Source organism: Musca autumnalis, unplaced genomic scaffold, assembly GCF_047663935.1.
Source record: "Musca autumnalis isolate F117 unplaced genomic scaffold, ASM4766393v1 scaffold_2, whole genome shotgun sequence".
Lineage (NCBI taxonomy): Eukaryota > Metazoa > Arthropoda > Insecta > Diptera > Muscidae > Musca > Musca autumnalis.
The window spans coordinates 5384720-5528898 of record NW_027411755.1 but is presented as its reverse complement, the minus strand read 5'-3'; the positions used below and the strand labels follow the sequence as shown (position 1 = coordinate 5528898).

Here is a 144179-nt window from a genome sequence, read left to right as displayed (position 1 = left end):
GGAGGTACTGCCCTATGGGAGCGCTTTTTAAATAAATCACGACCCAAGTTAGCTTTTTCAAGGTTTTCACGATTTTTCTTGGAAAACGCAAGTCCTATCGAAAGATAGGATAGAAAATGTCGTAGCTATGAAAATTCTCTACAAGATTGATTTTTATAATATATTCGTAGTTTTTACCGTTATTGAGATATAGAAGATCAAATTAGCACAATGGAGGAGATACAGTCACTTCCTTATATTAAAATGTTATGCACAGTTTTTTAGGTTTTCACGATTTTGCTTGGAAACTGCAAGTCCTATCGAAATGGGACTAAAATAAATGTTGTAGCAGTGAAAATTCTGTGCAAAATTGGTTGATTGATATTTTTCTAGGTTTTACCATTTTTGACATAAAGACGTTCAGCTCAAACTTTCAAACTGCAAATCCTTTCGACATGAGACTAGAGAATATGTGGTAGCTGGAAAAATTCTCTACAAGATTGTATTTCGTAAATTTTTAATAGGTTGTACCATTTTTGAGATATATAAGTTTAAGTTGAGAAATTGCAGTCTTGACATTGTTTTAAAAGGAGGCGATACAGTCAATCCATTGTCCTAATTTCTAACTTCTATATCTCAATAACGGTAAAACTACGAAGATATCATAAAATCCATTCTTGTAGAAAATTTTCATGGCTACAACATCGCAAAATCGTGAAAACCTAAAAAAACCCTTAAAAATTTCAACTTGAATTTATTTAAAAAGCGCTCTGGCGATTTTTTTTGTTGTTGTTTGATTTTTCACATCTACATACATACATACATATGTTCCCACAACATCCCCGAAGGTACAAGGGAGACTTCTCTCATATCAATGAGTGCACGCCGATTCTTATTGGCTCAATGATATGGGACTTACAGTTTATTGCCGAGTCCGAACGGCGTGTCTTACGACACCACTTTTTAGAGAAGTTTTTCATGGCTTAACCCTCCGTTGGACACCTGAGTCTAGCCAGGCCTTTTTCATTTTATTTTGCATTTTAAACTGGGTTAAAATAAAGCTGTGGACCTGAGATTTCAGGTAGCTTCATGAAATTTTCTTACCTTTCCAACGAAAGAAACATGAAGTCAAAAGGATAACCAGAAAAGGAGCTACAAGGATTTTTTGACATACATATCACATTCGTAACACATGAGTCTGGCCAGACCCCACCTATTTTTTATTGAAAAATTTCCAAAATTTTTCTTAAAATTGGTTTTTTTTCTACATTATTTGACAGAATGAATACCATTTTATGAAATTTGTCGCATTTCACCCTACCATGTCTTCAAAATTGCACGTAAAAAGGTCGCAAAAGTAGGAGATGGGTTTGAAATCAGTGTACGTACCACAACCTAAAAAAATCCCTTGGAAATAGGGTTACACATTTATTTTAGACAATTTTACACATAACTGGACAAATAAAACCCATTACAAAGCCTTTATGCTCTTTTTGTGGAGTGGAATGGTTCAAATATAGGATTCGCCATATGAATTAGAAGAAAGTCCTTAGGACATATGCCCTCATTTACCTATTGATATTATCGTTATTGCACTGCAATAAGCTGTAAAGTTATAAAATAGATCCTATTCATTCAGAATAATACCCCAAAATAAAATATAGTGCATTGAAGTTATATATAAATAAGATTTTTGAGCATAGAGACAAGAAAAGTAAGAATTTTTACTCCATAGGCATACAGTATCGGCCAAAACTAAAGCACCCCCTCAGTAAATTTTTTTGAAATGATAATTTTTTTATGAAAACTAAATTATAAATTTATTTTTTATCTTTCTTTTTATTTATTTATATCTTTATAATTGAAAAATACAAAAATAAGAAGATCAGAATTTAATAAACAAAAGTTAAAATTCTAAAAACATTATAGGTCGCAAATATAAGCGGACAAAACTAAAGCACCCCCCCCATTTGAGGTACAGCAAAAACTATTGAAATCAATATTTCGTTGCTTATCCTCTATTCTGGATGACACAATCACATCTTTTAGGCATAAAGGATACTAAATTATTAATTACTGCAGGCGAAAAAAATTGATTTTTGGAAAATTTAGCTTAAATCCTCAAAATACTGAAAATCGGAAGGTACCGTTATATGGAGGCTATACCCAAACGTGTACCCAGGTCCACGATTTTTGGTGGATATGTTTTGTGACCACTAAGAACCCTAAGTACCAAATTACAGCTAATTTAGTAGGAAAATGTGGCTTAAATATCCGAAATACCGAAGATCGGAAGGTACCGCTATAAGGGAGCTATACCAAAACATTAGCCGATATTGTTCATATTCATTCAAAAATGATGCTACAGCATCCACTAGTCAAAAACAATACGCTAACGTTTAAAAATTAGCAAAACAACGAATTGCTGAAGAACGATAGACGCCGACTTATTCAGTCAACGACCAGCAAAAAAAAAACCTTTCATATCGACTAAAAATGAAGGAGCCAGACTGGCATTCGCCAAGACCCATTTGAACTGTTTTCCGATGAATCTATGTTTAATTTAAAGTATTCAGATGGTAAAAGGCTTGGACCAAATGGGCAACCGTTAAATCCTAAATATTGCAAAGACGCTGTAAAGCATGGAGGCGGAAGGTTTTTTTGCTGGTCGTCGACTGAATAAGTCGGCGTCTACCGTTCTTTTGCAATTCGTTCTTTTGCTAATTTTTAAACCTAAGGGATTTAGTATTTGACCAGAGAATGCTGTAGCATAATTTTTGGATGAATATGAACAATATGGGCTAATGTTTTGGTATAGCCCCCTTATAGCGGTACCATCCGATCTTCGGTATTTCGGATATTTAAGCCACATTTACCTACTAAATTAGCTGTAATTTGGTACTTAGGGTTCTTAGTGGTCGCAAAACATATCCACCAAAAATCGTGGACCTGGGTCCACGTTTGGGTATAGCCTCCATATAACGGTACCTTCCGATTTTCAGTATTTTGAGGACTTAAGCTAAATTTTCCGAAAATCAATTATTTCGCCTGTAGTAATTAATAATTTAGTATCCTTTATGCCTAAAAGATGTGATTGTGTCATCCAGAATCGAGGATAAGCAACGAAATATTGATTTCAATAGTTTTTGCTGTATCTCAAATGGGGGGGTGCTTTAGTTTTGTCCGCTTACATTTGCGACCTAAAATGTTTTTTGAATTTTATCTTTTGTTTATTAAATTCTGATCTCCTTATTTTTGTATTTTTCAATTATAAAGATATAAATAAATAAAAATAAAAATAAAAAATAAATTTATAATTTAGTTTTCATAAAAAAATTATCATTTCAAAAAAATTTACTGAGGGGGTGCTTTAGTTTTGGCCGATACTGTATGTCCGTTTTTACTACCTTGATAAAATTAATTAAATTTAGTGTTTTTCGGTATGTTTTTTTGACAAATAACGATTATATATGTAAGATTAGGATCCTTAAAACATATTCTACATTCTTTTTATACGAAAATATTAATTAAGTTTACTAAAAAATTTATATTTATTACATGGGTCTGGCCAGACTCATGTGTTACGAATGTGACAAACAATATCGGTGTCCAACGAAGGGTTAAATACTCAGGAAATGTCGCCAGCATCACTGAGGAGGAATTTTGCCACCGTTGTTGCTTGGCCTGGGATTCGAACCGCAGACCTTCTGAGTGCAAGTCGGACGTGCTAACCATTGCACTACATCTATGAGTTTCAAAATCAACAAAAACTTTCCATTTAAATTTGGTTCAAGAGCACCGTGAATATAAATCCATTAAGGACCATTATTATAGGACTTAATACCATATGTTTAGGGGGTTTCTCACTATTTTTTTTATTTTATTTTTTTTTATTTATTTTAAAATATATAAGTTACATAAAATAAGTGGTAAAGATTTCGATCGGAACAAAACGGACTGATTTTATGCACTTCTAAACGCTTTGCATTTAAACGAGTTTTGTCAAAATACATTTTTGTCGGTGTCTACACTAGCTTCAAGAGAATGGACGTATCTGCGTGGGCTTACATCAAAATCTTTCTTTGAACGAGGGAGTTTTTTTGGGCTGACGTAATAAGTAGGAGGCGTTAAACTGAAAATAAATTGTGTTTTTCATATAACTATACAATATTCAAAAATATTTAGACTTAAAAACAAACCCATATCTCGTCAAACAAAAGCTAGGCATTACAAAACACTGATACTACTCGTTCTAATGTATGGCTCCGAAACCTGAGTACTTGCGCAACTAGAAAGACAGTGTACCAATCTGCGTTGACGGTGAATATCGACGTAGTATAAAACACTATATCGGCTATACAACGGCAGCGGCATTGTTAAACGTACCGAGATACAACGATTGCCTTGGCTAGGCCATGGCATAAGAATAAGCGATGATGATCCAGATAAAAAGGCGTATAAATAAGGGCGCTACACGCAGAACACTGGAAGACGAGATCGAAAAACACGGTATTTCAAATTGGAGATGTAAAATGACAAATTGAGAGGAATAAAAATCTTTTATTAGTTCGGCTTATAGGACAAATTTTCTATAGAGGCCATTTTGCACTTAGATTTAAACATGTTCGCAATTTGATATAAAAATTCACAAAAAAACCAAAAGCATCTCAGTACTCTCTCTCCACTTTTACACGCTCATTTGATTGATCACATTGGCTTTTGTTATGTTGAAACAATGTTGTAATTAAACACAATCTCTAAATGTATTTTTTTTTTCTATTTTTTCCACAAATCACAGTCATAAGTAGCGATAAATAGGAATATATGTTTTTAATAATTCTTCGATTTACCGAGATTTTTAAATTTTAAGAATTGCTACTTTTTCTTCTTCTCAACACCACCAGAAATTAGACAGCTTTTGTCAAGTCGCAAACGTTGACTGATGATTGATCATCACCACTGACCAACCTACTCATCAAAGGGAAAGAACACAGAACACACACAACTGCACGCCCACATAAACACGATGATGCACAAGGAGCCTAGCGAAACTCGAAACTCGAACTGCAACGACGAACAATTTTAAATGCAACAGTCACAGTTATTTATCCGTGTGCGCGGGAGTGTATGTAAGTGGGGGGATCACTAGACAACGGAATTTGCATATCTTTCAAAAATTTAAATAAACAAAACATTGAAAAAAAGATTTCGCCTCGTTCAGCTCAACTTCAACGAGAGATTAATAAGATTAATATTAAAAATGATCTTCGCCCTAACATACAAATTTGATATCTTGGAATGATTTTAAATATTTTTTGTCATGAAATTTTGGCAAAATATTTTCAAAAGAAGAATATCAGATTTTTTTTTTTTAAATTTTTTAAGAATATGCAAATTCCGCTTTCAGTGGTTTTAGCAGGCAAATGAATACATATTTGGCAAAGTACTTTGGAACTAAATTATACTGTGACACAAATTGGAGCTTAAAATCTGGGAGGTGGAAAATTCCTTTTGGAGATGAAAGTCATTGGTGAGTATATTGAGAACCCAAAAGGAATTTTTCGCCGTAGAAAGAAAGGGTGCTTCTATAGACGCCTTCTAAAAGAAAGGGTGCTTCTCCTGACACTTTCTGCACGAACGGGTGCTTCTCTTGGCCTTTCCTGAAAGAAAGGGTGCTTCTAGATACCCTTTTTGAAAGAAAGGCTGCTTCTATAGACCCTTTCTGAAAGAAAGGCTGCTTCTACAGACCCTTTTTGAAAAAAAAGGCTGCTCCTATAGACCCTTTGTGAAATAAAGGGTGCTTTTATAGACCCTTTGTGAAATAAAGGGTGCTTCTATAGACCCTTTCTGAAAGAATGGGTGCTTTTATAGACCCTTTCTAAAAGAAAGGGTGCTTTTATAGACCCTTTCTAAAAGAAAGGGTGCTTTTATAGACCCTTTCTAAAAGAAAGGGTGCTTTTATAGACCCTTTCTAAAAGAAAGGGTGCTTTTATAGACCCTTTCTAAAAGAAAGGGTGCTTCTATAGACCCTTTTTGAAAGACCTTTCTTTCAAAAAGATTCTATAGAAGCAGCATTTCTTTCAAAAAGATTCTATAGAAGCAGCCTTTCTTTCAAAAAGATTCTATAGGAGCACCCTTTCTTTCAAAAAAATTCTATAGAAGCACCCTTTCTTTCAAAAAGGTTCTATAGAAGCACCCTTTCTTTCAAAAAGATTCTATAAAAGCATCCTTTCCTTCAGAAAGGGTCAATAGAATTCATGAAGAATCTATAGAAGCAGCCTTTCTCTCAGAAAGGGTCTACAGAAGCATCCTTTCTTTCAGAAAGGGTCAATAGAAGCAGCCTTTCTTTCAGAAAGGGTCTATAGAAGCACCTTTTCGTTCAGAAAGGGTCTATAGAAGCACCATTTCTTTCATAAATGGTCTATAGAAGCACCCTTTCTTTCATAAAGGGTCTATAGAAGAAGCCTTTCTTTCAAAAAGATTCTATAGAAGCAGCCTTTCTTTCAAAAAGGGTCTATAGAAGCACCCTTTCATTCAGAAAGGGTCTATAGAAGCAACCTTTCTTTCAGAAAGGGTCTATAGAAGCACCGTTCCTTTCAGAAAGGGTCTATAGAAGAACCATTTGTTTCAGAAAGGGTCTATAGAAGCACTCTTTCTTTCATAAAGGGTCTATTGAAGCACCTCTTTCAGAAAGGGTCTATAGAGGCAGCCTTTCTTTCAGAAAGGGTCTATAGAAGCACCTTTTCGTTCAGAAAGGGTGTATAGAAGCACACTTTCTTTCAGAAAGGGTATATAGAAGCCGCCTTTCTTTCAGAAAGGGTCTATAGAAGCACCTTTTCGTTTAGAAAGGGTGTATAAAAGCACACTTTCTTTCAGAAAGGGTATATAGAAGCCGCCTTTCTTTCAGAAAGGGTCTATAAAAGCAGTCTTTCTTTCACAAAGGGTCTATAGAAGCACACTTTCTTTCAGAAAGGGTCTATAGAAGCAGCCTTTCTTTCACAAAGGGTCTATAGAAGCACACTTTCTTTCAGAAAGGGTCTACAGAAGCACATTTTCTTTCAGAAAGGGTCTATAGAAGCAGCCTTTCTTTCAAAAAGATTTTATAGAAGCACCCTTTCTCTCAGAAAGGGTCTACAGAAGCATACCCTCTTTCAGTAAGGGTCTATAGAAGCACCCTTTCTTTCATAAAGGATCTATAGAAGCACTCTTTCCTTCATAAAGGGTCTATTGAAGCACCCTTTCTTTCAGAAATGGTCTATAGAAGCACCGTTCCTTTCAGAAAGGGTCTATAGAAGCAACCTTCCTTTCAGAAAGGGTCTATAGAAGCACCCTTCCTTTCAGAAAGGGTCTATAGAAGCACCCTTTCTTTCAGAAACGGTGTATAGAAGCACCCTTTCGTTCAGAAAGGGTCTATAGAAGCACCTTCTGTTTCATAAAGGGTCTATAGAAGCACCCTTTCTTTCATAAAGGGTCTATTGAAGCACCCTTTCTTTCAGAAATGGTCTACAGAAGCACCCTTTCTTTTAGAAAGGGTCTATAGAGGCACCCTTTCTTTCATAAAGGGTCTATAGAAGCACCTTTTCGTTCAGAAAGTGTCTATAGAGGCACCCTTTCTTTCATAAAGGGTCTATAGAAGCACCCTTTCTTTCAGAAAGGGTCTATAGAAGCACCCTTTCTTTCAGAAAAGGTCTATAGAAGCACCCTTTCTTTCAGAAAGGGTCTATAGAAGCAGCCTTTCTTTCAAAAAGATTTTATAGGGGCACCCTTTCTCTCAGAGAGGGTCTGCAGAAGCACCCTTTCTTTCAGAAAGGGTCTGCAGAAGAACCCTTTCGTTCAAAAAGGGTCTATAGAAGCACCTTCTGTTTCATAAAGGGTCTATAGAAGCACCCTTTCTTTCATAAAGGGTCTATTGAAGCACCCTTTCTTTCAGAAATGGTCTACAGAAGCACCCTTTCTTTCAGAAATGGTCTACAGAAGCACCCTTTCTTTTAGAAAGGGTCTATAGAGGCACCCTTTCTTTCATAAAGGGTCTATAGAAGCACCTTTTCGTTCAGAAAGTGTCTATAGAGGCACCCTTTCTTTCATAAAGGGTCTATAGAAGCACCCTTTCTTTCAGAAAGGGTCTATAGAAGCACCCTTTCTTTCAGAAAAGGTCTATAGAAGCACCCTTTCTTTCAGAAAGGGTCTATAGAAGCAGCCTTTCTTTCAAAAAGATTTTATAGGGGCACCCTTTCTCTCAGAGAGGGTCTGCAGAAGCACCCTTTCTTTCAGAAAGGGTCTGCAGAAGAACCCTTTCGTTCAAAAAGGGTCTATAGAAGCACCTTCTGTTTCATAAAGGGTCTATAGAAGCACCCTTTCTTTCATAAAGGGTCTATTGAAGCACCCTTTCTTTCAGAAATGGTCTACAGAAGCACCCTTTCTTTTAGAAAGGGTCTATAGAGGCACCCTTTCTTTCATAAAGGGTCTATAGAAGCACCTTTTCGTTCAGAAAGTGTCTATAGAGGCACCCTTTCTTTCATAAAGGGTCTATAGAAGCACCCTTTCTTTCAGAAAAGGTCTATAGAAGCAGCCTTTCTTTCAAAAAGATTTTATAGGGGCACCCTTTCTCTCAGAGAGGGTCTGCAGAAGCACCCTTTCTTTCAGAAAGGGTCTGCAGAAGCACCCTTTCTTTTAGAAAGGGTCTATAGAAGCACCCTTTCTTTCAGAAAGGGTCTATAGAAGCAGCCTTTCTTTCATAAAAGATCTATAGAAGCTCCCTTTCTTTCATAAAGGGTCTATAGAAGCACCCTTTCTTTCATAAATGGTCTATAGAAGCACCCTTTTTATCATAGAGGGTCTATAGAAGCAGTCATTCTTTCAAAAAATTCTATAAAAGCAGCCTTTCTTTCAAAAAGGGTCTATAGAAGCACCCTTCCATTCAGAAAGGGTCTATAGAAGCCGCCTTTCTTTCAGAAAGGGTCTATAAAAGCAGCCTTTCTTTCAGAAAGGATCTCTAGAAGCACCGTTCCTTTCAGAAAGGGTCTCTAGAAGCACCGTTCCTTTCAGAAAGGGTATATAGAAGCACCGTTCCTTTCAGAAAGGGTCTATATGAGCACCCTTTCTTTCAGAAACGGTCTATAGAAGACCCCTTTCGTTCAGAAAGGGTCTATAGAAGCACATTTTCTTTCATAAAGGGTCTATAGAAGCACCCTTTCTATCATAGAGGGTCTATAGAAGCAGTCTTTCTTTCAAAAAATTCTATAAAAGCAGCCTTTCTTTCAAAAAGGGTCTATAGAAGCACCCTTCCATTCAGAAAGGGTCTATAGAAGCCGCCTTTCTTTCAGAAAGGGTCTATAAAAGCAGCCTTTCTTTCAGAAAGGGTCTCTAGAAGCACCGTTCCTTTCAGAAAGGGTCTCTAGAAGCACCGTTCCTTTCAGAAAGGGTCTCTAGAAGCACCGTTCCTTTCAGAAAGGGTCTCTAGAAGCACCGTTCCTTTCAGAAAGGGTATATAGAAGCACCGTTCCTTTCAGAAAGGGTATATAGAAGCACCGTTCCTTTCAGAAAGGGTCTATAGGAGCACCCTTTCTTTCAGAAACGGTCTATAGAAGACCCCTTTCGTTCAGAAAGGGTCCATAGAAGCACATTTTCTTTCATAAAGGGTATATAGAAGCACCCTTTCTTTCATAAAGGGTCTATTGAAACACCCCTTTCGTTCAGAAAGGGTCCATAGAAGCACATTTTCTTTCATAAAGGGTATATAGAAGCACCCTTTCTTTCATAAAGGGTCTATTGAAACACCCTTTCTTTCAGAAATGATCTATAGAAGCACCCTTTCTTTCAGAAGGGGTCTATAGAGACACCCTTTTTTTCATAAAGGGTCTATAGAAGCACATTTTCTTTCAGAAAGGGTCTATGGAAGCACCCTTTCTTTCATAAAGGGTCTATAGAAGCAGCCTCTCTTTCAGAAAGGGTCTATAGAAGCACCTTTTCTTTCATAAAGGGTCTATAGAAGCACCTTTTCTTTCATAAAGGGTCTATTGAAGAACCCTTTCTTTCAGAAATGGTCTATAGAAGCACCCTTTCTTTCAGAAAAGGTCTATAGAAGCACCCTTTCTTTCAGAAAGGGTTTATAGAAGCACCCTTTCTTTCATAAAGGGTCTATAGAAGCACCCTTTCTTTCATAAATGGTCTATAGAAGCACCCTTTCTATCATAGAGGGTCTATAGAAGCAGCCTTTCTTTCAAAAAATTCTATAAAATCAGCCTTTCTTTAAAAAGGGTCTATAGAAGCACCCTTCCATTCAGAAAGGGTCTATAGAAGCATACCCTCTTTCAGTAAGGGTCTATAGAAGCACACTTTCTTTCAGAAAGGGTCTATAGAAGCAGCCTTTCTTTCAGAAAGGGTCTATAGAAGCATACCCTCTTTCAGTAAGGGTCTATAGAAGCACACTTTCTTTCAGAAAGGGTCTATAGAAGCAGCCTTTCTTTCAGAAAGGGTCTCTAGAAGCACCCTTTCTTTCAGAAATGGTCTATAGAAGCACCCTTTCTTTCAGAAAGGGTCTATAGAGGCACCCTTTCTTTCAGAAAGGGTCTATAGAAGCACCCTTTCTTTCAGAAAAGGTCTATAGAAGCACCCTTTCTTTCTGAAAGGGTCTATAGAAGCAGCCTTTCTTTCAAAAAGATTTTATAGGGGCACCCTTTCTCTCAGAGAGGGTCTGCAGAAGCAGCCTTTATTTCAAAAAGATTTTATAGGGGCACCCTTTTTTTCAGAAAGGGTCTGCAGAAGCACCCTTTCTTTCAGAAAGGGTCTGCAGAAGCAGCCTTTATTTCAAAAAGATTTTATAGGGGCACCCTTTTTCTCAGAAAGGGTCTGCAGAAGCACCCTTTCTTTCAGAAAGGGTCTGCAGAAGCACCGTTCCTTTCTTTAAGAAAGGGTCTGCAGAAGCACCGTTCCTTTCAGAAAGGGTATATAGAAGCACCGTTCCTTTCAGAAAGGGTCTATAGGAGCACACTTTCTTTCAGAAACGGTCTATAGAAGCACCCTTTCGTTCAGAAGGGGTCTATAGAAGCACATTTTCTTTCATAAAGGGTATATAGAAGCACCCTTTCTTTCATAAAGGGTCTATAGGAGCACCTTTCTTTCAGAAAGGGTCTGCAGAAGCAGCCTTTATTTCAAAAAGATTTTATAGGGGCACCCTTTTTCTCAGAAAGGGTCTGCAGAAGCACCCTTTCTTTCAGAAAGGGTCTGCAGAAGCACCGTTCCTTTCTTTAAGAAAGGGTCTGCAGAAGCACCGTTCCTTTCAGAAAGGGTATATAGAAGCACCGTTCCTTTCAGAAAGGGTCTATAGGAGCACCCTTTCGTTCAGAAGGGGTCTATAGAGACACCCTTTTTTTCATAAAGGGTCTATGGAAGCACCCTTTCTTTCATAAAGGGTCTATAGAAGCAGCATCTCTTTCAGAAAGGGTCTATAGAAGCACCCTTTCTTTCATAAAGGGTCTATTGAAGAACCCTTTCTTTCAGAAAGGGTCTATAGAAGCAGCCTTTCTTTCAGAAAGGGTCTATAGAGACACCCTTTTTTCATAAAGGGTCTATGGAAGCACCCTTTCTTTCATAAAGGGTCTATAGAAGCAGCATCTCTTTCAGAAAGGGTCTATAGAAGCAGCATCTCTTTCAGAAAGGGTCTATAGAAGCACCCTTTCGTTCAGAAGGGGTCTATAGAAGCACATTTTCTTTCATAAAGGGTTTATAGAAGCACCCTTTCTTTCATAAAGGGTCTATTGAAGCACCCTTTCTTTCAGAAATGATCTATAGAAGCACCCTTTCTTTCAGAAGGGGTCTATAGAGACACCCTTTTTTTCATAAAGGGTCTATGGAAGCACCCTTTCTTTCATAAAGGGTCTATAGAAGCAGCATCTCTTTCAGAAAGGGTCTATAGAAGCACCCTTTCTTTCATAAAGGGTCTATTGAAGAACCCTTTCTTTCAGAAAGGGTCTATAGAAGCAGCCTTTCTTTCAGAAAGGGTCTATAGAAGCAGCCTTTCTTTCAAAAAGGGTCTATTGAAGAACCCTTTCATTCAGAAAAGGTCTATAGAAGCACCCTTTCATTCAGAAAAGGTCTATAGAAGCACCCTTTCTTTCAGAAAGGGTCTATAGAAGCAGCCTTTCTTTCAGAAAGGGTCTATAGAAGCAGCCTTTCTTTCAAAAAGATTTTATAGGGGCACCCTTTCTCTCAGAGAGGGTCTGCAGAAGCACCCTTTCTTTCAGAAAGGGTCTGCAGAAGCACCCTTTTGTTCAGAAAGGGTCTATAGAAGCAGCCTTTCTTTCACAAAGATTTTATAGGGGCACCCTTTTTCTCAGAAAGGGTCTGCAGAAGCACCCTTTCTTTCAGAAAGGGTCTGCAGAAGCACCCTTTCTTTTAGAAAGGGTCTATAGAAGCACCCTTTCTTTCAGAAAGGGTTTATAGAAGCACCCTTTCTTTCATAAAAGATCTATAGAAGCTCCCTTTCTTTCATAAATGGTCTATAGAAGCACCCTTTCTATCATAGAGGGTCTATAGAAGCAGCCTTTCTTTCAAAAAATTCTATAAAATCAGCCTTTCTTTCAAAAAGGGTCTATAGAAGCACCCTTCCATTCAGAAAGGGTCTATAGAAGCATACCCTCTTTCAGTAAGGGTCTATAGAAGCACACTTTCTTTCAGAAAAGGTCTATAGAAGCAGCCTTTCTTTCAGAAAGTGTCTCTAGCAGCACCCTTTCTTTCAGAAATGGTCTATAGAAGCACCCTTTCTTTCAGAAAAGGTCTATAGAAGCACCCTTTCTTTCAGAAAGGGTCTATAGAAACAGCCTTTCTTTCAAAAAGATTTTATAGGGGCACCCTTTCTCCCAGAGAGGGTCTGCAGAAGCAGCCTTTCTTTCAAAAAGATTTTATAGGGGCACCCTTTTTCTCAGAAAGGGTCTGCAGAAGCACCCTTTCTTTCAGAAAGGGTCTGCAGAAGCACCGTTCCTTTCTTTAAGAAAGGGCCTCTAGAAGCACCGTTCCTTTCAGAAAGGGTATATAGAAGCACCGTTCCTTTCTTTAAGAAAGGGTCTCTAGAAGCACCGTTCCTTTCAGAAAGGGTATATAGAAGCACCGTTCCTTTCAGAAAGGGTCTATAGGAGCACCCTTTCTTTCAGAAACGGTCTATAGAAGCACCCTTTCGTTCAGAAAGGGTCTATAGAGACACCCTTTTTTTTCATAAAGGGTCTATGGAAGCACCCTTTCTTTCATAAAGGGTCTATAGAAGCAGCCTCTCTTTCAGAAAGGGTCTATAGAAGCACCTTTTCTTTCATAAAGGGTCTATTGAAGAACCCTTTCTTTCAGAAATGGTCTATAGAAGCACCCTTTCTTTCAGAAAGGGTCTATAGAGGCACCCTTTCTTTCAGAAAGGGTCTGTAGAAGCACCCTTTCTTTCAGAAAGGGTCAATAGAAGCAGCCTTTCTTTCAAAAAGATTTTATAGGGGCACCCTTTCTCTCAGAGAGGGTCTGCAGAAGCAGCCTTTATTTCAAAAAGATTTTATAGGGGCACCCTTTTTCTCAGAAAGGGTCTGCAGAAGCACCCTTTCTTTCAGAAAGGGTCTGCAGAAGCACCGTTCCTTTCTTTAAGAAAGGGTCTGCAGAAGCACCGTTCCTTTCAGAAAGGGTATATAGAAGCACCGTTCCTTTCAGAAAGGGTCTATAGGAGCACCCTTTCTTTCAGAAACGGTCTATAGAAGCACCCTTTCGTTCAGAAAGGGTCTATAGAGACACCCTTTTTTTCATAAAGGGTATATAGAAGCACCCTTTCTTTCATAAAGGGTCTATAGGAGCACCCTTTCTTTCAGAAACGGTCTATAGAAGCACCCTTTCGTTCAGAAAGGGTCTATAGAAGCACATTTTCTTTCATAAAGGGTTTATAGAAGCACCCTTTCTTTCATAAAGGGTCTATTGAAGCACCCTTTCTTTCAGAAATGATCTATAGAAGCACCCTTTCTTTCAGAAGGGGTCTATAGAGACACCCTTTTTTTCATAAAGGGTCTATGGAAGCACCCTTTCTTTCATAAAGGGTCTATAGAAGCAGCCTTTCTTTCAGAAAGGGTCTATAGAAGCAGCCTTTCTTTCAAAAAGGGTCTATAGAAGCAGCCTTTCTTTCAGAAAGGGTCTATAAAAGCAGCCTTTCTTTCAAAAAGATTTTATAGGGGCACCCTTTCTTTCAGAAAGGGTCTGCAGAAGCACCCTTTCGTTCAGAAAGGGTCTGCAGAAGCACCCTTTCGTTCAGAAAGGGTCTATAGAAGCAGCCTTTCTTTCACAAAGATTTTATAGGGGCACCCTTTTTCTCAGAAAGGGTCTGCAGAAGCACCCTTTCTTTCAGAAAGGGTCTGCAGAAGCACCCTTTCTTTCAGAAAGGGTCTGCAGAAGCACCCTTTCTTTCAGAAAGGGTCTGCAGAAGCACCCTTTCTTTCAGAAAGGGTCTGCAGAAGCACCCTTTCTTTTAGAAAGGGTCTATAGAAGCACCCTTTCTTTCAGAAAGGGTTTATAGAAGCACCCTTTCTTTCATAAAAGATCTATAGAAGCTCCCTTTCTTTCATAAATGGTCTATAGAAGCACCCTTTCTATCATAGAGGGTCTATAGAAGCAGCCTTTCTTTCAAAAAATTCTATAAAATCAGCCTTTCTTTCAAAAAGGGTCTATAGAAGCACCCTTCCATTCAGAAAGGGTCTATAGAAGCATACCCTCTTTCAGTAAGGGTCTATAGAAGCACACTTTCTTTCAGAAAGGGTCTATAGAAGCAGCCTTTCTTTCAGAAAGTGTCTCTAGAAGCACCCTTTCTTTCAGAAATGGTCTATAGAAGCACCCTTTCTTTCAGAAAAGGTCTATAGAAGCACCCTTTCTTTCAGAAAGGGTCTATAGAAGCAGCCTTTCTTTCAAAAAGATTTTATAGGGGCACCCTTTCTCCCAGAGAGGGTCTGCAGAAGCAGCCTTTCTTTCAAAAAGATTTTATAGGGGCACCCTTTTTCTCAGAAAGGGTCTGCAGAAGCACCCTTTCTTTCAGAAAGGGTCTGCAGAAGCACCGTTCCTTTCTTTAAGAAAGGGTCTCTAGAAGCACCGTTCCTTTCAGAAAGGGTATATAGAAGCACCGTTCCTTTCTTTAAGAAAGGGTCTCTAGAAGCACCGTTCCTTTCAGAAAGGGTATATAGAAGCACCGTTCCTTTCAGAAAGGGTCTATAGGAGCACCCTTTCTTTCAGAAACGGTCTATAGAAGCACCCTTTCGTTCATAAAGGGTCTATAGAGACACCCTTTTTTTTCATAAAGGGTCTATGGAAGCACCCTTTCTTTCATAAAGGGTCTATAGAAGCAGCCTCTCTTTCAGAAAGGGTCTATAGAAGCACCTTTTCTTTCATAAAGGGTCTATTGAAGAACCCTTTCTTTCAGAAATGGTCTATAGAAGCACCCTTTCTTTCAGAAAGGGTCTATAGAGACACCCTTTCTTTCAGAAAGGGTCTATAGAAGCACCCTTTCTTTCAGAAAAGGTCTATAGAAGCACCATTTCTTTCAGAAAGGGTTCTATAGACCAGCCTTTCTTTCAAAAAGATTTTATAGAGGCACCCTTTCTCTCAGAGAGGGTCTGCAGAAGCACCCTTTCTTTCAGAAAGGGTCTGCAGAAGCACCCTTTCGTTCAGAAAGGGTCTATAGAAGCAGCCTTTCTTTCAAAAAATTTTATAGGGGCACCCTTTTTCTCAGAAAGGGTCTATAGAAGCACCCTTTCTTTTAGAAAGGGTCTATAGAAGCACCCTTTCTTTCAGAAAGGGTCTATAGAAGCTCCCTTTCTTTCATAAAGGGTCTATAGAAGCACCCTTTCTTTCAGAAAAGGTCTATAGAAGCACCATTTCTTTCAGAAAGGGTTCTATAGACCAGCCTTTCTTTCAAAAAGATTTTATAGGGGCACCCTTTCTCTCAGAGAGGGTCTGCAGGAGCACCCTTTCTTTCAGAAAGGGTCTGCAGAAGCACCCTTTCGTTCAGAAAGGGTCTATAGAAGCAGCCTTTCTTTCAAAAAATTTTATAGGGGCACCCTTTTTCTCAGAAAGGGTCTGCAGAAGCACCCTTTCTTTCAGAAAGGGTCTGCAGAAGCACCCTTTCTTTCAGAAAGGGTCTGCAGAAGCACCCTTTCTTTTAGAAAGGGTCTATAGAAGCACCCTTTCTTTTAGAAAGGGTCTATAGAAGCACCCTTTCTTTTAGAAAGGGTCTATAGAAGCACCCTTTCTTTCATAAAGGGTCTATAGAAGCACCCTTTCTTTCATAAATGGTCTATAGAAGCACCCTTTCTATCATAGAGGGTCTATAGAAGCAGCCTTTCTTTCAAAAAATTCTATAAAATCAGCCTTTCTTTCAAAAAGGGTCTATAAAAGCACCCTTCCATTCAGAAAGGGTCTATAGAAGCCGCCTTTCTTTCAGAAAGGGTCTATAGAAGCAGCCTTTCTTTCAGAAAGGGTCTCTAGAAGCACCGTTCCTTTCTTTCAGAAAGGTTCTCTAGAAGCACCGTTCCTTTCTTTAAGAAAGGGTCTCTAGAAGCACCGTTCCTTTCAGAAAGATTATATAGAAGCACCGTTCCTTTCAGAAAGGGTCTAAGAAGCACCCTTTCTTTCAGAAACGGTCTATAGAAGCACCCTTTCGTTCAGAAAGGGTCTATAGAAGCACCTTTTCTTTCATAAAGGGTATATAGAAGCACCCTTTCTTTCATAAAGGGTTTATTGAAGCACCCTTGCTTTCAGAAATGATCTATAGAAGCATCCTTTCTTTCAGAAGGGGTCTATAGAGACACCCTTTTTTCATAAAGGGTCTATAGAAGCACCTTTTTTTCAGAAAGGGTCCATGGAAGCACCCCTTCTGTCATAAAGGGTCTATAGACGCAGCCTCTCTTTCAGAAAGGGTCTATAGAAGCACCCTTTCTTTCCGAAAGGGTCTATAGAAGCAGCCTTTCTTTCAAAAAGATTTTATAGAGGCACTCTTTCTCTCAGAAAGGGTCTACAGAAACATCCCTTCTTTCAGAAAGGGTCTGCAGAAGCACCCTTTCTTTAATAAAGGGTCTATAGAAGCTCCCTTTCTTTCATAAAGGGTCTATAGAAGAACCTTTTCGTTCAGAAAGGGTCTATAGAAGCACACTTTCTATCAGAGAGCGTCTATAGAAGCACACTTTCTCTCAGAAAGGGTCTACAGAAGCATACCTTCTTTCAGAAAGGGTCTATAGAAATACCCTTTCTTTCATAAAGGGTATATTGAAGCACCCTTTCTTTCAGAAAGGGTCTATAGAAATACCCTTTCTTTCAGAACGGGTCTATAGAAGCATCCTTTCTTTCAGAAAGTTTCTATAGAAGCACCCTTTCTTTCATAAAGGGTCTATAGAAGCACCCTTTGACAATTTTTTGCATATTATTCCACGATATCAAATTTGTATGTTAGGCGAAGATCATTTTTAATATTAATCTTATTAATCTCTCGTTGAAGTTGAGCTGAACCAATCGAAATCTTTTTCAATTTTTTTTTGTTTATTTGAATTTTTGAAAGATATGCAAATTCCGCTGTCTAGTGATACCCCCACTTACATATACTCCCGCACACACGGAGAAATAACTGTGACAGTTGCATTTGAAATGGTTCGTCGTTGCAGTTTCGAGTTTCGCTATGCTCCTTGTGCAGCACCGTCTTTATGTAGGCGTGCAGTTGTGTGCTGTGCGTTCTTTTCCTTTGATGAGTGTTGGTCAGTTGGTGATGATCAATCACCAGTCATCGTTTGCGACTTGATAAAGGCTGTCTAATTTTTGGTGGTTTTGAGAAGAAGAAAAACTAGCAATTCTTACAATTTGAAAATCTAAGTAAATTGTAATTAATTAAAAACATATTTTCCTTATACGTGTGTTTATCGCTTCCTATGATTGTGATTTGTGGAAAAAAAATAGGAAAAAAAATACATTTACAGATTGTGTTTAATTACAACATTGTTTCAACGTACCAAAAGCCAGGAAGATCAATCAAATAAGCGTGTAAAAGAGGGGTGAAAGTGGTGAGATGCTTTTGATTTTTTATGACCCTCAATAACTGACAAAAGTACCATTTGTACTATAAGCCGAACTAATAAAATTTTTTTATTCCTCTCAATTTGTCGTTTTACATCTTCAATTTGGAATACCGTGTTTTTCGTTCTCGTCTTCCAGTTTTTCTGCGTGTACTGTTATACGGTATTGATGAGAGATATGATGTACATTTCGCAGCTATTTTTGGCAGAGACCGCCCAACTTATGCCATTAATAACAATTGGAACTCAAGATCTGTGTGGTGGAAAATTACCTTTGAAGATAAAGGCCCTTAATGAGATTAATAAGAACCCAAAAGGATAGTTCCGCCATAGGTCAAGTTTGTCCCCCTATAATGCTTGAGAAAATAGCTCTATACATCTTTTTGGCGTTATTTTAGCTTCGTTTTGAGATGGCATGACTTCAGTCGAATCGATTGGAGATTCTTTTTGTAAAACATTTGGTCCTTTTAACTCAATTAATTGCATATTCCTTTCATCCTTATTTTATTATTAAAAGTACCACAAAATGAGAGTTTTTAACATCAAAATATTCTACAAAGAATAGAATGATCAGATGATTTAGGGTACGGTTCTCAAAGAGAACTGTACCTTTATGTTTCCCCTCCCTCAAATGAATAAAGCTAATGTTTATTAATTATGATGTGATTAATATATGAAAAACTTTAATTCATAAGGAATAAATGAATATACTGAAGAAAGACAAATATTGAACATTAAAAATAAAAATTATGGTGGTTTCCGAATGGTCAGCTCCATAAATTATGTGGGGAAGAAAATGAGTGACGATTTTCGTCTTCTTCAAACACGTATTTAAAAGGAAGTTACATTAAATTAACTTTCGATTGCTTTTTCCAAAAGAACGTTAACTCTTTATAAACAAATTTTGGTACACGAGCTGTAATTAAAGTTTGATTAATTAATGGTATTCTTGCTCAATCGATAGGTTACTTACTATTACACTTGTAACTCAAATCCGACCATATGATATTTGGTTGAGAGTAACAGAACACTCCCAGTCGACCACCTTTCAATGTGGAATCATGAACATTACCCGAATCCAAGATCATGCGATCGTTTTCAAACAATCTCAAACGTATCAGATCAATGGCTGGACGATGCATTAGGGACCAACGATATGATGTCTTTGCTTTCCAACCCATGGGATTCTGCCATAAAAGACGCGTTTGATTTTTCATACTTTTCGCATCCCATAAGCTATTGACCAACATGGATCCAGGCCCAGTTGTACTGTCGATTAGTTTAAGTTGCAACTTCGGTTCAGAAGAGAAAGCCTGCTTTTTCCACATTACAATATAGAATTTACGATTACTTTGATAACTGAAAATCAAGCCGATATAATCATCATCGGATTCGTCATTGACATAAAATGTGCCTTCGAAATCCACTCCATCAAATGCAAGAAGACCCACTGCCAGTCCAGGATAACTGTTCAGGCTTTGTGTAATTTTTGAGCCATTTGCATGTATTTCCCAATTGGGTTGAACATCTCCTTCGGGTTGCAGACTAACTGCACGTATGTCACTAAAGTCAGTGGAATGAATCATGAAATTGTCTGGACAATTATCGAGTAGGTTTGGGATGCCATCATTATCTTCATCAAATTCACATAGATTACCTTTGCCATTACCTTTAAGGAAGATATGAGTGGATAAATGTTGCATTTCGTAGATAAGTAGGGATATGCCTGTGACTTACCATTTGAATCCAATTGATTTGGATTACTCACCAAGGGACAATTGTCGCGGTAATTGGGTATGCCATCGCCATCCTTATCATCATCACAAACATCGCCCCTATAAGGAAGTGAAGATGAGATTTAAGATTATAATCTAACCTTGGGATGATTGAGTGTGTTTATACTAACAATTATTATCGTGATAAATAACTCTATTTTAATTAATTTAACATAAAATGTATAACAACATCTGTCAAACAAATCAAAATAGAACTTTTATTACATTAAGCGCCAGAACAAATGTTCTCTAATTAGGATGGTGAGGTTGATAAAGAGCACCATTTCTTTCAGGAAAGGTCTATAGAAGCACCCTTTCTTTCAGACAGAGTCTGTAGAAGCACACATTCTTTCAGACAGAGTCTGTAGAAGCACACATTCTTTCAGAAAGGTTCTATAGAAACACCATTTCTTTCAGGAAAGGCATATAGAGCGCCCTTGCTTTCAGAAAGCGTCTATAGAAGCATCATTCCTTTCAGAAAGGGTCTTTAGAATTACCCTTTTTTCTTAGAAAAGTTTTTTAGAAGTACCATTTCTTTCAGAAAGTGTCTATAGATGCACAATTTCTTTCAGAGCACCCTTTCGTTCAGAAAGGGTCTATAAACGTACTACACCTAGTTGTCTAACATATAACAAGTAAAAAAAGTATCAGTCGACTTTGCCAACAGAGATATACCCACAGACTGTGTGAAGTGAAACTTTCATGGTTCCATAGGGGTTTTTATAACTTTAGGGCTATTTTCTCAGCCCTAAAGTGCGCCCAAAAAAACTTGTACCGTTGTAATGGCGGCAGCGTATGCAATTTATTATACTTATTTACTTAGCTGGCCCATTACAGAACATTTGTTCCATAGACCGCACTAAGAAAAGATCTCCAATTCTCTCTGTTTCGTGCTTCGCTTTTTGGAATATCGCGCCTTGTCATCTCATCATCCACTTGTTTGCGCCATCTATTCTTTGGCCTGCCAATTCTGCGTGCACCGCCATGTGGCTCGAATTTATACGCCTTTTTAGCGGATTCATCATCGCTCATTCTTATTATATGGCCTAGCCAACGCAATCGCTGCATCTCGATACGTTTAACTATATTGATGTCATTGTATAGCAGATACAGCTCGTGGTTCATACGACGTCGATATTCACCGTCAACGCAGATCGGTCCGTAGATCTTTCGAAGAATTTTTCTCTCAAACACGCCAAGCACTGCCTTATCTGCTTGCGCAAGTACCCAGGCTTCGGAACCATACACCAGCACGGGTAGTATCTGTGTTTTGTAAAGCGTTATTTTTGTTTGACGAGTTATGGCTTTGTTTTTAAAGTGCTTACCTAAGCCAAAGTAGCATCTATTGGCCAATACAATTCTTCTTTTTATTTCACAACTGATGTCGTTTCTTGTGTTTACGGCGGTGCCGAGGTATACGAAGTCTTTTACTACCTCAATATTATAGGATCCAACTTCCACAGTTGGTCCGATCTCAATGGACGCATTGCGCGTCGACACCATCAGCTTGGTCTTCTCGCCGTTTACAGCCAGACCCACTTTAGCAGATTCTTCTTCGACCTTCATAAAGGTATCGGTTACTTCTTTTACTGATCGTCCCATGATGTCTATATCATCAGCATAACCAAGTAACATGTGACTATTGGTGTAGATTGTGCCACTTCTTTTGACGTTTGCCTCTCGTATAACCTTTTCTAGCAGGATGTTGAAAAGGTCACACGAAAGGCTGTCTCTTTGCCTGAAACCTCTTTTGGTACAAAACTCTTCGGAGAGGTTCTTTCCTATTTTAACTGAAGATCTTGTGTCAGTTAGAGTCATTTTACAAAGCCGAATGAGCTTTGCGGGGATACCAAATTCAGACATTGCTTGGAATACCTTGGAACGTAGCGGGCTGTCGAAGGCTGCTTTATAATCGACAGAAAGGTGGTAGGTGTCGATTTGCATCTCTTGGGTCTTCTCCAGGATTTGGCGCAGGGTAAATATCTGGTCAATGGTGGACTTGCCAGGTCTAAAGCCGCATTGGTATGGTCCAATTATTTCGTTGACCATGGGCTTTAGTCGTTCGCACAATATCCCTGACACTATCTTGTATGCGACAGGGAGAAGACTTATGCCCCTATAGTTGGAGCATAAAGTCGTATCTCCTTTCTTGTGGACGGGACACAGGATGCTCAGGTTCCAATCGTTGGGTACGCGTTCTTCCTGCCAGATGGAGCTAACTAGCTGATGCATACACTTTATCAGTGTGTCGCCTCCGGTTTTAAACAGCTCGGCTGGTAGGCCATCAGCTCCTGCTGCCTTATTATTCTTCAGCCGGTTTATTGCTGTCTTTACCTCATCTTGGCCGGGTGGTATACATTCTCTACCATCTTCTGGAATTGGATCTGTGGTATCTTCGTCGACTTCGCTACAATTGGATACCAACAGTTTTGAAAAATGTTCTTTCCATATCCTGAGTACACTATCTGTATCACTTACCAAATTACCTTGCTGGTCTCTACAGGAGGATGTGCCTGTACCAAAGCCATCAGTTTGATGCTTGAATCTTTGGTAGAATTTTCGGACTTCATTCTGGCTCCTGTACATCTCGATTTTTTCACTCTCCCGCTTTTCCATCTCTCTCTTTTTCCTGCGGAAAAGACGTTTCTCCTCTCTCCTTTTCTCCCTGTATCTCTCTCGTGTGCTACGCGTTGCTACGGATTGTAAAGTAGCCCTATATGCCGCATTTTTCTCTTCGGTGGCAGCACGACACTCCTGATCATACCATGGATTCCTTGGTGGTGGCCTCTGGTATCCAAGTATGGATTTTGCGGCTGTTTGCATGGAGTGGGCAATGTTTTGCCATTGTCCTGATATGTTATCGGGACGAGGAGTGCTTTAATTAAGCAGTTGGGCCAGTTGAGCGGAATATGCTGTGGATATCTGTTGTGATTGCAGCTTACCGATGTCCAACTTCCGTGTTGTGTCTGTTCGCACTTTGTTTGCTACGTTTACTCTGGTACGTACCTTTGCTGCAACAAGGTAGTGGTCCGAGTCTATGTTTGCCCCTCGGAACGATCGTACATCCAACACGCTTCATGCATGTCTTCCATCTATCACAACGTGATCAATTTGATTTCTTGTTTTTTGATCTGGCGACAGCCAGGTGCCTTATGAATATCGAGATGCTTAAATATGGTACTGCTAACTACCATGTTTCTTGCAGCTGCAAAGTCTATCAGTCTCATACCATTGTCAGATGTTTCACTGTGGAGACTGCATTTCCCGACTGTTGGGCCAAAGATATTCTCCTTTCCAATTTAGGCATTAAAATCGCCTAGTTTAATTTTAATGTCATGGGCAGGGCAACGGTCACAAGTTTCTTCTAAGCGCTCGTAAAAAATATATTGGGTCTGTTCGTCCTTGTCTTCAGTGGAAGCATGAGCGCAAATAAAGCTGATGTTGAAGAATTTTGGTTTTAATCGAATTGTAGCTAGTCTTTCATTCACTGGGGTGAAGCTGGAGACCAGATGTTTTACCCCTACGACCAAACTCATGCTTTGTGTCATGACAGCTATAATACAGTGCGTCACCTTTAGGTGTTGTTGTGACGCCTTCCCGCTACAACGTATTTCCTGTTAGCAGTAATGTCGCCCTTGTATTTTTCAAGTACATCTGCCAATGCGTAAACTGCACCTTATCTATAAACAGTGCGAACATTCCTGATGAGCTGGCTTAAACGTGTGTGGATGTGTGTGGACTTCGCTAGATGTCACTTTTTCAATACAAAACTCCTTAGGTCATGATAAGCTCAATTAATTCAATAAAGTAAAAACTCTCACAAATAAATGACCTTCGCTTAATAAGACAACAATTAAACCCCCTGATGAAACTTGTACCGTCGTATGGGGGGTAGTGAATACTAGTTGCTACAACAAAAATCAAAGCGATTCGAGAGCAGGACCTAAACTGAACTTATTCGAAATTTTGTGTGGGATTTACCTGAAGGAGTGGACCGATTGAGTCCATATTGAAGCCTTTTCTAAGTCTGGTAGACATTTCACGGTTTGCAAACTGTGGACCCAATCGGTCTCTCCCTTCAAGAGTTATCGTACGCACACATTTTCCGAACATTTTCAAACTTTTGTGGGGGAGGTACTGGAAGGAGTGGATCGATATAACCCATCTTCGAACCTAAACTAAGTTTGTACAAAATATTACGAAAGCCAAATTTTGGACCATATCGGTTCATACGTTCGAGAGCTATCGTGCGCACCTGCCAGCCAGACAGACGGACGGACATTGCTAAATCGACTCCAAATTGTCTGAAACACATTTCGTCCAAACATACGTGGGGTCTAAAACCGTTATTTCGATGAGGCATATACCCTCGTTAGCATATATGCTGAGGGTATTAAATTACAACCCTACTTCTAAAATATAAAATGGAAGTGCGCCCTCTATATTTGAATAGTAACATTTTTAAACTTTTTTCTTTTATATACCATACAAGATGTTATTCTCGCTTCTCATAAGTAGTACATAAGCAGAGCGAAACTCAAATTGGAACACACTTTGCAAGCGGCATTGGAGCCAAATGCTAGACTTGTTCATTCTTGTACAATACATTTTGGCAGCTACAATGATTACCATTGTTGAACAAGCAAAGCACAGAACTTCCATTCCAAAAAACTAATTGTAAGGATTTTATAAATGTTTAAATAATTCGCTAAAATTATTACATGTGCTTTATTAATATCATACATGTACTTACGCTAATTAAATAAAAAAATTGTGTATTTGTAAGCATCAAAATAAAGTTAGCCTACTTCCAACTTACTTTCCATCCCCATCCGTATCCAATTGATCAGCGTTGATAATCTTTTGACAGTTATCTTCACTATCCTGGACACCATCCTTATCTCCATCAATATCGTCATCACAGGCATCTCCCAGTAAATCCTCATCATGATCATCTTGTGATGGATTGGAAACTCTAGGACAATTATCGCAAATATCACCAATGCCATCACCATCAGAATCCAATTGCTTGGTATTTGATACAAATGGACAATTGTCACAGGCATCACCCACACCATCATTATCTGCATCTAATTGATCCGGATTATATGAAAATTGGCAATTATCCTTATCATTGGTTAGCGAATCATCGTCCGCATCGTCATCACAAACATCGCCAATGCGATCATTGTCGAAATCTTCTTGCCCTGAATTCGGCACGAGGGGGCAATTGTCTTGTTTACAATGGGGCTCAGAGCAGGAAAGCTGTTGCTCGGGCCAACTATCCGAATCTCGATCACGACCACAAACGTGGCCATTGCCAGCCCAACCATTATTACATCTACAGTGAAATGTATCATCGTCTGAAAGAAAACACTTTGCATTTCTGTCACAATAATCATGAGGGCAAACGATAGGAATACAATCGGTGTCACTGAGTTGGTAACCTTTACGGCAGTTGCATTGATAGGAACCCTGAGGAAAATTACCAAGCTTCAATCGAAAGACATTTTAACAAATTAAATACAAGACTTACCATGGTATTCACACACACGGAAGAACTCTCATCGCAAACACCAGTTTCGCATTCATTAATGTCCGCACACGTTTGAGGTTGACTAGTATTTGTCCATTCTGGAGCATAGTAACCTGTAAACGAACAAGTTTTAATAATTTGTAAATATTAATTTATAATTCTCTTAAAGATAGCTTACCCAAAGAATGCATTCCTTCATAACCCTCAGGACACGGTTCACAACGGAAGCCCGGACTTAGATTAACACAAGTCGTCAATATATCACAGGGCCTGTACAATTCACATTCATTGGCATCTACACAGCTTGTACCATTAAATATATTTCCCAGACCACACGAGACACAATGATAGTATGGCGCGGTCATAGAGTCAATACATTTTGAGCCTGTAAAGAAGGAAAGTGCATGGATAAGGAGGTTTGCAAAAAAATCTTACTAAGGAAAATATTTATGTTCTTCGATATGTAGTGGGGATGGTGATTGGTTTATTAGCAAAAATATGAAAACTAATGAATTTGACACTTTGGCTAATTGGACCAATGACAAGTAAATTTCGCTCTCCCAAAAGCATGTCATTGCCATAGAAGCATAACAAGCAATTTTAACAAAAAAATATACTAAGCCGAACTGTTTTTATTGAATTATTCTCTGCAAAGCTCAGCAAAGCAAATTTAGGATGGCAGACACGTCTGCTCAAAATCGGAAGTTTTTCGCCCCGTCTGACAGTCCGAATTTTGTTCCTGAGTTAAGTTGTACCTCTTTGGAGGGAATTTTGTTTTCTACCAATATTTATACCCTTAGCTTTGAGCTAGCACTTTGATACGACCAAAAATGTGCCTCATCGAAATAAAGGTTTTAGACCCCAAGCATGTTTGGACGAAATTCGTTTCAGACACGTATCGTATTATAAAGCAAACCTGTTTTTTGGTCGTAGCCTGAGGGTATATATCCGGCAGCACAGCTGACTGATACTTTCTTACTTGTTTCTACATATTTTACCCACTAATAACAATCTAAATGTTATGTAAGATACATGGTAGTTACCCACGTAGATATAAAAAATCCTTTATTAAGATATTTTTCTATTTAAACGAACTCACCAGTAGGGCAGGGTTTATTTAAGCAAGGACTACGCTGTAGGTTACAATTACGTCCATCACCTTCAAAGCCAAAGGGACAAGAATCACATTTGGCACCATGTACTGTATCGTGACACTGAACGCCGCTGTTTGAAAGAAACAAAAAATAGAAAAACAAAATTTCAATACCAAACAATTTAAATGATGACTTTTTTCGAACTCGTTTTTTACAAAATGCATATTAACTTACTCAAAACAGGGACGATCGTTACAGGTTACAGGTCGTTGGCATATTTTACCATCACCCACCATACCCAGTGGACAAGGGCCACACCTAATTCCGGATTGAGTATCATAGCATTTAACACCTGCAAAAGAAAACAACAAAATGAGATCAGTTAAATGAGGTGCTCCGTGTGAAGTAGAATGTCTATCATCGGACAATGCAGCAATTGTACCGTCAAAAGGAGCGCAAGAAAACGTGTGTGGATATATAATCGTACAGATCGTGCGATGACCACGTGAATACTTTGTGTGTAATTGTAGACCAGTCGGTTGAATGTAGATCCCCTGTATAGCTGCATATGGAATTTATCGACTTTGAATGAGCATCCGACAGCATTTTCCACGATGCAATCAGGGGCGCATTGATTTGCAATGGAATACCGGCAAAGTTAATTAACCTCGTTAATGTATGATAATGTCACGAACCGCAGCTAAGCGATCAAATCAGCATACATGCATGATTAAGACAAGGATGTGTTCTCTCCCGACTGTTCTATAATATCTAGATATCAGAATTTTATGCAACCTCTATTTTTGGTCCAACCTCTATTTTTGGCAATCGAAACATACGATATATGCAAAATAATGCAAAATGCATAAACATTTGCATATGCAAAATTGATGTATTTTACATATTTTCTTATGCAACAAATATTTCAAATATAGGCACAAAAATTTTTGTGTGTACAATTTTTCTGTTTAAAATTCTCTTCAGACAAATCAATAAAATAAACAAATGTATATCCACAGACATGACCTTCAAAATATCGGAAGACGTGGACCTATACTGACAAATTTCAGGTGGAAAGTTTTAAACCCTCAACGAAGACTAAATACCAAATTTCAGTCATTTCGGTGGGATATTGAGGCTACAACCTTCAAAATACCGAAAATCGGGATGTACCGTTCTATGGGGTCTATATGAAGACGTGGACCTATGCCGACAAATTTCAGGTGAAAAGTTGTATACCCTCAACGAAGACTAAATACCAAATTTAAGTCATTTCGGTGGGATATTGAGGCCACAACCTTCAAAATACCGAAAATCGGGATGTACCGTTCTATGGGGGCTATATGAAGACGTGGACCTATGCCGACAAATTTCAGGTGGAAAATTGTATACCCTCAACGAAGTCCAAATACGAAATTTCAGTCATTTCGGTGGGATATTGAGGCCAGAACCTTCAAAATACCAGAAATCCAGAGGTACCGTTCTATGGGAGCTATATGAAGACGTGGACCTATACCGACAAATTTCAGGTGGAAAGTTTTATACCCTCAACGAAGACTAAATACCAAATTTCAGTCATTTCTGTGGGATATTGAGGCCACAACCTTCAAAATACCGAAAATCGGGTGGTACCGTTCTATGGGAGCTATATGAAGACGTGGACCTATGCCGACAAATTTCAGGTGGAAAGTTGTATAACCTCAACGAAGTCCAAATACCAAATTTAACTCATTTCGGTACGATATTGAGGCCAGAACCTTCAAAATACAGAAAATCGGAAGGTACCGTTCTATGGAGGCTATATGAAGACGTAGACCTATACCGACAAACTTCAGGTGTAAAGTTTCTTACCCCCAACGAAGACTAAATACCAAATTAAGGTCATTTCGGTGGGATATTGAGGCCCCGAATACCAGAAATCCTTCAAAATACCAGAAATCCGGAGGTACCGTTCTACCACCTTCAGGTGGAAGGTTTTATACCCTCAACGAAGACTAAAGACCAAATTTCAGTCATTTCAGTGGGATATTGAGGCCACAACCTTCAAAATACCAAAAATCGGGATGTACCGTTCTATGGGGGCTATATGAAGACGTGGACCTATGCCGACAAATTTCAGGTGGAAAGTTGTATACCCTCAACGAAGTCCAAATACCAAATTTCAGTCATTTCTGTGGGGTATTGAGGCCAGAACCTTCAAAATACCAGAAATCCAGAGGTACCGTTCTATGGAGGCTTTATGAAGACGTAGACCTATACCGACAAATTTCAGGTGTAAAGTTTCTTACCCCCAACGAAGACTAAATACCAAATTTAAGTCATTTCGGTGGGATATTGAGGCTCCAAATACCAGAAATGCTTCAAAATACAAGTAATCGGGAGGTATCGTTCTATGAGGGCTATATGAAGACTTGGAACTATACCGAGAAATTTCAGGTGGAAAGTTTTATACCCTCAACGAAGACTAAATACCAAATTTCAGTCATTTCGGTGGGATATTTAGACCACAACCTTCAAAATACCGAAAATCGCGAGGTACCGTTATATGGGGGCTATATGAAGACATGGACCTATGCCGACAAATTTCAGGTCGAAAGTTTTATAGTCCGATCGAAGACTAAACACCAAATTTCAGTCGTTCCGGTGCGATATTTAGACCACAAATCCTTGTATATATTTTTGCAATATGCTCATTTTATGCAAATATGTAAAAATATGTCAAAATATGCACGACATGCAAAATATGCAAAAATTTCTGGGCCTATCGTTTTATTTTGTGATAAATCGAGTTTCGGTCTAATCATATTTTCTCTACGACCATCCGAACCATATATGCATTTGCGTAGGATTCCGCTGTCTAGTAATATCGTAATGGACCTGATAATGAACAGTGCGATGGGAAACTCCTGCGGCATGCAAGGAAGGCTGCTAGACCTTGACCATGCTGATGTGTATGTCTGCTCATCCACAAGCATTCACACATGGCCGAAAACTTACAAAATATTCACTGTTATGCAGCTAGAACCGGGAGAGAGGGATATCTCGACAACAGAATCAACCTTGATTTGGTCATGTCTGTTCATCAACAAGCATTGACAAATGGTCGAAAACTTAAAAAATATTGACTGTTATGCAGCTAGAGGCGGGAGAGAAGGATATCTCGCCCACGGAATCACCTGGAAAAACTGGGACCCCGAAAGGAAATCCCGGGACATCCAGAAAAACAGATGGCTTGTGGAGATTGGAACACAGCCGCCAAGGTTGCCAAAAAGCATTACAAGGACGAGTTGTATTAAGTAATGATCAACACCACTAGAGGCTCTGCCTATGGGGTTGTTCATTTAAGACATAATCTGTGTTTATTTTATCTTTTACTCACCTGGATAGCAAGGATTATCGTTACGACATGTTGCCTGTTTAATCCTGCCACCTTCGGTTCCTATGATGTACTTCTCAATCAGATTGCGCAAATAGGAAAATTCCTTGACATGGTAGGTCATATCTGTGCGAAGATTTTGTACCGAAACCGTTATATCATTTAAGGATTTTGCGATGGCGTCTGAAACGAAACAAAAAAAATTACAAAAATAATACATTTATATAAACAGAAAATGTGCAACAATATAGGAATATAGCAATATAGGATTTGCGAATAAAGGATGTACAAGTACCGATACAGGCGTATAGACTTGTAGGGGTTCTAAATCTACAGAGTAGTCTTAGAACCGAAATTAATTGTTGTCCAAAGACGAACAACAACACTTCAGTGAATATAGACAACACAACAAGTATTCAGGCGATACTTACGTGTTGCAATTAGAAAACTGGTGGTGTAGGTTAAATGAAACACTTAGTTTAACTTTATAGACACAGGCGGTCTGTAACCATGCTTTATTTATTTTGCGGAAAAGATGCAGCTTTCTGCTTCAAGCTTTACAGATGATTATTCTCCTTAGAGATGGTATGACGACATTCGCAGTGTCATTGTTTGACATTTGACCAATTTTTATTGTTTGCTAGTCGAACGTACGAGGTTAGAAGCCAGCTGACTATGGACAGCGAAGGGAGTTCGCTAATTGGGTATTGGAGAGACAACATGAAAATGTTGATTTTGCCGATAAAATCATCTTCAGTGACGAGGCCCATTTTCATCGTGATGGCTTCGTCAATAGGAAGAATTGTCGCATTTGGGGTGAGGAAAATCCTCGAATGATTTACGAGCAGCAAATGCATCCTCAACGTGTCACTGGTGGTGTTATAGTTTTTGGGACATTGGAAATTTTTTTAATGAAAATGAGGCAGGCCAAGCGCAAACAGTCAATGGTGTTCGATATCGTGATATTATAATCAGTTTTTCTTGTCTAGAATTGAAGAATTGAATATGGAGGACATGTGGTTTCAACAAGACGACGCCACATCTTATACAGCCAGAGAAACAATTCAATTGATTTATTTAAAACTTGAAAATTGCCTTCTAGTAATATCGATTATAGATTCTACATTATATCGATTATTATTTAAAAAATCGATATCGATAGATAGGTTAGCCTATCGATATTATCGGTAAAAAAACACCTAACCTGAAATTCATTCAAATAAATAGAAATTTCGCTGCCTTTCGGTTATGTTTGTATGAGAAAGTAAGGCCGTAGTCACACCTACACATTTTTCGGCAAAGTAAAATGTATTTTTTTATACTTTTTATAAAATAAAAGCAATTGTTTATTCTCCTTTACATTTCTGTGAACTACTTGCGCAAAATTTCAAGAAAATCATTGACATTTCCGCCATTTTCATCTCCAAATTAATGGTGATGACAACTTAACGATAATATCGATAGCAATCTATATTTTAAAACAGTATGAATTAAAAAAAAAATAATAATAAAAAACAGCCATACCTTTTACCTACACATAAAAGAGTATTTCCACTTGCTAAGAGATTTACTTACCTCTTTCAGAAATGTCGTTCCTCAATATGACTCGATCGCTTCGGGGAGTCAATTCCTTTAGACAATTTGCTACATCAAAATTGCCAACAATATGTAAGGGATATTTAAGGTCACGGTACTGAAAATAAAATATACATATATAAATTATTAATTGAAAATTCAAATCTATATAGATAAGAGATCGTCCGTCGTCATAAGAGATTTTCTATATAAAGAAGGTATCTTTTAGATGTAGTCTATGCCATGACGAAATTATAACATGGTGTAAAATGACCAGCTGCTGGGTTTCAATATGTCAAATTTGTTGTCATTGTGAATGAATTATATGACAAAGTAAACAACCATTTTGACAGCTTGTAAAATGTTCGGTCAATATAGAGTTGCTCATTACCGGTGACCGGTTAAATAGATCTTGGTCTATGCACATAAGTTGTGTTCCTTTACTTACCTGAGGTTACCATTTGTTACCATTTTTAACCTGAAAAGCGTTCCTTAAAAGTGGTAAAACTGGAAGCCCTTTTTAAGAGAGAAAGGAGATAGATCGAAAATGGCTTTCTCTTCTACCACAGGCTACCAGACAAATTTCTTCGAGTAAAAAATGGTAGAACTGATTTTTCGACATTTTTGACGATTATTTGACAATAAAGAAAAATGAACAAAACCAAAAGAAAAAAGCGAAAGCTGACAAACAAAATTAAAAACTTTAATATAAAAGAAGAAAATTTAATTTTTATATTTCTTTTTGTTTTTTGTTACCAATGGCTGCCAGATCTAAAATTTTTTCGTTCATTTACTTTTCTGGTAAAACCGTTCATGAGAGAGCAAATTTGACAGTTTTCTCTTTTACCACTTTTACCATTAAAAAAGTAAAGGAACAAAACAATACTATATGTATGTAGGAATGGGTACTCAGTCATTAACATTGCGCCCTCTAGTTGTATATTAAAGACTGGCTGAATACAGCTGACAGACGCATACGACTTAGTTGAAGATGTACAGGGACAGTTTAGTGAACACAGCAAATTGAACAAAGCGAACGTAGTGAAGTTGCCCCATCAAGAAGTTTAGAAGCAGGGATGCCAACTATTCCGAGGTAAAAAATCGCTACAGCTACATACGCACCATAGGTCTGTAGCGATTTTTACCTTAACACAGTTGACATTCCTGCTTAAACAGTGGTTTTTGGTACGTCAAAAATCACCACAAGTCGCGGGAAAACCACCAAATTGGCACCCCTGTTTAAAAGCAAGCGCTATTTAGAAGTTTTGTAAAAAGAGAAGTTTGAATTTGGAAGAATTTATAGAAGTTAAAATAGAAGTAAATGTTAAAAAGAAGACTTAAACGGATTTTACACTTAACTTGTTTTATAAAACATGCGTCATTTAAGTTGTCAGTTCCATAGAATATCTGTCAAATAAATGAGGTAAAATCCTAAAACACCTGTTTTAAGTGCAAATGTAAAAACCCTATTAGAAGTTTTTGACTTTGTGTAAATATACGACTCTAGATCGACTTCCATAGAAGAGTAAAATTATAAAATTGCTGTAGTGAGGACTTCGATTTAAGAACGCCTAATTTCATGAAATTTTTTAATGAAATTCACGCTGGTGTAGACCGGGACTATGTAAATATTTTATGTTTTGTTTCACTGAATTTTCTATCTATAGATGGTCTCCTTTAGTGTGTTTCTACCTATAAAACATCTTCTACCTGCTTTCCATAGAAGATTATCTTAATATGCCTTCTATGTACCTATATTTTCAACTGATTTTCTATCTGCAAGAGATCTTCTTAAGAGGAACTTATATAAAATATCTTTCTAAGACGTCCTCCATCTATAGAACAACTTCAGACAAACCCGTTCTTCAGTAGAATATCCCCTCAAGAGATCTTCTATAGTAAATCATATATAATAGGTTTTATTTCATTTTAAAATTTCCTCTGTAAGCCACACTTTAAAAAAGGCCGCTATTATGGCATGGACACGTTTTAAGTAGTCTTGCACCTCATCAATATTGTTCCAATCTTAAATCAAAACTTACCAACATCATTCTGGGACAATGCGTTAGAGTACATTGCTCTGTAAGATTTATTTCAATTTCGTGAGCTGAAGCCACCTTGCAATCGACCAATAGGGAGATACGATTCTGATGGAAATGTAGTGCCAACGAACGAATGGCAGTGGTTTCATTAATCAGGCGTGTTTCGAAATGCAACAAATTCCATGCATCATCAGTACCAATTCTCAAATTCACACGATGTTTCTTGCCATCCAGGAAAAAATACATTTTATATTTCAGCATGGGAATTTCGATCATGAAGAGGCTGTTTGAATCGCGACGGGTCCTGAAAAGAGTGGGATAGAGGAAAATATATGCATGTAGGTATGTATTTTTAAATCAATTCTCTTCAACTTTTGCTAGTTTGTAATTTAATTTTTATTATTTTACAATTGTAATTTGCAGGGATTTAATCCTCTTAAATTGAGTAAAATAAAACTAGTCGATAATATTATGACAGGATTACTAACCATAAGTCTCGTATGGAGATTACACAGTCGCCATTCTTGATGTGTTGCTCAAATTCGGATGAGGCCCCTACAATGAAAAAAACAAACAAATCACATATGTGGGGACTTTTTGGCGTTGAAAATGGGTTCAATATTTCTCATTCCCAAGTACCTCTAATTCGGATGGGGTTTCTTTTTATTTCGTGGTATTTGACTTACTTGGATCTAAAGACAGTGACGCCATTTGGCCGAGGCATAGCAGTGACATCAATATACCAAATCGTAACCAATTCATACTGATTTTTGAAGTTGTTTTTTCTCTTCACTTTTATTTGTAAATTATGTGTCCCAAGGCACTGGAATTTTCCCGGGAAAATACCGCAACACTAACTGTGGAAAAAATTAAAAATTGACTGAAAAGAAAATATTAAAGAAAAAATAAGTTAATAAAACATATTTTGTTGTTTTTTTTTTTTAATTTTACATTTCGAATAATTTAACAACTAAGATACGACCTCATTTGAGGAAGAAAACTAAATAAAAGCGGAGTATGGTTGTTGAATGCGGGGTAGAGATGGGCGCGTGCCTAAAAAATTCGGCACGAACATGCACGAACACGGACCAAAATGTTTATGCACATTCACGCAGAAACAGGGCGTTTTTCGAGAAGGCACGAACACGCACTACTCACGGCACGACACGCGTCCACCTCTAATGCGAACTATGACTGTGCGGAGTGGGGAAATGGCAGACGGAACTTTTTAAAACGGCACTGAAGTTTTTCTATAAGGTAGAATACCTGTTTATGATTCTTTTCTGTAATATTTTCCTCAATATTTTCTTTCTAAGCTATTTGATATAGATCTTCTATTGACAGAAGTTTTATAGGAAGGAAGCTCTTCTACTTTTGAAGAAATGTACATATCAGTAATTAAATTTCCAAACCCTCAATATTAACACTTTTAAAGCTTTTCTACATTTGTCATGACTTCATAGCGTTTTCTATTGTGATTGATCTTTAAATTTTAACTGACAAAATGCAACAAAATTAATACTACTATTGTAAGCAACTGTAAACTACTACTAAAATTTCTTATTTTTATTAATTTAAAGTTAAATTACGCTATCAGAGCAAGCCATGGATATCTAATATTATTGGACCACACAGATAAATATAGTTTGTACCTCATTTCATTTTGCTTTTGGTATACCCCATATAGAAGCTGAGATATTCGCTTTGGAAAAACGTTGTCTTTTTATCCACCTAAGTTTTTTGCCCTTTCCGACCCCTAAATATAATCCGACCATCACCAAAATCAATAGGGACCCCCATCAACATCCAAAATTTCGTGCCGATCCGATCAAAATTGCGACCTGTAGCGTGATAACAAGGTTTAGATGGACAGACAGACGGACGGACACACATACACAGATCGGCTCAGCTCCTCGAGACATTCATTTTGGTATACATAAGTATAGGTCTACGACCATTATTTCGATGCGTTACAAACTTTTTGGCCAAAACTAACTTATAATACCCTCCCCACATAGTGGTATAGGGTATAATACAGCGTTTTGGAAAGCCTTAAAAAGCGCAGATCTGTTTTAGATTTAAAACTTATACGAAAAAGTAGGAAAGCTGCATGTATTTAAACAAAAACTAACATATTTATACCCATAAATCACTATGTTGTTCAATTAATACCATTTATAACGACTATCGCTTATAGCGTCCGAATTTTGTCGGTTCCTTGATCGACTTTATAATACATTCGAGATTTTGGCGATGGTTTAGGAATAGGGAATGGAAAGCAATAATCGATTTTTCGACTTTTCGATTTTGGTCTAAAACTAAAATGCGATTTTTCGGTTTTGCGATTATCTCAGTTGTCTTAAAACTCGACCTTCGACTTTTTCATAACCGCAGAAAATCGACTATTCGTCGATTTTCGAATTTTCTTTTGAAACTGTAAAACCGCCAAAAGTGTAAAACCGCCAAGTCCAAACTACAAAATCGATCACAAGATAATCGATTATGCGATTTGATTTTCCCTCCAGACAAAAGTCGGCTACGATTTTTAGATTTTTGACTGCAAAAAATCGGGCGTGCTGTTCTATGGGGGTTATATCAACACGTTGACCTGTACTGACAAATTTCTGGGTAAACGTTTTGTAGCTCGAAAGAAGACTAAATACCAATGGCCGGTTCAGGATTTGTATGCTGATCAAGAATACTTTATAGGGCATCCGACGAATATATCGATCACTTGCAAACGCAATGACAAAGTTAATTATAACCTCGATAATATTAATAATACTTTCGTAGGTTAAGCAAATCCTTGCATATGCTAATTTTATGCAAATATGTCAAAATTTCTGGGCTTAATTCGTTTTATTTTGTGGTAAAACGAGTTTCTATCTAATCAGATTGTCTCTATGACCATCCTAAGCATATGTATATGTATTTGCATAAGATTCCGCTGTCTAATTATTATGTAATAACATCAAAATATAAAATAACACACTTTGACTGCAGAAGTGGTAATAGATATGTTTAGTTGAGTGCAGTGCATTCATTGACATAGCTAATATGAGTATCGTGTGAAATATTTGAATTTACTGGTAAGTGCAATGAAAGCATAATTATAAGAAAATAAATGAAAAAAATGAAATTCAACACTAAGACAAAAATCGCAAAAGTATTGAAACGCTCCTTCATTGTGCTACAAAAGTTGATCAGAAAAATATTCAAGCGTTCTGATGCAACAATTCTATCGTGTTGAGGTCCGTGGGCAACGAAAATACTTCGATTCGTTGTTCTATAACGATAAAAGTAGTGAACATTTAAACGGTCATAACATATTCTTTCACAACGGATTTCTATTAATCCTTTTTCCTTTTACATGGGTGAAAAAAATATATTTATTTTTATTGAAATCGTTTAATAAATGGTTAAGTTATAGTGGCTGATTAATACCAATACAATTAATTTGTACTTTGTATTCCTGAGTACACTATCTAAGTCAGTTGCCAGATTACCTTGATGGTCTCTATAGCAGGATGGGCTGCCCGTAACAAAGTCAACAGTTTGATGATTCACACATTGGTAGAATTGTCGGATCCCTGTTAATCTCGATTTCTTCACACCCCCGCTTTTCCATTTCCCCTCCTTTTCCTGCGGAAAATACGTTTCTCCTCTCTCCTTTTCTTCCGATACCCCTCTCGTGCGCTACGCACTCTATTGACTGTAGAGTAGCCCTATATGCTGCATTTTTCTCTTCGGTAGCAGCACGACACTCCTGACCATACCATGGATTCCTTAGTTGAGGTCTTTGGTATCCAAGTATGGATTTTGCGGCTGTTTGCATGGAGTGGGATATGCTTTGCCATTGCGCTGATATGTTATCGGGATGAGGAGTGCTTTCATTAAGCAATTGGGCTAGTTGAGTGGAATATACTGTGGCTATCTGTCGTGTTTGCAGCTTGCCGATGTCCAACTCCCGTGTTGTATCTGTTCGTACTTTATTTGCTACATTTAATCTGGCACGTACTTGTTATACCCTCCACCATAATATGAAGGGTATATTCACTTTGTCATTCCGTTTGTAACACATCGAAATATTCATCGGGGACCCTATAAAGTATATCGAAGCCTTACTTCCTCAACCTCGTATCTTAAAAAAATTCGATTTTGACTTTTTTGTATCAAACGATTGCTATTTTTGTGTTTTATTGCCCCAACCACTTATTATCTCAATATATTGTCGCGGTTCTCTAAATATTAATAAATATATATTCTCGTATCTCATTCACTCCTATTTTCATAACTGCCTCAAACTCGTATCTTAATACCTGAGCAATAATGTTCGACTGACAATCAATGCCCAGGTGAAACGGCGTAAGCTAGAATCTTGAAATTTTGGGTGAGGGTTAGTTAAATGTATAAACATTTTTACCATTTGTACCATTTCAAATTCTGAGTGAGGGTTCCTATTGAAGTGTAGGTGTGTTCGTAACAAAAAGTACTAAAATGCACACAAAATTGTACCTTTCGTATTACGCGAACTATTTGGCATTGAGTGAACGGATAAAAGTGGATTACATACAAAAATATGTTCCATAATAATCCCAAGGGGACAAGGAGTGAAAAGAAGATATGCCCGTTTAAATTTGAAAATGTAAGAAACCCAGATTTTCACTACTTTTACCGTTATAAAAAAATAAGACGAAGTAACACAAATGAACTAATGGCGTTATCGTTGTCCATGGATCCCAACGCGATATATGTAATTTTGCATCAGAACGCTTGAATATTTTTCTGGTCAACTTTTGTAGCACAGTGCCATTTATCGGCATTTTTCGAAAAGTTTGCACCTTCTCAAGGCCAAAACTGTCTGATGGAGCGTTCCAATGCTTTTGTGATGTATTAGAGAGTTCTTAATTACTGTCTTGGCTACAAATTTTGTCTTTGTGTTGGATCGAAAATCACAATGGTTTGGTTGTTATATGCCAAAATGTACAAAAAACGTGGATATAAAATTTAAAGTCAAAATCGGGGGGCTCGATTTTCGCCGTAGACCACCTATGGTCTAGTGGACTTTTTTGTTCAGCTCAATCCCAGGAATAAGAAACGCGAAGTGGCCATTAAGGGTTTTTTCCTTCCATACAAATCGTCCCGGCCTATTGGAAGTGTTTTAGTGCTTCATAAACTCAATAAAAAATGTTGTGAAATATTGCCATACTTACAGTAAATCATCTGTAACTCGTTGAGTTTTAGAGAAATCGGCGTGGAAATTTGGCACAAGATGAAGTAGAAGTAGTAGAAAATATAGAAATTTGCTAACTCAGAAAACGCACTTTTTGAGTTATACCAATCTTTGAGTAAATGAGCGATATATTCTTGATCAGTATTAAATTATGTGTCGATATAAACATGTCCGTCTGTCCGTCTGTTGAATTTAAGATGTTTGTAATTTGGTATAGAAGTTTCTATTACTGCTAGAATGTTTGGTATTGCAAATGGGCTATATCGGTCCATGTTTTCATATAGTTTCCATAGATCAGTACCTCCCGATTTTCGGTATTTTGAAGGTTTTAGCCTCATTATTACACCGAATTGACTAAAATTTGGTACTTAATCTTGGTTGGGGTATACATTTTTCACCTAGAATTTTGTGCTTTTAAATAGCCCCCATAGAACGGCACCTCTCGAGTTTCGGTATTTTAAAGGTTGTGGCCTCAATATTCCTTCGAAATGCACGCATTCATATAGCCCCCATAGAACGGTACCTCCCGATTTTCGATATTTTGAAGGTTGTGGCCTCAATATTCCTCCGAAATAGCTCAAATTTGTTATTTAGTATACGTTGGTGGTATTAAAGTGTCCCCCATAACTTTGTAGGTACAGGTCACGCCTTATTATAGCCCCCATAGAACGGAACCTCCCGATTTTCGGTATTTTGAAGTTTTTTGCCTCAATGTTCCATTGAAATTCCTGAAATTTTATATTTGGTCTACAATTGGGGTATAAAAATTTTCATATGAAATTTGTCGTTATAGGTCCACGCCTTTATTTAGCTCCCATAGAACGGTACCTCCCGATTTTCAGTATTTTGAAAATTATGGCCACAATAATCCATTGAAGTGACTGACCTTTGGTATTTAGTCTTCGTTGGGGGTATTGTCGGTATAGGTCCACGCCTTCATATAGTACGTTCCGATTTTTGTAATTCTAAAGGTTGTGACATAAATATCCCACCGAAATGACTGAAATTTGTTCTTTAGTCCTCTATGGGGTTATAAAATATTCCAGAAAAGAATTATTAGTATAGGAACACGTTTTCTATACCCCCCATAGAAGCATACCTCTTGATTTTCGGAATTTTTCAGGTTTTAGCCGCATTATCTTACAGAAAAATCGGGAGGTACCCTTCTATGGAGTCTATATAAAGGCGTGGACCTTTACCAACAAATATCTGGGGGAAAACTTTATATCCCAAATGAGTACCAAATTCCAGCCATTTTGGTGTAATAATGAAGCTAAAACCTTCAAAATACCGAAAAGCGGGTGGTACCGTTCTACGGGGCTATATGAAGGCGTGAATTGGTACCAACAAATTTCGGGGGAGAAAGTTTTATACCCCCAACGAAGATCAAATTTCAGCCATTTCGGTAAAATATTGAGGCCACATCCTTCAAAATACTGAAAATCGGGAGGTACCGTTCTATGGGGCTATATAAAGGCGTGTACCTATACCAACAACATTCTGGGGGAAAGTTTTATATCCCCAAAGAAGACTAAGTACCAAATTTGTTGAGAGGGGTGGTGTGACTAACCAACCAACCAACAAACCCACTCGTTGTGGCCAGTATTTGCCAAGTGATGAAAGCTGATGCTGATGATCCTCTATAAAGTACCCAAAGTGATTTGTGATAATTTGTTTTACTTGTATTGCTTTTATTTTATTTGGCGAAATGATCATTGTTGGCATTTCTTGTTCAAGGGTCATTGAAAATCGTAACCCATCATGCACACGCACTTTAAAGATACGCACACACAAACTTTGCACCATCATAATTGTGACTTAAGTCACATGCAAAAACACAACAACTACGTCAAGATTATGCTAAACCAAATCGTTCGAAAAGGCACTTCTCAAATTGTTATATGACATCCAAGTATTTATAGTACTATATAGCTGCTACCTGTTGAGATGCCACAATCTCTAAACACAAACACAATCTCTAAATGTCAGTTTGTTCTATTTTTTCACAAATCACATCATCATTCAAAGCCATAAATACACATACTATGAAAACTTTTTGTTTCAATAACTGTTCGATTTACTTTGATTTTCAAATTCCAAGGATCGTTCCTTTTTGGCTTATTCTTCTACAACACCACCGGACTTGAAACTGCGTTTGTCAAGTTGCAAACGTTGACTGATTGATTTGCTCTACGGTCATATAATCGAAACATTGCACTACCAAAGGAAAAGAACACACCATCACATAAAACAAGGTGCACCGTGCCCAGGGGAAATGGCGAAAAAAGTTTGGTGCTCGAAACATAAAATTCAACGGAGAACATAACATAACACCATAACTGCTGCTGATTTTGCATATTTTTCAAAATTTCAAGTTCAAGTTCAGGAAAATATGATATTTTCTGTCTGGAGTATTCCTACCTTGGCTTAACTTCAATACCTTTTTGTACAGAGAGTATTGTTTACAAAACGCACTGACAGGCTGCGAAATTTAATATGCAAAAATGTCGAAACATATTTAAAAAATCACATAAGAATATCAGATTTTTCCCTTTTTGAGTTAAAAAAAAACATCAATTCCGCTGTCTATGGTATCGCATAGCAAATAAATACAGTTTATATTACACTATGCAACACTGAAAATGCAAACAACTTCTAGTGTGCATTTTTTAAAAGTACACATTTAGGCTTTAAAAACCCTCCTAGGGGTTTGTCCAGTTCGGATTTTATGGCCTCATCTAAACCGGGCTAAATTTACACTTTTTTGCATTGATCAGGCCTTTATCTCAGAAACGATTAGGAATTTGGCCTTGCTGTCTTAAGCAAATTGTAGCCCTAAACTAGTAGAACTTATCTTTTGAAAAAACCACATAAGAAAAACTCCATCTAGGTCATCAAAATCTATAAAATATGGAAAATTTTACATAATTGCTGAAATTCTGGTCAGTATCGCCTAAACTATTGGGAGTTGAACCAAGTAACCTTTTGCAAAAATCTTCCGAATAAAGTTCTCAACTATTCTTTAGAACATTCTGAAACTCTAAAATGCTTGCTTCACGTTGTTTCAGCGGTATTTTGCATCATATCTTTTACAGCACGTATTTCAAACACAGTTCACACCAACAGTTCATTCTCGCATTTCGGATTTCACTATATTATTGACATTTTTATTAAATCGTCGTTGAAAAATGTGCTGAAAACAACGGCATAGAGACATGAAGAGTTGTGTATTACATTCCAGGGACTATTTTTCCAAAAGAAAATATTCAGAAAAAATTAACGGTTTTGGAGATACGGTGCGAAATGTATAAAAATTGTGGAATTTTTGCATATATTTTGAAATTTGAGGCCATAAATGTAGTTTTTCGAGTTCATTATTTCTCCAAATATTTTATACTTGTTCTTATCTACAAATTTGCTTCAGAGGTCAGACGAATATTCGCATTGGTTTCAGAGATATAGCCCCGAATTTATTTAAAAACTCAATATTTAACTATGTTTAGATGTGGCCATAAAATCCGAGCTGGATCTGACACAACAAAACCCAACTAGGGTTTCTTGTCGTTTGGGTCTGTACTTTCGAAAAATACTCAGTTCAAATTGTTTGCAAAAGATCACCTTAAAAATGTTGCACAGTGTTATTCCAACGGCAAAGCCAGTCAATGGAAGAAGACAATATTACTTTTACATTGGTGTAAATTAGGTTGACGAAGGTGGTCAAACAATGGGATACCACAATAATCGGTAATGCATCCAATTCTTCCATTTTTTTGAAATCACGCTACAGGTCGAAATTTTGATCGGATGGTCACAAAATGTTGCTTGCTTATGGGGGTCCCAGAGAGAAAGAGGCATATTAGTCGGATTATATTCCCCAAAAGAAATGTTTACCAGTGAAAAGCTTATGCACAGGGGAATTGGTGTAGGGTATAACATCGTCGGCCCCGTCCCGATTATAGCCTTTGCTCACTTGTTAATTTTGGTGTTTTTCAATTATGCTTCTGTATATTTGCGCACAGTGTTCGGTATCCGTTTCTGCAGGAATATTTATAATATGTAACATTTCTAACATACATATATCTCCGCTTGTAATTGATTTCCTGCGTTAAGATTTCCACTTCTCTAAAGTTGTGTGTGTGTGTGTGTCCTGTTAAGTAACAGTGAGCTGCTAAAGCAGTTTTTTGATCCATAGGTTTGTTTTTGGCTCTTTGGTCGGATGATTTATGGACACTTAGCCTAGTCGTAAGTTTGCTTTTTGTAGAAACAACATATACCATTTGGCATATGTTGGACCCGTCACCATTACAACTGATTTTATAAACAACATTTGGTTTGTCGGCGAGAGGAATTTTTGATTTTGTTCGGCTGAAGAAATGCTTATTAGTGTTCCAGCTCTTTCGAGCTAGTTGATATTGGTCCGAATTGTAAAGGTTTGATTTAGAAAAACGCGCAGAAAAGCCAGGGACGTAAGTGGACCTATTATATGTTATATGTTTCCGAATTTCGACTCTATTCCTACAAATTTATTACAACATAAGCTCTTCCAATGGTGATCCTAATACTAAAATTTAGAATTTAAATTCTATATTTTAGTAAATACCAGGAAGTTCAAAATTGAGATTCACTTAACACTTCTCGAACACATAAGTACGAATTTCCAAAATTACCACCATATCTGATCTCTCTAATCTCAATTACAAATTTCAGGATTCCACCTCTATCCGTTTACCCAAGTCCTAATTGTACCAACTTTGGTGCCATTAAGTACTTTTCGCACCCATAAGTCCGGAGTTCCAAAACTACCTCAATTCTTCACTTCAACAGCAATCCAAATTTCAGGATTCCAACTCTATCCGTTCGCCCAAATCCAAAATATATCAAATTTAGTACCATTTAATACTTTTCATACCCATAAGTACGAATTTTCACAACTACCTGAATCCCATACTCCAACAGCAATCTTGTTTTCTAAAAATCAAATTGTACCAAATTTAGTACTTTTTGTACCCATAAGTACGAATTTTCAAAACTTCCGCAATCCTACCCTCCAACAGCAATATTAATTCCAAATTCCAGGATTCCATCTCTGCTCTTTCACCCATATCTAAATATTGTACTATTCGTAGCCATAAGTACGGATTCCGAAAACTACTTCCATGCTTCACTCCAACAGCAACCTTAATTCCAAGTTTCAGGATTCCAGCTTTATCCGTTACCCCAAATTCAAATTGTACCAACTTTAGTACCATTTAGTACTTTTCGCACCCATAAGTACAAATTTCGAAAACCACCTCAATTCTATACTCCAACTGCAATCTTTATTCCTAATTTCAGGATTCCAGCTCTATCCATTTACCCAAATTTAGTACTTTTCATACCCATAAGTACGAATTTTCAAAACTATTTCCAATCTAAACTTCAACAGTAACCTTAATTCAAAATTTTAGGATCCCAGCTCTATCCGTTCGCCCAAATCGTTATTGTACCAAATTTAGTACCATTCAGTACTTTTCGTGCACATGCGCACACCTTTCCAAAAACACCTCCTTATGTCAACCGTACTTTTTAACCTCGATTCTCACCCCAAATTTCAACCTTTAAACTTTATCCGTTCACAAAATACGAATTAGTACAAAATTGAGTATATTTTAGTACTTTTCGTACACTTATATTTCGAATATACAAAAACCATTGCGTACATCTCTCCTACACTCCATCAGTGACCCTCACCGGTTGGCCAAATACGAATAGTACCATATTTAGTACCTTTTGGTACTTTTCGTACCGTTCTAGTTCGAATTTCCAAAAAACTAAGCCTTATCTGCCACTTTCGGACCTCACCAAAAATTTCAAGATTCTAGCTATAGTCTGGGCGTTGATTACACTGTGACACAAAATGGAGGTGAAAATCTGGGGGCAGAGGTCATTCCTTTTGGAGATGAAAGCCCTTGGTGAGTATATTTTATTCCAAAGGACAGAGACCCTGTAAGACATCAGGTATTAGCGGTATATCTTTGTTCCCTGTTGTTTTATCTTATTTTTTGAGATGACATGTCTTTAGTCAAATCGAATGAATATTATTTTCGTAGATCATTTCGAACTTCTTACTCGCTTCCTTCAATGCCCTTTCCGTCCTTTATTTTAAGAACTGCTATAAAAGTACCCCAAGATGAAATTTTTCAGCTTCAAAATAGCCTGCAAAAATGTCGCTCAGAAAAATTTAGGTACGGTACTAATTGACAACTTATCGATATTGTCGCGTTTTCATAGTCATTTTTGACGTTTACCATGTTTTTGCTCAAAAAAAAAACTATGAATGTCAGGGTGGTGTAGCCATCTAAATTCGTATAGAGCAAGCATGCAAAACATCTGCTCAGCATGCGGCACAGGCCCGCACGACTCACTGCACTTATTTAAGAGACATGGCAAAGTGTCTCTTTATCTGAAAACTCTCCACGTGTTTCATCTGCCAGAAGGTACGTGCTAACTAGCTTATACATACATATGTTCCCACAACATCCCCGAATGGACAATGGAGACTTCACTCTTACCAATGAGTGCCCGCCGATTCATTTTGGACCTACTTCCAATCGCCTAGTACGAACGGTGTGTCTTATGACACCACTTGTAGAGAAGTTTTTTATGACTGTCGAGAGAGCAACACATTATGTTGATTCACTGGCTGCATCCTTGCCTCCGGCTCAAGATGGTCCTCACTAGACATCTGGTGAACGGAGCGAACGGCGTTGTTCTGAGTGATCTGCAGAGCTCTCCACTTTGTATTGCTTAAAAACGTTGTCCACACTAGGGCAGCGTTATTTAGAAGGGATCGACTGACTGCTTTGCACGTAGTCAGCAAGACATCGTTATCCTTAGCCCAGGACATGCCAGAGATGGCTTTTAGCACTTATTGCTATTTTTATACCCTCCACCGTAGGATGGGGGTATATTAAGTTTGTCACTACGTTTGTAACTACTCGAAATAATCATTGTAGGCCCCACAAAGTATATATATTCTTGATCAGCGTGCAATTCTACATCGATATAGCCATGTCCGTCCGTCTGTCCGTCTGTGGAAATCACTCTAGCGTCCAAACGGATTGACGTATGTTTATGAAATTTTGGGAAAATATGTTATATTTACGTAGGACTTTTGGTATTGAAAGCGGGCTATGTAGGTCCACGCTTTCGTTTAGCCCCCATACAAAATGACCCGTGACGCGTCGTCGTTTTACGGAATTTTAAAGATATTTTATTACCGAATTGGTTGTAATTTGGTACTTTGTGTCTCCAGAGGCAAAAAAATATTCCTACCAATGTTGGGTAATATAGGTCCACGTTTTGGTATAGCCCCCATATAAGGCCCCATATAAAGTACGCGTCATTTAAATATATTTTGAATGTATTGGACCCATTTGACCACAGAATTGGTTGTAATTTGGTATTTTGTGTCTTCAGAGGCCAGAAAACATCCCTACCAAAGTTGGGTTATATAGGTCAAGTTGGGTTGTATAGCCCCACATAAGGTCCCTTATAAAGTACGCGTCATTTTAATTATACCCTCAGCCTTTAGGCTATGAAGGGTATATACACTTTCATACGGGCAAAATGTGCCTCATCGAAATAATGGTTTTAGACCCCAAGTATGTTTGGACGAAATGTGTTTCAGACAATTTGGAGTCGATTAAGCAATGTCCGTCCGTCTGTCTGTCTGTCTGGCTGGCTGGAGCGCACGATAACTCTCGAACGGATGAACCGATTCGGTTCAAATTTTGGCTTTCGTAATATTTTGCCCAAACTTAGTTTAAGTTCGAAGATGAGCTATATCGGTCCACTCCTTCCGGTACCTCCCCCACAAAAGTTCGAAAATGTTCGGAAAATTTGTGCGCACGATAACTCTTGAAGGGAGTAACCGATATGGTCCATACTATGCCCATCGTGGAGCGTGTACCAGACTTAGATAAGGTTTTAATATGGACTCAATTGGTCCACTCCGTCGGGTACCTCCCACACAAAAATTTGGAAAAGTTCAGTTTAGGACCATCTCTATAATCGCTTTGATTTTTGCTTTAGCAACTTGTATTCACTGCCCTCCATACGACGGTATAAGTTTCATCAGGGCCAAGTCCATACTTCCTGAGAAAATAGCCTGAAAGTTGCAAAAAACCCCTATGACACCGTGTGAGGAGGTTGGAGGGCAAAACAACTCTCGAACAGGTCTGCCGATTCGGTCCAAAGTTTGGTCTTAGTAATATTTTGTCCAAATATAGTTTAAGTTCAAAGATAAGCCATATCGGTCCACTCCTTCAGGTACCTCCCTCACAAAAGTTCAAAAATGTTCGGTAAAATTGTGCGTACGATAACTCTTGAAGAGAGTGGCCGAATTGGACCATACTTTACACATCTTAATATATCTACCAGATATAGATCAGGTTCAAATATAGACTATATTTGTCCACTCCATCCGGTACCTCCCACACAAAATTTCGGATACATGTTCACTTTAAGACCTGCTTTCGAATCACTTTGATTTTTGTTGAAGCAACTTGCATTCGCTGCCTCAATTGCGATGGTAAAAGTTGTTTCAGGGGCAAGTCCATACTTCTTGAGCAAACATCCCTGAAGTTGTAAAAAACCCCTATGGTACCATATGTAGTGGCTGGAGATCCATTCTTTTTAGTATCTCCTCCGCAAAACTTTTGATCTCTAATCCTAATCAACATTTTTGTCAGTTCAAACGCCCAAAATTCCCTAAATACATGCGTTTTTTTGGGAAAAAATTGTTTCAATATACACAGGCTGAGGGTATATCTCTGTCGGCCAAGCCGACTGATACTTTTTTACTTGTATATTTTTAATGTATTAGACCCATTTGACCAAAGAATGGGTTGTAACTTTGTATTTTGTGTTTCCAGAGGCTAAAAAACATTTCTACCATAAAATGTTTATATAGGTCCACGTGTTGATATAGCCCCCGATTTTCGATATTTTGAACATTTTATCCTCATTATCACACCGAGATGGCTGAAATTTGGTATTTAGTCTTCTTTAGGCGTATAAAACTTTCCCCCAGAAATTTGTAGGTATTTGTATATATAGGTCCACGCCATCATATAGCCCCCATAGAACGGTACCTTCCGAATTTCGGTATTTTGAAGGTTGTAGCCACATTAATCCACCGAAATAGTTGAAATTTGTGGTGGAGGGTATAAAAAGTTCGGCCCGACCGAACTTAACGCTTTTCTTACTTCTTAACCTTAAATTTTATTTCGGCTGCATGTTTGGAGAAAGTGAGGAGGTTCTTTTATGCAAAAATTGCGAAATGGTGTTTAGGTAGCAATTTATTTTGTCCTCCAGCGAGCAGATGTTGCCATAACTGTGCAGTCGTCTTTATGTATATCGCAGAAGGGACAAGGGAAACTTGTCTCTGTATATGTTACAAGTTTAAATTCTTCAGGAGGTGCAGGAAAATTAGGGAAGTAATGATTAAAAAGCAGCGGCATACCCATCTTAATATTACAGCTCATGGATTTTCTGTCTCTGTATTCCACATGAACCTGCCTGCCATTAATAGTTGCATAACAAAGCTAGATTGTGTGAGGTAAAGTGGAAATAAGAATGGCGTGATCAACGGTGTCGAAGGCCACCAGAGTTGTCCCATTGGCAGGTCTGCGTTGGTTTAGGCCATTTGCGATAATGTTTAGACGTTTGTGTGGGCAGTGGTGGTGCTGTGTGCCTTCCAAAAACCCCTTGGCTAGGGGTGAAAGTAGGGAGATTGGACGATAGGAATCTCGCCTGACGTGTTGATGGAGCGTGTCAGGATTGGTGCTAACATCACTTTTGCAGCAGAACCAATTTTTTTGAGCATGAGCATCGAGATACCATCAGGACCCAGGGCCTTGGATGGTTTTGCTCTGATTATCATTGCACTGATTTTCTACGAGAAAAAGAGGAGGGGGAGACTCTGTGATGGTCTTTTTCGCCCTCTCTTCTGGAGGGGAGATCTTTATGCCTTGTTCTGCATGGTGTACTGTAAGACAAACAGTTGGCAGAACTTCAGTGCTCACTTCTTGGCATTACATCAAAACTTTCGAATTTCACGGCAACATTCCCCGATTGTACTTTAGCAGCAGTTAGATTTCTTATGGTGGCCCAGACTTTATGTGAACCATCTTCACAGCTTTCAAGATAACTCAACCATTTATCTCCCTGGCGCTGGTTCACCATGTTATTTATTACCTCCGTGATAGTGGGAATTTTAGGGTCATCTGGATACGTATATCTTATCTCATAGCTTGTAGTCGCCTCCGATGCTGAGCAACTCGGCTTGATTATATTTCAGGCGATTTAATACTCTCTTTAGTTCATATTGGCCGGGCGGTATACACTCACTGGATTTGGGTATTTGGTATGTCCCGGTCCTAGTGTGGAATTAAAAGTGAATTTCATTAAAAAATTTCATGTGATTAGGCGTTCTTAAATCGAATTTCTCACGGCAGCAATTTTATGATTTTACGCTACTGTGGAAGTCGATCTAGAGACGCATAATTTCATGAAATTTTCTCAATGAAATCAGTCTAGTGTGGACCGGGACTATTGGACACCAACAGTTTGGGTGATATGTTCTTTGCATATCCTGAGCACTCTATCGGAATCTGTACCAGATTATCTCGTTCTATTCTACAGGACTTAATTGAATTTGTTCACATTTCCGCTTTTCCATTACTCATTTTTTCTGCGGAGAAGGCGATTCTCCTCTATCCTTTTCTCCCAAAACCTCTCTCGTGAGCAACGTTTTACTACAGCTTATATAATATCCCTATATGCTGCATTCTTCTCTGCAGCACGACACTTTTAGCTGTTTGAATGAAGTGGGCAATACTTTGTCAATGTGCTGATATGTTATCGGGTCAATGAGCCCTTTCATTAAGCAATTGGGCCAGTCTATTTTGTGGCTGTTCTTAATTTATTTGGAGCGTTTGTGTACATACCTTATCATATTTTTTCAGGTGCAAAGTCATCGCCTCTTTTCCGTTGTCAATGTTTCATTATGGACGCACCTCTTTCTGATGCGGGTTTCAGGATCGACTGCGAGTTTCTACATCGACTGACTCGCTTGACTGACCTTCAGCAACTGCTCCCAAATATCATTTCTTTCTGCCTTTTATAATAACGGCATTGCCTTCCAGACAACTTCCAGCCACATTACGGAGTAACGGAAATTTGTTTATAATATTGATGGCCATTCGAGGCAAAACTATATGTTTTGGACTCAACGGTACCTTTATATTACCCACATCCTCCGGACTGAACAAAGCTAATGTTTTTGTTTTTTAGTTATGATGCGATTTATATAGCAAAACTTTAATCCATAAAAGATAAATTGACAATAGTACAAAAAATATATATAAAAATATACAAAAATATTTTTATTATGGTATGCTGGTTGACGAAATGACCAAGTCCCTGAAATCGTGTGTGGGCGAAAATATCTTACCTCATTTTTTCCCACACATGATTTCGAGGAGTTGAGTCTTTTCGTATTCACAAAAGTCTTTTAGGTCCTACATCAACTGTTATATCGAATTAATACGTTTATCTCAAGCGCCACTACAATTATTTGTCGACTCGAACTTGTTTTCTCAATTCGCCTGGTAATTCTTTATAAACCGACATTGGGACACGAGCTGCAATTAAGTATTGATTAATTGTTATTCCTCTCTCATTTATTATTTTACTTACTATTGCACTTGTAACTCAAATCCGACCATATGATATTCCTTTGCGAGTAACAGAACACTCCCAGCCGGCCACCTTTCAAAGTGGAATCGTAAACATTACCCGAGTCCAAGACCATTCGATCAGCTTCAAACATTTTCCAACGTATCAGGCCAATGGCTGGACGATGCAGTAGGGACCAACGATATGATGTCTTTGATTTCCAACCCATGGGATCTTTCCACAGAAGGCGTGCTTCATCTGCAGTATCTCCCGTACGCCATAAGCTCTCACGCAACATATATCCAGGTCCAGTTGTACTATTGACTAGTTTAAGTTCTGCATTTGGTCCAGAGAAATTCAGGCGATTCTTTCTCAACATGGCAATATAGAATTTACTGTTACTTTGATAACTGAACACGATACCGACATAATTACTATCGTATTCGTCATCGACATAAAATTTGCCTTCGAAATCCACTCCATCAAATGCATAGCGGCCCACTGCCAATCCAGCATAACTTTTGAGGTTTTGTGTAATTTTTGTACCATTGTCATGTACCACCCAATCGGGTTGAACCCTTCCTTCGGGGTCAAGATTGACTGAACGAATGTGTCTAAAGTCAGTGGAATGAATCATGGAATTATGTGGACAATTATCGGATTCGTTTGGGATGCCATCCATGTCTTCATCCAATTCACAGAGATCACCTTTGCCGTTACCTTCAAGGAAGATAGGAATTGGTATAACATTTTGTAGATAATTGGAGATATGCCGGTGACTTACCATTTGAATCCACTTGATCTGTATTATTGGCCAAGGGACAATTGTCGCGGTAATTGACAATGCCATCACCATCCATATCATCATCGCAAGCATCGCCCCTGGAAGAAAGGAAAGTGGATATTTTAGAAGCGAATTTGATGCTGGGATCATTGAGGAATAAGTGGTTATTTATACTAGCGATTATTATTTTTATACTACATTCACGAAATCGGGTGGATTTCAACTGTCCATACCTTTGAGTACACGTCAAACGAAATTTCATCTGAAATAGAATTGACAGTTGAAATTGAGTGGATTTCGTAAATGTAAACCAAGCATTACGACTGTAACTGATAGGTTTAAGTTATTTTAACGTAAATGCAGTCACTTTATTAGATTTACACCAACAACTACTGTATAGCATTTTCTCGATCATTCAAGTTCTTACGTTCATTCTTGTTATACTCTCTTTTACGTTTGTTTTGATAGTTCAGTGACGTCATTGTCGCTCTTTCAATTCTCTTGCACTTGTCACCCTTTTGCTGTGTAATTGTTCGCTTAATGCGAGTTGCGAAGTTACCAGATCTTCCATCTATAAACATCGGCAACGAGAAGCGAGTGGACATAAATACCGGAGAATTGTGAAGCAGTCAGTCAGTTGTAATTCAGACCGCGAACCAAAACCGTCAGTTAGAAAAGAAGTAAAGGAAAGCTGTGTGTTTACTACAGTTAAGCTGTGTGCTTAATAAATAAAGTAGTTTGTGAATAAGTGTTCCGTGCGGAGTTTTTTTCCCTTCTTCTTTTCTCCCATCGGACGCCTCCCCATGTGGTGGATAGGGGAACGCTCATCAGATATGACGGGTACCGCAAAAATAAAATATGCGGTGCGAACCAAAAAAAAAAAAAAAGGAAAAAGGCAGCGTCTGATCGAGATTCGGCGGCAGCAAGCAGCGTCTGTACTCCAGTGGAACGGCTGAAACATAGAAGGAAACTATAAACCCATCAGAAGGCAAGGGGAAACCACTGATGTATAATCCCTTGAAAATCGTACAAAACATGAACAATACAACGCAAAACAAACGGCCCTCAGTCTCCGGCAATCAGAGGGTGCTAAGAATCCCCGGTGGTAAAACTAAACAAAAACTTGTAATTGGAACTTGGAATGTGAGAAGTCTTTACGAAAGTGGAAAACTTCATAACACAATAAGCGAGATGAACCGACTCCAAATTGATATCTTAGATGTCAGCGAAACATGGTGGACGGAATGCTGTGATTTCAGATCAGAAAATATGACGGTCTATCATTCAGGAAACCAGGAGGGTGCTCACAAAAGAGGAGTATGTATTATTGTTAAAAATCATATAGCGGCCTGTGTCACGGGATTCGTTCCAAAGTCAGACAGGACAATGTTGTTAAAAATAAGCGGAAAACCGCTAAATTTTAATATCATACAAGTCTATGCTCCCACTGGAGATGCAAATATGAATGAAGTCGAAGAATTTTATAATGATATTGCACAGCTACTAAAGATGACAAAAAAACACGAAATAACAATAATACAAGGCGACTTTAATGCCAAGGTCGGAAACCAAGAAGTTGAAAATATTACGGGAAAATATGGCCTAGGCGAACAAAATGAAAGAGGAGACAGACTAGTGCAATTTTGTCAGGAATATTGTATGAAAGTGGCCAATACGTGTTTTCCCCTACATCCCAGACGGTTATACACCTGGAAATCCCCACAGGACAATGAAAACCAAATTGTGAGAAACCAAATAGACTATATAATAATAAATAAAAGATATTTCTCCAGTGTTACAAAATGTTCGACCTACCCAGGAGCAGATGTGCCATCGGATCACAACTTACTCGTGGCAAATATACGAGTTAAGCTCGCATCAAATCGGACAAAACAGCCCCAAAATAAAATGAATATTGAAAAACTTAAAGACTCGGCAACTAAACATGAGCTGCAAAACAATATAAATGGACAACTACAACAGTTGAATGAAGAAAATATGCACGAATTGTGGAACAAGGTGAAAGATGTTATAAACACGACTGCAAAGAACACTCTGGGAAAGCGAACACCAGCAAGAACAGAAGAATGGATTACCGACGAGATTTGAGAACTGTGGAATGAACGAAGCAAGTACAAAAATAAAAATTATGAAAAATACTGGGAGATAAACAGGGAAATACGATCCGCGACCCGATCAGCCAAAAATGCTCTATTGAATGCCAAATGCCAGGAAATTGAATTCTTACAAGAGAAGCACTATACTGCATCCAAATTATAACACAAAAATGTAGGGATGCCCAGAAGGATGTATTCATGTGTTTTATTGACTACGAAAAAGCATTCGATACCGTCAAACACGATAAATTAATGGAAATATTACATGATATAGGAATGCAAGACAATGAACTTATGTGCATAAAAAGTCTCTATTGGAATCAGTCGGCAAGAATTGAAGTAAGTGGAGAACCAACAAACGAAATTGGCATCTCAAGGGGTGTTAGACAGGGCTGTCTTCTATCTCCCTTATTGTTTAATGTATATTCAGAGAAAATATTCCAAGAAACGCTACAAGGAGAAAACGTCGGAATAAAAATTCATGGGAAAATAATTAATAACATAAGGTATGCGGACGATTCCACGTTACTGGCTAGAAGTATATCCGGTCTCCAGAAACTTGTAGAGAAACTTGCACGTGTAAGTGAGAAATATGGCCTTAAAATAAACATGAAGAAGACGAAATATATGGTCATAAGCAGAAAAAATCCCCATGCAGATGTGACCTTAAAAGTACAAGGTACAGAAATTGAAAGAGTGCGATCTTTTAAATATCTAGGGATACTAATAAACGAGCAATGGGATCCCTCGAAAGAGATAAAAAGTCGTATAGAGATGGCGCGATATGCTTTTTGTAAATACAACAAACTTATGAAAAGCCATGACATAAACGTAACAACGAAAGTACGTTTTATAAAATGCTATGTTTGGTCGGTGCTGCTATATGGAACAGAATTTTGGACGCTCAAATCCTCTGATGAAAGAAAATTGGAAGCCTTCGAAATGTGGATTTACCGGCGAGTACTGAAAATAACATGGACTGCGAAAATTTCTAATGACGAAGTACTAAGAAGGATGAATGTAAGCCGGCAGTTAATAACAACAATAAAAAGTCGCAAAATAGCATATCTTGGACACGTATTAAGGAACAACAAATACAACATTTTACAAGAAATTTTAAAAGGAAAAATTGATGGAAGGCGTTCTAGAGGAAGAAACATCTTGGCTCAAAAACATCATGGACTGGACAGGTTATACCGACGAAACTGATCTGCTGAATGCTGCAAGACACAGAGAGCTGAAAACCACTATACTATAACATAAATATAATGCGATAAATACTAAAAAACAAAATGAATTGTACGATCACTTATATCCGGATAACGGATGAGTAAATAAAGAAGAAGAAGAATAAGTGTAATAAATTAAATAAATTGTAGAAACGTAATCTTGAATGTCTTATTTGTTACAAATTGTATCGGCGAATAAAACAACGTATACACGGAGTTTAGATAATTTTAATTCGGTAACTTTATCATGATAAAAAAGTCTATTCTGATTAATTTGACATAAAGTGTATGAAAAAATTGGTCAAAAATCTACATCGCGTCATTAGCGATAAGCGCCAGAATAAACGTTTTCTAATGATGCTTGTAGCGTGGAAGAATAACCTGGATACAATATCTGTGTTATCCAAATATCTGTGTTATCCATATCTGTGTTATCCATTTATCGTAGATATAGTATCTAAGGTACCCTAATACTCGGGATAAAGAATCTAAATTTTATAAAAACTTGAATAAAGTAGATGATAACGATCATCCTTCATACTTACTTTCCATCATTATCCGTATCCAATTGATCAGCATTGCTATGCGTTGGACAATTATCTTCACTATCCTGGACACCATCACGATCAACATCAATATCGTTATCACAGGCATCTCCCAGTAAATCCTCATCACGATCTTTTTGCTTTGGATTTGAAATTCCAGGACAATTATCACAAGCATCACCAATACCATCACCATCAGATTCCCATTGCTTGGGATTTGATACATATCGACAATTGTCACAGGCATCACCCACACCATCACGATCCGAATCTAATTGATCTGGATTATAAACAAATTGACAGTTGTCTTTATCATTTGTTAGAGAATCTCCATCCACATCGTCATCACAAGCATCACCAATGCCATCCTGGTCCAAATCTTCTTGCTCTGAATTTGGCAGCAGAGGGCAATTGTCTTGTTTACAAAGCGACTCAGAGCAGGGCAGCTGTTCGTTGGGCCAGCCATCCAAATCTTGATCAATGCCACAAACGGAACCATTGCCCACCCAGCCAACATTACATCTACAATTAAATTTATAATCGTCGGAAAGAAAACATTCTGCATTGCTGTCACAATAATCATCGGGGCAAACGATAAGTGTACATTCGGTGCCATTGAGTATGTAACCTTCGCGACAGTTGCATTTATAGGAACCCTGTGGAAAAATTAACAGCCTTTAATCGAAAGATATCTTAGGAAATTATTATTAGTATGAGACTTACCACGGTATTCACACACACGGAATTCTCTTCACATATCTCCGAATCCGTTTCACATTCATTAATATCCACACAGGTTTGAGGTTGATACGAATTTGTCCAGTTTGTACTGTAGAAACCTAGAAACAACCAATATACATATTTCTATTCGTATTATTTTGTTCTATTTCGTATTATTATGTTCGCCGATCTTAAAGGTCGCTTACCAAAAGAATGCATTCCTGTATAACCCCAAGGACATGGTTGACATTGGAAACCTGGTCTTAGATTAGTACAAGTTGACAATATATCACAGGGCATGTACAATTCACACTCATTGACATCAACACAGGTTGTGCCATTAAATATCTCTCCCACACCACACGAGACACAGTCGTAGTATGGAGCCATCACGGAGTCAGTACATTTTGTGCCTGTAAAGAAGAAGTAAATGGGGTTTGCAAAAAATAGCTTAATATTTCAGACAAGCCATAGACTAAGGTGCCACCGTGGTGCAATGGTATGCACGCCCGCCTTGCATGCAGAAGGTCGGGGGTTCGATTCCCCGGCCAAGCAACATCAAACATTTTTTCAACGGTGGCAAAATACCCCTCAGTAATGTTGGCGACATTTCCTGAGTATTTCAGCCTTGAAAAACTTCTACAAAAGTGGTGTCTTAAGACACGCCGTTCGGACTCGGCGATAAACAGTAGGTCCCATATCATTGAGCTAAATATGAATCGGGGTGCACTCATTGATATGAAAGAAGTCTCCCTTGTCCCGTATGGGATGTTGTGGAACAATGTTTGTGTTGTTGTCATAGACTAAGGAAAATGTTTCAGTTCTGCGATTCTAGATCCCAAGGATATTTGGAAGAAATCACTTTCAGACAATTTGGAGTCAATTTAGCCATGTCTGTTTGGGTGGTTAGAGGCCACGATAACTCTGGAATCTGTTTGGTCCAAAATTAGGAACTCTTAATATTTGGTCCTAACTTAGTTTAGGTTTGAACGTGGGCCATATCTGTCCACTCCCTAGTGCACCTTCCCCACAATAGTTCGACATTTTTCTATAAAATGGTGGGCACGATCACACTCGAATGGAGTATCCGATTTGGTCCACTTAGAAATAAACATATCGCACCTGTTCAACATAAGGGTAGTAACTTAAAATTTTGAAAATTTCACTTTTTATTTAAAAACGATACATAATGATCAACACCACCCACTGTACAAATCTCCCATTATTTTGTCTACTATTTCGAAGTCTTCGAAGTTACTAGTAATGTATCACAGTTTTTTTGTCTCTACTGAAAAATAAGAAATTTTGAATTACTACCCTTTTGTTGAAAAGGTGCGATATGACCATTATCCTGTTGTAATACAATGTTTGTATCTGTATTGTTTTTCTGTGTTGGGAGCAGCATATCCCGGAATGCCTGCTCTGGATTCATTTGATACGTGCCGAGACGGAGGAAACCCCAGGACAAATGTAAATATTTGTGTCTGGTTTGTCACATGAACATCTTCACCCACATCCAATCTTCGGTGAGATGCAATAGATGTCAGGAGTGGGTGCATCTAAGGGGTTGCAGGAACTAACATCAACCATTTTTGTTCCAATCCTTTAAAATGCATTCCGTTTTGTAATGGACTCCGAAGTTAGATCGAAGAAATAGTGTAATTCATGAATCGGACGAAGCTCAACAACAACTGGCTATTACAGTGTTGTGGTGGTGACAACGTACTGAGGAAGGATAGCACCAGAAGTTCAGGTCTGTTCAATACAGACCTAACTCGCCTGAGCTGAATTCTAATGACCCGTACATGGAATGTAGGTGGGTAGCAGCTTGCTGAACGTTTACATCCCGTCGGTAAATAGCTGTATCTCAGATTATGAGCCTAACATTAGCCCGCGTTTGAAAGGTCCTAATCGTCTGGTCTTGGGGAACTGCAATGCGCATCATGAGATGTGGCATTCGGTCCTCAGAAACGACAGCGCTGGCTGAGCAGATGGATAGCTCTATGTTTTATTTGGTCAATGAGGACTCCGCTACCAGAATTAGAGGAGAGTGTCACAGTTCGCCAGGCATAACCATAGTGTCACCTGGTATAACAAATTACTTCACCTGGCAACCCGTCATTTCTCTCGGATCAGACCATTTTCCCATAATTATCTCCATTAGCAGACCGTCCGATTTCATCACATCTGAACGCCGCACTTTCGTCAATCATGGGAAGGCTAATTGGTCTAGTTTCAGAGAGTTCACCGCTTCAGAGATCTGCCTAATCCGTCTGATGTTCGGGTAGCCGAAAGCGAATACCCAAAGTGAGACCAAACTTCCCAGCAGAAGAGACGGGATAAGCAAATGAGCGTGATGAACTTAGTCGAGCGGTCACTGTAAGTTAACAGGTTGGTCGGGGAGCATAAGCGGAACATCTTATCATCTGAAGAGTTACAACATTGGAGCCGGTTTTAAGAGAATTGTTGGTTAAGTCACGAACCCTGGAAAGAAGGAAGATAAGACCTCAGTCACCTTTAGCGACGTTACGTTGACGGATTCCGTAAGCAGTTCAACACGACAACAGCGCTGCATTCCATCTAAACACATATTTGTCAAGGACTCAGGCAGAGACCGCCGAGTGATAGAACAGTGATGGTGGCTCTTAACTTATCAAAAGCCTTTCATACTTTCATGCCACGCTGTTTGAGCATACAACCCTCCGCCCAAGCTTGAAACGTTGGATAGTCAATTATATGTGTGGAAGCAAGTCGTAGGTGGAATTCAGAAACAAGGTTGGGTGATATCTCCGGAACTGTTTAACTTCTACCTCTCCTGTATTCCGCCCCTTCCAGACGGCGTCGATATCATAACGTATGCGCATGATTGCACTATCAGGTACCTTCTCTGGTGACATCTGTGAGAGACAGAATTCTTATTTAACCGATCTTAAAACCTTTTTCCGCGCTATAAATATGCAGATTTCTGACCACAAACTGCCCCAAAATACTAAGGGTCACATTCGACACTACATTCAAGTCGAGCGTGCATGCCATAGCTATCTGCTTCACACTGAGAAGTAGGATCAAGGTCCTCAAATTCTAGCCGGCAGCAATTGGGAAACCTTGTTGATCACATATAACGCGATAGGCTGGTCTGTTATAATCTGTGCAGCTCCAGTTTGGTCCCCTATATTATGTGATGCGAATTGGGAAAAGTTTCAAAGCTGTCAAAATGCCAGCCTGAGAACAGCAACAGAATGCCTTCTTATGACTTCAGTGGACCATCTACTTGAGGAAAGATTCTTCCAGTACAGCAACACAATGTGATGCTTTCTTGCAGTACTTGCTCGAGTGTTACCGTGAGAGCCATACCAATCACCATTTGGTGGGTAGACCCGACATATCCAGGCGCATCAGGAAGGTTATCCACGCTCTAGAGAAAGAGGTTCAACGATACAGGAGCGAACCCCTAGATCAACATGGAGTATCAAGCAGGCTTAAATAGCATTCACAGGGACGCAGTTGCTAAGGCCATAAGCAAATATAGTGTAAATAAAGTCCTCGGAGTACATCCCCCATCTATCGCAACTGAGGAGCGTCGACTGTCATGACAAACCAGAGCAGTTTTAGCTCACCTACGCTCGGGATATTGCAGTCTCTTTAATTCTTTTAGGGCAAAGTTCGATAGCACAGTGCACAACATCTGCCCAGCATGCGGCACGGGTCCGCACGACACAAAACACCTTTTCAACTGCCCTGCCAAACCTACTCATCTAACTCCAGCACATCTGTGGCTACATCCCATCGAACCAGTCACTTTCCTGGAACTGAAGATAGACCCAGAGCCAGACTGAGCAGAAAAACGAACATATGTACAAACATACAACAATAAACACTGTTACAATAACAACGTAAACCGGCTGAAGAATAATAAGGCAGCAGAAGCCGATGGCTTACCTGCTGAACTGTTCAAACCCGGAAGCGACACGCTGTTAAGGTGTATGTAGCATCCTATGTCCCATTCACAAGAAAGGAGACAAAACTATGTGCTCAAGACTAGGGGCATAAATCTGCTTCCTATTCCTTAAAAAATATTATCAGGGTAAATGTCTGAACGACTAAAGCCTATGGTCAAAGGAAATAATTGGGTCATACCAATGAGGCTATAGACCTTGACAAATCCACCATTGGTCAGATATTTACCTTGCGGTAATTTCTGGAAAAGACCCAAGAGATGTAGATCGACACTTACCATGTTTTTGTCTTCCGAAGCCTGTGTACTTGCACAAACAGATAAGGCAGAGCTTGGTGTGTTTGAGAGGAAAATTCTTCGAAAGATCTGCGGACCAATAACCGTTGACGGTGAATATAGATGTTGTATGAACCACGGTCTCTAACGGCTATACAACGAGATATAACGATTGCTTTGGCTAGGTCATGTAAAAATGACCTATGATGACCCCTCGAAATAGGCGTATAATACGTTACACACAAAACCGGAAGTTCAAGCCTTCGATGGAGTAAACAAGTGGAAGACGAGATGGAAAAACACGATGTTCGAAATTGGAAAAGTAAAGTAACAAATAGAGAAGAATGTAAATGTTAGTTCGGCTTATAAAATAAATGTTCTGTAGAGGGCCAGCTATTGTAGAGGATTACTTCCGGTAACAGTACTTCTTAAAACAGTGCACATCAGAATTACTTTAGATTTTCTGTGAAAAGTCTTCATTTTTATACCCTCAGCATTTATGCTAACGAGGGTATATACACTTTCATACGGGCAAAATGTGCCTCATCGAAATAATGGTTTTAGGCCCCAAGTATGTTTGGACGAAATGTGTTTCAGACAATTTGGCAATGTCCGTCCGTCTGTCTGGCTGGTGCGCACGATAACTCTCGAATGGATGCATGAACCGACTTGGTACAAAATTTGGCTTTCGCAATATTTTGTCCAAACTTAGTTTAAGCTCGAAGATGGGTTATATCGGTCCACTCCTTCCGATACCTCCCCCACAAAAGTTCGGAAATGTTTGGAAAATTTGTGCGCACGATAACTCTTGAAGGAAGTAACCGAATTGGAAGTAACAGATGAGGTTTCAATATGGACTCAATCGGTCCATTCCTTCGGGTACCTCCACACAAAATTTCGGAAAAGTTCAGTTTAGGACCTGTTCACGAATCACTTTGATTTGTAGCAACTTGCATTCACTGCCCCCCATATTACAGTATAAGCTTCATCAGGGGCAAGTCCATACTTCCTGATAAAATAGTCTGAAAGGTAAAAAAGCCCTATGACACCGTGTGTAGTGATCTGCCCATTCGGTCCACAATTTGGTATTTGTAATATTTTGTGCAAACTTAGTTCAAGTTAGAAGATAAGCCATATCGGTACTCCCCCACAAAAGTTCAAAAATGTTCGGAAAAATTGTGCATGCGATAACTCTTGATGGGAGTGACCGATTTGGTCCATAATTACACATATTAAAATATATAGATCAGATATAGATCAGTTTCGAACATGGACTATATTTGTCCACTCCTTCGGGTACCTCCCACACAACATTTTGGATAAATTCACTCGAATCACTTTGATTTTTGTTGAAGTTGCATTCGCTGCCTCAATCACGGCAGTAAAAGTTTTTTCAGGGGCAAGTCCATACTTCTTGAGAATACAGCCGGAAAGTTTTTAAAAAAGCCTATGGCCCGTATGTAGTGGTTGGAGGGCTCGAACCGAATATATTACCGAAGATAGCTATATTATGTTTTTCGCAGCCCTATCTATCGATATCCTCGCAAATTTTTGAGCTTTAATCCTATCTATACTTTTGTCGGTGCATAGGGCCAAAATTTTGAAAACATACGTTCATCGAAATAATGGTTTTAGACCCCAAGTATGTTTGGACGAAATGTGTTTCAGACAATTGGAGTTGATTTAGCAATGTCTGTTTGGCTGGCTGGTGCGCACGATAACTCTCGAACGGATGAACCGATTCGGTTCAAATGTTGGCTTTCGTAATATTTCGTCCAAACTTAGTTTAAGTTCGAAGATGAGCTATATCGGTCCACTCCTTCCGACACCTCCCCCACAAAAGTTTCAAAATGTTCGGAAAATTTGTGGGCATGATAACTCTTGAAGAGACTTAGATGAGGTTTCAATATGGACTCAATCGGCCCACTCCTTCGGGTACCTCCCACACAAAATTTCGGATAAGTTACGTTTAGAACCTGCTCTCGAATCGCTTTGATTTTTGTTGCAACAACTTGTATTTACTTCCCCCCATACGACGGTAGAAGTTTCATTAGGGGCAAATCCATATTTCCTGAGAAAATGGGCGGAAAGTTGCAAAAAGCCCCTATGACACCTTGTATAGTGGTTGGAGAGCAAGATACATCTCTAAAGGACCTGTCGATTCGGTCCAAAATTTGGCCTTCGTAATATTTTATCAAAACATAGTTTAAATTCGAAATGGGCTATATCGGTCCATTCCTTCAGGTACCTCCCCCACACAACTTCAAAAATGTTCGGAAAAATTTTGCGTACGATAACTCTTGAAGGGAGTGACCGATGTAATCTATACTTTACACATCCTAATATATCTACCAGATATAGATCAGGTTCGAATATGGACTACATTTTTCTACTCCTTCTGGTACCTCTCACACAAAATTTCGGATAGGTTCACTTTAAGACCTGCTCTCGAATCACTTTGATTTTTGTTGAAGTAATTTGCATTCTGTACCTCCACTACGACGGTAAAAGTTTTTTCAGGGGCAAGTCCATATTTCTTGGAAAAACAGCCCGAATTTATCAAAATTTAGTTTAACTTCCAAAATGGCCCATATCGGTCCTCCCTAATGGTACCTGCCCTACAAAAGTTCAACATTTGTGTCTTAGTGCAGTTAATACCTATTCCACATTTTTGTCGGTAAGTTCAAATGTCCAAAAAGGGCCACAAAATTCTGAAGAGACCTTAAATACATTCGGTCTGTCCGTAGGTAAAAGTTTCGCCTCACATTAGCTGAGGGTATATATCGGTCGGCAAAGCCGACTGACACTTTTTTACTTGTTTTTCTTAGTTCGGCTTATAGGAAACATGTTCTCTACAGAGTTAACTAATGGATAACTTTCGGTAGTTGTCACCGTCAAAGAATTGTACTTCAGAATTATTTCAGACTTTCTGTGAAAAGTCTGAATTTGTTAACCTTGATTAAAAGTCTGTTACAATATTCCATATTTACAATTATGTTAACTATAATATGCTTAAAAGGTTTATATTTTTGTATGTTAATTAACTTTAAAGATCTAGTATGTAATTTGTAAATTGCTAAAACTCTTACTATTTTCTACTCATTAGAGTTGTACAATCTAGTTCATTTCAAAGATCTAGTTCAATAGCTCGGCTCTTTAAACTGAACTAGGTCAGTAATCTAGTTCATAGTTCACTGTCCAGTTCAATCATTCGGATAAAAATCGTTGACCGGCGGCTCTTAATCGGTCGTTTGATGAAAACGCATACATACACCAAATACAAACAAACAAAAGACTAATATAAGTTAACTACTCCATAACAAAAATATAACATTTACATAGTTTTATTGCATTCTTAAAGAAAGATTAATTCATTTTAGAAAAAAAAACATCCTTCATTTAGGTGGCTGGCAAAAAATCTTATGTTGTGTGTGTAGAAATTGTCATTGCGAAAAAGCTTTGTGCGTGTGTGTTTCTTTTTATGTTTTCCCTTTTTTCTATCCAAAAAGGCAGATTCATTAGGTAATCGATTCGACATATTGTAATATGTTATGTCTCTATGTTTTTGTAGAAATCTTCATTTTCGGTCTGCTATTCCATGTACCTTGATCCAAAACGTAAACAAACTGATCACATTACGAAGGCATCCCTTAACATAGACGACGCCGTCACTTTATGTATTTGTGAACGACTTGTTGAACTAGATTGTGAATCGTTCGTTGATTGTACGGTCACCGACTGATTAGTTCAGTGAACTATTGAACTATAATGAACTATATCGACTGATCTAGTTCATACGCTCTTTTCAATGAATCGTTCAATTGAACTAGGTCGTTCATGAACTATACAACTCTACTACTCATTTCACATTTAATAGTTATACATTTTATGTAATATTCGTTAGTCTCTATAAATCTATAAACCAAATCCTTTATTTAAAATTTTGAATTTAAATTTTAATTTTAAAATTATTTTCTAATCAAACCAACTCACCGGCTGGACAGGGTTCATCTAAGCATGGACTGCGCAGCATGGTACAATTACGTCCATCACCTTCAAAGCCAAGGGGGCAAGATTCACATTTGGCGCCATATACTGTATCGTGACAAGGAACGCCGCTATTTCAAAAAAAAAAATTATAAATAACAAAACACAAATTTGAATTGGTTGTTGTGATTACGTTGCAATTAAATAACAATTAAAATCTGGATAAACTTTGGATTAAGAAAAATTTGCATATATTTTAAAATAAATAATAACAAAAACTGAATTCCGCAGACATTATGACAAAAGGGGAAGGAGTTATGTATATTCACCCCAATGCTACAATTAATGCTGACAACGACTTAAATACTAAAATTAATAAATATTTAGAACAATGACCCTGGTCAGCTTAATAAGTAAACCTATAAAAGAATTGCAAATAGTGCAAAATCAATATTTATAAAATTGTAAACAAAAATTAATGACCTTTGTTCAATACATAAAGAAAAACCTTTCAAAATAAATTTTTGATGTAATATTTCGTAATTAAATAATTCGCCAATACCCTGGTCTATTTGGCCTGAAGCCAGCTTGTTTCTACTTGTCATCAAATTCTTTATTGAATTGTGACTGCTAGTATATTGTAAATGTGCCTGGTTACTTCACTCTCGTGAAATTTCTACCAGACTTAGATTAGCTTCCAATATAGGCTCAATCGGTCCAGTCCTTCGGGTATCTACCACACAAATTTCTGAAAAGTTGAGTTTAGGAACTCCTATTGAATCGCTTCGATTTTTGTTGCAACAACTTGTATTCACTGCCGCCAATATGACGGTACAATTTTCATCAGGGGTAAGTCCATACTTACTGAGAAAATAGCTAGGAATGGGCAAAAACCCCTATGACACCGTTTGTAGTGGTTGGAGCCCTCGAACGGATCTGCCGATTCGGTTCAAAATTTGGCCTTCGTAATATTTTGTCCAATCTTAGTTTATGTTCGCAGATGAGCCATACTCGTATTGTCTCACTCCTTCAGGCACCTCCCCCACAAAAGTTCGAAAATGTTCGGACAATTTGTGCGCACGATAACTCTTGAAGGGAGCAACCGATTTGGTCCATACTTTACACAACCTAATATATCTACCAGATATATATCAGGTTCGAATATGATATATATTTGTCCTCTCCTTTGGCTACCTCCCACACAAAATTTCGAATAAGTTCACTTTAAGACCTGCTCTCGAATCACTTTGATTTCTGTTGAAGCAACTTGCATTCGCTGCCTCTATTACAACGGTAAACGGTTTTACGGGTGCAAGTTCCATACTTTTTTAGAAAACAGACCGAAAGGTGTAAAAAAACCCCTATGGGTTCATCTCGAACTGATCAACCGATTTAGTCCAAAATTTGCCTTCGTCACATTTTGTGCAAACATAGTTTCAGTTCGGTCCACAACTTCCGGTACTTCTCGCAATATTTGAAAATGCATACCATATACACGATATCTCTTAATACCGGGCAACCAACCCTTGGATTTCCTAATATTTTGTCCAAATTTAGTTTAACTTCTAAAATGGCCGAAATCGGTCCTCTCCTTAGGGTACCTCCCCTACAAAAGTTTAACATGTTTGTTTAATTATAGTTTAGGATCAGTTCGAAGATCCTTTGGAAAGGTATACCGATGCTGTTCGTTGTGGTCAGGTTTACAGCGATATTATGTTTTCCGGGGACAAGTCCATGCTTCCTGGCATACTATCGAAAAGATATGACTTCCAAAATAAGATCCACTTCCAAAATGTCGGTCCATTCCTTTAAGTACCTCATCCGCAAGATTTTTGATCTTTAATCCTAATTCACATTTTTGTCGGCAAGTTCAAATCTCCAAAAAGGGCCACATCATTCTAAAATACCCTAATACCGTAGATGATAGGCTGATGGTATACATATCTCTGTCGGAAAAGCCGACTGATACTTTTTTACTTGTCCTGTTTGATCTGACCCATCCAATTCTATGTATTTTACTGCTTCGATGGGTTGTAACAACAAACCTACTGGAGTTGCAGTGTGTTGTGTGTCTGTGCAGCATGCTGGGCAGATGTTTTGCACGGTGTCATCGAGGGTTGCATCATCCCGAGCGTAGTTGAGCCAAAATTACTCTGGTTTGTCCTGGCAGGTGGCATTGGTTTCGTATTTTGATGACGACGACTCACTGGGGACTATGTTCACACAGCATGCAACAACACATTCCAAGTTGTAGACCCTCACAGGGACGAGTCCAGAGCAAGCCCTGAGATGCATCCACTCCCGGCATCTTTTGCATATTACCGAAGTTTGATTGTGGTGGATGCGAATGTGACAAAACCCAGTAAGGACAAAAAAATCCGGAGTAGACATTCCGAGACATGTTGTTAGGAACAGAAAAACGATACAAATACAAACATGTGTACGATCAATTGGCAGCCGCTGGTCGGAATGCTGTTGTAGTGTGGTTCCAGGTTAGAGTTGGGCAATTGAACGACCTAGTTCACAATCTACATCATTGGACACCGATCGTTTGTATGAACAACATGCGTATACTTAATATCTCACGTTAGTCTGATGATGTTACTCATACGTTATTGAACTGGGACAGTGAACTAGTTCGTTCAATTGCCCAACTCTATTCCAGGTCAACACGGTATCGAAGAACCCGTTACATTGCGTTGTTTTCATTGGCGTTCCTGACGTTAGAGCTCGCGGTCACTGTTAATGTCAGCGCCTCTTTTGTTTCTCCATCTTCTACAAACAAGAATGTAATCTATCTGGTTGCAAGTATTACCGCTCGGAGATGTTCATGTGTATTTCTGAATCTCCTTGTGCGGGAAGATGGAACCACCAATTAGTAGCTGGAATGTGTGACACATTTTTATGAGTCGGTCTCCGTAATTGTTTTTAACTCCATATCCATGCTTTCCCATGGTGGAACGGTCGTTCCTGTTGTCGCTCCCATTTTTGCGTTTAAGTCACCCATGAGAATTATAATGTCTCCTGTCGGACCGTAGAGAATTCATCTTTCATAGTGTCTTCTGTGGACACATAGCACTGTACTTTGATGAGGTTTCTTACATTGCTCTTGAATCGAGCCACTATTACACTTAGCGTTAAAGAATTTAGAATTTATTTGAAAACACCCACATCTTTTGTCGCCGTTCTGAACAACAAATATTAAACTAACCTTTTATATACAAAGGAGCTATGATTGGTTAACTGTTGTCAGCGAATTTTATAAAAAAAATAAATAAAAAGAACAAACTACAAATTAACTTACTTAAAACAAGGATTATCAGCACAGGTTACGAGTGGTGAGCATGCTTTACCATCACCTACCATACCCGGTGGACAAGGACCACAGCTAGGTCCATAATAATAAGTATCGAAGCATTCAACACCTGTAAAAGAAGACAACAAAATAAGATCAGTTAAGGTGAGGTACAATCAATATGACTTTAAATTATAAATAGTTAACTATCTACAGAGGATCAGTACAAGACCCAATACTTTTTTATTAATGTCATTAATATATTTTTGTAGGAGTTCTTATCACCAATTCACGGTATTTACAATTGTCTTCTCATCGAACGTTATGGGATCTATTCAGGAGGACTTTAGAAGACATATATCTCAGAAAACTTGAAGATCACTTCAGGAGATCTCGATTAACACTAGAGAAAAGAACAAGGGCTCAGCTTTTAGGGTTTTGTTTTCGTTCCGAGGAGAACTCCTTATACATATTTAAAATTTTTAATGATCTTCCATTTTACAACAACAACTAATGTATTGAATTGCACTCAACATTTGCTATGTTTATTTTGTTATTATTTTTGTTGTGTTCTCTCCCTCTTCCTGTCATATTTGTTTTGATCATTGTTACCTCTTTATTCTCTCTCGTATTTATTACCTCTGCCCCATTTGTTACTTACATTCATATTTCTGCTTTTATGTGTATTTGAGAATCGATTAACATTTCGCTGATCAATGTAGAATATTCTAGATTGGGGATGTTAGAACAGTCTATGCATCAACGAGTGAGTATAAATGCGGGAGAATAGCAGAGTTGTAAACCAGACCGTGGCTTAAATCAGTCAGCAAGTATGAAGTAAATCGTAAATTAAGCAAAATGGATGTAATATAAAGCTTCGTGCTTAATAAAGTCATGTGTGAATTATTGATGTGATCTAAATGTTTTTATCATATTTCCCATATTTTAGGTTTTGCTTGAAGGAGGAGGACCATGCTCCATGTCTTGTTTTTTTAATATTTTTTAATGGCATCTGATATCTGAAAATTCTTCAAAATGTGTTTGTGAGCTAACATTTTTTGTAATGAGGGCCTCCAAAAACCCCATCGCATATTGTTATCAAGAAAGTTAATCCCAACCTAATCACAACTTACGAAATTTAATTAATATTTTACTCACCTGGAAAGCAAGGATTTGCTGCCCGACATGTTGCTACGTAAGGTGCAGGTTTGGATGTCATATTCTCCAACAGCGTGCGCACATGCGAAAAGTCGTGGACATGACGGCCGATGTCATCACGTATCTCATGTATGGAAGTCATTATATCGATTAGGTATTTTGTGATGGAATCTGCAACGACAAAAATGCAAAAGTAAATCAGTTCATTTTGGAGCAGCCACTGGGCCGGTGGATCCTTCGGTCTATGTGTTTTCATGTGGTTGTTGTAACGCTGCACTCAACGGATCCATTGTACCTTAATTCCTTAACATTACGTTCATAGTACACATTTCCAAAACAGCCTCTATGTAATAACCCGCCACACACCAATTTGTGGTAAAATTTGTAGTACTTCTCATGCGCTTTTAGTACAATTTTTCGAAAAAGGAAACAGGAAAAAGGAAACACCTAAACCTACAAGATTTACTTACCTCCAGAGCTTCTTTCCCTTAATGTGTGACCTTTGCTTTGTGGAGTCAAATCCCTTAGACATTTTGTCAAATCAAAATTGCCATCAATATGCAAGCGATATTTACTTTCACGGTACTGAAAATAAAATATATGTATATCTGTCTATGAGTAGCCCTTTAAATGATCTTCAAAATTGTTTTTAATCGAAAAATCAAAACTTACCAATTTCGGTATGGGTTGATTCATTTGATGAGTATACAATTTTGTGAGATTTATATCGATTTCATGGACTGACGTCTCCTTGCAATCAACCAATAGAGCGATACGATTCTGATGGAAATGTAGGGCCAATGAACGGATGGTAGTTCTCTCATTAATCTGAGATGTTTTAAAATGCAACGACTTCAATACATCATCATCTTTAATGTTCAAAGTGACCTGGTGTTGTTTGCGTTCCAAGAAAAATGACATTTGATAGTTCAGCGTGGGAAAATCGATCATGAAAAGGGTGTTTGAATCATGTTGGGGCCTGAAGAGAGAGGGACAGAGGAGTATGTATTCGTTCAAATAAATTCTCTTTAATGTTCGTATTATAGTTTTTTGTATAATTAATTGTCAACTAAGCACTGCTATTATGGCTGGATTACAAACCTTAAGTAACGCATGGAGATGACGCAGCCGCCCCTCTTCATGTGATGCCCAAATGCGTCTGAGGACCCTACAATGGGAAAAAAGAAACATACAAATCACATATGCGGGGATATATTGGTGCTGAAAATGGGTTCAATATTTCTCATAATTCGGATTACTCGTACTTTTTCATTTGTACCTTGACTCATGTTCAAGGTAAGTTTTGTTTTCATTTCGCGGTATTTGACTTACCTGGATCTAAAGTCCATGGCGCCGCTTGATTGCGGCATATAAAGATCGTTAACAGCCCAAGATATAACCAATTCATAATGATTAGAAGCTGATCTCTGTTCTCTTCTCTTTTATTTTTAACTGATGTGTCCCAAAGCACTCGAATTTTACCCGGAAAATACTGCAGCACTAACAGCTTATAACTTGGTTGGCGTGTATATTATTATTGTTGCTTACGTTAGCTGTCACCACGCTATCTTCAAGTCAAAAACTGCAAACAAAACAATAAAGAAAAAAATTGGACATTTCAATTTATTTATTTAACAACTATAAACGAACTGATTTGAGGAAGTAAATTATATAAAAGAAGTCAGTAGACACAAGCCGAGGGTTTTCGGCTTTGAAACCCCGCGGATAAAGTAGAATTCTTTTAAAGAAGTTTTCGAATATTTGCAGAAAGAGGCTTAGCATCCCCTCCCCATGAAATCCATCCAAAGCCATCTGACATTCTAAAAACCAACCTCAGCATCAACACATGAGGACAACCCAAAATATAAATGACAGGAGATAGCGCCACCCAGGGGATGATGGCAACACTAAATAAGCAAAGACCCCACCGCTACAGACATTCAAGGAAGCGTCGTTTCTAAGCAACGATAAGATGGCAGCCCCACCACATAGGACAGGCTATAGCAGACCAATAACACTATGCAACACTGAAAATGCAAACAACTTCTAGTATGCATTTTTTGAAAGTACGTATTTAGACTACAAAAACCCTAGTAGGGTTTTGTCCTGTCAAATCCAGTTCGGATTTTATGGCCTCATCTAAACCGGGCTAAATCTACACTTTTTTGCATTTATCAGGCCTTTATCTCAGAAACGAATAGGAATCTGGCCTTGCTGTCTTTAGCAATATTGTAGCCCTAAACTAGTAGAACTTATCTTTTGAACACATCACATAAGAAAAAATCCATCTAGGGCATCAAAATCTATAAAATATAGAAAATTTTACATAATTGCTGAAGTTCTGGTCAGTATCGGTTAAACTATTGGGAGTTGAACCAAGTAACTGTTTGCAAAAATCTTCCAAAAAAAGTTCTCAACAATTCTTTAGAACATTCTGAAACTCTAAAATGCTTACTTCATGTTGTTTCAGCGGTATTTTGCATCATATCTTTTACAACACGTATTTCAAATACAGTTCACACCAACAGTTTATTCTCGCATTTCGAACTTCACTACATTATTGACATTTTTATTAAATCGCCGTTGAAAAATGTACTGAAAACAAATGGAGAGAGGCATTTTACAACAATGACATGTTCTGAAGAGTTATGTATTACATTCCAGGGAATAAAATATTCAGAAAAAATTAACGGTTTTGGAGATACGGTGCGAAATTTATAAAAATTGTGGCATTTTTGCATATATTTTGAAATAGTTCATTATTTCTCCAAATATTTTATTCTTGTCCTAACCTACAAATTTGCTTTAGAGGTCAGAAGAAGATTCGCATTGGTTTCAGAGATATAGCCCCGAATTTCTTTAAAAACTCAATATTTAACCATGTTAAGATGGGGCCATAAAATACGAGCTGGATCTGACACAACAAAACCCAACTAGGGTTTCTTGTCGTTTGGGTCTGTACTTTCAAAAAATACTCAGATCGAATTGTTTGCATAAGATCACCTTAAAAATGTTGCACAGTGTAATCTACTTAAGGTGCAATAAAACAACGATTAACGAACATAACACAAGACAAAACGAACAACAAAAACAGAATACTATGGCAATGACCTTTGGCACACGAAATAAGATGTACAATGAGCAATGTAATGTACGAACTCTTCGTGAAGCTTCGAGTCATTCTCAACTAGAAGTGCAAATGTCATAGTTTAAGATCGAAGTCTTAGATATACGCGAAATGAGATGGAGTAAAAGCGATGAACAGAAAACGAAAACTATGTTAATATTCAATTGAAAAGAAAATGGTGGTGAAAGCGGAAATGGGATCATAATGTCGAAGAACGGTAAGAGGTCATTGCAGAGATACAAACCAATGTCTGATAATGGTTCAAGCGCAATGTAAATCACGTCGCCATAGTACAGTGTTTTGCGCCCACAAAAAATACTGAAGACACTGTTAAAGACGCTCAATTAATATCCATCCTTAATGAGAGACATCATAATTCTCATGACTGACTTCAACGCAAAATAGGGAGCCACAGCACCAAATGGATTTTTCTTGCTTGCGTCGCTTCATTTCTGGTAAAAGAATAAAGAACGGTCGAGGCGAATTCGAAATATGTTACTTTTTTCATTTATTCTTTTGCTACAGAGCAATGCGAAGAAAGCAAGCAACGAGCTGATTGAGTTTTGGCCTTAACGGCTTTTTAACAATGAGAAACCATGGATGTGAAGTTAAAACAATAATAGAGAGCGATTCATATAACTGTGTCATACAATCCAGCTAGTCATTTGGGGCTCCATCTTCCCGCACCCAGCGGCTATACTCCTAGCCAGATAGATCACATATGCCTCAGATCACATATGCCTGTCAGACGTCAGAAACAAAAGAAGCGGTGACATTGACCACTAGCTCATCATTGCCGTAACAGAAGGCAAAAAAAACAGAGAAAAACAAGTAAGAACAGCGTTAAGTTCGGCCGGGCCGAACTTGTTATATCCTCCACCACGAGCTGAATTGAAGTAAAATGGAATAATAAGTTTCCTTTCGTGCATAAAGAAGACTTAATACTAAATTTCAGCAATCTAGGTAAAACACCGTTCTGTGGGGGCTATTTCAAAACGTCGATCAATACCGACAAATTTCTGGCGGAAAGTTTTTAGATTTAAAGAAGACTAAATACCATATTTCCTATATTTCAGTAAGCGAATGTAACTAAAACTTAAAAAATACCGAAAATCAAGAAGTACGCTTCTATAAGGATAAAGGAAGACATAGACCTATGCTGATAACACTATTCTGGAATATTTTTTAACCCCTTGGAAGACTTACTTACTTACTTAGCTGGCCCATTACAGAACATTTGTTCTATAGGCCGAACTAAGAAGAGATCTCCATTCCTCTCTATTTGTTGCTTTGCACTCTGGAATACCGCGCCTTGTCATCTCATCATCCACTTGTTTGCGCCATCTATTCCTTGGCCTGCCAATTCTGCGTGCACCGCCATGTGGCATGTATTCATACGCCTTTTTAGCGGGTTCATCATCGCTCATTCTTATGATATGGCCTAGCCAACGCAATCGCTGCATCTCGATACGTTTAACAATATTGATGTCGTTGTATAGCAGATACAGCTCGTGGTTCATGCGACGTCGATATTCACCGTCAACGCAGATTGGTCCGTAGATCTTTCGAAGAATTTTTCTCTCAAACACACCAAGCACTGCCATGTCTGCTTGCGCAAGTACCCAGGCTTCGGAGCCATACATCAGCACGGGTAGTATCAGTGTTTTGTAGAGCGTTATTTTTGTTTGACGAGATGTGGCTTTGTTTTTAAACTGCTTACTTAAACCAAAGTAGCATCTGTTGGCCAATACAATTCTTCTTTTTATTTCACAACTGATGTCGTTTGTTGTGTTGACGGAGGTGCCGAGGTAGACGAAGTCTTTTACTACCTCAATATTATAGGAACCAACTTCCACAGTCGGTCCGAGCTCAATGGACGCATTGCGCGTCGACACCATCAACTTGGTCTTCTCACCGTTTACCGCCAGACCCACTTTAGCAGATTCTCCTTCGACCTTTATAAAGGTATCAGTTACTTCTTTTACTGATCGACCCATGATGTCTATATCATCAGCATAAGCAAGTAACATGTGACTATTGGTGTAGATTGTGCCACTTCTTTTGACGTTTGCCTCTCGTATAACCTTTTCTAGCAGGATGTTGAAGAGGTCACACGAAAGGCTGTCTCCTTGTCTGAAACCTCTTTTGGTACCAAACTCTTCGGAGAGGTTCTTTCCTATTTTAACTGAGGACCTCGTGTCAGTTAAAGTCATTTTACAAAGCCGGATGAGCTTTGAGGGAATACCAAATTCAGACATGGCTTGGAATACCTTTGAGCGCAGCGGACTGTCGAAGGCTGCTTTATAATCGACAAAAAGGTGGTAGGTGTCGATCTGCATCTCTTGGGTCTTCTCCAGGATTTGCCGCAGGGTAAATATCTGGTCAATGGTGGACTTGCCAGGTCTAAAGCCGCATTGGTATAGTCCAATAATCTCGTTGACCATTGGCTTTAGTCGTTCGCACAATATCCCTGACACGATCTTGTAGGCAATAGGGAGTAGACTTATGCCCCTATAGTTAGAGCATACAGTCTTATCTCCCTTCTTGTGGACGGGGCACAGGATACTCAGGTTCCAATCGTCGGGTACTCGTTCTTCCTGCCAGATGGTGCTAACTAGCTGATGAATACACCTTATCAGCGTGTCGCCTCCGGTTTTGAACAGCTCGGCTGGTAAGCCATCGGCCCCTGCTGCCTTATTATTCTTCAGCCGATTTATTGCTGTCTTTACCTCATCTTGGCTGGGCGGTATACATTCAATACCATCTTCTGGGATTGGGACTGTGGTATCTTCGTCGTCTTCGCTGCTATTGGATACCAACAGATTTGAAAAATGTTCTTTCCATATCCTGAGTACACTATCTGTATCAGTTACCAAATTACCTTGCTGGTCTCTACAGGAGGATGTGCCTGTACCAAAGCCATCAGTTTGATGCTTGACTCTTTGGTAGAATTTTCGGACTTCATTCTGGCTCCTGTACATCTCGATTTTTTCACACTCCCGCTTTTCCATCTCTCTCTTTTTCCTGCGGAAAAGACGTTTCTCCTCTCTCCTTTTCTCCCTGTATCTCTCTCGTGCGCTACGCGTTGCTACGGATTGTAAAGTAGCCTTATATGCCGCATTTTTCTCTTCGGTGGCAGCACGACACTCCTCATCATACCATGGATTCCTTGGTGGAGGTCTCTGGTATCCAAGTATGGATTTTGCGGCTGTTTGCATGGAGTGGGCAATGCTTTTCCATTGCGCTGATATGTTATCGGGATGAGGAGGGCTTTGATTAAGCAATTGGGCTAGTTGAGTGGAATATGCTGTGGCTATCTGTTGTGATTGCAGCTTACCGATGTCTAACTTTCGTGTTGTGTCTGTTCCTACTTTGTTTGCTACGTTTAAGCGGGTGCGTACCTTTGCTGCAACAAGGTAGTGGTCCGAATCAATGTTTGCGCCTCGGAACGATCGTACATCCAACACGCTCGATGAATGTCTTCCATCTATCACAACATGATCAATTTGGTTTCTTGTTTTCTGATCTGGAGACAGCCAGGTGCCCTTATGAATATCCAGATGATTAAATCTGGTACTGCTAACTACCATGTTTTTTGCAGCTGCAAAGTCTATCAGTCTCATACCATTGTCAGATGTTTCACTGTGGAGACTGAATTTCCCGACTGTTGGGCCAAAGATATTCTCCTTTCCAATTTTGGCATTAAAATCGCCTAGAATGATTTTAATGTCATGGGCAGGGCAACGGTCATATGTTTCTTCTAAGCGCTCGTAAAATATATCTTTGGTCTGTTCATCCTTTTCTTCAGTGGGAGCATGAGCGCAAATAAAGCTGATGTTGAAGAATTTAGCTTTTATTCGAATTGCAGCAAGTCTTTCATTCACTGGAGTGAAGCTGGATACAAGATGTTTTAGTCTCCGACTAACTACGAATCCACAACCAAACTCATGCTTTACGTCATGGCAGCTATAATACAGTGCGTCACCTTTAGGTGTTGTTGTGACGCCTTTCCCAATCCATCGTATTTCCTGTATGGCAGTAATATCGGTCTTGTACTTTTCAAGTACGTCTGCCAATGCGAAGACTGCACCTTCTCTATAAAGAGTGCGAACATTCCAGGTGCAGATTCGCAGATCATGGTCCTTAAAACGTTTGCGGGGTTCGTCAACTTTAGAGGGGTTTGTTTTTCTTTTCTTTCGTTTTTTCATAGTAGGCTGTTTTTTCTAGGGGAGGGTTACTAACCCGACGCCCAAACCCAAGTTTTTAACGTTCTTATGGGTGAACGCGCGGCACATGTTAGCTCACTACCTTTAACGGGTGTTAAAGGCAGTTCCCCAGGTGACACCACGGGGAGGTCAGTGTCCACTTGGGATGAAAGAGGGACCAAGATAAATCCTGGGCTTTGCCATGTTAAAACCGGTCAGGACCGTTCCTTGGTATCTTCCATCCCCTACGTCACCCCCTTGGAAGACTAAATAACGAATTTCAGTCATTTTGGTCGGATATTGACGTCACAACCTTCACTATTACGAAAATAGGGAGGTACCGTTCCAAGGGGGCTATATCGAAACGTGGACATATACTGACGAATTTTATTCGGAAATGGGGGCAATATGAAATTTCTGGTTAACAGTTTTATATCACCAACGAAGACTAAATATCAAATTGCAGCCATTTTGGTGGAATATTGAAGCAACAACCTTCAAAATATCGAAAATCGAGAGGTACCGTTCTATGGGGGCTACATGAAGGCATGGGCCTACGCCGACAAATTTAGAGGTAGAAATTTTAAACCCCCAACAAAGATTATGTACCAAATTTCAGCCATTTCGGTGAAATACTGAGGCCACAACCTTCAAAATACCGAAAATCGGGAGGTACCGTTCTATGGGGGCTATATGAAGGCGTAGATCGATACCGACAAAATTCTGGGGAAAAGTTTTTTACCCCCAAAGAAGACTATGTACCAAATTTCAGGCACTTTGGTGTGATAATGAAGGTTAAACCTTCAAAATACCGAAATTAGGGTGGTACCATTCTATGAGGGCTATATCAAAACGTGGACCGATATAGCCTATTTACAATACCAAACATCCTAAGAGCAATAGAAACTTCTATACCAAATTACAAGGCTCTATCTTAAAAATTGTGAGCTGTATCTTGATTTCAACAGACAGACGGACGGACAGACGGACATGGTTAGATCGACTTAGAATTTTACCCTGATCAAGAATATATGTGTTACAAACGGAATGACAAATTTAATTATACCCTCCATAATATGGTGGAGGGTATAACCAGGATAGCAGACTACACATGTAACCTAATTTCTCAAAGAGGTGAACTTAAGATCCAATCGACCAACAACGAAAATTCCTAGAAGATATGACAATACGAGCAAGTCCCTAGCCAGAAAAACATGAGAAAGCTACACCGGACAATAGATGGTCCCACATATCGATGGAGTACCAGGAACAAAGCAGTAATATATCGTAATGGTAAACAAGTAACGAACAGTGATGAACAAATTCAAAGATGGAGAGAACATTTCAAAGGAATTAGTAACGTCACAAACTCCACTGGAAATAACAAAATGTACAATAGCAGTCCAATAAAAAATAAGTTGAATATACAGTGTAACCCTCCCAGCTTTAACGAAATAAAAATTCAATAGAACTACTAAAAAGTAAGGAATTAGCAGGAGAACATGGTTTACCGGCGGAAGCTGAGTTACTTTGACCAAGATACTAGCAGTCATAATATAAGAATGCATTTAAAGGCAAGTCGAAAACATTCTAATGCTGGGTACACATTGTCAGTTTTGAATATCGATATTTCGAAAATATCTATAACTGTCAAACCTTCCAGCAACCACAAAACATTTTGCGGTTGCATGATGAATGACAAAAATGAACGGCCACACTAGCAAGCAACAACAAAGCTGTCATTCAAAACTGTCAATGTGTACCCAGCTTTTGAGATGCACAAGCTGGTTTTATACCAAATAAATGCTTTATAGACCAGGCCAACACCTTACGTGTCGAAATAGAACAATATGTAGAATGTAGAGTGCGTTCATTCACCCAGCAAATATCCATACTCATATTTGAATAATATTAATAGAAAAGTGAAAATAAAATAAATTCTATAATTTCACACCATAATCATATGTGTCGGATGAATGAATGCTCTCAACTAAACTTATCACCAAAGTGTAGTCTAAAGAAGTAGTATATTACCAAAGAACTAAAATATGTATAGAGTGGTCAATCCAGTTCCAGAAGCGGATATATCTTTTTAGTTCATTCCAAAAAAAAAAAAAACTAGTTCCTTGATATACTCCCATAGTTCCGAGACCAATATAGTTCAATGCCATTTTGCTTATATCGTTATTTTTGTTTCCTTCGTTCAAAATAGTTCCGAGCTCAACAATTCTTTCTCTTTTGTCATTCTTTTCATACCCTCACCCTTTTGGCTAAACCTCATCGAAATAATTAGACCCTAAGTATATTTGGACGAAATCTGTTTGAGACAATTTGGAGTTGATTTAGTTATGACCGTTCTCGAAGGGAGTAACCGACTTGATTATAACATTGGAAAAAGTACAGTTTAACAGCACGTCTAGTCAATGTCATAAGAATTAACGATCGATGGAATAAATAATTGGAAGATGACATAGAATAACATGATGTTCCAAATTTGAAAAGTAAAACAACAAATAGAGAAGAATGGAAATATTTTCTTAGTTCGGCTTATAGGGCAAATGTACTGTAGTGGGCCAACTATGTAAGTCCGTGTTCAGACACACAAATTTCTCGGGAAAGTAAATTCAGTTTTTAGGCAATAGGGAGTAGGAAAGAGTGTTGAGGAGCTCTTTCCTCTCCGCTTTCTCCCAAAAAACTCAATTTACTTTCCCGAGAAATTTATGTGTCTAAACACAGACTAAGTGAAGGTAAAGGTCACATTAGCCAATTTCATTTTATACATAGTTGATTTTGTGTTCACAATACCTTTGTTCCTTTACTTTTTTAATGGTAAAAGTGGTAAAAGAGGAAAGTGTCAAAATTGCTCCAGAAAAGTAAAGGAACGGTAGATCTGGTAGCAATGTCAAAAAGAAACATAAAAAAAATTCCTTTTTTTATTTCACAGTTTTTAATTTTGTTTTGTCAGCGTTGACTTTGTCTTCTGTTTTTCGTTCATTTTTTTCTTCATTGTGAAATAATCGTCAAACAAATGTCGAAAAATCAGTTCTACCATTTTTTACCTGCAGACATTTGTCTGGTAGCCTGTGGTAGAAGAGAAAGGCATATGTGCTCTCTCTCACTCTCTTAAAAATTGCTGCCAGTTTTACCACTTTTTGGGGTTAAGGAACGCTTTGCAGGTTAAAAATAATACTGATGTTGAAAATTGTAAAAATTACTAGAGTTACAGAAATTGAAAAGAAACTACCATACAAGAAAAAGTAAACCCACTTATGAGGGGACCCAGACTTGTAAATTTCAATCAAAAAAATTAAAAAAATTATTGGTTTATATTTTGTTTTTCAAAATAGTCAGGCTTAATCCCATAGTCGTTGTTTTAATATTTTATTAAAACAACTTTAATTTATTAGTGGGAAAAAATTGGCGATGTTTACCAAGGGGTAAGGCAGGGAATACTATAGAAATTCTCGATCAGAGTGTTTCTTTGCGCATGTATCTATTTGAGCTAGCAATTGACACTTGGGTATAAAAAGTTTCTTGTTGAAAAACAAGAAATATTCCCTGCCTTACCCTTGGTAAACATCATAGAAGTCGTCATCCCAAACAAAAAACGCCAACCCTCCTAATTATTGGCTTATTTTAAGGGGATACGACCACTTCTGAGCCCCAAAAATAAATTTTTTCATGAATTTTTAACAAGTAATCTACCATAATTTTTTAGAAGATTTTCTTCAGCTTCTTTCGGATTTTTTTTTTTTTGATGAAAAAATATTGCACAGTGTTAATAAAGCAGTTTGCGGTGTTCACTGTAGCTCGAAAACGAATAAACCGATCACCACATGTTTTTGTGGGATCAATAAGAACCTAATAATCTTGTCCTTAAGCGAAACGGAATTAAAAAATATCCATTTTAAAAAATATGAACTGTCAAAATTTCGATTTTAACTAAAAAATATAGTTTTTGCGGTATTTTTTAAGGTCCAACTTTTTATGCGTATAATAATTCAACAAAAACATATGAATATCGGATCATCGTTTTCCAGCTACAGTAGGCAGAGCTTTAAAAAATCCAATTTCTGCGTTTAAAATTTCTACGTTACTACAAACCGCAACGAATTTTCCCCTTCTAACGCTCATATCTCGGCTAACTTTTGCCCGATTGACGAACTTTTTTGAAACATATTGAATTCTGCCTGTACTTTAAAATAAGCCAATTATTATTTTTTTTATTTTGCAAAATTTGCAAGTGACTAAATGATGACATTTTGAAATCGATGCCAAACTAATGAAGCGTCATACATCAATCATTTAATGCAAATTTGCATTCATGCTGGCTGAATTACCCTCTTTTTATATGAAAAGTAGGGTTATGACTTTTTTACAACCTCATATCCCTGTATCATAGCGTGATGAGTTTTGTCATAAGATTACATAAAATCTTAATTATAAGGTGATTCGGTGAAAAAACCTCACGCACAAAATGATTTTAAAATTTGAATTTATCAAAATTATGGACAATTTTTTGAAGTCACTGAAAACAGATATATAATTGAAAATAATATTTAGAGCCACATGAGATAATTAAAATGACATAAAATTTATTTCTCATTATTTTTCTTCAATTCTGAGAATAGTAAAAATGTCGAAAACGCTTTTATTCAAAAATATCATTTTTTAACAAAAAACAAAAAATTTAAAATTTTTTCAAAGTGACTTTTTTCGCGACTTTTTTAATATTTGAATGAAATAAACGTTATTATAGTTATTAGTAGGCTTATATTTATTCATTCGTGCAACAAAAAAATAATTTTTTGAAAAATTTTTTTTTTCCATTTCATATATTTTTTCAAAAAATTATTTTTTTAAAATCGTTTTGTGCGTGAACTTTTTTTATATTTCAATGGAATAAACGATAGCATAGTGATTAATAGGCAAAAATTCATTCATCCCAGCTACAGGAAATCATTTTTGAGGAAAAATGTCAAAAAGTCATAACCCTAATGAAAAGTCTGTAAATTGCCGACAACATTTGTTGTTGCTATTGTTTTGAACTGCGAATGTCCTTCGGTTTTAGTGATCTTTAAAAGTTATTAAGGAATATTTTGCTTCTTCTTCTCATCAGGGACGTACGCTGGATTTCATTTCGGGGGGGGGGGGCCAACTTGACCAAAAATCATGAAAATTAAAAATGGTGTGTAGCGTTACGTAAAGCGTTTTAAGGTTCTGCTGTTGATTTTACATGAAATATTTACACAAAGTATATAAATTCAGTAGAGAAAGCTGACAATACTTAGGATACAATTTTAACTTTTTACAGAGTATTATATATAAGTCCTCGGATATTTAGAATTCAAATTGAAACCAAGTTTGGTATAGTCGCCATATAAAAGTTGCGCCCCGTTATCAATATGTTGGACCTATATGATTAAAAACTATAGGTCCACGTTATGGTATATCCCAGAGTTCTCAAAGTACAGAGAATTGCCATTATTTCTGCTATCGCAAGATTTTCAGTATTTCAAAGCTCTTAATCTAATACAGCCCAGCAAAATGTTCGATGCTAAAGATGTCATTCAATCATGGGTGCAAGTGAGGTGGCATGTCATCTTTTTACCATCTTCATCGATGAATTTTATATGAGAGTGGACCCCAAAAAAATGGTCGAACACATATCACAGAAACCAATTGGCAAACTCTAGCTAAGTCGCTAAGTAAATAATATAAGTCGAAAATTTTCATAATTGTTGTTCCGGCTGCATTCTTTACTTTTGGTATAATGTTAAAGAACGCCTTACCTAACTTTAATTGAAAGGTGCTTACACTTGGGAAGTTTTTGCGATTTCTGAAACTACAATGTTCATAGATGAGAAAAATCCAAAACCAAGAAAACATCGGTCAAACTTCACATCTTTAGGGGTCTTTTAGGTAAAAATTCTCTACAAGATTCGCCTTTACTTTCCTAAGTTTTACCATTTTTGAGACATAGAAGTTCAAATTGGGACAATGCACTGAAACAATGTCATGTACGGTGTCCTTAACTAACTTTAGTTGAAAACGGCTTACACCTGGGAAAATCGCTGGAAGGATTTTTAAATAAATCGCGGTCAAAGTTCACATTTTTAGGTTCATTTTAGATTTTCAGGATTTTGCTGGGAAGCGCAAGTCCTATCGAAAGGCAACTAAGGAAAATGTTGTAGGAGTGAAAATCCTCTACAACATTTTTTTCAGTCCCATTTCGATAGGACTTGTCATTCCCACGAAAAATCGTGAAAACCTAAAATAACCCAAAAAATGTGAACTTCGACCGCGATTTATTAGAAAATTCCTCCGGCGATTTTTTTTTTGCTTTTTTTATTTTTCTCATCTATGAACATTGTAGTTACAGAATCCGCTAAAACTCCCAGGGGTAAGCACCTTTCATTTAAGTTTAGTTAAGGCGCACCGTGAGAAGTTTTCGTACTCTATGACATTAAACCCTTTACTGGACTCAGGTCTTGCAACTTATTGTAACTAGAATTCAAACATTTCTTAAAGCCTAGTTTTGAAAAATAAAAATCGATACTTAAATAAACCCACATAATTATTCACTAATAATACCTAATAAAACCCGTGTATATTGACCACTTGTGCCCAAAAGCGTTTTATATTTACTTGTAAACGAACTAAATTTTGATTTCTGAAAAATAAGTCAAAAAAGAATAAATCGCCTTTGCCGAAAGGATATGTGCCCTCAGCCCGTGTGAATTTGCGACAGATCGAATACCGGCTACACAACCAAAATATTTTCCCCCAAAAATTATGTATTCAGGGAGTTTTTAGAATGTTGTGGCCTGTTTGGATGATAGTTACTGCGCCCACAAGCCATTTTAGTTGGCCTCCTTAGTCTTTAGAGCTTTGCCAGGAAGCATGGACTTTCCCCCTAAAAATTGGATATCGCAGTAAACAAGACTACAAATGTCAAAAAAAGCCCAAAGGATCCTCGAATAGTCTTAAGCTGGACTTATGTTGAATTTTGTGAGGGACGTACATGAAGATGTTGGCACACATTTTCTCTTGGAACTTGTTGTACGTTTGGAAGTAATTTTATTTGAAGGACTGGACCGATATAATCAATTTTGGGTTCTATATATTTCTAGAACAAATATTGCGATGTGCAAAGTTCAGATCGAATCGATTACTACCATTTTAGCGAATTTTTTTTTACGAAATCCAAAATTTTGACCAAATCGGTTGATCCGTTCGAGAGTTACCATGCGCTCCAGCCTGTCAGTCCGTCCAAACATATTTGAAATTATACTTTGTTGATGATAGAGAAAAAATGCAATTGAGTATGCTACATATAGCAGATTTAAGCAGTTTTTGACGCACAAAAATTAATTTTTCTTCATTATTTTCTTCTCTTGTTTAGCAACAAACAAAAAAATTTTGGTGAAGGCAGCGAAACAAATTTGTAATTGGCTTTCAATATATAGTCCACGAAGAACCCTTCATACATTTTGTCCAATAGACATGTTTCATGCACTTCCATTCCCACAATACTGAACTCGTAATTATTTTAGATACATGATGAGTGTAAAGCCTCGAGACCTCAATATAACTTGAATAAGACATAACAAATATGGAATATATTCATTACGGAATTCGTATTTAATAGTGGAATGATGTGGCATAAGACGTAATTCAGGTTTCATTGGAAGTTTCTCTCAAAAAAAATATACAAACAAAACATTAAAAAAAATCTTACAAAACTTTACTTGATGTACATTTTCTGTACAGAAACTTCAGAAAAATATAAGTTTTCATTTGAAATCTACTAACATAAAAAATGTTTATGACAAAGAAAAAATTTAATAATTGATTACAGTAGCTTAATAAATTTTGTTCGACCAAACCTGTGCCCCCCCAGCGTACGTCCCTGCTTCTCATGATATGCCGAGCAATGCATTTGTCATTAACTTCTAGAAAATACGAAAAAATTAAACCGTTTAAATAGGACAAAATGTGCACATAAATCGTTTTATTGTGATTTTACTTTAGTTTCGATTTTTCCTAATTTTTCATGTTATTTCGTAATTCAATTCACTGAACCTATTTTGTTCCAAATATCAATTCTTACTATGATTTTTTTTCAAATGTTATTGGATACAAATTTGAGCAGATTCCAGCCAATGGGAAACGAAAATTATTCAATATAGAATCAAACTGCAATTAATAATAGTTGTTTCCTTTCCATTTTGGTCACTTAAAACTAATTGCATCCTCATCACACGCACTCAAAAAACGCACACACAACAACTGCAACATTATTCATCAGAACAGCCACGCCAAGGATATGCTAACCAAAATCACCAGAAGGACAAGTATTCACAGTCTCTAAATGTCTATTTGTTCTAGTTTTTCCACAAATCACAGTTTTTCGAAGCCACAAACACACGTACGAGGAAAATACAATTGTTTTAATAACTCTTCGATTTACTTTGATTTTCAAATTTCAAGGATCATTCCTTTTTTGCTTATTCTTCTAGAGCACCACCACCGAAATTCAGACTGCTTTTGTCAAGCTGCCTAAGTTGACTGACTAATTTGCCCTACGGCGGAATAATTGAAACATTGCACCTCCAACTAACCAACTACATACACACACATCAAAGGAACAGAAGTTTGGTATTCGCAACATGAACTGCAGCGAACAACAGTTATTTCTCCGTGTATGAGAGAGTGTATGTGTGGGGGGGATATCACCAGACAGCGAAATTTGAATTTTTCCAAAGATTCAAATTATTAAAATATGATATTTTTTGTTGATTTTGATTTTTTTGTCATTTTTGTAGGTATATGATTTAACAAAATTTGCCAAAATACGACAAAACATATTTAATATCACCTAAGAATATCAGATTTTTTTGAGCTTTTGAAGAATATGTAAATTCCTCCGGCTATGGTTTCACCTGGAAAATAAATACATATGTATGTACATACATATGTATATGGCAACGTATTTTGGGATTGGATTATCAGGTGCAAGCAATCCAGCAAACGAAACTTATATCATGTATCGTTAGCTTTGTATTTTTGAACTTCAGAATATATGTACGTACCTGTGTAATGTGATTACTTCAGCTAAAGGCCATACTTTCTTTTGCTTCAAATATTTCAAGAACAACGAAATGTTTAACAGTGGGTAATGACATTGATAACTGCGGGCGGAGGCAGAGAGGCCTCCTAATTTTTTTGGCCTCCTCTAAGGCGTGGATTTTTAAATAATGTTTGTTGGCCTCCTTTAAGGGCGTGGATTGTTTAAATAATTTTTGTTGGCTTCCTTTAAGGGCGTGGATTGTTTAAATAATTTTTGTTGGCCTCCTCTAAGAGCGTGGATTGTTTAAATAATTTTTATTGGCCTCCTCTAAGGTCGTTGATTTTTTAAATAATTTTTTTGGCCTCCTCTAAGGGCGTGGATTTAAAAAAAAAATGTTTGGCCTCCTCTAAGGGCGTGGATTTAAAAAAAAAATGTTTGGCCTCCTCTAAGGGCGTGGATTTTTTAAATAATTTTTCTTGGCCTCATCTAAGGGCGTGGATTTTTTTAATAATTTTTGTTGGCGTCCTCTAAGGGCGTGGATTTTTTTTAATAATTTTTGTTGGCGTCCTCTAAGGGCGTGGATTTTTAAATAATTTTTGTTGGCCTCATCTAAGGGCGTGGATTTTTTAAATAATTTTTCTTGGCCTCATCTAAGGGCGTGGATTTTTTTAATAATTTTTGTTGGCGTCCTCTAAGGTCGTGGATTTTTTTTAATAATTTTTGTTGGGTCCTCTAAGGGCGTGGATTTTTTAAATAATTTTTGTTGGCCTCATCTAAGGGCGTGGATGTTTTAATAATTTATGTTGGCCTCATCTAAGGGCGTGGATTTTCTTAATAATTTTTGTTAGCCTCATCTAAGGGCGTGGATTTTTTTAATAATTTTTGTTGGCCTCATCTAAGAGCGTGGATTTTCTTAATAATTTTTGTTGGCGTCCTCTAAGGGCGTGGATTTTCTTAATAATTTTTGTTGGCCTCATCTAAGGGCGTGGATTTTCTTAATAATTTTTGTTGGCCTCATCTAAGGGCGTGGATTTTCTTAATAATTTTTGTTGGCCTCATCTAAGGGCGTGGATTTTCTTAATAATTTTTGTTGGCCTCATCTAAGGGCGTGGATTTTCTTAATAATTTTTGTTGGCCTCATCTAAGGGCGTGGATTTTCTTAATAATTTTTGTTGGCCTCATCTAAGGGCGTGGATTTTCTTAATAATTTTTGTTGGCCTCATCTAAGGGCGTGGATTTTCTTAATAATTTTTGTTGGCCTCATCTAAGGGCGTGGATTTTCTTAATAATTTTTGTTGGCCTCATCTAAGGGCGTGGATTTTCTTAATAATTTTTGTTGGCCTCATCTAAGGGCGTGAATTTTCTTAATAATTTTTGTTGGCCTCATCTAAGGGCGTGGATTTTCTTAATAATTTTTGTTGGCCTCCTCTATGGCCGTGGATTTTTAAATAATTTTTGTTGGCCTCCTCTATGGGCGTGGATTTTTTAAATAATTTTTGTTGGCCTCCTCTAAGGGCGTCGATTTTTTAAATAATTTTTGTTTGCCTCCTCTAAGGGCGTGGATTGTTTTTAATAATTTTTGTTGGCCTCCTCTAGGGAGTGGATTTTTTAAATAATTTTTGTTGGCTTCCTCTAAGGGCGTGGATTTTTTAAATAGTTTTTGTTGGCTACCTCTAATTGCGTAGATTTTTTAAATCATTTTTATTGGCCTCCTGTAAGGGCGTGGATTGTTTTTAATAATTTTTGTTGGCCTCCTCTTAGGGTGTGGATTTTTTAAATACTTTTTGTTGGCCTCCTCTTAGGGCGTGGATATTTGAAATAATTTTTGTTGGCCTCCTCTTAGGGCGTGGATTTTTTAAATACTTTTTGTTGGCCTCCTCTTAGGGCGTGGATATTTGAAATACTTTTTGTTGGCCTCCTCTTAGGGCGTGGATATTTGAAATAATTTTTGTTGGCTTCCTCTAACGGCGTGGCTTCCCCTAAGGGAGTGGAATTTTTAAATAATTTTTGTTGGCCACCTCTTAGGGCGTAGATTTTTTAAATAATTTTTGTTGACATCCTCTATAAATGTGGATTTTATAAATAATTCCACGCTACTTCTCGAGTAATGGTAACTTCATTACAATATTGATGCCAATTCGATGCTCGACCTTTACAATCCCCCCTCACCTTTACAATCCCCCCTCACATGAATACAGCTAATGCTTATTGGTTATTATTCGATATATGTTACAATGAACAGGGTTAATCCTTAATAGATAAATTAAACAAAAAAACAAGAGAGTATACATACATATATAATTTAATTCTAAAAAAATATGCAGGTTGGCAAAATCGTCAAATCACCGAGATCGCGTGGGACTTAAAATTATAGAGTTGTCATCTCAACTGTTATATCTCGTCTTAAAACGTCTTTACTATCTCAAGCGCTACACTAATTATCTTCGATTTCAACTTGTTATTTCAAATCGTCGGCTAAGTCATTACAAACCAATTCTGGGACACGATCTGAAATTAAAGATTGATTAATTTGTATTCTTAATCATTGAATTATTTTAATATTCTACTTACTATTGCGCTTGTAAATCATATCCGACCATAGGTCCCCGTCGACCACCTTTCAATGTGGAATCATGAACATTACGGAATCCAAGACCATACGACCATCAGGCTAAAGGTTTAACGATGCAGTAGGGACCAGTAATACGATGTCTTTTCTTTCCAACCCATCGGATCCTTCCACAAAACACGCACTTGGCCTGCAGTATCTTTTTATACCATATCTTTGCCGTTGCCTTTAAGGAATTGATTTGGATTATTAACCAAGGGACAATTGTCGCGGTTATTGGGTATGTCATCCATCTATATCATCATCGCAAGCATCGCCCCTTTAAAGAAGGAAAGTGGTGATTAAAGAAGCGATTCGGATTTTGGAATTATTGAGTAAGTGTGTGTTTTACTAGACATTCTATACTGACAAAATATGTTATTTTAATTAATTTGACATAAAATGTGTGATAATATCTGTCAAAAAATCAAAATAGAGCCACTATTGCAATAAGCGCCACAAAAAAGTCCTCCATTAAAAATTGTAGCATGGATAAAGTATCGACGTTTTCAAAATAACGTGGACAGTATAGTAATCTTCCACCACATACTTACTTTCCATCGCCATACGTATCCAATTGATCAGCTTTGATAACCATTACACACCATCATTATCACCATCAATAGGTAAGTCGACTTTCGATCAATCGATTAATCGAGTTCTTGCAGTCAAAAATAGTCGATTATACACAATATTCTGCGGCTATGAAAAAGTCGAAAATAATCGCCAGACCGAAAAATCGCATTTTTAGTTTTAGACCAAAATCAAAATGTCTAAAACTCGATTATTGCTTTCCTATACCTATCCCTAGTCGAAATCTTATTGACGTGAATTTGACAAGAGGGGGACATTGTCTTGTTTACAATGTAGCTCAGAGCAGGACTGATGATGGTCAGGCCAACTATCCAAATCTTGATCACTACCACAAACGAAACCATAAAAATAGTCGCTCCCAAAAAATTAAACTTCAAAATTACTTCAGATTTTCTGTAAAAAGTCTGAACTCTTGTAGAGATCCACTCAGCTATAAATTCATGCTAATTCAGGAGCAGTGTTAGTTGTTGCCCAGTAATAGAAGCTCCACTAATATTCGCTCTTAAAGAAGTATGCTCCTGAATTAGCATGAAGCAGCGTTAGTTGTTGTCGACAATTACAGGAGATCACTTCCGGTATTAGGCACTCTCAACAAAATTACACTTCAGAATTATTTCAGATTTTCTGTAAAACGTCTGAACTCTTGTAGAGATTTCCGCAGCTACAAAACCCATGCTCCTGAATTAGCTTGAAGCAGTGTTAGTTCTTGTCGACAATTGCAGAAGATTACTTTCGGAAATATACGTTCCACTAATAGTCGTTCTCAAAAATTACACTTCAGCATTACTTCAGATTTTCTGTAAAAGGTCTGAACTTTTTTAGAGACCCCCGCAGCTATAAATGCATGCTCCTGAATTAGCATGAAGCAGTGTCAGTTGTTGTCGACAATTATCGACAGCCCATAAATATCTGATAGAGCACAGAAGGCAGAAATCCAGACAGATCACATGCAGGATATTCACCAGTCTCAAGCAATGATGGATACATCCTACTGCAACCAGATCAGCACGGCTGTGGAACGGATAGAAAATCACTCGCCGATGATGGAATTTAGCAACGACCTAAAAGCAACTGCATCCTCAACAGGTAATGGATCTCTATGGGAAGACTACGGTCTTGGTGAAACAAAGATTATGGGAACAGCCATAGTACGTTGAGCACCGAAGAATTCTTACGTCATCGACAAAGCTCCAAACATCCAAACAAGTTTTCGCTTCGCTTTTATTTGTTACAGCTGTGTCCCAGGGTACTCGATTTAACCCTAAATGTCCTTTGATTTTTTATTGAATTTTTTTCTCAAACACTTGTTTTTGTTAAAAATGCCTTTCGACATTGCCATTAAACTACGAAAAATAAAAACGTTAAAATTACACGAAATGTAAATTTTATAGATCATTTATTGTTTTTGTGACTTTATTTTGAAATTTATTTTTTTATTTTAGATTTAATTGCCCGAGAAATATATACGCATAACATTCACACACCGACATTAAATGTTTTGCACGCTTTAATAGTTTGTTTATACAGATTGGAGATCGGTAATACTTTTATTAATTGGCATTGACATCAGTTTTTGTTGTTGTTTTCCAATTATTCACGATTCTTCGTGTTGCAACAAAGTTGTAATTAAGCAAAATCTCTAAATATAAATTTGTTCTATTTTCTTCCACAAATCACATCCATTGGAAGCCATAAGCACAGAAGTACGATGAAAAAATAATTGTTTTAATAACTCTTCAATTTGCATTGATTTTCAAATTTGAAGAATAGTTTCTTTTTGTCTTCTTCTTCTTCTGGACAACTCAGACTGCATTGGTCAAGTTGCAAACGCTGACTGATTGATTTGTTCTACGGCTAAATAAACAAAACATTGCAACCACACACACACTCAAAAGAAAAGAACCCAGCAAACCAATCGTACCGACATCTTGACGAAATCGGAACAAAATTCGGACGATACGTCCGATGTCTGATCCGAAATGGTAACGATATCTTAACGAAAGTTGTATGAAGTGGTTGACATAATTTCGGAACGAAATGTCGTATCGATTTCGATCCGATTTCGTAACGAAATATGAAGAAAATCCTTGGAAAATTCGGAAAGGGAATTTCGCTCCGAAATCGGTAAAAAATCTGAACTATTTCCACTCCGAAAAATCGTTTAGAAATCGGAACGAAATCTGAACGATGTTGCTTCCGAAATTGTCCAGACGCGTCGGACGTCCGATGTTGTGTTTGCTGGGAAGACACAGCACACCACTACACTCTCACATATATCAGCGAAAGTTAGGTGCCCGAAACACGAACTGCAACGAATAACGGCAGTCGGCAAACATCAAATGTAACTGTCACAGTTATTGCTACGTGTATGAGAGTAAGACAGTGCAATTTGGATATTTAAACAAGTGAGAAAAGGCTATAGTCGGGACGGGGCCGACCATGTGATACCCTACACCACTACCCCTGTGCATAAACTTTTCACTGGTAAACATTTCTTTTAGGGAATATAATCCGACTACCACCAAAAATAATATGCCTCTTTATCTCTGGGACCCCCATAAGCAACCAAAATTTCGTGACCATCCGATCAAAATTACGACCTGTAGCTTGATTGCAAAAAATGGAACAATTGGATGCATTACCGACTATTGTGGTATCTCCCTTGTTTGACCACCTTCGCCAACCTGCTTTACACCAATGTAAAGGTAATATTTTCTTCTTCCATTGACAGGCTTTGCCGTTGGAATACCCCTACTAGAAGCCGATATATTCTATATTATATTTTTCCCCATTCCGACCCCTAAATATTATCCGACTATCACCAAAATCAATAGGCTTCTTCCTTTGTGGGGCCCCCATCTACTCCCAAAAATTTCGTCACTATCCGATCAAAATTCCAACTTGTAGCGTGATTACAAAAAATGAAAATATTGGGTATATTACTGAATTTTGCAATATCTTGGTTTGCTCACTTACGCCAACACACTTTGCATCAATATAAACGAGATCTTTTCTTCTTCCATTGACGGGTATTCCTTTTGGAATACTCCAACCAGAAGCGCAGATATTCGCATAAAAAACGTTGACTTTTCTCCACATAAGCTTTTCGCTTAGTCCGACTCCTAAATATTATCCGACCATCACCAAACTAAATAGGCTTCTTCCTCGGTGGGACCCGCATCAACTCCCAAAAAATTCGTGACGATCCAATCAAAATTGCGACCTGTAGCGTGATTACAAAAAAATCGGAAAATGGGATGCATTATCTACTATTGCGATATCTCTGTTGTTTGAGCACCTACGACAACCTGCTTTACATCCTTGTAAAGGTGATATTTTCTACTTTCCTTGTCAGGTTTTGCTTTAGATATACCTCTTAAAGAAACAGAGATATTGGCTTTGAAATAAAACGTTGACCTTTCTCCAAATAAGTGTTTGCCCATTCCGACCCCTGAATATTATCCGACCATCATCAAAATCAATAGGCTTCTTTCTCTTTGGGACTCCCATTAACCCCCAAAATTTCGTGACGATCCGATCAAAATTGCTACCTATAGCGTGATTACAAAAAAATCGGAAAATGGGATGCATTATCGACTATTGCCATATCTCTGCTATTTGACCACCTACGACAACCTGCTTTACATCCTTGTAAAGGTGATATTTTCTACTTTCCTTGTCAGGTTTTGCTTTAGATATACCTCTTAAAGAAACAGAGATATTGGCTTTAAAATAAAATGTAGACTTTTTTCCAAATAAGTGTTTGCCCAGACCGACCCCTAATTATTATCCGACCATCACCAAAATCAATAGCCTTCTTCATCTATGAGACCCCCATTAACCCTCAAATCTTCGTGACGATCCGATCAAAATTGCGACCTGTAGCGTGATTTCCAAAAAAATAGAAAAATGGGATGTATTACCGACTATTGCGATATCTCCGTTATTTTGTTACCAACGCCGACCTAGTTTGCATCATTGTAAAGAGGGGATCTTCTACTTTCAGAGTCAGACTTTGCTTTTGGAAAGTTTTCAACCAAAGCTGTGATATTCGTCAATATAATTAAAATCGCAAAAATGAAAATTGGGGTTTTATTTGCTTCTATTGTGATATCTTCGTTGTTTGATCACCTATGAGCACCTGCTTTACATCATTAGAAAGGGGATATTTTCTACTTTCATTGTCAGGTTTTGCTTTTGGTATACCCGATATAGAAGCTGAGATATTCACTTTGGAAAAAAACGTTGTCATTTTATCCACCTAAGTTTTTTGCCCTTTCCGACCCCTAAATATTATCCGACCATCACCAAAATCAATAGGCTTCTTCCCCTCCGGGACCCCTATCAACATGCAAAATTTCGTGACGATCCGATCAAAATCGCGACCTGTAGCGTGATTACAAGGTTTAGATGGACAGACGGACAGACGGACGGACGGACGGACTGACGGACGGACACACATAGCCAGATCGACTCAGCTCGTCGAGACATTCATTTTGGTATATATAAGTATGGGTCTGCGACCATTATTTCGATGCGTTACAAACTTTTTGGCCAAAACCAACTTATAATACCCTCCCCACATAGTGGTGTAGGGTATAAAAATATTTATAAATAAATAGAAAAACTTTAATATTTAGGAATTATTTTAAATATTATTTTTGTCACATTTCTACATAATTTAATACAATTAATAAAAATGTGGCCATAATCCCGCAAGAACAACAGATGTCTCTAATTGATTTTTCGGAAAAATAGCAAATAAATACAGTCAGAGTCAAAAGAAAGTTTACACCTCACAAAAAGTTGTTAATAGCATAATTACACCCGTATAATGATATAATAAATATAAAACACAAATACAATTTTTTTAAGTGTTTAGTGTTGAATTAAAATCCAGAAAATATTAGGCCTTGTATAAGCTTAATTATGAAATAAATGAAGATAGATAAAATAACCCCCAGTTTTAAGAGTCAAAAGAAAGTTTACACTCTTGCCAAAAGTAAGACATTTTTTAATTCTTTAGCTTGACATGCCTTTATTTTGGCTTTTTAGCTTGTTTTTATTCTATTCGAGTGTCTAAATAATAAATCCACCAGTATTTTGGTGAAATCCGGTGACAATACCCTATTGGACCCGAATTACAGCTTTCGGGCAATTTTGGCACAAAATGGGGCTTTATTTAACATTCTTTTGGATTTTTTCGGTAAGTACTCAATGGATTTGAGGTCTAGAGACTACAATGAGTGGTCCTAGATGCATGGGAGTAAAACATAGTAATATGTTATCCATAAATATGGACGAAGCCTTCATATCCCTGCCCACATGTCGGATCCCCCTTTGATATAAGCCCCATTTCAGTTCACTAGGATCTGTAATCTCGTGTCAATATGAGTATATGATATTGTTCTTTTATCCTTGAACCCATACAAACTATTTCTTTGAAGCCCGCTTCTGTCAGGGACCCGATGAACATATATAGGACATTCCATCAAGATTGATTTTGTATACAACATTTTCACCGTTAAAAGCTTCGTTCATATTTTTCCACAGGTTTGGGATTTTTCACCAAATATAGTTGGGGAATTTTTTTTTATATAACCATCATAACCATTTTCACATATTTCGTCGCAAAATATGCCATAACTTTCGAAAAATGTGAATGAACCTTTTAACGGTGAAAATGTTGTATACAAAATCAAACTTGATGGAGTGACCTATAAGTGTTCATCGGGTGCCTGATAGAAGCGGGCTTCAAAGAAACAGTTTGTATGGGTTCAAGGATACAAGAAAAATATCATATACTCATATTGACACGAGATCACAGATCCTAGTGAACTGAAATGGGGATTATATCAAAGGGGGATCTGACATGTGGGCAGGGATATGAAGGCTTCGCCTATATTTATGGATAACGTATTGCTATGTTTTACCCCCATGCATCTAGGATCACTCATTGTGGTCTCTAGAACTCAAATCCTTTGAGTAATTACCGAAAAAATCCAAAAGAATGTTAAATAAAGCCCCATTTTGTGCCAAAATTGCCCGAAAGCTGTAATTCGGGTCCAATGGGGTATTATCACCGGATTTCACCAAAATACTGGTGGATTTATTATTTAGACACTCAAATAGAATAAAAACAAGCTAAAAAGCCAAAATAAAGACATATCAAGCTAAAGAATTAAAAAAAACTCTTACTTTTGGCAAGAGTGTAAACTTTCTTTTGACTCTTAAAATTTGGGGTTATTTTATCAATCTTCATTTATTTCATACTTAACCTTATACAAGGCCTAATATTTTCTGGATTTTAATTCAACACTAAACACTTAAAAAAATTGTATTTGTGTTTTATATATTATATCATTATACCGGTGTAATTATGCTATTAACAATTTTTTGTGAGGTGTAAACTTTCATTTGACTCTGACTGTACATACATATGTATGTATATGGTAAAGTTATTTGGGATTGAGGTTCAGGGGCAAACGGTAAGCAATAAAGAATCCAGCTATAATTAATAATTTTTCCACAAACATCTCAAGCGGGACAAGGGAGACTTCTCTCATATCAATGAGTGCACCCCGATTCATATTAGCTCAATGATATGGGGCATACAGTTCATCACCGAGTCCGAACGGCGTGTCCTAAAACACCACTTGTAGAGAAGTTTTACATGGCTGCAATACTCAGGAAATGTCGCCCAACATTACTAAGAGGTATTTTGCCACCGTTGAAAATTTGATGTTGCCTAGCCAGGGAATCGAACCCACGATCTTCTGCATGCAAGGCGGTGCGCAACCATTGCACCACGGTGGCACCCAAAGAATCCAGCTAACGAATGTTCTCTATACAAATCCGATCGACGATATTCAATCTAAAGGTCCTGTGTGTACAGAAGACAAATGGAAAGTCTTCTATTTGTAGAAGGCCGATAGATTATCTACCGATATTCTGTCGAAAGAAAACCGGCACGCGCAAGGGAATTTGAAATAAATTCCAACAACTGGCTCACATGCAACTATGTTGATGTTTTTTCCACCACCTGACCAAAATTTTGAAAGTTTATGTTCGCGAAAATTTCTTATTTAGCAATGATGTAAACCTTTTTTAGGCTGATTTTACTGATGAAATAATTTTTATTACTATGTTTTAATTAAAATGAGGTATGACTTCTTGGCCAATTTCTCCTTGTTTTCAGAACTTTTTTGACAACATATCAGAGTTTATATATGTTCAAAATAATGGATATATTAATAGTCGCATATATTTTTGCGTGTATCATTTATGAAATAACTCACAACTACAGTGAATGTTATGTAGTTCAGTGATATCACTTCATAAGACCAAAAGAAAGAGTATACAATCCGAAAACCTTAGAAATATCTTAACATTTAATTTTTTTTGTTTGCATGGAATGTTGAGTACCTTTCCTTTGTTTCCTTCTTCACAAGTGTTAAAAATCACGGCTTCAATTTTCCACTGCAATTTTATTGAGGAATGGGATTAGTAGAGAATTGAATAATAAATAAAGAAAATAAAACGTCGATACACTTGTCTTATTTTTTTGGTCTTTTATCACGCAGCTGTGTCAGAATACGGTAAATTTTTCAATTTCGGAAATTCAGGTGTTCAATCGTTGCTATTGTCATAAATAACTCAATTTTAGTTATTTCCGTAAAGATATTTTGGTGTCCAATCGTAGATCTTATCACAAAGAATTTCTGAAGGCCGACAGTGATTTTCTTGATAGAGAACTAATGCTGAGCAATAGTGAGGATGTCCATCATGAAATTCTAGCACCCAATCGCGGGTATGCAAGTGACAAATTCTGTCGCCCAATCGTGCATCTTGGTATAGACTAATTTTGGCGTCCAATCGTTTGACTTCTCTTATAGAAATTCTGGTTCTGGTTTCCTATCGTGGTTCTTCTCATAAATGAATCAGGAACAAGGAAAACTCTGGCAACCAGTCTTGATTTTTTTTTAAATGAAATTCTGGCGTTCAATCCAAGGTATATACATGTATACATTCTTTTATACTCTCAGCATTAGTCAAAATGTGTCTCATCGAAATAATGGTTTTAGGGCCAAAGTGTGTTTGGAAGTAATCTGTTTCAAAAAACTTGGAGTGACTTAGCTATGTTCGTCCGTCTGGGTGGCTGTCTGGAGAACACGATAATTCGAACAGATCAACCGTTTCGGTCTAAAATTTGGCCTTCGTGATATTTTGTCCAAATTTTGATCAACTTCGAAGATGGACCATATCAATCTACTCTTTCGGCAACCTTCCATAGAGTATTTCAAAAATTTTTAGATCAGTGCAGTTTAAGACCTCTCTGGATAATTAGTAGATATACCTGTGTAAGCTTAAGACTTCAGTAGTCATGGCTTCACTTCCTTTATGTTAATTATTTAGTTATAAGTAAAAATATGAAATAAATAAATTAATAAATAAAAATACCTCTATGGAAACGCTTTTTACAACAAGTACTCTGAAAGCCCCTATTACTACAGTACAAGTTTTTTCAGGGGCAAGTCCATACTTCCAGAGAAAATGGCCCGAAAGTTGTAAAGAACACCTACGGCCATCATTTGGTGCGCACGACAACTTTCGAAACGGATACTGCGTTGGTCCAAACTTTGTTTATCGCAATACTTCTGCGAACATTATATAAAGTTCGAAGATGGTGATTTTCGGTTTGATCCCTCTAGTTTTTCCCCCAAATCTCAAGAATTTCAGCTAAAGTGGTATGTAATATTTTGTCCAAATTTAGTTTTAGCTCGAAAATGGAGCATATAGCATCAGAATCGGAGGTACCTCCAAAATATCTCCAAATTTTGGATGTGTGAAGGAATTTGGTCTAGAAATAAATTTGCCAAATTATATTGAAAGCGGTTTAGATATATATATATATATATATATATATATATATATATATATATATATATATACTCGGCTGATTTCATGTATTTTACGCTTTTCTAGCAATTCTATCCCTTGATTAAAATAGTTTTCCTCAAGGTCTTCAAAATAGTGGTTTACAACTGTAATTACATCTTCATTTGAGGTAAAACACTTGCCAGAAAGGATTTTCTTTAGATTTGGGAACAAGTAAAAGTCACTGGGAGCTAAATCAGGAGAATAAGGTGGGTGGTCAAGCAACTCGTACTTTAAATCGTTGATTTTTGCCATTGTAAAAACACTCTTGTGCGCTGGTGCGTTGTCTTGATGAAAAATTATTTGTTTGTGTTGTAAGCCAGGACGTTTTTCTCGAATTTGTACATTTAATTGATCCAAAAGGTTGCAATAGTACTCTGAATTTATTGTTTTACCCTTTTGCAGATAGTCAATCAATAAAATACCTTTGAAGTCCCAAAAAACCGTTGCCATAACCTTACCAGCCGATTGAATTTTTTTGCCTTCTTTGGGGCACTTCCTCCAGCTTCAGTCCATTGTTTGGATTGTTCTTTTGTCTCTGGAGTATAGTGGTGGATCCATGTCTCATCAACAGTTATGAAACCACGCTTAAAATCCATTTTATTTCGCTTAAAACGATCCAAACAAGCTTGAGAAATGTTCATTCTTATGCGTTTTTGATCGACTGTTAACAAATGCGGCACCCATCTTGCAGAAAGCTTTTTCATCTGTAGTTCTTCATGCAAAATTAAATGGACTCGATCATTTGAGATGCCCATGATATTAGCAATTTCACGCATTTTATTCGTCGATCATTTAATACCATATCATGCACTTAGGCTACAATTTCTTTTTTTGGTGTTGCTGTTTTTGGACGTCCACTACGTGGTTCATCTTCAATGCTTGTACGACCACGTTTAAATTCAGCAACCCAATTTTTACTGATGCATATGAAGGAGCACTTTCACCTAACACATTCACCATATCATTATGAATTTCTTGTCCCGATAAACCTTTTTTATGTAAATATTTAATGACAGCACGCATTTCTAATTTTTCCATTGTAAAAAAATTGCGGATGCGTCTTTTTTGAACACCTGTTTCTATATGAAGGAGTTGCCAGATCGAAACAAAATTTAACATGTGTTCGTAACAGAGATGGAAGTTTCCAAAACACCTAACTTTTTTCTGTTTATACCGCGCTTTTTGTGCTAGGCTAAGAAGTTTCCGAACTGCCCTCGTATTAGCGACTATTGCGATATCTTCGTTGTTTGACCATCTACGACAACATCTTTGTAAAGGTGATATTTTCTACTTTCACTGCCAGGTTTTGCCTTTTGCATACCCCTTATGGACGCTGAGATATTTGCGTTGGAATAAAATGTTGACTTTTTCTCCAAATAAATTTTTTGCTCATTCAAAATCAATAAGCTTCTTCCTCTGTGAGACCTCCATTAACCCTCGAAATATCGTGACGATCCGATCAAAATTGCGACCTGTAGCGTGATTTCCAAAAAAATAGAAAAATGGGATGCATTACCGACTATTGCGATATATTCGTTAGTTGGTCACCTACGCCGACCTAGTTTGCCTCATTGTAAAGGTGTGATCTTCTACTTTCATAGTCAGGCTTTGCTTTTGGAAAGTCCCCAACCAAAGCTGTGATATTCGTCATTAAAATTAAAATCGCAAATATGAAAAGTTGGGTTTTATTTGCGACTATTGTGATATCTTCGTTGTTTGATCACCTACGAGAACCTACTTTACATTATTAGAAAGGTGATATTTTCTACTTTCATTGTCAGGTTTTGCTTTTGGTATACCCCATATAGAAGCTGAGATATTCGTTTTGGAAAAAAAACGTTTTTATCCACATAAGTGTTTTGCCCATTCCGACATATTATCCGACCATCACCAAAATCAATAGGCTTCTTCCCCTCCGGGACCCCCATCAACGTCTAAAATTTCGTGACGATCCGATCAAAATTGCGACCTGTAGCGTGATTACAAGGTTTAGATGGACAGACGGACGGACACACACTCAGCTCGTCGAGACATTCACTTTTGGTATATATAAGTATGGGTCTACGACCATTATTTCGATGCATTACAAACTTTTTGGCCAAAACCAACATATAATACCCTCCCCATATAGTGGTGTAGGGTATAATAAAAAAACCCGAAATTCAGGGTTCAAAATGTCAGCATCAATTTTAGGTGGTTGCAGGGGATATATCGAAAAATCATACACTAGTATCATGTTGCCCATGGAGTATTCTTATATTCTTTCTTTGGGCATAGTTGTATGGAATATAAGGTTAAGCCAGAAATCGAAAGGGATCATAAAAAACTTGTTAGCTTCAACACATTTTTATCCATTTTTCTACATTGATATTATGAGACCCCTCCCTTATTTTTTGCTGTGGGGATGCTACTTATCCGCAAAACATTATAGTATATTTTCAGAAAAACATTATAGTATATTTGAAAAAGACAAATTCTATAAAAACTATAAGCAAAAAAATACTCATAACTTCTTTAATATTGGTCCAATTTGAAAAAATCTTTTTTTGTATTTTTGTTTTATCGGCTATTTCATAAAATAACTGATATACCAACAAAAAATACAAAAATAATGGTCGAAGTCGAAAATAAACTAAAACAAAATCGAAATATTCCTCATACTAATGTCATTTAGAAATAGTGGGTGGTATTATACATTATTCATTGTAGATATATAACACGTTTTAGAATTTGTTGAATTTTTTACTTATTTATTCATTTTGTTGTACTGCGATTACATCACAATTCGATTAGAGAAAAACTCAAGTTAATGTTTGAGCCCATACGGATTAAAAGTGCTTCAAAAATCCAATACTTTAAGGGCACAGTTCTACTTGATTGAACTCATAGAATATATCAGTAGTTTATTTTAGTCAGATATACGTTATAGTATAGAAGTTATGGCCGATTTTTATAATTGAATTGTTCCATGGGATCATTTTTTCGTGTTTTTTGGCTATTTGTGTCACATGGAACACATTTTGTGACATTTCAAGATAACCCCTTTTTATCAATTGTGTTCCACCTCCCTTTTGTGAAGTGCTACTGTGAGGTTGAAAATTCACGGCTTCAAATGAAACATTTATATGAGCAAATAAATATATTAAGGACCATTATTATAGGTTTCCATAACATTTATTTATTTGAAATATATAGAAGTAGCGTAGAATATGTGGTAAAACTTTCGATCGGAACTGATTTTTGCATTTCTAAAAAACTTTAAACGCGTTTTTCTCAAAATACCTCTTTTGTAGTCGGTGCCCACATTAGCTTTAAGACAAATGAACGGATCTTCTAAATTTTTTGTGGGCTGACATCAATATCTTGTCTTAAAACGAGGGAATTTTTTATAGGAGGCGTTACCTTAAGCGATAAGAAATTGTGGTTTTCATATAATTACATTATTCAAAAATATTTAGATTTAAAAAATACGCCACATTGTTCGTAACTTAACAAAATTGGGCAATTTTTTGTTCCAAACGCCATGATTTTTGGGGCGGAACAATTCGTTTTTGTCTCTTTTTGTTCCATACGCCACACGGCATGGATATGGAACAAAAAAGTTCAAAGTTTTTTTGTTCCATACGCCTGGCTTTATGGATATGGAACAAAAAGACAGGATTTTTTACGTCACAAAGCGGATATGGAACATATTGACATCTGAATATCTCAAAAACTATAGGAGATAGAAGAAACCCGTTTAAAAATCTGAAAGAGCATGGTTTAAAATCTAGTAACCCAGCAAACCAATCGTACCGACATCGTAACGAAATCGGAACAAAATTCGGACGATACATCCGAAATCTGATCCGAAATCGTAACGATATCTTAACGAAAGTTGTATGAAGTGGTTGACATAATTTCGGAACGAAATGTCGGAGCGACATCGGATCGATTTCGGTCCGATTTCGTAACGAAATCTGAAGAAAATCCTTGGGAAATTCGGAAAGGAAATTTCTTTTTGACATTCGTTCCGAAATCGGAACGAAATCTGTACAAAATCTGAACTATTTCCTGTCCGAAAAGTCGTTTAGAAATCGTAACGTAATCTGAACGACTTTGTTTCCGAAATTGTTCAGACTTGTCGGACATCAGACATTTGGTTTGCTGGGAAGGTACCTTTATCTCAAAATGTGAAAAATTGCGTATGGAACACTTAAGCATGACACCGAGGATATGTATTTTAGTAGTTAAATAAATGATCAGAATTTCTTGCTGTTTTTTGGACTATGGGAGATTGAGACTTGTGTTAGGGAGTAAACAACATGAAAACAGAAAAGTAATATAAAGTAGCATGCAAAAGAGCACATTCAGTTTTACGTCGTTTTCACTTGTAAGAGAATCGACAAAAATTTTAATTTTATGTTTATCTAAAATGACCTAGATCATCTTGTGCCTTTTTATGAAAATATTTGTGATTTATTGCTGCTTATGTCCAGATGATAAGTTTATTATGAAAATTATGTTATAAAAGCAAGGGAACATTTTTTCAAAAACGGAAAAATTAAATGGAAAGCTGTCAAAAAGTATAACTACTTGGCATTAATAACTCAAAATTAACATAAATCGACTTATCTCGTTTTCCAAGAAAACCACAGAATTCAACTAATTGAATTAAACCTATGCAGTCGCACAAATACAGTCCCCTAAAGTATGCAAAAGAAAATGTTGTGTCTATGAAAATTTCGTTTCAGTCAGGGACAGAGTGGCATGAGGCGGCCAATCAATGGAAAGGAATTTTTAAATTGTCCTTGACATTTGACATAAATAAATACATATTAATTAAATAACAATATATATTCATGATGAGAATTTCGCTTCTGCCACCGCCATTGACCACTTTCATAAATTATGAACCAAACATCTACAGTTCCAACTGACATCTGTTGATTATTTCATTTCAAAAATTATAAATTTATTCTAAATTTCCAAAAGAAACTATGCCGCCTATAAACAATTTAAATGCGATCAACAGAAAAACTTAATGTGATGTCAATATACCTATAAGAAAATATTCATTCTGTTTGTTCGTTTGATGTTGTTGTTTTATTGACATAAATAAATAGTATTCTGTTGTTTAGGTTTAGCTGTTGTTGCTGTTGTACGCTTATAAATCTAAAATTATATAAATTTAACTATTTAAACTAAAACTACTACATACAAAGGAAAAATAAGCAGAATCGTGTGCCTTCAAATACCGTACCACACCATTAAACTACCGAGAGGAGCGCGGCAGCAACAACAGCATCATTGGCAATAGTAGTATAATGCTAATTTTGCATAAAGAGGGGAGGGAGTTTAGAAAAGCTCTAAAGGTAATGTCTGCTTTTATGTGAATGCCTCAATTGAGTGTGGCGAATAAAGCTCCCCTCCGCCAATGTTTTTTTGTTGCCGCCATCATATTCTTAATTTGTCTAATTCCAAAGATAAAACTAAATACACATCTCAAAACATAAGCAATTTCTTTCGTTTTACAGGTAATGCCATTGAAGTAAGCTTTAGACTCTCATTGCATAAGCCATTCTCTATCTGTCACTTTACTTAATCCATTGACTTATCTCCTTACTGCCACATTTTGATACTGAGCTGCTGCTGTAATTTTCCAAATGAGCATTGTTGGGGTTTTCTTATTGTTGTTGTTTTTTTAATTATGATTTTTGCCGATTAGAGAGTTCAATTGAGTCAACACAACTAAAAATAGAAGAAAACAAACAAATCATTAAATTATTAAAATGAAAAGTGTTAAAGACACACACACACAGACATTTGCATGATGCCTATCTAATATTTGTTGTTGTACAGATGCATCATTAATTTAATTAAATGTTAGCTGCAACAGACTATCAGCCATCCAATGTAAGTCACGATTTTGAACATTTGTTAGGCATTTAAACAATGTAATCAATAATCAACATCATCATCTGTTATCAAATCAATAACTCAATTAAGAGATGGGATACAGTGGTTCGAAAAGGAAAAAAATTAAAAAGATCGCATAAAGAGTTTAATAGAAATCCCATGAATCCCTATACAAGATAGGTCAAAAGACCTATGAAAGGTTCTCGCTATAATAACTACGGAAGAATGGAAGATCATTGGAGGGACCTCTTATGGAATAGAAGGCCATCGGAAAGGTATTCTTTAGAATAAAAGACCTTCGGATGGGTCTTCTACAGATTATAAGGTCAGCGGAATGGCCTTCTATAGAATAGAAGGCAATCGGCAGGACCTTCTATCGCATAGAAGGTAATCGGAAGGTGTTTCTTTAGAATATAAGACCACCGAAAATGTTTTCTATAGAATAGAAGACCACTGGAAGTGGCCTCTGTAGTAAAGAAGACGCCTGAGAGGGTATTTTATAGAATATACGACCACTGGATGTGTCTCTTATTGAATAGAAGACCACTGGAAACGGTCTTCTACTGAATAGAAGTCAACTGGAAAGGGTCTTCTACACACTAGAAGACCACTCAAAAGGTTTCTGTAGAATAGAAGGCCATTGGAAAGGTCCTTTATAGTAAAGAAGACCTCCGAAAGTGTCTCCTATAGAAAAGAAGACCACTGGAAAGGTCTTGTATAGAACAGAAGACCACTGGAAGGGTCTGCTATAGAATAGAAGACCATCGTAGGGGTTTTCTATAGAATAAAAGACCCTCAATAAGCCATCTATAGAATAGAACACCCCACTTAAAGTCTACTGAAGGGGTCATCTATAGAATAGAAGACCTTTGAAAGGGTCTTCTATAAAATGGAAGATCACTGAAAGGGTCTTCTACAGAATAGAAGTCCACTTAAATTGTCTTCTATAAAATATAAGACCACTGGAAGGGTCTGCTATAGAATAGAAGATCATTGGAAGGGTTTTCCGGTAGAAAAGAAGACTACTGGAAATGTTCTATGGATTAGAAAGCTATCTGAAGGGCCTTCTATAGTAAATAAGACCTCTAGATGAGTCTTCTACAAAATATAAGACTTCTGGATGGGTCTTCTTTAGAATAGAAGACCACTGGAAGAGTCTTTTACAGAATAGAAGACCACTGGAAGAGGGTTATGTGGAATAGAAGACCACGGGAAGGGTCTTTTATAGAATAGAAGACCACTGGAAGGGTCTTCTATAGAATAGAAGACCACGGGAAGGGTCTTCTATAGAATAGAAGACCACGGGAAGGGTCTTATATAAAATAGAAGACCACGGGAAGTGTCTTAATTAAAATAAAAGACCACGGGAAGGGTCTTTTATAAAATAGAAGACCACTGGAAGAGTCTTTTATAGAATAGAAGACAACTGGAAGGGTCTTCTCTAGAATAGAAGACCACGGGAAGGGTCTTATATAGAATAGAAGACCACTGGAAGGGTATTTTATAGAATAGAAGACCACTGGAAGGGTCTTCTATAGAATAGAAGACCACGGGAAGGGTCTTCTATAGAATAGAAGACCACGGGAAGGGTCTTATATAAAATAAAAGACCACGGGAAGGGTCTTTTATAGAATGGAAGACCACTGGAAGGGTCTTATATAGAATAGAAGACCACTGGAAGGGTCTTTTATAGAATAGAAGACCACTGGAAGGGGCTTCTATAGAATAGATGACCACGGGAAGGGTATTTTATAGAATAGAAGACCACGGGAAAGGTCTTATATAAAATAGAAGACCACGGGAAGGCTCTTATATAAAATAGAAGACCACGGGAAGGGTCTTTTATAGAATAGAAGACCACTGGAAGGGTCTTCTATAGAATAGAAGACCACTGGAAGGATCTTCTATAGAATAGAAGACCACGGGAAGGGTATTTCATAGAATAGAAGACCACTGGAAGGGTCTTCTATAGAATAGAAGACCACGGGAAGGGTCTTCTATAGAATAGAAGACCACGGGAAGGGTCTTATATAAAATAAAAGACAACGGGAAGGGTCTTTTATAGAATGGAAGACCACTGGAAGGGTCTTATATAGAACAGAAGACCACGGGAAGGCTCGTATATAAAATAGAAGACCACGGGAAGGGTCTTATATAAAATAAAAGACCACTGGAAGGGTCTTTTATAGAATAGAAGACGACTGGAAGGGTCTTCTATAGAATAGAAGACCACTGAAAGGGTCTTCTCTAGAATAGAAGACCACGGGAAGGGTCTTTTATAGAATAGAAGACCACTGGAAGGGTCTTCTATAGAATAGAAGACCACTGGAAGGATCTTCTATAGAATAGAAGACCACGGGAAGGGTCTTATATAAAATAGAAGACCACGGGAAGGGTCTTAAATAAAATAAAAGACCACTGGAAGGGTCTTCTATGGAATAGAAGACCACGGGAAGGCTCTTATATAAAATAGAAGACCACGGGAAGGGTCTTTTATAGAATAGAAGACCACGGGAAGGGTCTTTTATAGAATAGAAGACAACTGGAAGGGTCTTCTATAGAATAGAAGACCTCTGGAAGGGTCTTCTATGGAATAGAAGACCACGGGAAGGCTCTTATATAAAATAGAAGACCACGGGAAGGGTCTTTTATAGAATAGAAGACAACTGGAAGGGTCTTCTATAGAATAGAAGACCTCTGGAGGAGTTTTCTATAGAATTGAATCTCCTGGAAGAGTTTTCTATAGAAGACCACTGGAAGGGTCTTTTATAGAATAGAAGACCACGGGAAGGGTCTTATATAGAATAGAAGACCACGGGAAGGGTATTTTATACAATAGAAGACCACTGGAGGGTCTTCTATAGAACAGAAGACCACGGGAAGGGTCTTATATAAAATAGAAGACCACGGGAAGGGTCTTATATAAAATAAAAGACCACGGGAAGGGTCTTTTATAGAATAGAAGATGACTGGAAGGGTCTTCTATAGAATAGAAGACCACTGGAAGGGTCTTCTCTAGAATAGAAGACCACGGGAAGGGTCTTATATAGAATAGAAGACCACTGGGAGGGTCTTTTATAGAATAGAAGTCCACTGGAAGGGTCTTCTATAGAATAGAAGACCACGGGAAGGCTCGTATATAAAATAGAAGACCACGGGAAGAGTCTTTTATAGAATAGAAGACCACTGGAAGGGTCTTCTACAGAATAGAAGACTTCTGGAGGGGTTTTCTATAGAATTGAATCTCCTGGAAGAGTTTTCTATAGAATTGAAGACCCCTGGAAGCATGTTCTATAGAAAAGAAGGTCACTGGAAGGGTTTTCTATAGAGGAGGTTTTCTATAGGAAAGACCATCGTATTGGTCTTCTGTAGAATTGATGACCATCGGAAGGGTCTTCGATAGAATTGAAAACCATCGAAAGGATTTTTTATAGAATAGAAGACCACTGTGAGAGTCTTCTATAGAATATAAGATCACTCGAAGGATCTTTTATAGAAAAGAAGACAACTGGAAGTGTCGTGGAAATCCAAAATACGTTAAGAGGGACCAAACGTACATCAAAGTTATACAACAAAGTGGTCCCAAGGAATTTATGAACACTCCCTCCATTTCTTCGAAAGCGGAAAGATGGTCAGACCTCCGGAAGAGCAGATCACTGCGAATCAACATAAGAAAAATATAATTTCTCTTGTTAATATTTTTGGAACACCTCTTCCGAAACAGGTATATGAATAGCAGATAATGTGAAAAGTGGTTAACAGAATCGTATGAAAACAAAAAAAGAAATTCATCCATTTTCATTCATCTTCTCAAGTTAGAACAAAGTAAATTAAAAGCCATCAATCAATGGAAAACTTCTCTTCATATTTCAAAATCTTAAATTTTATTGTTAACCAACACAAAACACTGTGCTCACCTTCACTAATTGAGGTAAAGACAATTAGAAAAATATTCGATAATACCACCTCATATCAATTAAAATTCTATTGACGCACGTTATAGGTAGGTAGGTTAATTAACAGCTGATGACCATACGATTTGCTTTAATCGCTTATGATCATGATGACCGCTACAACAGGTCAAGCTTTAAGCTTTTTTTTGTAATACTTACTTGATGCATATAACCGGTGAGCCTGAAATCTCTTCGACTTTATTATTAATCTCCTGACTTTTTAGTGCAATCTCGGTGATTTTGTGATTGCCACCATTAAGAGAGGTGTCCGTTACGGCCACACCTGAGTGGCTGATGAGTGTACTGCCAGTTTTTGCACTACTCTCACTAATGTTGAGCAAATGTTTGGGCAATTGATTTGAGGAGTCTCCGCGATTGTAGAGCGACGTATGGCGATTACTCATTGTTGACTAGGAAAGGAAGAAGAAAAAAGAGGAAGGGGGGTTACAAATTCGAGTACCAAACAGCTGTTGAAAAATTCTAATACACGTTATAAGGAAGTTGAAATCTTTTACTCTATGATTAATAGAGTAAAAGGAAATTTGAATTTTTCTAACTTACCGCATTATTTCCAATACGTCCACGGATATTAAATGCTCCATAAACTATGGGATTCATGCATGAATTCGTGCAGGCAAATATAAATAGGGATTTGCTGACAAGGGCACTGACCTTGTCCACCGATGTCTTGTCGAACCAATACCACATTGCAATGATATAATAGGGTGTCCAACAAATGAGGAAAACAATTACAATGGTTATGGTCATCTTCAGTGTGCGCTTTTTGGCACGGCTCAAAACATCGTCATTGGAACGGCGAAAGCGTTCTGCAAGATATAAAACAACACAGACGAGAAAAAATAAAAATTAAATTTTATTCATTTAAAAAGCAACTGATGTTTGTTTGGGATAGACTTCACGTAAATCACTTGTCACCTTACTCACACATTTAGCTCACCACGTGTGTGTGCAGTTACATTCGCTACTTACCAATGCCTTTGACTATACGCTGGCTCTTGCGATAGATCTCCAAATAAATGGAACCATAGCAGTAGATAAAGGTGATCAGCGGACAGGCATACATGGCACACATAGTGGCAATTTGGTACATAATGTGATGGAATTCACTGGGAAATGAGTGAAAAGTCACACACTGGAAATAGCCGCTTACTTTAGGATGCTCCTCCAAGTGGAAAAAATATGCCTGCAAAGCAACCAGACAAGTACACACATCAATGTTATTGTTGCAAACGAAAGATGGACGTCTTAAAGACATGCAAATTGAACATCATCATCATACTAACCTGAGGTAGGCTACACACTACAGAACTGCACCAGGCAATGACCAACATAATGCGACCACGATCGGTGGAGAGTTTCAAAGGTTTCAGTATGGCATAATATCTAACAAAACAATACATCGAAAACGACATCACAAATAAAATTTAAAAATTCCAACAAAAACAACATTATCTACAGCCCTGCTAAATTGGCAAAGGATAAAGAGATGGTCACTTACCTATCAATTGATATGCACACCAAAACAAAACCCGACAAATACAGGCCAAACACTCGAAAGAAACTCATAAGGCGACACATAAAGTCGGTTGATTTCCATTGCACCGTATAGGCCCACGCGATTTCCAATGGCATCAGCAAAAACGTCACCATCAGATCGGCAATGGCCAAATGCATCAGCATGATGTCGATACGCGATGGACCACGCAAACGTCGTTTGGTCAGCAGATACAACACCGTTGAATTGCCAATGGTTGAGATAACAAAAAGAATACTGGAACGGTAGGACAAGAAAAATAAAAAGAAGATGATGAGGAAACGAGATCAAATTTCATTTCGGTACATTGATTTTGTGTATTTTGTGAGAGCGAGAGTAAACAAGTAAGCTGTCAATTGATGTAACAAAGTAATTGAGTGACGGATACCATGAAAATTGATAACACTGTGCAACAAAATTGAGATGAAAGTCTGGGGCACGTAAAATTCCTCTTGGGGAAGAAAGGCCTTGGTGAGTATATTAAGAACCCCGAAGTACATATCCGCCGTGAGTCGAACTTTCGCGTTATGGCGTGATGAAGTTTTTAATAGAGACCCTGTAAGCCATCAGGAACTAGCGTTACATCTTTGTTCACTGTTGCTTTAGCTTATTTTTTAGATGACATGTCTTCAGTCAAATCGAATGAGGATTATTTTTGTAGAGCGCTTCGACCTCCTAACTCGCTTCCTTCAATGTCCTTTTCGTACTTTATTTTAAGAGCCGCTATAAAAGTACCACAAAATGACGTTTTTCAGCATTTACCCTGTTTTGTGCATTTACCCTGTTTTTCTTCAGAAAAATACTGTATTTTGTTTTTCGTATATTCGTTACAGAACATTCAAAAACACAAAACACAGTTTTTTCTGAGCAAACAGGGGTAAATGTAAAAAATTACTATAAAAAAGCAACAACATCGATTGGTTGTCAATGGGAGCAGTATCTAAAATTTTCTGAGCGACATTTTTGCAGAACATTTCGAAGCTGAAAAACGTCATTTTGTGGTACTTTTATAGCGGCTCTTTAACTAAAGTACGAAAAGGACATTGAAGGAAGTGAGTTAGGAGGTCGAAGCGCTCTACGAAAATAATCCTCATTCGATTTGACTGAAGACATGTCATCTCAAAAATAAGCTAAAGCAACAGTAAACAAAGATGTAACGCTAGTTCCTGATGGCTTAAAGGGTCTCTAGCAAAAATTTCATCACGCCATAACTCGGAAGTTCGACTCACTGCGGATCTGTCCTTCGGAATTCTTAATATAGTCACCAAGGGCTTTCATCCCCAAAAGGAATTATCTCTGCCCCAAAATTTGTGTTCAAAGTGTAATAATTTTGTTATTTGTTGTAAGTAGAAATAGTAACAAATTAGGTGTTTATATAGTCGAACCCTACTCATGATGATAACATAAATTAAATGAAGATGAAGTAAATATTTACTAATAGAAATATGTATATTTGTAAACAAATTAAAACAGACCGTATTCCTGTGTTGAATAACTAAACAGAGCCCTTTTATCCACAAAAGTTCCTAATGAAATCTTTTTTTACCCTAATGAGGTCTTCTTTCCTCAAAAGACCTTTTCGTTTTATTTTACGTTAAGAAGTCCTTTATAAGGTCTTCGGGGTGAGGATTATCCACACATACCTTCTATCTATAGAAAACACACTAATTGAAAATACAGCTCACATAAGAATCTGAACCTTCTTTCCTGATATTTAGATCACATATGTTCCAATTTTATTATAGATCTCTAGACACTTGGTCTTAGCAAAAAGGAGGCGGTACGATTCTGATTAACATCGCGCATATCCTCGGTGGGGATATTTGTCGCTCTGACAAAGATCACCTGCGTCACTACGATCCTATGTGATTGCATGAATTTCTGTGTTCAGTTGTCGACCAACCGTTGAAGAGTACACTGTCGCAGTTAAATCTTTCGCTCGCGTTAATACTAACCGGCTTCCTTGTTGTTTTTATACTCTCAGCCTTTGGGCTAAATATGGTATATACACTTTGATAGACCAAAATTGTGTCTCATCGAAATAATGGTTTTAGACTCCCAGTATGTCTGAACAACATCCGTTTCAGACAATTTGAAGTTGATTAAGCCATGTCTGACATGTTGGTGCACACGATAACTCCTGAACGGATTAAGGCGTGTATTCTTTAAGATTTTTTTCCAGGATTTATACAATGAGTGGATTCCTTAAAAATTTGTTTGAAGGTCTATACAAGGCGTGGATATTTTAAAAATTTGTTTCGAGGGTCTATGAAAGGCGTGGATTTTTTAAGAATTTGTTTCGAGCGTCTATACAAGACGTGGATTCTTTAAAAATTTTTTTGAGCGTGGATTGTTTAAGATTTTTTTCGAGGTCCTATACAAGGCGTGGATTCTTTAAGAATTTGTTTCGATGGTCTATAAATGGCGTGGATTTTTTAAGAATTTTTTCCAGTGTCTATACAAGACGTGAATTTTTTTTATATCCACAGCATTTATCCTAGCGAGAGTTTATACACTTTCATATGACCAAAAATGTGCTTCATCGAAATAACGGTTTTAGACCCCAAGTATGTTTGGTCGAAATTAGTTTCAGACAATTTGGTGTAGATTTAACCATATCCGTTCGTCTGTGTGGCACGATAACTCTCGAACGGAGAGTTATCCTTATATAATGGACCAAAAGCTCCAAGGAAGAAACCGATTTCGTCAAAACGTTGTACATCTTATTATTTCCTACAGACTCGGATTGTGTCAGAATATTGACTACATCGGACCAAACTTTCGGATACCACCTCCCATACAAAATTTTTAAAGTGTGCATCTTAAGGACTCGTCTGGGATCGTTTTTAAATTTTGTGCAACATGTATAAATTATAAATTTTATTGGAAATTGGCCCAAAAACTCAAAAAACACCTATAGAGGTCAGAAGTATTTTTATACCCTCAGCATTTATGCTAACGAGGGTATATACACTTTCATACGGGCAAAATGTGCCTCATCGAAATAATGGTTTTAGACCCCAAGTATGTTTGGACGAAATGTGTTTCAGGCAATTTGGAGTCGATTTAGCAATGTCCGTCCGTCTGTCTGTCTGGCTGGCTGGTTCGCACGATTACTCTCGAACGGATGAACCGATTTGGTCCAAAATTTGGCTTTCGCAATATTTTGTCCAAACTTAGTTTAAGTTCGAAGATAGGTTATATGGGTCCACTCCTTCCGATACTTCAATTAATCGGTGCATTCCTTCGGGTACCTCCCACACAAAATTTCGGAAAAGTTCAGTTTAGGACCTGTTCACGAATCGCTTTGATTTTTGTTGTAGCAACTTGCATTCACTGCCCCCCATATAACGGTATAAGCTTCATCAGGGGCAAGTCCATACTTCCTAAGAAAATAGCCTGAAAGGTACAAAAAAGCCCTATGATACCGTGTGTAGTGGTTGGAGCGCAAGATAACTCTCGAACGGATCTGCCGATTCGGTCCACAATTTGGTCTTTGTAATATTTTGTGCAAACTTAGTTTATGTTTGAAGATTAGTCATATCGGTCCACTCCTTCAGGTACCTCCCCCACAAAAATTAAAAAATGTTCGGAAAAATTGTGCACACGATAACTCTTGACGGGAGTGACCGATTTGGTCCATACTTTACACATCCTAAAATATCTACCAGATATAGATCAGGTTCGAATATGGACTATATTTGTCCACTCCTTCGTGTACCTTCAACACAAAATTTTGGATAAATTCACTTTAAGACCTGCTCTCGAATCAATTTGATTTTTGTTGAAGCAACTTGCATTCGCTGCCTCAATTACGACAGTAAAAGTATTTTCAGGGGCAAGTCCATACTTCTTGAGAAAACAGCCCGAAAGTTGTAAAAAAACCCTATGGCACCATTTGTAGTGGCTGGAGGGCTCGAACCGAATATAGCTATATTATGTTTTTTTCGCAGGCTAGTGTGATAAAAAGCCCTATCTATCGATATCCCCGCAATTTTTTGAGATTTAATCCTATATATACTTTTGTCGGCGCATACGCAAAAAACCCCCCTAAATACATAAGTTTTTTTTTTTTTTTTTTTTTTTTTTGAAAAAAAAAAGTATTTCAGCCCACGCAGACTGATACTTTTTTACTTGTTTTACTTCTTTTCTTTAGGTCTGTCGGCACAGCTGACTGATATTTTCTTACTTGTTTTTATTTCATTTTTCTCTTCTCGTCATACATTCGGTAACTGAGCTATCGTTGAGAAGCCCAAGGATTCTCCCCTTACTTACTTAAATACGGACTGAAATATGGAGAATTAAATTCGAGTGTTGTAACGAAGGCCACAAAGACTACTAAAAAATTTTAAAAATTTCACCGGATTGACTAGAAGATATCTTCGACCAGAGGCCGTCATCTCAACAATTATGTATTTGTGTTCGTATATTTTTTCACCATGAGCTGCAATATATCCCGTGCTTTTTTGGTCTGTGACGGGGTAGAGAAGAACAGCCCGTTTGCCACATCCGCATCCACAACATGCCAATATCGGTGAGATATAATGGATGTAGGGAATCGGTGGATTTCCGAAGCTGTTCTGGTCTAAGCCACCTTCAGGACTACTGTGATATGAATTAAGTTGCTGCTTGCTGCTCCAAAACATCTTCCAGCTTATCTCCAACGTCGTCGTAGAAATTCGAGACTATCATTTGCAAATCTAGGGCACGGGAACAACATTTTTTAATTTAAAATTTTTTTCTTAGTAGCTGGGCTTTAACCAAGGGAATTTTTGAACTTCAAAGGACCATATCTCGGGAAGTATGGATTTCCCAAAAAGAAATTATATATTTTCATGATCAGGAAGGTGAGATCTAAAAAAATGCAGCACGATCGGAGCTGATCGAATCTGGAAAAGATGTTAGTTTCAAAAGCGTGCCTGTGACTGATTCGAAGAGGTGCTTTTGTTATTTTAAACGACAATTTATAGAGCATCCCTAAACTGACAGGGAAGAGAAGTGTGCTGCACCGTATAATAGACCTCTCAGTCGAGGTGGTACCACCACAATTTATGATGAGCGATGTTGCAGACGTCGTCTGAAACGCAAAATCGGCCATTATATCACGGTAAACAGGACCACAAGGATTAACTTCAATAAACATTTCCAAGCGATACTCGAACATCCTTCAAACTTTATTTAAGAGATTTTTAAGAAAGTATAGACTAATCCCCGAAAAAAATTGGCCGGAGTACAGTTGTTCAGGAATATATTTTCCTGGCTAAAACCCAAACTTGTTGTCGTCACCAATTGTCAATTTCCATTTGGGATTCGATAGTAAAAATATTGAAACATAGTCCATATTTACATTAGGCAATTTTCCTTGCGGCAATTGTCATTTTGATGGAGGGAGAGGTGAGGCATATGGTAACCCTTTGCCTCTCAACACCCTCTCTCACCAACAAACTGACAATTGCCGCAAGGAAAATGACCTAATGTAAATATGGACTTAGGAAACCAACAAATTATGTCAAAATATTGGAAGGTGTGGTGTGCTCCTAAAGACGAAATTTTTTCCAGTTTTTGAAAATACGTCATAAATATTTCTCGGAAACTATAATAGATATTGTGTTAATTGTTTTTGTTAGGTAGGTAGGTGTGGCCTTTAAGAACCTTTTCAATAAATTGTCGCAGCGTTTACACATATTGAGCTATTTTATTTTTCCTCAGTTACTAAATTTTAGTGAAATTCCAACTTTAGTGGACTAGAACTTTTAGGGAACAACTTGGAAAAAAGTTTGGTTTTCTCAGAATGAAGCCCGAGAGTGTCTACTTTCAGTCCATATATACTTTTGTAACCGCCCCGTTCCGTCCATACTTTTTTAAATTTGAAATTACATGGATAAAAATATGTGTTTTTTCCATACCGTTTATCATATAAATTATAGCTGGACATTTTTATACCCTACACCACTATGTGGGGAGGGTATTATAAATTGGTTTTGGCCAAAACTTTTGTAACGCATCGAAATAATGGTCGCAGACCCATACTTATATATACCAAAATGAATGTCGAGCTGAGTCGATCTGGTGGAATAGTGGCAAATAAAACCCAAATTTTCATTCTTGCGATTTTAATTATAATGACGAATATCACAGCTTTGGTTAGGGACTTTTCAAAAGCAAAGCCTGACTATGAAAGTAGAAGATCCCATCTTTACAATGATGCAACCAAGTCGGCGTAGGTGACCGACTAACGGAGATATCGCAATAGTCGGTAATACATCCCATTTTTCCATTTTTTTGGAAATCACGCTACAGTTCGCAATTTTGATCAGATCGTCACGAAATTTTGGGTGTTGATGAGGGTCCCGGAGGGGAAGAAGCCTATTGATTTTGGTGATGATCGCATAATATTTAGGGGTCGTAATTTTCAAAAAACTTATTTGGATAAAAAGACAACGTTTTTTCCAAAGCGAGTATTTCAGCTTCTATATGGGATATACCAAAAGCAAGACCTGACAATGAAAGTAGAAAATATCGCCTTTCTAATGATGTAAAGTAAGTTATCGTAGGTGATCAAACAACGAAAATATTACAATAGTGGCAAATAAAACCCAAATTTTCATTCTTGCGATTTTAATTATAATGACGAATATCACAGCTTTAGTTAGGGACTTTTCAAAAGCAAAGCCTGACTATGAAAGTAGGAGATCCCATCTTTACAATGATGCAAACTAGGTCGGCGTAGGTGACGAAATAACGGAGATATTGCAATAGTCGGTAATTGGAAATCACGCTACAGGTCGCAATTTTGATCGGATCGTCACGAAATTTTGGGTGTTGATGAGGGTCCCGGAGGGGAAGAAGCCTATTGATTTTGGTGATGATCGCATAATATTTAGGGGTCGTAATTTTCAAAAAACTTATTTGGATAAAAAGACAACGTTTTTTCAAAGCGAGTATCTCAGCTTCTCTATGGGATATACCAAAAGCAAGACCTGACAATGAAAGTAGAAAATATCACCTTTCTAATGATGTAAAGTAAGTTATCGTAGGTGATCAAACAACGAAAATATTACAATAGTGGCAAATAAAACCCAAATTTTCATTCTTGCGATTTTAATTATAATGACGAATATCACAGCTTTGGTTGAGGACTTTCCAAAAGCAAAGCCTGACTATGAAAGTAGAAGATCCCATCTTTACAATGATGCAACCAAGTCGGCGTAGGTGACCGACTAACGGAGATATCGCAATAGTCGGTAATACATCCCATTTTTCCATTTTTTTGGAAATCACGCTACAGTTCGCAATTTTGACCAGATCGTCACGAAATTTTGGGTGTTGATGGGGGTACCGGAGGGGAAGAAGGCTATTGATTTTGGTGATAGTCGGATAATAATTAGGGGTCGGAATGAGCAAAAAAGTTATTTGGAGAAAAAGTCTACATTTTATTCCAAAGCAAATATCTCAGCGTCTATAAGGGGTATAAAGTAGAAAATATCACCTTTGAAACGATGTAACGTAGGTTGTCGTAGGTGGTCACACAACGATGCTATCGCAATAGTCGCTAATAGAACCCAACTTTTCATTTTTGCGATTTTAATAATAATGACGGATATCACACCTTTGGTTGGGGACCTTCTTAAGGCAAAGCATGACTAAGAAAGTAGAAAATCCCATCTTTAAAATTATGCAAATTAGGTTGGCGTAGGTGGTCAAATAATAGAGATATCGCATTAGTCGGTAATGCGTCCCTTTTTTCCACTTTTTCTGCAATCGCACTACAGGTCGGAATTTTGATCGGATCATCACGAAATTTCCTCACAGAGATAAAATCCTATTGATGTTGGTGATGTCGAGAGTAGTCAAATATAAAACTAAATATTAATTATTTTGGTTCAGTTCGCCTTAAGTCATTTGGTATCAAAGCCAGATAGGTGAAAACTTTCGTATCTCCCTAAAAAAAATGTTTTCGAGTGAAAAGATTATGCACAGGGGTAGTGGTGTAGGGTATCACATAGTCGGCCCCGTACCGACTATAGCCTTTTCTCACTTGTTTAAAAGTTATATGAGTTTTATGGAAACCCAAGCAATGTTTTTTTTTAATTTTGGAAAAAAATTAAATTTTTTATTATTACAGAGCACGGTGCTCGTGAAGCAAATTTAAATGAAAGCTTTTGCGGAAAACTGAAACTTTAATGTTCACAGATGAGAAAAATCAAGAAACTAAAAAATCGCCGGAGCGCTTTTTAAATAAATCGCGATTCAACTTGGCGTTTTTATACCCTACACCACTATGTGGGGAGGGTATTATAAGTTGGTTTTGGCCAAAAAGTTTGTAACGCATCGAAATAATGGTCGTAGATCCATACTTATATATACCAAAATGAATGTCCCGACGAGCTGAGTCGATCTGGCTATGTGTGTCCGTCCGTCAGTCCGTCCGTCCGTCCGTCTGTCCGTCTGTCCATCTTACCTTGTAATCACGCTACAAGTCGCAATTTTAATCGGATCGTCACGAAATTTTGGATGTTGATGGGGGTCCCGGAGAGGAAGAAGCCTATTGATTTTGGTGATGGTCGGATAATATTTAGGGGTCGGAAAAGGTAAAAAACTTAGGTGGATAAAATACAACGTTTTTTTTCGGAAGCCAATATCTCAGCTTCTATATGGGGTATACCAAAAGCAAAACCTGACAATGAAAGCAGAAAATATCACCTTTCTAATGATGTAAAGTAGGTAATCGTCTACTTTTAAATATCACATGTTAAAATATTTGAAACAGTGCTTAAATTTGTCGCTATCCGCTTGTGCTTTAAAGCGGGCCTGCAAATCCTAACAAATTGTAAAAAAATCTACTCGCGTGGTAACAATTTTTGTTTGTTATAATCGTGGTCGTTTTAAGAAGTTGAATGTGTGTACAAATATTAAGAAAAATTCTTTGGAAACATAAAACTTTGTTCGCTAGTTTCTTATAACCGATGTTCGCTATATCCGAATTTTACATTGTAATCGTAGGTGATCAAACAACGAAGATATCGCAATAGTAGCAAATAAAACCACAATTTTCATTTTTCGATTTTAATTATATTGACAAATATCACAGCTTTGGTTGAAATTTTTCCAAAAGCAAAGCCTGACTATGAAAGTAGAAGATCCCGTCTTTACAATGATGCAAACTAGGTCGGCGTAGGTAACCAAATAACGGAGATATCGCAATAGTCGGTAATACATCCAATTTTCTATTTTTTTGGAAATCACGCTACAGGTCGCAATTTTGATCGGATCGTCACGAAAATTTGAGGGTTAATGGGGGTCTCACTGATGGAGAAGCATATTGATTTTGGTGATGGTCGGATAATATTTATGGGTCGGAATGGGCAAACACTTATTTGGAGAAAAATCAACATTTTATTTCAAAGCCAATATCTCTGTTTCTTTAAGAGGTATATCAAAAGCAAAACCTGAAAAGGAAAGTAGAAAATATCACATTTACAACGATGTAAATTAGGTTGTCATAGGTGGTCAAATAGCAGAGATATGGCAATAGTCGGTAATGCATCCTATTTTCCGATTTTTTTTGTAATCACGCCACAGGTCGCAATTCTGATCGCATCGTCACGAAATTGTAGGGTTAATGGGGGTCCCACAGAAGAAGAAGCCTACTGATTTTAATGATGGTCGGATAATATTCAGGGGTCGGAATGGGCAAAAACTTATTTGGAGGAAAGGTCTACGTTTTATTTCAAAGCCAAAAGCAAAACCTGGCAAGGAAAGTAGAAAATATCACCTTTACAACGATGTAAAGTAGGTTGTCGTAGCTGCTCAAACAACAGAGATATCGCAATAGTCGGTAATGCATCCCATTTTCCGATTTGTTTGTAATCACGCTACTGGTCGCAATTTTGATCGGATCGTCACGAATTTTTTGGGAGTTGATGCGGGTCCCACTTAGGAAGAAGCCTATTGATTTTGGTGATAGTCGGATAATATTTAGGGGTCGGAATGGGGAAAAACTCATTTGGAGACAAATTCAAAGTTTTATTCTTTGTGAATATATTTAGCAGGGGTATTCCAACGGCAAAGTCTGTCAATGGAAGAAGAAAATATTACCTTTACATTGGTGTAAAGCAGGTTGGCGAAGGTGGTCAAACAAGGGAGATACCACAATAGTCGGTAATGCATCCAATTCTTCCATTTTTTGCAATCAAGCTACAGGTCGAAATTTTGGTTGCTTATGGGGGTCCCAGAGACAAAGAGGCATATTATTATTGGTGGTAGTCGGTTTATATTCCCTAAAAGAAATGTTTACCAGTGAAAAGCTTATGCACAGGGGTTGTGGTGTAGGGTATCACATGGTCGGCCCCGTCCCGACTATAGCCTTTGCTCACTTGTTAATTGTTGTTTAGGTTTTCACGATTTTGTTTGGAAACCGCAGATCCCATTGAAATCGGACTAAAGAAAATGTTGTAGCCAAGAAAACTCTTTACAAGATTGACTGGTATTTTGGTAGGTTTTACCATTATTGAGATATATAAGTTCAAATTGGGGCAATACATTGACTCTATCGCTTCCTTATAAAACAATGTCATACATGGTGCGCCTTAACTAACTTTAGGTGAAAACCGCCTACACCTGGAAAGTTTTTGCCGATTTCGAAACAGCAGTTTTCATAGGTGAAAAAAATCCAAAAACAAGAAAAAAATCGTTGGAGAGATTTTTAAATAAATCTCTATCAAAATTCAAATGTTTAGGGTAGCAGCGAAAATTCTCTACAAGATTGGCTTTTGTAATTTTTTACTAGGCTGTACCATTTTTGACATATATAAGTTTAATATGAGAATTTGCCGTCATTACATTGTTTATAAGGAGGCGATACAGTCAATACATTGCACTATAGATAATTTGGACAGGTTTTTAGGCAAAAAGTCGATTTTTGCACTTTTAATAACGCGAGTTTTCTAATTTGATTCGAAGAAAGAACATGTCAAATTCTATTGATGTGCAATTTGTTTTCAAAAATTTCGTTTCGCGGTTAAGTTAAAAACAAAATTTCGAAGACAAAATAAAAAATTTTTAAAAAAGATTAAAACTCAGAGCAGAATTTAATTAAACGCAATTTGTAAGAGTTTGGTAATAATCAAATTCAAAGATATGATATTCTGTGGAATGGTGGCGGTGTGTACTTTCTGTTTTAAGAAATAATTTTCTTCAAAATGTTTGTTACAGCAGAATAAATCGTCATGTAGGATACAACCTAAGAATTATTTTTTTTTTACAAAATTATAGTTTTACATTATAGATTTTTACAAAATTGTCCAACTTTGTTCGAAATTCTGCTACAGGGAATATCTGCAGCAAAGGGTTCTAAATCAACTACATAATTACCAAGGCGTTCGTTATAAACGTGTTCGTCTGTAAAATTCTTATTAAAGCCTACTTTTAAATATCACATGTTAAAATATTTGAAACAGTGCTTAAATTTGTCGCTATCCGCTTGTGCTTTAAAGCGGGCCTGCAAATCCTAACAAATTGTAAAAAAATCTACTCGCGTGGTAACAATTTTTGTTTGTTATAATCGTGGTCGTTTTAAGAAGTTGAATGTGTGTACAAATATTAAGAAAAATTCTTTGGAAACATAAAACTTTGTTCGCTAGTTTCTTATAACCGATGTTCGCTATATCCGAATTTTACATTGTAATTCTTTGTTTTATCTTACTTTTGCATATAAAGCAATAAAAATGTATAAAAAGCCCACATATCCACCGCTATTAATTTTTGCCTCAAAAACAGGCCAAATAGTGCATTGTCCCAATTTGAACTTATATATCTCAATAACGGTAAAATCTACGAAAATTCCATAAAGGTCAATCTTGTAGAGAATTTGCATGGCTACAACATCTGTCTTAGTCCGATTTAGATAGGATTTGTGGTTTTCAAGCAAAATCTTTAAAAACTAAACAACCCTTTAAAATTCCATCTTGATTTTTCTCATCTATGTACATTGTAGTTTCAGAATCCGCAAAAACTTCCGAGGTGTAAGCACCTTCCATTTAAATTTGCTTCAAGACCATCGTTAGTGTTTTATTTAACTTGCTTTGGTTTCTGTTTAGTTCACAGTTACAATTGACTAATCGAACTAAAACTTTGCATATTTTTCAGATTTGGATGACAACACATGAATATTGAAACCAAAAGAAATATGGGTCAATTTTTTCCTATAGCCCCCATATAGCGGGACCACCCGATTTCAGGTATTTTGAGGATTTTATCTTCATTTTTAGCCCGAATCGGCTGTAATTATCATTTTGAGGTTCCCAATGGTACAGAAACTTCTCCACCAAAAATGTTGGACATATAAACCTCTAGGCCCAGGTTTTGGTATAACCCCATATAGCGGTACCACCCGATTTCAGATATTTTGAAGTTTTTATCAACATTTTCGACCTAAATTGGCTGTAATTTGGTTATGGGGTTTTGTTGAATGTGGAAAGGGCAGGTTGTCCAGACTTAGTTTAAGTTCGAAGATGGGCCATATCGGTCCACTACTTCTGGTACCTCCCCCACAAAAGTTCAAATTTTTTCTGTAAAATGGTCTGAACGATAACTCTCGAAGGGAGCAATCGATTTGGTCAAAACTTTGCACATCGTATTATTCCTTACAGATATAGATCTGTAGTGCGATTCTCTAACTCATTTTTTGTGTTACCGACAAATGTCGGTAATATTAAAATGCTTAAAATTTCGGTAAAATACGATATTTTTCGGTAAGTTAGCGACGAATAAAAAGCAGTCGTAAAGTTCTACAGATGCCAAGAGTATTGTCAACTTTTACTTGAAGTTTTTATTCATAATTTTGCGTTTTAATACTACCGATTTTTGTCGATAACTCAAAAAATAAGTTACAGAATTCTACTACTGGTTCGAATATGAACTATATCTGTCCACTCCTTCGGGTAACTCCCACACAATATTCAGATAAAATGAAGTTTAAGGGCTCCTCTCGGATGGTTTTGCAATTTTTTTCAGTAAGTTTTCCTTGGGGCTCCCTTTATGACGGTACAATTTTTTTCTTGCGGAAGCCCATACTTCCGGAGATATTGTCCTAAAAGCTCCAAGAGACCTTGACGGCACCAACCAAAATGGCAAATCCGCAAGATAATCCTCGCAGGGAATTTCTGATTGGTGCAGGCTTTGCACATCGTATTATTTCATCCAGTCCAGTATGGGATTGAAATATAGACTATATCGGTCCACTCGTTCGGGTACCTCCCACACAAAATTCGGATAAATTGAAGTTTAGGAGCTCCTCTCGCATAGTAGATTGTTGGAGCGGCCTCATTTACAATGGTACATTTTGTTCCGTAGTAAGTCAGTACTTCCTAAGATAATGGCCCAAAAGCTTCAAAACCCTGTCGGATATTGTGCAAGATAACTATAAAACTTTTTCAAACATTTCTTTCAAACTTATTTTAACATAATTTAATATTTTGAGTCCTTTATGAGGAAGTTTGGTTGCCAAAAATGTTTGGTATATGTCAATGATTTGGTATAAACCCACGTTACGGTACCTACAGATTTTAAAGCAAACTCGTGATATAAAATCAATATATTTTATATACGGCATAATTATTGTGCTTTGTTTGGTTTTGTTGTTTTTTTATTGGTCAGTGGTCAGCACAGCTGACTGATACGTACTTACTTGTTTTGTTAGTGTTTTACCTTTTTTATACCCACAGCAGTTATGCTAACGAGGGTATTTACACTTTCATACGGGCAAAATGTGCCTCATCGAAATAATGGTTTTAGTCTGTCTGGCTGGTGCGCCCCATAACTCTCGAACGGATGAACCGATTTGGTCCAAAATTTGGCTTTCGCAATATTTTGTCCAAACTTAGTTTAAGTTCGAAGAAGTTATATCGGTCCACTCCTTCCGGTACCTCCCCCACAAAAGTCCACGCCTTCGGGTACCTCCCACACAAAATTTCGGAAATGTTCAGTTTATGACCATCACTCGAATCGCTTTGATTTTTGTTTTAGCAACTTGTATTCACTGCCCCCCATACGACGGTATAAATTTCATTAGGGGCAAGTCCATACTTCCTGAGAAAATAGCATGAAAGTTGCAAAAAACCCCTATGACACCGTGTGAGGTGGTTGGAGCGCAAGATAACTCTAGAACGGATCTGCCGATTCGGTCCAACATTTGGCCTTAGTAATATTTTGTCCAAAAATAGTTTAAGTTCGAACATAATCCATATCGGTCCACTCCTTCAGGTACCTCCCCCACAAAAGTTCAAAAATGTTCGGAAAAATTGTTCGTGCGGTAACTCTTGAAGGGAGTGGCGGAATTGGACTAATCCTAATATATCTACCAGATATAGATTAGGTTCAAATATGGACTATATTTGTCCACTCCATCCGGAAAAAAATATTAAAAACGTGTTTTCCAAAAATTCCTTTTTTTAATTTTTGTATTTGTATGTTTTTTTTTTTGTTGGTGTTTGACCTTTTTTAAGTAGGTAGAACATATGAAAAACTCAAAATTCCGCTGCAACTACTAGAGTGAATTCGAATGTTTTTAATGTATATATCTGTCTATATACGTTTAAGAGTTTTGGCCAGGAAAAAAACGACTTTGAACTACTGTGCGGCGTAATAAGCGCGAGGAGGACAACACGTTGCAAAAATATAAAAACGCTCGTCATCAAACCGAACTTTTGAGAAATATTTGGGAATTTTGGATGAGAGGTAAAATTACAGCGATTTTACATTTGACCATGTGTAAAGGTTGGACCAAAGCCAGTCACTCCTTTCGATAGTTTTATTGGTCACCAGATTTTTAATTTGGTCACACAGATATTTTAAGAGCATTTGGACTTGACCACGAAATACATTATATCACGGTAAACAGGACTCCAAAAAAATCCAAACGCGCGGAGGACGACACGTTGCAAAAAATTTCAAAATAATTCCACATTCGCCATTATACCGCACTTTTGAGAAATATTTGGGAATTTTGGACGAGAGGTACCCAATAGTGTCCATTAGGGTTTTGACTTTTCGACATTTTTTTTTTTTAAATGATTTGCTGTAGCACGGATGAATGAACGTTTGCCTATTAATCACTAAAATAAGGTTTATTGCATTGAAATGTAAGAAAAGTTTACGCACAAATCGATTAAAAAAAAACATTTTTTTGAATAAAATCCAAGAAACGAAAAAAATGTCTCAAAAAATTTGAACTTGATCCAAATTTGAACAAAATATTACGATATACAAAGTTTAAAACAAATCGGTTGATACCTATTTTCGTTAGTCCTGTCAAATTCCGCCTCTAAAATTGAAGTAGATACAAATGGTTCTTTTGATCTGCCATCTTTCGGAAAAACGTGAATTCTGACCTACTAAAAAGCCACTTAGTCGACTGGTCATAAAGTCTTGTTCCAATAATCCGTATTCCCTATTTCAATCTTGGTCAATCTGTCAAATTTGCTTTAAATTATTGTCTAAATAAGTCAATGTTTTCGTATAGCCTCCTCATAAATCTATCAATTCCGAACTGATTTATTAATTTATCTCACCTCTCACACACATAAATATTATATGGGGGAAATTCTACATACCTGTAAACTGTTATCGATAAACGATGGCCATCATTGAAGATCATATCCTTTGAGTAGTGCATGGTACCGTTGGTGTTGTTGTTGACATTCGACCAATCGGTGAGGACACGATGGTCATAGATTTTTTCATTAACCTCTTGTTCTGACATGATGCCGATTTGTTTATTTGTATCAACAGATTAGATAAAGGTGTTTTTGTTGATGTTATTTTGTTTATATTTCAACAATAGTATGCAGCGATGTTGCGGTAGTAGTTGTTGATATTCACGTTTTTGATGATTGATGTTGGAATACGAATTTTGTTTGCAAAACACAAATCACACACAAATTGACTGATTACTTCAAAAAAAATAATAAAAACAATTACTCACTCACACTGGCACACACACATAGTGTTGATGAAGATTTTTAAGAGAATCATTTGCAAAGTTTTTCAGTTGAAAGAGGGCCACACACACACGAGAGTTGTTGTATTTTTTCATACAAATCAAGACTCTTACTATTTAATTGTTACGTTATTGTTGCTATTTCAATTGTTCTGCGCTGCTATTCTTTTATTATTACTTGAGTTAATTTGTAGTTGAGGATCCGTTACCGTTTGTTAGCTAATATTTGCCGGCAATGATATTTTATTGAAAATAAATGTTCGATTTGTTTGTTGATATCATTTGGAATTTATGTGTTGTTTTTGTAGATTTTTTTTCATTCTTCAGTTTTTGCAAAGTTGAAAATGAGATATAATTAAATTTCCTCAGTAAGTTTATTATGGTTTATTTTAAGTTAATTATTTCAATTGGAATGTGTTGTTGCGTAGTGGGTGGGTGGGAATGGCTGGCAGGCGACAGGCAAAAACTATTTTCAAAGGCACTTCTTTTGGTCTGCCACAGAATCGGAATGATCAAAATATCATGCCACTACTGGAATGGTCTGAATATCATGTGATGATGTTGTTGATAATTTTGTATGCTTTGTTGCTTTATTTGTTTAATTTCGCTATGACTTCCCTTTAAGATTTGTTGCTCTTGTTGTTTTTGTTGTTGCTGTTTCACATGCTAAAATTTGAAAATTAAAAAATACTGGAATTTACTTGTAAGGAAACATAAAAATAAATATTTTGATTTCATGTGTTTGCAAAAATAGCCAATAAATAATATTTATTTTCGTATTGCTGTGATTTGTACGTAATAACGACGACATTAAATAAATAAACACAAGGGATTTGCTTGGTGTTGCTTGTGACCACATCATTTTTTTCTTTTTCTTTTTCAATTATAGAAATTAAATTAGGAATTAGGCAATCTTTATAGTATAATACACAGGAGAGGGTAAATTGTCGCTTTACTTGTCAAAATAGTTTGGAACGGATCATTCTATCAGCAATATTGTAAACCATTGTCTTAGCCCCATTTCAAGCTATCTGAACAAAACATTAAACATGCTGCATATATGTGATCAATCAATTGGTGCCAAACTAACAAAACTTCTGGAAGAGTACAAGCGGTGCAGAAAAAAACAAAACGTTTATTCATTAAAGGAGCTGTTTAACACCATCAAAGGAAAAGATAAATTAATGTGCAAATACTCCTGCGGCAAACCTGCTATTATCAATGGCATCCTACCATCCAAGCGAAAGAGGATAAAGGTGGCTCCAGCTCAGCGATACCTGATTGTTCAAAATTAACACAGACTCATTCGACAGCAATACAGGTAGACCTTAAGAGGATGACAATGAATGCAGCGTCAATGAGCTAAAGGAAGCTTATAAGCTCAAATCTGTCGTCCCACAAAGCAGCACGGGCTTTCAGTTGAGGGCATTAAAATTCCAACCCAATGTCAGCCAGGAATCCAGAAAGCTATATACAAGGAATCTGCTCGGGCGGTATAATACTTGGTAAGCACACTTTATCTGAAGAAGTAGAGCATACACTTTGACGACAAAAACCACGCGAGAGCATTGATTACGTGTTAGCGTTCACAGCCAAACTCATAACTTCCAGAGGGCGGCTCTGAAAAAGCATTTTCATGGAAGTCTTACAAATTTAACGGACAAATATCCGCATTGTAAGAAAGGTAAAAGTTCGATGACAGAGAGGCCACTCCCACAGCCGATATGTCTGATGAGCTGCCTAACTAGTCACATAAATTGGTGTTGTGTGGGTCCGAATCGTCGGCTTTCCTTTTTCACTTGCAATAAAATTTTCGGTCAACTCGACAACGACAAAAATCTACAGAAATTATGTCGGCTGCGCTAAAATGGAAAGATGGGCAAGCTCAAGCAATCGCAGAAGGACTTTTTCTGGTTCTGGTTCCTCTGTATCCAGATCCAAAAATACTGCAACATGGACTGGCTACGCACATAAAGAATCAGTACACAGGTGAGTTCGGTTGGCTGGACAGCTAAACAAATGCAGGGTGTCGTGGGGTCCCAAACCACACGCGGGCCATGTGTGCCATTATTTTGGGCCCAATATAAATTGAGGCTGCTACTTCTTCCGGATTTTAACTTGGCTTAAACCACTCGTGTTTGCTGTAGATGTTCTCGCTGTTGATCTACCTGTAAAATCTTCGTCTCCTTATGATACTGGTCCACTGGTGTCATGAGCAGGTATCCTGTTGCAGTCCTCTGGGCGGCATTCTGACAGGTTCGAATATTCCTCCACTGCGTAGCACTAACATTTGCATACCACATTGGCACCAAATGGCATACCTCAGACCGGCCTACTGTTTGATAAGATATCAACAAGGTTTCTCAAGTGCCACCGGCCAGCAACTTGAAAAACTTGTTCCTTCCTCTGTTCTTATCGCAAATAGCTTTGGCTTGCGCTGACGACTTCAAACATGCTGTCGAACGTTACACCCAATATCTTGGAATACTTGGTGGTCGGAATCAGGGCTCCATCGACCAATATGTTCAGGAGAAGCCTCATTTCAGCCAAGTCCAGGAGGTGAACAGTGTGACAGTGGATCTAGCGGCGGATATTTTCATATTCTGAGGAAGAACTGCGCTATGCCAGATATGTAAACATTTAACATATCATGTATGTCATCCCCCGACCCGACGCCAAGATCGAACTATATGTTACGATTTCTTTGCGGTCTGGAGGGTGTGGAATTTCAGAAGGGTGTTAAAAAGTTCCGGCGATATAAACCGCCTTGGGGAACACCATGTTTCACTCTATGTGTTTTGGACTTCTTGATTATCCAACGTTTTAAACACGACTGGCGGGAAGTCTTCTCGATAGGTCAAGAGTCACCTGTGTCACTCTAAGAGTTTTGGACTTCTTAATAATCCAAAGTTTGAAACACGGCTGAAGAGAAGTCTTTTCTTCTCAATAGGTCAAGAGCCACAATAACTTTTCGGTCGCACAGCCTACACTGGTTCAATCCTCGTCTCATATTTGTGGATATGGCGTGTAATGCTGTTGCTACTGGCGACAAGAGGTGATTGGCCTGTACGATTCACCTCTGCCTGACTTCAGTAGCGGGACCTCCCTGCCAACTATCCAGGCTTCTGGTTCAATATGGATGGCTAACAATAGATTGAGGACACTTGTAAAATTCTCAAGCCCGGGTTCATGTAGTCGATTAAGCATTACCATTGAGATTCCATGTGGGTCCAGCGCAGTGGATGATTTCCGCTTATGTTCCCGGGTAAGTTCTTAAAGATTAAGTTCTCTAACTCTTGAGCCTTTAGGGTTCGTACGACGAAGTTCATCACGCTCATTTGCTAGTCCTGTCGCCTCTATTTAGAAATTAGTTCTAATTACAGTTATTCCACTAGCAGGTACATATGTTGCTCGAGGATCTAAGGGTATGGACAGCTCTCTGAAACGGTGATAAATTCTCTGAACCCTTACCAATCAGCTTTTCCATGGTTCAGAAAATTACGGCGGTCAGAGGAAATTGGAGACACGCTGGGAGATATTCTGGCGCAGCAAGCACTAACATAATCCACACAGAGTTCTTACTTTGTGGAATGATTTCGTTGAGCTTATAACAAAGCGTTTTGTAACCGGATGAAGAAGCTATCAGATGAGTCCGTGCTTATTTTGAACAATTAATCATTGAGCCAATAGCAAAAGTTATGAAAAAATGTCGAAAATTCATCACCCAACTAATAATTGGGTGTCACCATGGTGCAATGGAATGCACACTCGCCTTGCACGTAGATGGTCGTGGGTTCGATTCCCAAGTCAGGCAACATCAAATTTTCAACGGTGGCAAAATACCCCTCAATAATGTTGGCGACATTTCCTGAATATTTCGGCCATGTAAAACTTCTCTACAAGTGGTGTCTTAAGACACGACGTTCGGCCTCAGCGATAAACTTGTATAAGTACCAGTATTAATTACTATATAATTGTTCCACAAACATCCCAGACGGGACAAGGGAGACTTCTCTCATATCAATGAGTTCACCCCGATTAATATTAGCTCAATGGTATGAATCAGGGTGAACTCATTGATATGAGAGAAGTCTCCCTTGTCCCGTCTGGAATGTTTGTGAAACAATTATATAGTAATTAATACTGGTACTTATACAAGTACTCACTAAAATAGATATAAATATTCAAACATGTCCATACTTTGTTAGCGTTAGGGGTTTTTGGAACCGATGAAATTTTAAAAATTAGCCACACGCATATTCTCAATTTTTTCATGTACACACATAATTTTTATGTTTAAATTTTTTATTTGAAGAGGTACATAAAAAGCACTAAATTTGTCGTTACACCTTAATGTACGTACATTTTTAAACAAAATTGTTATTTTGTTTCATTACAATAACAACGGCATTTATCATTAATCTCAAATTTTCACATTTCTTGGCTTTTTTTGCCACAAAAACTGCTAAATTCATATGTAATTTAGTTTCTAATTTGTTGCTTTTAAATTTAAATCGATTCTTCTCACGCTAGCCGGACGGACTCATTCGTTGCGACAATTAATTCATGTATTTTATTGCATTCACACACCGAACAGAACAGAAAACAAAACATTATAATTCAATCATTTTGTTATTTTGCACGTTTATTTTTCATTTCTTTTTCATTTATATGATTTTCTTTAGATTTGTATTGAATACAGTATTAAATTAATGTCGATACGAAATACCAAACTTTTTCACATCTTTTAGTTTTCGCGTTATTCTCTAGACTAAGGAGATAATTTTGAACATTCCATCTAGGAACCTTAATTTTTTTCTTTCATTTTCATTATATTTATAATGCTATACGGTCGATAGTCGGCCACATCTGAGTCGCTCCATCGTTTGCCTGTCCGTCCGTGGTTTATCTGTCTGTGTGTGTGTCCGTCTGTCTGTCTGTTCATTTGTAGAATAATGATATTGATAATGATTTTTATGGGGCGAAATTTTCAAAATGTTACTGATAAGCCGAGGCTGTTATTGTATTTATTGCTACTGTTCTGCGAGTATTGATGTTGCTGTTTTTGTATGTGATATTTTATTCGACCACCACCTCCACCTCCAAGCCGAGAATGAGGATGAATATGAAAAAAATTAAATCGTAGATTTTTTGCAGCGCCGGGTTTTTGAAAAGATAAGATTTCGCCCGCATAATGAGATTAAGCACTGTGTGTTAAATTAATAAAGAACATTAAATAATATTTAAAAAAATTAGACAAAAATTTAAAGTGGAAGGGAAACAAATTTGAATATTGAAAATATACAATGATCTACTTATAATGCAGTCTTCTTTTATTTAACTTAGAATAAAGAAACAAAGTTTTTACTTTCAAGAAATTTATGACAAATTATAAATGTTGCATCTTTCCTGTTCATAACGTATACGCCCTACTTGGATAATTAATATTAATTAATCATACGCAACCGAAGACACAAACAATGAATAGCTAACTCTATATCAGCGTTAGGCAAGACCACACGTGCTCTAAGTGAACGTTTCTCTCACACACAATTTAACTAATTGAAAACGCATGCACTCACACAATGATAGGTCCTAAAGCAGAGATGAACACGTGTATGGTGAGACTTAATTTAAATTAAAGGCCCTAAAGTATGCAATAGAAAAATATGGTGTCTATCGCTGCTCTATATTATCGATACACATTTATTTAAAATAAAAAAATAAATAAAAATTACTTAAATTAATTTAAATTAAATATAAATAAAATATATAATCGATACACATTTATTTAAAAAAAAATAAATAAAAATAACTTAAATTAATTTAAATTTAATATAAATAAAATTTATAGTTTAATTAATAATAATAATAATAATAATATAATAATAATAATTGTTCCACAAACATCCCAGACGGGACAGGGGAGACTTCTCTTAAATTTTCAATTTAAGTAATTTAATTTAAATTAAATTATTTAAAATCATACAAATAATGATATTCGACGTAATATAGCAAACATTTCAAAATAAATGTTTAAAACCTTCGATTAATTCTTTACTTATTGTATTTCAAAATCCTTTAGTTCATGTGGACTGCAATATGGTGTATTCTAAAATACCGCATATACCGTATACATGAGGATCCGAAGACCTTTACCGCATCCCATAAGATTTCCACTATCTTCGGCGCAAGAGGAGAGCAGATCTTAAAATCAAGGAGGCTACAAAAGCAGCTCCACATGGCCTTGTCGTAGGCACAGTGTCAGAAACATTACAAGCTATGTTTTGTGATGTAGTTTTCAAGTTATTGGTCTTACAGATCGTGGGTCCATACGATACCGGTAGTCAACATCCATTGGATGCTTCATCCCAATGAATAAAAGACTTGCTATAATTCGGATAAAGCAAAATCTGCAACATCAACTTTATTTGCACTCATGCTTCCATTGAAGACAAAGACGAACTGACCAAAGATATATTTTACGAGCTCTTAGAAGAAACATATGGCCGTTGTCCATGACATTTAAATTAGAGGATTTTAATGCCAAAATTGGAAAGGAGAATATCATTGGTCCAATAGTCGGGAAATTCAGTCTCAACAGTGAAACGTCTGACAATGGAATGAAGTTGATAAACTTCCCAGCGGCAAAAGACATGGTACTTAGCAGTACCTGATTTAAGCATCTCGACATTCATATGGGCACCTGACTGCTCTCAGACCAAAAATAAGAAATCAAATTTATCACTTTATCAAAGATGGAAGACATTAATCGAGCGTGTTGAATGTACGTTCGTTCCGAGGTGCAAACGTAGACTCGGACCAGCAAAGGTGCGTACCCGGTTAAACGTAGCGAATAAAGTAGGAACAAACACAACACGAAAATTAGACATCGGTAAGCTGCAAACTCAACTGGCCCAATTGCTTAATCGAAGCACTACTCGTACCGATAACATATTAGCACAATGGCAAATTATTGCCCACTCCATATAAACAGCCGCAAAATACCAGAGACCTTCACCAAAGAATACGCGCGGCATATACGGCTACTCTACACTCAGTAGCAACGCGTAGCGCACGAGGGAGGTATCGGGAGAAAATGAGAGAGGAGAAATGTCTTTTCCGCAGGAAAAAGGAGAAAGGGAAAAGCGGGAGTTTGAAAAAATCGAGATCTACAGAAGCCAGAATGAAGTCCAAAAATTCTAACAACGAGTGAAACATCAAACTGATGGTGTTGGTACAGGCACATACTCCTATAGAGAGCAGCAAAGTAATTTGGTAACTGATCATGATAGTGTGCTCGGAATATGGAAACAGTATCTTTCCAAACTGTTGGTATCCAATACTAGTGAAGACGACAATGTTACCACATATCCAATCCCAGAATATGGTATTAAATGTATACCGCCCGGCCAAGATGAGGTAAGGACTGCAATAAAGGTACTGAAGAATAATAAGGCAGCAGGAGCCGATGGCCTACTAGCCGAGCTGTTCAAAACCGGAGGTGACACGCTGATAAGGTATATGCATCAGCTACACCTTTTTCATATGTAATTCGAGAATTATATTTGTAATTCGTAACGTTTCATTTGTAGAATGAGAATTCCATTTGTAATTCGAATTATTCCATTTGTAATTCGAATTAATCAATTTGTATTTTGAATTATTCCATTTGCAATTCGAATTATTCCATTTGCAATTCGAACTATTCCATTTGTAATTCGAATTATTCCATTTGTAATTCGAATCATTTTATTTGTAATTCGAAAAAAAAAAACAGATATATGGTTTGTCTTTTTACGTACTGAACTTTACTGAACATTTTTTCTTCAGTAAAGTTTTGACAATTGTATAATTGAAATGTTGCTAAACATTACTGAAGAAACAATGTTCAGTAAAGTTCAGTACGTAAAAGGACAAACCTATTAAATCAATACAACAACTTTCGAATTTCAAATAAAATAATTCGAATTACAAATGGAATAATTCGAATTACAAATGAAATGTTTCGAATTACAAATGAAATGTTTCGAATTACAAATGGAATAATCGAAGTACAAATGAAATGTTACGAATTACAACTGGAATATTTCGAATCTGAAAATCTGAAAAAGGTGTAGTTAGGAGTATCTGTCAGGAAGAACGCATAACATAACCCTAACTATTGGGAAATAAGTCGGTTCCATATTGCTTATAAGATAATGTCAGGGTCATTGTGTGAACGACTATAGCCTATGGTCAGCGAAATAATTGAGTCATACCAATGCGGCTTTAAATCTTGCGGTTTTTGAGCATCTGAACCTCTTGGGAAGAACCAAGAGGTCACTTACCATCTTTTTGTGGATTTTAAAGCAGCCAGGCTTTTACGTTCAAAAGTATTCCAAGCCATGTCTGAATTGTATATTTCCCGTAAAGTTAATTCGGCTTTGTAAGATGACTATAATTGATACCCGGTCTTCAGTTAAAATAGAAAAGAACTTCTCCGAAGATTTTAGTACCAAAAGAGGTTTCAGATAAGGAAACAGCATTTCGTGTGACTTATTCAAAATTCTCCTGGAAAAGGAGGCAGGATAATTGTGCAAGCAGATAAGAAAGAGGAGACTCTCGGTCATCTTTCTGTGAAAACAGAACTTTGTTCCATGTTGTTCCACAAAAGTTCTAGTCCACTAAATTTGGAATTTCATAAAATTTAGTACCCGAGGAAAAATAAAATAGTTCACGTTGTATAAACGCAATGATTTACTAAAACGATCTTTAAAGGCCACAAACTTAGTTACCTTACAAAAAAAAAACAGTGAACACAATATCTGTTATTGTTTCCGAGAAATAGCTACGTCTTTCTTCAGAAATTTGCAAAAATTACGTATTTCCTAAAAATGGGGAAAATATTCGTTTTTAGGGGCACACCACGCCCACACCTTCCAATATTTTGACCTAATTGTTTTGGTTTCCTTAGTTTCAATATTTTTACTGTAGAATCCCATATAGAAATTAAATATTTTTGACAAAACAAAATTTTGATTTTTGGCCAGGAAAATCGATTCCTGAACCATTGTGCGTCGTATGAACCACGTGCTGTATCGACTATACCACGACCATGTCATAAGAGTAAGCGATGATGAATCCGCTAAAAATGCGTATAAATAAGGGACGATTGGCGATACAAGCAGAACTGAAAGCCCAAGGTTTCGATGCAATAAACGAGTCGAAGACAAAAAACTCGGTATTAAGATGCTCTACCAATGTCAATCCAATAAATCTACGTCCAATATATTTATGATCAAGGTAGCGAAGTTTCTCCGGCTGTCCATATAAATATCTACCCAGCAAACTAAATGTCGGATGTCCGACGCGTCTGAACAATTTCGGAAGCAAAATCGTTCAGGTTTCAGATTTTTCGGAGGAGAAATAGTTCAGATATTGTACCGATTTCGGAGCGAATGTCGAAAATAAATTTCCCAAGGATTTTCTTCAGATTTCGTTCCGAAGTCGATCCGGTTTCTCTCCGACATTTCGTTCCGAAATTATGTCAACCACTTTATACAACTTTCGTTAAGATGTCTTTACAGTTTCGGATCCGACATCAGACGAAGCGTCCGAATTTTGCTCCGATTTCGTTACATGTCGGTACGATTGATTTTCCGGGTATACACACAAATAATTAATATTTCCATCTTCTAATTTCTTTGTTTCCTCTTCACTACGGACAGTTCACTTTTTCGATTGCATTTCAGTGTAAAGGGGACGTATAATTATTGACATAACTAATACGACGCCTTGGTATCACAACAACTTGCAATTATCTGTTTGAAATACAAAATTTTGCAGAATATATTTTTTTAATTTAGAACACTTAATGACAACGAATGCATTCCGGCATTTTAAATTTTATCAATATTTCAAATTGTTTTTACACACTGTCTTAAAGATGATTCGTTGTCTATATTTTTGCTGATTTTCCATTTTGTTTCTAAACCAGACTAAATCAAAGTTCAATTTTCAGTTTTTTTTTATTTATTTTATTTAATCTCTCAATACAGGGAAAGCCAAGTGCTGTGACAAGACGAGAAGCAGAGATCATCATCATCACAACACATCATAAGTATGCGTGAGAGGAAGCGCGCGAGAGTGAAATGGAGGCAGACTAAGATTTTAGGTAATAAACCATAACAAGCTAAGATATTTTATGTTCACATTTATTGTTCTCGGAACAACAACAGCACAGTTAATGATTTTTTTACTAGAAAATTGTATTTGTTATCTCCACAACACCTAGACATAAAGGTTGAAGACAATTTTTAATTTCTTTAAAGTTCACAGATTGTTTCGCCGTTTGTCACTAAAATTGTTCGTTCGGCAAGCACTTTAAGAAGTCAATCTCCAGTTGTTGTTTCACAATTAATGTTTACTTTGCAAAAACACATTTGCTACTGAACTTGAAAAATATTGGAATCTATGTGCGGAGACCATGTCATGTCATGGCATATAGACCATGAAAGCACATCAATATCCACCATCTTGTTGGCACTTTTTTGTGTTGTTGGTCTTATCGCCCTATAGTTCTCCACAACAACATGAACAACAAAAACGCAAAAATAATTGTCAGAATTAAGGATAGAATTGTCATTTTGTGTTACTAATCTAAAGGAATGATCCTGGGGGCCTGTTGCTGTTTTCGCATTGACTTTTCCATGTCAAGCTCTCACGTTCAAATTAAGTGTGCACAACAACAAAACATAACCTATCAACAATTGTTGTTTTGTATGCCGCTGACTTTGTTCTTCGTAGGTGTTGGTTGGTTGGTTGTTTGGTTCGACAGATGACTGAGTGGCGTGTGGTTTTTTGCTTTGCCTTCCGCATGCTTTTGTTGTCCTGTAATTACTGACATTTGTTGAACATTAATGAGCGTTCAAAGTATTTATTAAAATGCTAAACCATTGCAAAAAGACACAAAAATCATTATCACCCTAACGATACACTCACATGAAATATCTTTACAATGGCCAGGGAGGGCATCCTTAAAGACCAAGCCGAATCGTGATTGTTTACAATGTGTTTGCATTTGAACAATGGTCATGCGATTAGTTGGACGAAAGGTGTTATAATGATAAATCAATAACACGTAGAATGTGAAAAAAAGCAATGCGCAGTTACCATGCCTACCTGAACTGTATTTGCGTTTTAAATGTTTGCGATCAGAAGTGATTTTTAAACCTGAAAATAAATCGTAATGTACATTTCAATGATGGAACTAAATAATAGAGTGGAATTGGCAACAACATATCGTAATACAAAGAACCATTAATATCCTATAGAAGGATTTCTGTCCGCAACCCGATGTCCCCAAAAATACTTACTTACTTAGCTGGCCCATTACAGAACATTTGTTCCATAGGCCGAACTAAGAAAAGATCTCCAATTCTCCCTATTTGTTGCTTCGCACTCTGGAATACCGCGCCTTTTCATCTATTCATCCACTTGTTTGCGCCATCTATTCCTTGGCCTTCCAATTCTGCGTGCACCGCCAAGTGGTCCGTATTTATACGCCTTTTTAGCGGGTTCATCATCGCTCATTGTTATGATATGGCCTAGCCAACGCAATCGCTGCATCTCGATACGTTTAACAATATTGATGTCGTTGTATAGCAGATACAGCTCGTGGTTCATGCGACGTCGATATTCACCTTCAACGCAGATTGGTCCGTAGATCTTTCGAAGAATTTTTCTCTCAAACACACCAAGCACTGCCATGTCTGCTTGCGCAAGTACCCAGGCTTCGGAGCCATACATCAGCATGGGTAGTATCAGTGTTTTGTTGAGCGTTATTTTTGTTTGACGAGATGTGGCTTTGTTTTTAAACTGCTTACTTAAACCAAAGTAGCATCTGTCGGCCAATACAATTCTTCTTTTTATTTCACAACTGATGTCGTTTGTTGTGTTTACGGAGGTGCCGAGGTAGAAGAAGTCTTTTACTACCTCAAAATTATATGAACCAACTTCCACAGTCGGTCCGAGCTCAATGGACGCTTGCGCGTCGATACCATCAACTTGGTCTTCTCACCGTTTACCGCCAGACCCACTTTAGCAGATTCTCCTTCGACCTTCATAAAGGTATCAGTTACTTGTTTTACTGATCGGCCCATGATGTCTATATCATCAGCATAAGCAAGTAACATGTGACTATTGGTGTAGATTGTGCCACTTCTTTTGACGTTTGCCTCTCGTATAACCTTTTCCAGTAGGATGTTGAAGAGATCACACGAAAGGCTGTCTCCTTGTCTGAAACCTCTTTTGGTACCAAACTCTTCGGAGAGGTTCTTTCCTATTTTAACTAAAGACCTCCTGTCAGTTAAATTCAATTTACAAAGCCGGATGAGCTTTGCGGGGATACCAAATTCAGACATGGCTTGGAATACCTTTGAACGCAGCGGGCTGTCGAAGGCTGCTTTATATTCGACAAAAAGGTGGTAGGTGTCGATCTGCATCTCTTGGGTCTTCTCCAGGATTTGCCGCAGGGTAAATATCTGATCAATCAATGGCCCCGTCTAAAGCCGCATTGGTATGGACCAATTATCTCGTTGACCATAGGCTTTACTCCTCCGCACAATATCCCTGACACGATTTTGTAGGCGATAGAGAGTAGACTTATGCCCCTATAGTTAGAGCATATAGTCTTATCTCCCTTCTTGTGGACGGGGCACAGGATACTCAGGTTCCAATCGTCGGGTACTCGTTCTTCCTGTCAGATGGTGCTAACTAGCTGATGACTACACCTTTTCAGCGTGTCGCCTCCGGTTTTGAACTGCTCGACTGGTAAGCCATCGGCTCCTGCTGCCTTATTATTCTTCAGCCGATTTATTGCTGTCTTTACCTCATCTTGGCTGGGCGGTATACATTCAATACCATCTTTTGGGATTGGGACTGTGGTATCTTCGTCGTCTTCGCTGCTATTGGATACCAACAGTTTTGAAAAATGTTCTTTCCATATCCTGAGTATACTATCTGTATCAGTTACCAAATTATCTTGCTGGTCTCTACAGGAGGATGTGCCTGTACCAAAGCCATCTGTTTGATGTTTCACTCTTTGGTAGAAATTTCGGACTTCATTCTGTCTCCTGTACATCTCGATTTTTTCGCACTCCCGCTTTTCCATTTCTCTCTTTTTCTTGCGGAAAAGACGCTTTTCTTCTCTCCTTTTCTCCCGATATCTCTCTCGTGCGCTACGCGGTGCTACTGATTGTAAAGTAGCTCTATATGCCGCATTTTTCTCTTCGGTAGCAGCACGACACACCTGGTCATACCATGAATTCCTTTGTGGAGGTCTCTGGAATCCAAGTATGGATTTTGCGGCTGTTTGCATGGAGTCGGCAATATTTTGCCATTGTGTTGTTATGTTATCGGGACAAGGAGTGCTCGCGTTAAGCAATTGGGCTAGTTGGGTGGAATATGCTGTGGCTATCTGTTGTGTTTGCAGCCTATCGATGTCCAACTTTCGCGTTGTGTCTGTTCGTGCTCTATTTGCAGCGTTTAGACGGGTACGTACCTTTGCTGCAACAAGGTAGTGGTCCGAATCAATGTTTGCGCCTCGGAACGATCGTACATCCAACACGCTGGATAAATGTCTTCCATCTATCACAACATGATCAATTTGATTACTTGTTCTTTGATCTGTAGTCAGCCAGGTGCCCTTATGAATATCGAGATGATTAAATCTGGTACTGCTAACTACCATGTTTTTTGCAGCTGCAAAGTCTGTCAGCCTCATACCATTGTCAGATGTTTCACTGTGGAGACTGAATTTCCCGACTGTTGCGCCAAAGATATTCTCCTTTCCAATTTTGGCATTAAAATCGCCTAGAATGATTTTAATGTCATGGGCAGGGCAACGGTCATATGTTTCTTCTAAGCGCTCGTACTTTTCAAGTACGTCTGCCAATGCGAAGACTGCACCTTCTCTATAAAGAGTGCAAACATTCCAGGTGCAGATTCGCAGATCACTGTCCTTAAAACGTTTGCGGGGTTCGTCAACTTTAGAGGGGTTTGTTTTTCTTTTCTTTCGTTTTTTCATAGTAGACTGTTTTTCTAGGGGAGGGTTACTAACCTGACGCCCAAACCAAAGTTTTTAACGTTCTTATGGATGAACGCGCGGCACATGTTAGCTCACTACCTTTAACGGATCTTAAAGGCAGTTCCCCAGGTGACACCACGGGGAGGTCAGTGTCCACTTGAGATGAAAGAGGGACCAAGATAAATCCTGGGCTTTGCCATGTTAAACCTGGCAGGACCGTTCCTTGGTATCTTCCATCCCCTACGTCACCCAGGAGAGGCTTACAACCAATTCAAATTTGTTCAAATGACTCGCGTGGTTCATCTGCAAGGAAAATCCAATATATTAGCTATTGAATAACATAACTTGTTGTCAACTAGGCAATTCTTGGAGGCAGAAGAATACGCCTAGACACATCCGACAAGTTTGTAACGTTGGATAATCAATTACATTTTTGGACTCCAATCGTACGTGGAATTCAGGAACTGGAAGTTCCCCAAGGTGGGGTGATATCTCCGCAACTGTTTAACCTCTACCTCTCATGTATTCAACCCACATTGTAACGGCAGCACCTTTTCAACTACCCTGCCAAACCTACTCAACTAACTCCACTAACGTTGTGGTTGCACAGTCATATCATATGCTGTTACAAAAACAACATATTTCCATCTTGTCGTCATCCACAATTCTTAATAATCCACCTGCAAAAACATCATCTAGTACACACCACCACCAACACTCAAGAATAGTCTCCATACCATCCTAGCTCATCAATTGTTGTTGTAACAGTGTTTATTATTATGTTTGTATGTTCGTTCTTCTGTTCAATCTGGCTCTGGGTCTATCTCCAGTTCCAGCAAAGTGGCTGCTTCGATGGGATGTAACCACAGATCCACTGGAGTTAGATGAGTAGGTTTGCCTGGGCAGTTGAAAAGGTGTTTTGTCTTGTGCGGACCTATGCGGCATACTGGGCAGATGTCTTGTACGGGACGGTCGATTTCCGCACAATAAGAATTTAGGCGACTGCAATATCACGACCGTAGTTGAACCAAAACTACTCTAGTTTGTCGTGGCAGCTGACGCTTCTCAGCTGCGATAAATGGGGGTTGTACTCCGAGTACTTTATTCACACTATAATTGCTTAAGGCCTTGGCAACTGCGTCCGTGTGAATGCTATTCAAACCTGCTTGATATGCATGTTGATCTAGGTGTTACCTCCTGTATCGTTGGACCTCTCCCTCTAGAGCATGAATATCCTTCCTGATATGCCTGAATGTGTCGGGCCTAGCCAGCAGATGGTGATTGGGATGGCTCTCACTTACTGGAAGAATCTTTGCCTCTTCATGTAGATGGTCCACTGAAGACTTGAGGAGGCACCCTGTTCCTGTTCTCAAGGCGGCATTCTGGCAGGTTTGAATCTTTTTCCAATTCGTATCACACAATTCCGGGGACCAAACTGGCGCCGCATAGCTTACCAGAGACCGACCTATCGCGTTATATGTAGTCAACAAGGTTTCTTTATCTGCACCCCAAGTGCTGCCGGCTAGGGACTTGAGGACTTTGTTATTACTCTTCAGTTTGTCGCAGATAGCTGTGGCGTGCGCGCACAACTAGAAAGTAGTGTCGAATGTGACCCCTAAAATTTTGGGGCAGTTTGTGGTCGGAATTCTGCTACCGTCGACCACGACATTCAATTCTCTTCCAAATTACGCTGTCCATGTTGTGAACAGAGTGGCTGTAGATTTTGTGGCGAAAATCTGCATATTCCTCGCGTGGGAAAAGATTGTAAGATCGGTTAAATAGTTGTTCAGTCTCTCACAGATGTCATCAGGATAGTTACCTGATGCCAGGATCATGCAATCATCCGCATACGTTACAATCTTCTTCCTGAATCCCACGTACTACTGGCGTCCACACATATAATTGACTATCCAACGTTTCAAGCTTGGCCAAAGGGTTGTCTGCTCAATGTCTTCGAACAGCGTGGAGTGCCTGACTGTATCAAAGGCTTTTGATAAGTCAAGCGCCACCATCACTGTTCTTTCGCACGGCCGTCTCTGGTTGAGTCCTTCACAAATATATATGTGGTAATGGCGTGCAGCGCAGTTGTCGTGCTGTGCTGCTTACGGAATCCATGCTGATGATCGGCATCTTGATAGCTATTTCTGATACTGGGGAGGGCTAAGGCCTCAAGGATCTTTGCTAAGGGCAACAAAAGCGAAATCGGCCTGTACGATTCACTTTTGCTGGCATCCTTGCCGGGCTTCAGTAGCCGGATCACCCTGCCCATTTTCTAGACTTCGGGAACAATGAGGGTGGATAACGACAAGATGAGAACTTTAGTGGGATACTCCACTCCAGGCTCATCCAACTGCTTCAGCATTACCATGCAGACTCCATCAGGGCCCAACACTTTGGATGATTTAGCGTTCCTGATGGCATTTGCAACATCATCCATTGTAAACTGTGGTGGTTCATTCTCGGCAGGAAGAGATCTGATGCGACGTAATACTCTTCTCTTCGTCCTGTCACTTTGGGGTGCTCGACAAACTGTCGATTGAAATAACTTGGGCACGTCTTCGGGTCGGTCAACATAACGTCGCCATACGTGACTGAGGTCCTATCTTCCCTCCTTCCAGAGTTCGAGAGTGACTTAACCGTTGCCCACAATTCACCTATACCGGCTCCAATGTTGCAACTCTTCACATGATTTAACCACTTGTTCAGCTTATGCTCGACGACCAGCCTGTTATCTTCCAGTATCAGCTCCCTGACTTTGGGGTCATTGGGGTTGGTTCGACGAAGCTCATCACGCTCATTTGCTAATCCCGTCGCCTCTGCTGGGAAGTTTGGACTTGCTTCGAGTATTCGACCAGCAGGGATATGGCGAGCGGCTGCAGCAGTGATGATGTCTCGGAACGTCCTTTCCGCTACCCGAACATCAGAAGGATTGGGCACCGCTCTGAAGCGGTGCTTGGTGAACTCTCTGAAACTCGGCCAATCAGCTTTCCCATTATTGACGAATGTGCGGCGTTCAGAGGTGATGAAATCGGGTGGTCTGCTGATGGAGACAATTATAGGCAGATGGTCTTATCCAAGGGAAATGACTGGTTGCCAGGTAACGTCATTTGTCAGACCAGGTGACACGATGGTTATGTCTGGCGAGCTGTGACACTCTCCTCCAATTCTGTTAGGGGCGTCCTCATTGACCGTGCAAAACGTAAAGCTGTCAATCTGCTCAGCCAGCACTGTACCTCTCTGGTCGTTTCCGAGGGCCGAATGCCCCATCTCATGATTCGCATTAAAGTCTCCCATGACCAGATGATTATGACCTTCCAAAAGTGGGCTAATGTTACGCACGTAATCTGAGATACATCTATTTCTCGGCGGGATGTATACGTCCAGCAACTCTATCTCGGCAGTTCCATACCTGACTATACTTTAAGAGCTCAGTTCAACTTAACTAAACTCATAGAATATATCAGTAGTTTATTTTAGTCAGATATATGTGATAGTCTAGAAGTTAGGGCCAATTTTTATAACTGCAAAAAGTTGCTGAATTGTTCCATAGAATCTTTTTTTCATGTTTTTGGCAGTTTGTGACACTTGGAACACGTTTTGTCACATTTCAACCAAAACACTTTTTATCAATCGTGTTCCACCTCCCTTACATGAAGTGCTACTGTGGAGTTTAAAAATCAGGACTTTAAATGAAACATTTATTTTTCTCATATAAATACAATAGGGACCATAATTTTATGTTCCCTTAACACTTATTTACGGGATTGCCTCCACTTATCAGTATTTTTTCGTGGTAAAAATTTCGATCGGACAAAACGGATTGATATTTTGTATTTCTAAGGTAACATAAAACATTTAAACACGTTTTTCTTATAATACCATTTTTGTAGTCGGTGTCAACACTAGCTTCAAGTCGAATGGACGTTTTTGCGTATATTTTTGTGGACTTGCATCAAAATTTTGTTTTTAAACTAGGGATTTTTTGTTTAAGCGATTGATAAATTTTTGTTTTCATATAACAATACAATATTCAAAAATATTTGGATTTAGAAAATAATATTCTTCAGTTTTTAAACCAAGTCCTTTAAAACAATTTGTTCCATACACCACATTATTCGTAACTTGGCAAAAATGGGCAATTTTTTGTTCCAAACGCCATAATTGTTGGTGCGGAACAATTCGTTTTTGTCCCTTTTTGTTCCATACGCCAAACGACATGGATATGGAACTAAAAAGTTCAAAGTTGTTTTGTCCCATACGCCAGGCTTTATGGACATGGAACAAAACGACAAGATGTTTTGGGTCGCAAAGCGGATATGGAACATAATGGCATTTGAATATCTCAGCAACTATAAGAGATAGAGAAAAACCGACGAAAAAATCTGAAAGACCTTAGTTCAAAACCTTGTACGGTACCTTTATCTCAAAATGTCAAAAATGGCGTATGGAACACTTAAGCATGACACCGACGAATTGTCTACAAGAATGGTCTTTATGACTTTTTAAAAAAGACTTACTTACAATATTCAAGATATCGCGATCTAAAAGTCAAATTAAAAATTACCCGCGTAGGTACATTATAAGGCGAACCGGTTAAAGTAACCACACTATGTGTTATGTATTTCCATAATCTTTCAAACGATATTCACTTTGCAGTAATCGATTCAGTAGAACCTGGTCTAACCGGGTTTTTAAATCTGGCCTTTTGGGTCGAATAACCGACGAACCGGATCCGCCGCCCATGAAAATTATATTTTTCCGTAATCAGCGCAACAAACCCTACCTTCGGACAAAACTTTTCAAGAATGGTTCCTTGTAGGAAAGAAATTATAAAGACCAGACTTGTAGATAAAATTTCTATCTACAATTACTTTTTGATTAGATCAATCGTTTTCAAAAAATAAATCCGAAAATCTAAAATACTTAAAATTTTACCTTTGACCCCGAATAACTTTTTTTGCACATATGGGATCGATGGGGACTTTTTGGATGTTGCTTCTAATGGCAAACCCTAGCTCTCCACCAAAATTCAGCTTTGGTGTCGGCGTCGCCCTGTTGTTGTTGTTTTTTTCTCAACGCCCAACACTCAAACGTTGGATGTGTTTTCAGCTTTATGACAGTATCTAAAGGTCATTCAGGTCGTTGGTTCAACATTCGTCAAGCAACTTAGCTCTGCTGCGTTTGCCTTTTGTAACTCAATTCATTTCTTATGACAGTGTCTAAAGGTCATTCAGGTCGTTGGTCCAACATTCATCAAGCAACTTAGCTCCGCTGAGTTTGCCTTATGTTAAGGTCATTGGATCCTCTCTGGGAACAGCTTTTAAGACAAGGAAATGTTTTAAAACTAACTTTAGCACAACACATTTCCATAATGGAGTAAACAAAACTATCTAAAACGAGATTAAAAACTTATATTAGACTGCAAATATGACGATGATAAAAATAGGAGTTAATTGGAGACTCTTACCACTTTTCTCAAGAATTCCCCACCAATTTCACACATTTCATCAATCTTGATCTGTGAAATGTGAGGTTATTGTAAACTGAATTTACACGGACGATGAGAACACATTCCAGAATATTAGGATCACACTCTAAAGTGACAGTATTTGATCATAGGGCCAGAAATCATAAGTGGCTTTAAATGGCCTTAAAATTTGTCGTTAGATAATAAGGTGTGTCTTACTTTAATTGCTTTTTAA

The 144179-nt window shown here is 37.6% G+C and overlaps 4 protein-coding genes and 1 long non-coding RNA gene across 38 annotated transcripts in view; all 5 read right to left on the bottom strand.

Annotated features, from left to right (window-relative positions):
• LOC141393584 (cartilage oligomeric matrix protein-like) overlaps positions 1-5057 on the bottom strand; it is a 24409-nt gene extending 19352 nt beyond the window's left edge. Inside the window, exon 1 of the mRNA XM_073966743.1 lies at positions 4830-5057. The gene's annotated coding sequence lies outside the window, so the exon portion shown is untranslated. The remainder of the gene's footprint in view (positions 1-4829) is intronic.
• A 13631-nt stretch (positions 5058-18688) lies between these two features.
• Positions 18689-40874, bottom strand: LOC141393583 (cartilage oligomeric matrix protein-like). 3 transcript variants are annotated; one of them, XM_073966740.1, is made up of 14 exons: positions 40754-40874; positions 34126-34319; positions 33928-33994; positions 33440-33743; positions 31398-31515; positions 29826-30005; positions 26681-26798; positions 26452-26576; positions 25531-25737; positions 25353-25465; positions 24636-25291; positions 19779-19876; positions 19015-19710; positions 18689-18957 (listed from the first exon to the last, which is right to left on the bottom strand). In XM_073966740.1, exons 2-14 carry the CDS (start codon positions 34199-34201, stop codon positions 18884-18886), a joined length of 2832 nt encoding a protein of 943 aa, XP_073822841.1. In that variant the 5' UTR covers positions 34202-34319; positions 40754-40874; the 3' UTR covers positions 18689-18883. The 3 variants fall into 3 exon arrangements, with proteins under 3 accessions (XP_073822841.1, XP_073822842.1, XP_073822840.1); XM_073966741.1 differs by having other exon boundaries at positions 40717-40850; XM_073966739.1 differs by lacking the exon at positions 40754-40874 and adding an exon at positions 40612-40677 and having other exon boundaries at positions 18806-18957.
• A 9121-nt stretch (positions 40875-49995) lies between these two features.
• On the bottom strand, positions 49996-84368 carry LOC141393582 (cartilage oligomeric matrix protein-like). Of its 2 annotated transcripts, none has more exons than XM_073966737.1 (14): positions 84265-84368; positions 69792-70041; positions 69561-69627; positions 69132-69438; positions 68930-69044; positions 68460-68630; positions 67311-67431; positions 64013-64137; positions 55995-56201; positions 55792-55907; positions 55069-55724; positions 51178-51275; positions 50415-51113; positions 49996-50359 (listed from the first exon to the last, which is right to left on the bottom strand). In XM_073966737.1, exons 2-14 carry the CDS (start codon positions 69865-69867, stop codon positions 50289-50291), a joined length of 2829 nt encoding a protein of 942 aa, XP_073822838.1. In that variant the 5' UTR covers positions 69868-70041; positions 84265-84368; the 3' UTR covers positions 49996-50288. The 2 variants fall into 2 exon arrangements, with proteins under 2 accessions (XP_073822838.1, XP_073822839.1); XM_073966738.1 differs by having other exon boundaries at positions 84227-84364.
• A 2701-nt stretch (positions 84369-87069) lies between these two features.
• LOC141393581 (uncharacterized) lies at positions 87070-91129 on the bottom strand. 2 transcript variants are annotated; one of them, XR_012410126.1, is made up of 4 exons: positions 89242-91129; positions 88027-88174; positions 87436-87752; positions 87070-87372 (listed from the first exon to the last, which is right to left on the bottom strand). It is a non-coding gene; the product is annotated as an uncharacterized lncRNA (long non-coding RNA). The 2 variants fall into 2 exon arrangements; XR_012410125.1 differs by having other exon boundaries at positions 88027-90757.
• A 10939-nt stretch (positions 91130-102068) lies between these two features.
• Positions 102069-135261, bottom strand: LOC141393579 (gonadotropin-releasing hormone receptor-like). 30 transcript variants are annotated; one of them, XM_073966729.1, is made up of 9 exons: positions 134604-135261; positions 124395-125075; positions 124024-124165; positions 108377-108649; positions 108162-108261; positions 107848-108061; positions 107419-107684; positions 107017-107267; positions 102069-102736 (listed from the first exon to the last, which is right to left on the bottom strand). In XM_073966729.1, exons 3-9 carry the CDS (start codon positions 124083-124085, stop codon positions 102694-102696), a joined length of 1209 nt encoding a protein of 402 aa, XP_073822830.1. In that variant the 5' UTR covers positions 124086-124165; positions 124395-125075; positions 134604-135261; the 3' UTR covers positions 102069-102693. The 30 variants fall into 30 exon arrangements, with proteins under 30 accessions (XP_073822830.1, XP_073822836.1, XP_073822826.1 ...); XM_073966735.1 differs by having other exon boundaries at positions 124399-125075; XM_073966725.1 differs by having other exon boundaries at positions 134651-135261.
• Positions 135262-144179: the final 8918 nt, after the last annotated feature.

Bases quoted from the DNA above. Each gene is read 5' to 3' on its own strand.
- LOC141393579 (XM_073966713.1), bottom strand. From the start codon at position 124,172: ATGTCAGAACAAGAGGTTAATGAAAAAATCTATGACCATCGTGTCCTC. The intron at 108,650-124,023 runs GTATGTAGAATT...CTACCGTTCCAG, and splicing joins TTATCGATAACAGTTTACAG to TATTCTTTTTGTTATCTCAA. The intron at 108,062-108,161 runs GTTAGTATGATG...GTTGCTTTGCAG, and splicing joins TAGTGTGTAGCCTACCTCAG to GCATATTTTTTCCACTTGGA.
- LOC141393583 (XM_073966740.1), bottom strand. From the start codon at position 34,201: ATGAATTGGTTACGATTTGGTATATTGATGTCACTGCTATGCCTCGGC. The intron at 19,877-24,635 runs GTAAGTTGGAAG...ACTTCCTTATAG, and splicing joins GATACGGATGGGGATGGAAA to GGGCGATGTTTGTGATGATG. The intron at 19,711-19,778 runs GTAAGTCACAGG...TCTTCCTTAAAG, and splicing joins AAATCAATTGGATTCAAATG to GTAATGGCAAAGGTAATCTA.
- LOC141393582 (XM_073966737.1), bottom strand. From the start codon at position 69,867: ATGAATTGGTTATATCTTGGGCTGTTAACGATCTTTATATGCCGCAAT. The intron at 68,631-68,929 runs GTAAGTAAATCT...TTGTCGTTGCAG, and splicing joins AAGGGAAAGAAGCTCTGGAG to ATTCCATCACAAAATACCTA. The intron at 51,276-55,068 runs GTAAGTATGAAG...CCTTTCTTCCAG, and splicing joins GATACGGATAATGATGGAAA to GGGCGATGCTTGCGATGATG.